Consider the following 144,179-nt stretch of genomic DNA (forward strand, 5'->3'; position numbering starts at 1 on the left):
TCACAATAACTAAGTAACTTCTCTATCATTTAAACAAAAAGTTGTCTTTCTCAAATAAATTACCTTTAAATTGAGTAATTGCATCATAAACCTATAATGCTACAGGTTATTTTTGTAATTCTCTTTGAGGTGGAAGAGTCGTGTGGATTATAATGGGCTTTGCGCTCTATCGATACTGATATGGGCCTCAGGCTATGTCTTATGGACAAAAGACCCCTTTTTCAAGTTTTGGTACCGATTATTCCTATTTTGGAGTGATCTTTAAATTTTACCTTTACTTTTCATATATGCCTAAAGTTTAAGTTAAATCTATTGAGTTTTGATTGATGAGCAACTTTCACATATATAGCAAACATAAAAATTATATTTGTATGCTATAGCTATAGTTTGCATAATTGCGCTCCATTGCAAACATAAATATGTATATTTCGCTATACATATACAAAAGAAAGCAATTGTATAATCTGTTTCGGTATACATATATAAAAGATTAATTGTATAATCTGTATTTGTATAAAGCAAGAAAGAGAGAAAGACAAAAGAAAACTGGGCAGGGGAAGATCATATTTGTATAATCACAAGTGTATAGGACAAAAATATATGCATTTGTATTTGTATATACAATTTTCTCTCGCTTTATACAAACACAAACGCAATGTATACATTTGTGTTTGTATAAAGTGAGAGAGGTGAGCGAGATCTGGGATAGGAGAGAGAGAGGAATGAAAATATATGTATATATACAATTTTCTCTCTCTTTATACAAACACAAACGCATTTTATACATTTGTGTTTGTATAAAAACGAGAGAGGCGAGTGGCGAGCGAGATTCACCAGGAGAGAGGCGAAATAACAACAGTTTGATATGAGGTACAATTAAATCAAACTATGGTTATAGCATTTAATTTGAATTAATAATTTGCTATTATATACAATTTTTCCTTGATTGTATCCTTTAACTCACATCATTCATCTACCTCTACTTGTTAGATCTCACCAATACAAGTACTAAGTAATTATATTCACCAAATTAATATTACTCTAGCTCTTCGACCGATAGGTTACTTGGAAAGGCACGTATTATAAATAAATTATGGAGTACTTCTATAACAAGTCAACAACGTTGGTTCGTTTGATATTTGTTTGCATGTCAACCATTCTACCTAATAAATTAAACTAAACATTAGACAACATTCTGAAATTTTAGGCAAATTATAATGAGAAACTTCCAAAAGTTCAAAATACTTCCCGGACCTTACATTACACGGGGACACTATATATATATATATATATATATATATATATATATATCAAGCGTTTGATCATAGATTTCAAATATTATTGACAAATATTATTTGAGTGAAATATCATCATGTGTTTGGCCATAATATTTGGAAAAAATATTTCACTTTTCAAAGAAATATGATTTATATCCATAAGTTTTAAAAACTATCAAAACTAACCATAGATTTGTATTACATAGTAAGATAGAAACGTCGACGTAACAAGATTTATGACTTCCGTAACAAGTCAATTGAATCTGTGTTGCAACAAATAACAAGTAGTATCCATGATATTGGATCAATGTGGTAGTTCGGAGTGAGTGCAACAAGCATCATTCCATACATCGTGAAGTAGAAGAAGCACATGACTTTATTACTCTGATCTGATATTGTTCATCATTTTCATTTTCTATTTATTACCCATCAAACTAGTTCACTAAAAAAATGTATGATCGAAAACTGATTCTGATTGAGTGGGTAACTTCCTAATACTTTTTGTTAAAGAATGACAAAAGTCCTACATTGATGGTTAATGAGATGGGTGGACTCCTTATAAGGCTTGGACAATCCTCCTCCCTTTGAGCTACCTTTTGGGGTGTGAGTTAAGCTTAAGACCTAATTTAACACTTTTGTATGAAATATTTTTATTTTTCTTTTCTTATTGATTCAATCATATATCTACAAAAATATTTTTCAGTGAGAAAATCATAAATTTCTAATATTGGCTTCTTACGGGGTATGACAGTGAATACGTGAAAATGGACCAAGGAAGTATTATATAACAACGGGCCACTGCTAAACATTAATCAATCCTCACTAAACATTTTGTTTTTACGAAAAGGAGAAACAAAGACACCAAAAATTAAAATTAAGTTGATATAGTCATATAGATTATAGAATGTCATCAGCCGACGTTATATTGGACACTAATGACTATCTTCATTTATTAGATTAAAGTTATTTACCAGAGAATCCTAGTCAAGTTGATTACTAGTCTCATTCTGAAGTTGAAACATACGTTATAAAATAAAGTAACTTCAAAAACAATAATTTTAAAAATAAAAGAAAAGGGAATAATGATCCAGCCCCATTTTACCTATGTACTCATTTTTTTATAGTATTAAAAGAAAAAAAAAAAGCTCCCCTTTTTGTTGTTGTGGAGAGAGCGGTCCAATTATATATGTAGTAATCCTTAGAATATTTCTCCAAATTTGGGGATCCAAAAATGTCATTTGGGAGACACCAAAAATGGGGTATGAATTATGATCATCATCTTCAACTTCAAAGACTACTCAATTGTCCATAAGCCACATGTAAACGTGCATATGGATGGGCAACCTAAAAGACTCTTTCCTTCAATTATTATTCAAATAATAATAATATATAGGGCATTTAATTTTTAAATTTTTTGATGATGAAAAATGAAACTTATGGTTGAAGAGAGTAAAAAAACCTATATATAAAAAGAGAAGTAATACACGTGGGCTTCAATGTGCTAGGATTTGTAAAAGAAGCTACTAATTTATTTCGTATCCAATTCAAAATTACCCATCATTAGAACAATTCACAACATTGTAGGAAAAGCAGTAATAAGTATGTTGACAAAATGGTCCTGCTGGAGCTTACACGTACGGGAGTTTTCGTACGAAGAAAGTTATTTTCAAAAAACAAAATTAAAAAATTACTTTTTTGATGTTTAATATTATGAAAGCTATTTTTCATCGAAGGGGAAATATAATGTTGTTATTTGCTCTTATTTACCCCAATTAACACTTCACTTAGAAATTTCATCAAAACATTCTGACCACCCCACCTTAGATAGCCAACCTACTGCTATGACTAAAGGCAAGTCTTAAGATGCATAAATCGTTATATATTAGCTTAGTCTATACGAAGTATGTTCATGTAGTGGATTATGATATAGCTAAAAGAATAGCTTATATTTGTAATAGGAGAGCCTTTTTGGGAATTATAACTGTTGTTGAAGGTTTGTTTAGTTTTTACTTTAGATTGCTATATCGTGTTTAGTTAGCTATCGTTATGTAAAATAACCTTCAGTTACCAAAAAAAAAGAAGATATACATTATTATACAATTATTATATATTTAGTATATCAAGACTTTATAATTATATCGAGTATAAAAGATCAGATACATATAAATAATTTTAATCATCTGGATCAAATTGTAAGCTTCCCATGAGTACGCATGTATACCTAGCCCATTTGCTGAAGTCTAAGCAAATGAGGCAAATTATAATTTTATGAGTTAAACTTAATAATATTATCAATCTTAAATTCCTTATGTGACTATTTTATTATTTATTCGTTTGTTCAATAATATTTTATTTTGTTCACATAAAATTTCATGACATAAAAAAAAAAAAAAAAAAAAGTTAAAAGGTTGGACCAGGTTGTTCAACCACAAGCCTGGCTGACCAAATGATGGTGGAGTCAGGGTCCCACCCCAAGTCCACAGCAATGTGGGACCCATATATATGTTCGAAAGGGTAATTGGAAATGATATAATGGGGAAAAATTGTCGCACACTAGAAAATCATCTACTTATGAATGTGCTTATAAAGCCACACAATGGATTATTATTCTTGCATGCATCTGTCACTTGATCCCTTACACTTTTGGTTTTCTTTTTTTCCTTCATGGATAAAAAAGTAAATTTTGTCTTCGTTTTAATTTATTTATTTAGATTAAAAAAATAATTAGATATTTTCAATTTTATGATCTTAAACGTTTCATATAAATCAATATCAAAAAAATAAATCTATTTAACATAAATTTTTAAAAAATATAATAAACAAATTAAATCGTGCGGTATGATTTTAGTTACCCCACACCCATCTCAAGATTGTAATGGATTATCATATATTTCTTATGGGACCCTCCAAGTCTCACACCATACCCCTTTCACCTCTAAATTAATTTCCACTCAAGATAGATAGATTCTTTAGACCTGATAGACCTTGTCCCTTTCACGTCTCTTCAATTCCCACCTCTTGAAATTTCTGTTTCCAAACTATTCTTTCTTGTTGTGCACCATTAGAGGTCGTTTGGTAGTTGGATAAGAAAAAAATTATTCATATATTAATTTTTATATAATTTGTATGACGTTTGGTAGATAGATAAGAAATAAGTTATTTATGTATAAAATCAATCTCATGTTTGGTTGACAATTTAAGAATCTGCACAACTAATACATGTATAATCTTGCATAACTAAAGTACATTTGTACACGTATAACCCTTGAATAACTATTATCCGCATAAAATAATACATAAAATCCCTCATAAGTAATTCTTATATTACTAATACTCACATAACTCTAACTAGTTATGACTTACTAACAAAATTAATCAACAATTAAGATGTAGGAAATATAATCTTAGGATAAATAATCACTGAAATTATGTTAATGTGTTTATTTTCTTGGGTCGAAATCGAATTTTTGGATGAAAAAAAATAGGATCGATTAAAATATATATCATTACACCCTTTGATCGTCATGTCACCCAAGTTAAGTGTACCAAAGAGTATTCCTTGCCGAGAACCAATCATTTTATTAGTAAAACGATGACGTTTGAAACTTGATTTTTTTAAACAAGCAATTAAAAACACGATTATCCTGCATAAAGAGAAAGATTAGTTAAATTTTGGAGTAGCAAAGTGCATTTGCAGATATTATCTATCGGTGGTTTCAAAAACTTTTTTGGGGCGAGTCCCCAGGCGAGTCTCGAAGTGGGGCGTATCAAAAATGTTCCGGGCCGTAAATTGAAGACGTAGATTCATAAGGCGTAAGTCCTAAAATTTGAGGCGTAAGTTCCGAGCATAAAAACGTAAGTTCTGGGCATAAAAACGTATGTTCGGGCGTTTTTTATTTATTTTTTGAATTTTTTTGCTTTAAATCATTTTTTTTTTTATCATTGGTGTAATAATATTTCTCAAATAATAATTATAATACTTTTTTTCTTCATTATTGATTATTAGTACTTATCTCAAATAAAATCATAATATAAATTCTACATATTATAGGTTATTTATAAAAAATTATTTGTAAAATCACTGAAAAACTTACTTTTGCTTATTTATTAGTAATAAAACTATAAAATTGAATATACATGAGATTACGCCCCGTAGATCTATGGGACTTACGCCCCATGTCTGAGGGCTTACGTCTCGCCCCGTACTGTATAAAACGCCTCGCCTCACGCCCCCGCCTTTTAAAACATTGTTATCTATCATATTCAAATGACAATAATGATCTGAAATATTTCCTCTGTTTTATTTTACTTGGTCCCTGTTGACCTGATATATTTCTTAAGAAAAATTTAACTAGAAGTGTATTTTATTTTATTAATAGTGTTATGAGCCCCCGCCTTTTAAAACATTGTTATCTATCATATTCAAATGACAATAACGATCTGAAATATTTCCTCTGTTTTTTATTTTACTTGGTCCTTGTTGACCTGATATATTTCTTAAGAAAAATTTAACTAGAAGTGTATCTTATTTTATTAATAATGTTATGAAACTCTAAATCTTTTTTTTTTGGTTTTTCATCTGGTGTTCGGTTATCCACATTGGAGCTCGACTAAATTCAGATTCGCGCCGGAAAGTCCCACATTGAGGGATAAAGCGCTTCCTAACAAAGACGATTCCGTATCCAAGGGGGCTCTAACCCGAGACTTCTTGGGGTTAAGGATGAAGGAGTTGGTGAAGCTCTAAATCTAACTACTACTATGTTATATAATTTTAAATACCGAGGGTATAGTATGGAAAAATTTAATGTAATAAAATTCTCTTTTTGCTAAAATGAACTAACAAAATAAAACATCAAATTTTGTATAGGACCAAGTAAAATGAAATGGAGGGAGTACTTAATTTGTTCCAAATTATTTACTTAAAATAAATACCTTTTATTTTGAAAGTTACCGTTGATATAAATCCACTACATATTTTATACATTTTTCTCAAAATTTTAAATTTTACATTTAAATTTAAGACTTGCTGTGATACTTTATATTATTTAACTAACTTTAATACAATCTATTATGTGTATTTCATTCTGTGGCAGTTTGACTTCGACAGAGAAGCAGCATTTATAACCGTTTTACTCTTTTAGACATCTCATTTATAGTTGCATTAGAAGTTTATAACTCGTAGCAATCAGTTTTGTGAATTTTTTAATATTAATAATAACTTATTGAACATTTTTGTTTCCCAGCAAAAAAATTCAGAACTAATTATTCCCTTATAAAACTTAATTAAAATAGCAGATTCAAATTTTAAAATGTATGAATACTAAACTTATTATGGGTACATATTTGTTCAGTGAACTTTTATCCAAATATATAGGATTTGAACCAAATTAAATTAGTGAATTATACCGAACTTGTACCTTATATCTAGATTTTTTTAAATAAAAAAAATAGAGGTAGATGAAGGGAAAATAGGGAAGGGATAAAAAGATAGATAATCGAACTCTTACGAACGTTTAAGTAGTCGACCAATTGAGCTATTAAGTTTTTACAATTGAACTGCAGAGAAATTGTCTTTCAAATTAAGCACGTCCGATCAACTTAATTTTGAGTCATCGTATTCGGCAAGTTTATTTATTTCACGTTGGAGGTAAAAATGGATGGTTTGGGTGAAATTCAGAACAATCAAAATTAGTTAATTTAATGATGAGCGAGTTACTGGCACATTTAAAAATTACATAGGCTGAAATGTAGATCATAACAAGTCATCCAATTTTTATTGTTTTTTTGCTTTGTTTATTCTCTTTTTATTTTTAACATTTTTTTTATTATAACGATTTATAACATATCAAACAAAAGATATCTTATTAAAAAGAATTGACATTTTTTTTATGAGTCAATTTGAACTATATATCAATCTAATTTTTAATTAACTGAAATAAATTAATTTAAATAAATTGAATTAATAAATAAGAGAATCAATAAACCGTCAAAAATGAATGAATTGGACAAGTTATATTTTCTAAGCTAGTTTTGCCGCCTCTAAAACCTACAAATATTTAAAAATATTCCAAACTTTTTGATAAATCAAATTTAACAGCTAGTGGAGTATTTCCTGTAGTCCTATCATGCAATTTAATTATAGGATCCTCAAATAGTGGAGTATCCTACTTGCGAATAAAAACTACCATAATTTTAGTGTTCGAATTAGGTTGCGTATTGTAATTATTTTTATGACATATTTCCTATATTTTATTAGCATAAATATCGAATAATTTTATTTATTATAACTTCGATAGACAAAAAGATTATCTATTTCTTTCATCTTAAATTATATTTTATCCCGATTTCTAAAAATAATTATCTCCCATTATTTGTCATTTCAATAGTTCAAGAAGATATTAATTGTCTTTCTCCATTTTATCCTTAGTATAATAATTGTTTTCTAATACTATAAATAAATCAGTAGAGTAAATATTTAATGAAGAGAAATGATATCTTAAGAAACAATAACTGTAAAATAGTAAAAAATCCTTGTTGATTAAAGTTTCTTAAGAGGTGGGTAAACGAAAAACATAATATCATTAAAAGGAGTAATATGTTTGCATTAGAAAGTATAATGACCATGTTTATATATAATCATCCTCGAATAGGAGGAAACCATAGTGGTTAGTCAGAGAATTTTTTTTTTTTGTTTTAATATAATATAATACTAACGTAAAACTAAAATAATAAATAAATTTGTTAGGGTTATTCTCCCAACAGATTTGATCATCCCATAGGGAAGAAGTCTTAATTAGACCCAAGAGATTTTCATTTCCAACCTGCCAATATTCTCTGATGAAGATCTAAACCCATGGCAGACCAAAGATATGCCTTTGCTCGAAAACCGCAGCCCTAAATTAAATTACTACTTTTATCTTTCTTTATTCATCATGTACTTCTAACTAACTTTATTAATTTAATCTAACGTGCTTTTAAATACTTTTCTCTTGGTTTCATTTTAATTTGTCATATAACATATTTTTAAGATCATAAGATTGAAGAACATGTTGATACACCCTACGTATATTCAGTTTAATAAAATTATTTTATTAAAATTTGTGTCAAGTTAAAATAAAAGGATTGGAGTAACACTTGTTTTTTTTTAAAATAAAAAACTCAAAGGTGCATAGCTGACGTGTCCAACTTTATTTTTTGGTTCAGGTATGCCCACCCTCTTCCCCATCTACCAAATCCATTTGATGATTTCAAAAGGGAATGTGTGCGTGTTGCTTTCAATTCATCATGCCATTATGAATTAAATATTCAAACCAGTACAACTATACTCCTTATTAACTACTGTATATGTAACTAACTAGGCTATGGCATATTCTAATATGTCAAATTAATGCAGAATATATATATATATAGTAGCCCAAGCTAAAGAACTTTAGGAATTGAAACTTGCCAGTTGCCACATTAATACAACTCCTAAATCATTCCATTGAATAAGCCATTAGGTCTTGTAATATATCAACAAATTAAAATGATTATGCATGCAAGTTCATTTATATATATATGTTCTAGATGGAATTAGCGACCAACCCCTCTACAGCTTCTACATAAAAGAGACATTTTATAGTGCTGGTTCGTGTGAGGTGGTGAGAATTAAGCGGCGAATTCAAAATTTAAATTTAAAGTTGTACAGTAAATTCTACCGAACCCGTAAATATGATTAATATGATTGGAAAAATAAAATAAATGAAGGTTTAGGAGGGCACATGCAAAAAAGGTAGAGAGGAGCCAAGTTGTCTATATCACTTTTTTGCCAAAGAGATGAACTCACCACCAATCTATCATCTCCATGCAAATACTAATTAACATTCTCTCTTTACATATGGTTGTTTCCTTTTTATAGACTTTTTCACACTCTATAAACCCTAAAAATATAACAAAGCAAAAAAGCAAGTGTTTTTTTTTCTTGCTTTTTGAACTACGTAACTGATAGAGTAAAACATTAATAAAGCTGAATTAAAGGAACAAAAAAGAGGAGAAAAAGATAAGGCTCTAATAACATACAAACACATTTAACTTTTTAGATCAAAAGTTTGAAAAATACAAACCTAACCCAATCCAGAATTTCTCTATAAGAAGGTAAATACATCATACAATAATTTTAGCTAGCTAAGCTAAGGTTAACCCCTTTTTTCCCCCCTTCATGTCTCTTTGTATTATATTTTCTGCGTTTTACTAAAAAAGCGCAGAGATTAAAGAACCTTAATTACCATTGAATCTCCCATTAATTTCCTCTTGATGAAGATAGATCAAAGTTGAGGAAAATCTTTAAAATAAAGCGAAGAAACCCTATAAAATCTCATGGAGATGGGCCGAACCCTGGAAGATCGGGCCACTGATGATCATTTGGGCCAAGAGATGCACCAGCAGCGGAACTGCTATCAGTAGCAGCTCCGCTGCTACTGGCTGAGCTATTCGGCCAAATATTATTGTTGTTGTTGTTGATGAACCTTTGTGTCCATGAACCCAAAGGCCTTGTAGGTTGAAACTGCAACGTTTGATCAGATGGGTAAAAAGATGATTCCAAATTGGGCTTTTGGTAAAATCCAGTACTTTCCATTTGTTGACTGATTTGAACCTTAGGAGGAGGAGGAGTTGGAATATTGAAATTACCAAATTGATTGTTATTATTATTGCTGCCTGAAATTAGCCCAAGCTGAGATTGATTATTGATACCTTGTGATAATTGACTCATTGATTGCATGGCAGCTAAAGAAGATAAAAATCCTCCACCACCACCACCGGTATACAGAGAACTCATTGACGGAAGTGGCGGCGGTTGAGATCTTGGATTGTTACCTGAGAAAAAAGCAGCTGATAAATTCGGTATCTGCGGCGGATGTAGTATCTGATGATGAGATCTAGATGAACTTTCACCAGCTGATGAAGATGAACCACCGCCCTTCATTGTGCGTTTACCTTTACGGCAACCACCGCCGACGGGGACGTTCCTTAGGGTTCCACCTTGAGTCCAGTACCTCCTACACGTCTTGCAGAAATAGCGAGGTTGAGTCAAACTGTAGTTGTTGTAGTAGCAAAACTTTGTGTTGTTTGAATCACAACGAGGGCATTTCTGCAGTGGTGGCTGCGGTGGTTGTGCCGGAGAAGATGAGTTGTTTTCCGGCATCTTCATTCTTCGATTCCGATCATTTTCTCCCGATGATCTTCCACCTAATTGATCCTCCATCTCACTCTTTTTGCCTTTTTCCTTGATGGAGAAAAGAAACTAATTTCAACAAGTTTTTATAGTGAAACTTCTCTTCTTCTTCTTCTACAGATCACAAATTCAGATTAAGTAAATGCACACGCATGCAAGTCAAACCTCTCAACCCCCTTCCACTCCTAGAGATATGATTGTAATTAAATCTCAAACTTCTCGTCAACGTTTATACAGTCAATGCTTCAGTTGAGATTATCTAATCATATATATAAGGAACTAAAAATTGAAGAGCATGAGAATTTCTATAAAAATCCTACTAGTAGATAATTACACTTTTGTAAATGAGGAAAATAGAGTTAAAAAAAGACATATATAAGGAAATTAATAATAACTACCACCACCTGCCTGCCTTTTTATGGTTAATCTTCATAAAATAATTATAGTGTACGGGAAGACAGAGTTTTACTAGTCTTTTTATCTTTAGCTTAGATAAGTTTAGAAGAAAAAAAAGGGCTGGGGTTGGCGTAGGGGAGGGGGGGGGGTGGTGGTGTAAGAGGCGTGCGTGGCTACATATGAATGTTCAGTTAAAGTGAAGAGAATACTGAGATGGGACCGAACGAAGAGGTATGGTTTATGTTGTATTTCTGTTACGTCTGTGTTCAATCTCGTCTCAACAAATAAAGGAAAGAAGCCATAATTTTCAGTTCAACAAACTTCTGAGCAGACAAGAATTTCCCCAAATAACGACAAAATTAATTTTGCTTCGACTCAATCAAAAAGTAAAGGGGAGAAAATTTAAATATGGACAAGCTAAGTGATCAATGACACATACAAATACAGTAGCAATAGGTGTATGTGGACCACTAGGGGAGGAATTGAGGCCGCGCCGGCGCCGGCAGGAGGTGGAGGATCTGGCGGTTAATTGTTATATCAAATGGGTTGTGTAGCTGTGTCAGCTTATTAGTCATTTTTGATTCTCCACTTTAGTTTTTTAATTTCTTTCTCTCACTTGTAACTCTGACATGTTCATGCTTTACTATATCCGTCACTTTGTCATGTTGTGATTTTTAAAAGTTAATTTGATTAATTTTTAAAATTAAATTAGATTATATTAATTTGATATTTTAAATATAAAATTTAGATATTCAAAAACTCTACTAAAAGTACTATAAATTGCAATTTCTTGCATATCAATATGATAAAAAATATACCGTAAAATGTTAGTCAAAGTTCTTATGATTAATATAAAATTTAGATATTCAAAAACTCTACTAAAAGTATTATAAATTGCAATTTCTTGCATATCAATATGATGAAAAATATACCGTAAAATGTTAGTCAAAGTTCTTATGATTTGCTCTAAAAAAAAAAAATCATGACAATTAAAAGTGGAGTGGACAAAGAGAGTATTAAACAGACTGGTATACCCACGACTATGGTTCATAAGATTATTGACACCGAAATTGGCAACTCGATTGACTTGACATAAATTACCCAAGGCAACTAGATTGATTTCATGCAAATTATTAGTATTAGTATTGTTTTTGAATTATTGATAGTCTTAAAAATATATATTATTTTAACTAACTTAACTTGGATATTTCATCAATTTACTATATAACATAACAAATAATCTCAAGCTCATAAAAAGTTAAGAGAAGTGTTGAAAACACGTTTAAACTTAAGATAATTTAGGGATGTAATTCACTCATATTGCCATATCGAGGGTGTGTCAAAGTAACTAATCAAGTAAATGAATAATTTAAGGTAATCGATAGTTCAAAAATGATTCAATATTTCTCTCTTATTAATAACTTGGGGAAAAGTTCGCTCTTTTCTCATTTGTGGAGAGTTCCTTGTTATGTGTCTTAAGATGTTTTAGTAAAGATTTGATAAATCTATAATATCTTAAGCTTTAGATATTTAAGTTACAAATTGTTCTGATTGGGTATCAGAACAGATAATAAATTATTTTTATTAAGTAATATATTTAATATAATTCTGAAAAAACTTTTTCATGTAATTTCAAGGGTATATTTAGCAGTAAGTTAATCACAAATAACATAACGAAAGACCTTATCATTTTTTTAAAAAAATTATATTATATATACGCATTTTAAACTCAAATTTATAAAGTTATTAAAATTATATTTCTCAATCTTTTGCCCTTGTGTCCATTTAAATTTATACTCATAAAATGAAACAGATCGAACGGGATTCTAACTTACACATAATTATATTAATTAGGGAGGTTAAGTATGCGGGTTGAACTTAATGTGAGTGTATGCTGATTCAAGTTAATACATGTATAATAATGATCCGCTAGCTAAAACAAAGTACTTGGGTTGAATGAACTAACAAATGGATCACAATTTAACTAACTCAATTCACACTAAGTTTTAGTTTTATTATTTGATTGCTTATAATTTGTTATGTACCTAATTCTATTTTATTTTTAATTATTATTATTGTTACTAAATAATACATCACGCATAAAAAATCTTTTGTCCAAATTCTTATGAATTAATTTGAGTTATATAAACTCAACTTTTAGCTAGATTGAATCAGACGAATCAAAATGTATTGAATTTATAATTAGACAAATCAACGATCCATTCGAATTTAAATCGATGTGGCACTTAGGTGAGGCACGTGACATGATGCATAGCTTTATTGTTGTCGGAGCTATGGATGTGGTGCTAGAAGCCAATGGAAATTACAACTGCCCCCAAAACCATACAAATACAGCCCATACTCCTTATTTACATATGTTGTGAGAAAATATTGAGATAAGCACTCTTCTAGTTATAATATATATATTTATATACCTACGCCGTATCTTCAATGAATCATATATATTCATTTATAAGTAACTATACTATTCCTAGACGTGGATAATGACTATTTGTAGAGGTTGCTAATTGACTATAATAGACCCTGCTTGGATGGCACTAGGGGTTAAGATTTGAAGTCATTTTTCGTTATCACATGATTACATTTGAATTAACTAAAAAGAAAGAGAAAATTTAGAGTAACTTTCACATATAGCAAACATAAAAATCATATTTGTGTGCTATAGCTATAGTTTGCATAGTTGCGCTCCATAGCAAAGATAAATATGTATATTTCGCTATACATATACAAAAGAAAGCAGTTGTATAATTTCGCTATACATATACAAAAGAAAGCAGTTGTATAATTTCGCTATACATATACAAAAGAAAGCAGTTGTATAATCTGCTTTGGTTGTGTTTGTATAAAGCGAGAAAGAGAGAGAGACAAAAGAAAACTGGACAAGGGAAGATCGTATTTGTATAAGCATAAGTGTATAGGACGAAAATATATGCATTTGTATTTGTATATACAATTTTCTCTCGCTTTATACAAATACAAACTCATTTTATACATTTGCGTTTTTTGTATAAAGTGAGAGAGGCGAGTGAGCGAGCGAGATCTGGGAGAGGGGAACGAAAATATATGTATATACAATTTTCTCTCGCTTTATACAAATACAAATGCATTTTTGTATAAAGTGAGAGAGGCGAGTGAGATCTGGAGAGTGGTGAGCGAGATTTGGGAGAGGGGAACGAAAAAAAAATATATATATACAATTTTCTCTCGCTTTATACAAACACAAACGCATTTTATACATTTGCGTTTGTATAAAAGCGAGAGAGGTGAGGGAGAGAACGATAGTGGCGAGCGAGATTCACCTGGAGAGAGGCAAAGTAGCAACAGTTTGCTATGGGGTATAATTAAATCAAACTATGGTTATAACATTTAATTTGAATTACTAGTTTGCTATTATATACAATTTTCCCGAAAATTTATCATTTCCAAACACACTTGATGTCACCACAACATTTTGTTAAGGCCCAACACTACTGGGCCTATCTTCATTTTTTTCTTTTGAAAGATAGGAGTTCACAAGTCACAACCAATATATCGAGATCGATGACGTTTATATATAGCCTACAAAGATACAAATTCGTATGAATTTTACTTGGAGATTAGGTGAGTAAACCTATCGAAGTTGTCCCCAAATAACGATTCTTAACACTTCGTTTGAATAGTTATATTGTGTTGTTAGTTTAAATATAATATTTATTTAAATTGTTAATTAAATTCTATTGTATCGTATCATTTAAATCCATTGTTAAGTAACAATGAAAAAACACATTTTATATAACTAATTAAATCACATTGTTATCTTAATATTTTCTTCTCATTTTATTTTTATTTATTATTAAATAATCACATTTCTTCTTTTATTGTATCTAAAAATCATATTTATCTTCTGGCCTACCTTTTATAGTAACTCTACTTGTATCCCACTTTATCATATCACATTTCTTCACATTTCTTCTTTTATGGTACCTAACAATCATATTTATCTTCTAGCCTACCTTTTATAGTAACTCTACTTGTATCCCACTTTATCATTGACATTAAATAACAATGGAGAACGATACAATCTGTCCTTCATTAAAATAAAGTATGATACAATACAATTTAATACGATACATTATAAAACATGACATTATGTAACGACGGAGAACGATACTATCTATTATAGATAATGTAACAACGGAGAATGATACAATCTATCATTCATTAAAACAATACAATACGATACAATACAAATATGGAAAATAATACAATCTATCATTCATTAAAACAATACAATAGGATACAATACAATAAAATATAATACGATACTGAAACAATTAAGTGAAAATAAACCTAATGTCTTCTTTCCTCTTCCAATAATCTTCCCTTTCCTATTTCACCTTTAAGAAAATAATCTTGTAAGAAAATAAACTTAATGCCTTTTTTCCTCTTCCAATAATCTTCCCTTTCCGATTTCACCTTTAAGAAAATAATCTTAATGTCCATTCTCCTCTTCTATAATCTTCCCTTTCCTATACCTTTAAGAAAATTATCTAATTATCTTAATGTCCATTTTCCTCTTCCATAATCTCCCCTTTCCTATTTCACCTTTTAAGAAAATAATGTTAATGTCCACTTGCCTCTTCCATAATCTTCCCTTTCCTATTTCAGCTTTAAGAGGATATCTTAGATGCCGTTTGGAAATTATAAATTTGTGTGTTCATGAAAATATCGCCCGTGGGGTTGGGGGAAGCAAATTCAAACTTAAAAAAAAACTGACATTAGAAGATGTTCATGCTTGTATACAAATAAGCAAAAAGGAAATAAGTTGTGCAACATATTAGCAAAAAAACCTTTTTCACTAAATTATTCAAATTCCTGTTGCTCAAAATTTCTTAGGATCACCAGAACCCCCTGCACGCTTCCTCTGCTCCACCACATCTTCATCCATCGTATCTTCCTTCCGCTTACCCGTACGATCTTCGATATAATCATCAACTGACTTCTGATCATCCTCCGCCGAACCAACAACAGTTTCCTTAATCTTCTGAGTCGTCTCTTTCGCTGCTCCCATGGCATCCTGCATTGCTTGCTTAGCTTTATCAGCTATTGCCTGTGCCGTCTCCGCAACTTTGCTTCCCCCTTCTTTCGTCTTATCAGCCATGGCCTCTGCAGTGTCCTTAGTCTTCTCCTTCATGTCGTGGGCTCGCTCTTTTGCACTCTCTTTAGTGTCATGTGCCATTTCGGCTGCCTTGTCTTTCCCTTCTTTTGCTTTATCGGCTGCCTTTGCAGCCATATCGTTTGTTTTGTCTTTCATGTTCTCCGCGCTTTGCTTTGTTTTATCTTTCATGTCTTTGGCTGTACGCTTAGTTTCGTCCATGGACTCTTTCATATCGTCTTTTGTTTTATCAGCCATCTCCCTCATAGGAGATTTATCATCTTTAACACCTCTATCGAAGTCTTGTCTTCTTTTTAAGTCCTCCGACTCCGATGCATGGAATCCCTTGAAACATAAATGAAAAACATTTTGACATATCCAGTAGAATCCCATACAATATTGAAATCCTTCAAACATAAAATGAAAAGCATTATTGTTCCGCCACCATTTTTAATAAATTTGATTACTAATCTGAAGTTGTTAACCGATTTTTGTAGCAAGTTGGCAAAACACTAAAAAGGAAGATCTCAGTTCCTAACAATATTTTTACATAATTAGACCACTTGAGAGGTGGCTTGAGTAATTTCTTTATCGCTACAAACAAAATAAGTTAAATTTATCAGCGTAAACAATATGTTTGTACGACCAGATTCAAAAGTAATTGCAAGTGACTAGATCTATTTAGAGTTGATTCTTAACAAAGAATAAATGTCAAAAGTAACGTGCTATATAACATGTAAAACACATCGTTGGAGGCTATATAACTTATAAATCCAAAGTTTAAAAATGTAAAAACAATGTCAACCGTCTATTACAATGAACTAGCAATTTGAACAAATATTCTCCCCGCTCAATTTGTTTGTCTAAGACCACAAAATTGAAAAAAATATTTGGTACAATTTAACATATTTTTAATTTAAATTCTTAGCCCGTGTCAAGTAGTTTAAAACAGAACAAACAAATCGAAACCGAGGGGGTATATTTTATGATCCGAAGTGGAACTAATTCATTTTATTTTAACTGATGAATTCGAGGATGTGCATAATATCTTACTTTACGTTACAGTCAGAACATATGTAAATTAATAAATCCAAAATGAAATGAAGGCAACAAAAATATACTAGTACAATATTACCTCAGAATGATTAGGGGAAGAGGAGAAGCATATTTTGTGACGAATAACAAGAGATGTTGTTTGAGGAATAGTCTTCAAAGGGTAGAAGAAGGAGACATTACGGCGGAGGAAAAGAGAAGAGGTTCGAGGAAGTGACTTTGACAAGTTCAAAATGGCGTTTTTTGTGATTGACATCGCTGCCATTCTTTGGTTGCTATCACAAAAACGAGTAATTTTTCTTTTTCTTTTTCGTGAATGTGATTTCTTGCAGTTTCTCTGTTACAGTTTGCACAAGTTGCTTCTTTCATTCGGCAATCTGGCTTTGATGTTATAGTGGCAAACTTGCAAAAGATAAAAGAAATTGGTGTCGTCGTTACAGTATGACACGTTTGATTGTAAACGCCACGTGTAGTGAACATATTCAAAATTGTTACACGACGCACAAGTTGTGATTGGTGTTACACACAGATGCAATTGACATTATCTTTTCCTTTACTTTTTTTTTTACAAGAGATTGCCACAGTTGATGTAAAACACAATTTTTAGCTTTACGTCTCTTTTTTCTGCAAGTGAGTGAAACATAATTATAGAATTAATAAAAATACGGTTTATCTAAATATTTCGTACACGTAATGCTTTTCTTATAAATAAAAAGATAATGCTAAATGGCCAAAAACATATTGTCATCCCGAGTTGAGTTGAGAATTAGTAATTGACTAAAAAGCTAACGAGAACTGTTTCATCGAAAAATAAAATAAAAGAAGAGAAGTTTATAAACTAACTTATTAAAATGAAAGAAAAAGAAACTAAAGACTAAGATTTTATTTTTAAGCTCTTTAACTTCTTAGAATTTAAGAAGAAGCTCATGAGTTTTGTGTTTTGAATTATCAACTCGATTAATATTTTAACTCTAATTAAAAGAGCTGGTATTGAGGACCTACTGTCTCAAAATAAAAAAATTGCCCCTCCCTATGCATAGGCGTATCTATAAATTATAATACGATTTAAAAAATAAGCATCCATCCAGAATAGTGAAATTTATCATATATTTAGAACAACTAAAATTTATCATACAGATGCTTTCAATCGCATTAGAGCAAACTCTACATCCAGAACAACAAAATTTATCATACAGATACACTACCCGTGCAACTCGCCACAATAACGCATTAAATCCCGAAAAATGCATCTTAAAATATTATTAACGATCGAGTAGATTAAAGTTATATACAACTGAGACTAGAAAAATATATGGACATCGATAAACATAATTTATCGTAAATATCAAATCAAATCTTATCTTATTACAATCTTCTATCAAAAAGGTAGACCCCTAGACTTTTTACAATTGTGACACGGAGTCTGATTTGAATATGTTGTATGAAATTTATCCTGGCTAAATTTTATATCATTCATACAAAACACTGAACTCCTCCAGGCTTGCATTAGCTTCTCATTACTCCGATCCCTCATTAATTTTTTATTAATTATGTGAAATCATTTAATTTGACATAAATTTGAAAAAAAAAAAACCTGACTTGAAATTTATGATCTAAAACGACCTTTAAGATCGAAAACATAGTCAGATATCGTTTTGATAAAATAGAGGATTGTGGATAATACTATGAAAAAAAGAAGAAGCTTTGCAAAGTATGATCAGTGCTCTGATTATTCATTCAATCTAGGCTAGTAGAAGTAGATTACAAAGTTCAAGCTAGCTAGTCCATTGTACTTCATTATTCTAAAAAAAAAAACCAAAGAGAAAATGATTTTCAAGAGGGTTGTGGTTTCTTCTCAACAATGGGTCTCCAATTGACATTCAAACCTTTATCTTCATCCACAGGCTTTCCTCCTGCTTCTTTAGCCAACTTCTTCTTAAGCTCTTTCTCATCTTCCTCTTGAACATTCTCTGGATCTATATTTCCCACCACTTTTTCTTTCAACTCTTGAGCAGTATCCTCAATTGCTTTCCATGCATCTTGAGTTGTTTTAGTGGCTTTATCCTTCACTTCTTTCGCCTTATCAGCAGCCGTTTCAGATACTTTACCACCCGTTTCATCACTATCGGTCCCGTACAACTTCCTGCTCTGTTGTTCCCACGCCTCCTCTGTTGCAGCAACATATCCTCCCTTTAATACATGAGTAGTAGTATTTTAACATATATATAATAATTAAGCATGTTTTTGTTTCACGGCTTCAACAATTAGTAAGGTAGGTAATTTCATGCAACAAACTTTAAATTAAAAGATAAATTGAGAACTTCTCTGTTACAAAAAATAATTTTTATATTTTATAAATAAATGTGGATTCAATTATAAATGTATGTAAATTTGATTAATTTCAAATTCTGGATGGATTTATGGCTTGTTCATTATATTTAGTGGTACATCTAGTATATATATATATATGTAGGATGACTAACCTTCCATATTTGACGACCAATGAAGACAGAGGAGGCTCGATGTGGGAAGGCTTTAGAGAGGTTGAAGATAGATTTTTTGCTTAAAAACGCCATTGATGCTTCTGTTTCAGCTTTTGCTTGGACACTTTTTCTTTTTGGTTGATGAAAAAAGGACTGAAGATGATTCTAAGGTTTTAGTAAACTCTTTTTAGTCACAACATTCTTGAGAATTTGGTTCATAAAGGAAGGGGGTTGGGGTCTCTTGAGAGTGACACGTTTAGAGGTTTATGTGCCACTTAATTTCTACGGTTGGACACGTGCCGCACGTTAGTTCTTGGCACAAATACCATTTTGCAAGATCACATCAGTGGAACGGAATGAACCGTCAAAAATCTCTTCAGGTGGGCTCCCTTTTTCAGTAGATGATGAGATTAGGATGAAAGGTATTATCTCAACGTCACTTCATTGATCACTATCCGATAGATATCTACAGTACTACTATCATATTCAGCGTGTTTTTAAAAGATGGAACAGAATGTTAAAATGTGCTAAAAATTGTGTCTTAGGTAGTATGGAGGATGTTTGAAAAACTAGATACCAAATGGATGAATAGTACTAGTATGTTTTAGACCCCCCTACCAATGTGACATTGGTCCAGGTTGAGATGTAGACGACTAGTGTTAAATTTATGAATTTATAGAAGAAAGATTCTGTTTGAGAAGGCTGCATTTTGAAATTTACATAATTAACAAATAATCACTTGCAGAAAAATTAAATGGTACATCTGCAGCTATCCCAGTTGAAACATTTTTTTTTTCTACAAAAATCTTGAAGATACAAATCAAAGCAACGGGAAGAAAGGAAGGTCTTCATTTCCAGAGTTCTTCCATAGGAATGCCACGTTCTTGAGCAACTTCACTGAATTGCCTCATCTGCTGAACAGCAACAACAGTGGCTCTCGCATTGTTGAGGGCATTGTTACTCCCAAGCTGCTTCCCCAAAGCATTCTCAACACCAGCCATTTCAAGAACGATCCGCACAGCACCACCAGCAATCACTCCAGTACCAGGGGCTGCTGGTCTAAGCATCACCCTTGCTGCTCCAAAGTCTCCCTCAGATCTGCAATTTAGTTGTTCAGCAATATTAGATCCCCAACTTATAAACCAAATATCAACATGATTCTTTTTTCTTTCTTTTTGGACAATGGCACTATTCCACCTGCTATCTTCAACTAATACACGTACGAGTAACTCTACCCACTAAGACTTACAAAAATATAAAGAAATCTTCTAAAGCTTGCGTCTCTACTGAAATTTGAACATATTGGTTGCAAATAGCAAGGTACTAATTCTTTCACAATGAGCTGCCTAATTCAATCAATATTTTTGCAACTACAGTCTACATACATGGCAAGCCAAATGCTAAAAGAAGATTTCCTCAAGGCAAGATGTGGTAAAACCTTTAGACGAATCAGTTTTTCTCATCAAACGGCTGCAAATATGTGCATCCCTCTAGGACAACAATAAATTAAAGAGGATCAGAGAATAAAAAAAACTTCTCATATAAACGTATTCCATCCCCTCCAGGCCTCTCATTTCATTCCTCCAGATTTAGCAATAGATGCAAGGATAACCATGACAAGAAACAAACTTCAGCTCTATAGTTAATACACATCCTAATATATATAGCCTGCCTGTCTTCAACATAATTAAACATAGCACACCACTGCTAAGTCATAACTTTCATTACCATGTTTCTCAATTCTTCAAAGAAAAGAATTTTCAAAAACAAACACCACCCAAAGAAAAGGAAAGAGACTTGAAAAGAAAAGAACTCCTGATATCACCCTCCCCTCCCACAAAAGAAACTCAGAAAAAGACATCGACAGCTAATAATGCAATCAGGGAATAAAAGTGAGGATAGATCAAATTGATCTCTTTCAGATGCATAGGCTAGAATCACCAATGACCAACTTATTTATTTATTAGACTGACAATCTAGTTAAAAATCTACAGAATTTCCTTCATGTTACAAAACTTAGTAGTTTTCCCTGCTAACATATCCGTCTAAATGGTGACACACACACACCAAAACAAATCTACAAAAAGTTACTACTTTTTTTACTTTTTCACTGAATATCCTTTCTTAAAGTTGAAGAGGAGAAGCAATCATTTTTATGACTTCCACATATTTCAGACAGATGAAATAGTGGACATGTACATTTTGTCACCTATTAAATCAATGAAAACAAACACAGAGACCAATAACACACACTTGTGCACATCTCATTTTTTGATATACAGTCAACAACATGAGAGGTTCGCCATAATACAATTACAAAAAATTAAATTTCAGATGCTTAAAATATATAGAGCTTATCAAGCATCCCAGTCTGTACCCGTCCCCATGGGTGTTGCCTAGCGGTAGTGAAGTGGGTGAACTTCATGGGACACCAGGGTCAAATCCTACCCGTGGTTGAGGTGTGAAAGAATTGGCTCAATCTGTGAAAGGAGTAGAGACGGCGAGATTCCAAAAGTGTTCACAGGTAGATGGAAATTTTATATTTGGTTGTCTTTGGCTCAGTCCATAAAAGGAAAGGTCGAACCACATAAGAAAGTTTTTGAACAGAGATCAATCAAGTATATCCAAGACAAGAACCATATACAACTGATCTAGAAGATTCTTTGTAATTCCATTTATTGGTTAAGTTTATCGTCAAGAGGCACAACTAAAATTGGTGACTTTTTCTGAACGAAAATCTGTGATCATGCCAACTTTTGGTTACACAAGAATACCATGGCACAATGAAAAACCTATGCAAAAATTATTCAAAAGAAGAAGAAGAATAAAGAACTATCCAGCAGCATCAATATATGGAAATGGAACTACTCTACTTTATTTAACTGAATAATCAGTCTTTTTGCATCTTCGAGTGCATAGATAATGTCATCTCCCCCTACACTTCTATCCTTCTTCACCTTACTAGGATTAGTTCACCACAGGATTCAAACTTGTCCGCACTATACTACCTTGGCAAAGAAGAAGAAGAATAAAGAACTATCCAGCATCATCAATATATGGAAGCAGAACTACTCTACTTTTTTTTTAACAGAATAATTCAGTCGTTTTGCATCTTTGAGCGCATAGATAATGTCCTCTCCCCCCTACACCTCTATCCATCTTCACCTTACAAGAATTGGTTCACTACAGGATTCAAACTTGTCGGCACTATACTACCTTTGCCATATAATGCTATACGAAGTACGACTCTAGCAACAGTTTGATCCTAAGAAACAACTCAAATGGCAAAGGTAACAGATAAGAAACTGATCAGCCATACCCTCAACCTTAGAGGAGTGAACTTCTGTAGCTTTTGCAGCCTTACTGAATTGAACAAATGCATAACATGGACCTCAATTCTCATAATATTTAATGACATTGGAATAGAGGTCTGCAATTCCTGCACCTCAACTAATTCATAGGCACCAGCTACAGTCCACACAAAAAAAAAGTTCCAGTAACTATGCCTAGGTAGGCTAGAGCAGAAGGGCTCGCACTGAGTGATATAATTGGTATTCAAACAGGAGATCTCTAGGTTATTACTCTTAATTCTCAACCATAAAAAGTACCTGAGAGACCCAGAAATATGTAGAGAAAATTCCTGCCTGTACCACTTAGACTAAAAGATTTGGTGGTTAAATGCATTGGCATTTCTGGTTCTACAGTGATGATCAGAGTCTACAAACCAAAATTCCCACCATGTAGCTCAATTTATGGATTTTCAAGCCTCTAAACTAGCTGAAAACTACACAAAAATCGTACAATTATGTCAAAACTTAACTAGTGATAGCACATTGTAGAAAATGAGAACATCACACAGTTTACCATTTACCTGTGGGGGAAAGTCAAGTACTTAGTCATAGGCACAGTAATTATATTCCTCCTAGCATTAACGGCAGACTTTTGCACAGCAGCAATAACCTCTTTAGCTTTACCAACTCCAACACCCACTTGCCCTTTTTTATCACCCACAACCACAACAGCTCTAAAATGCAACTGCTTTCCACCTTTAACAACCTTAGTAACTCTCCTAACTTGCACCACTCTCTCGTCAAACCCATCTTTGGCCTTCTCCTTCTTGGTTTTCCCAAACGAAGTAGTCTTTTTCACCTTAGAATCCATTGCATATATGTCATTCCCAAGAAAAGTCTCTCCGCTATAAGCTGCCCCATAAAGCTCTTCATAAGCTTTTGCAATTTCTTCTTCAGACTCCATTGGACCGTCATCGAAAGATGCTGGTTCTATAAAGTCTTCAGGACGTTCTGGAGGGTCATAAGTGGAAATTTCCTCTGGGTCTGTGTTGTCAAAGAAAGTGGTTTCAGCAGTTGTGGAATTTGGTTTAATGGGGTCGAATTTTGTTGGGTTTAAGAGGAGATAAAATGGTGACAGGATGGGTTTTGGGATGAAGAATGTATGGTGGGTTTGGGATTGAAAAGGAGAAAAGCGAGATGGGGAGCGTAGAGAGAGAGAAGAGAAGGTGGAGAGAGAAGACGCTGCCATTGTTGTTTTTGTATCAATGGCGAAGTAGAGGAAATAGATGTAGAGAGTGTAATCTTATCCTTTGGATAAAGAAGGAACATGGGCCAAGTTCAGATAGAAGTACGCTTTGGGCCTAATTTTGGGCCTCTTATCATGAATGAAAACTTGTAAACCCGCTCATTTATACGAGCTTACAAACTACCTGTGAAATGTAAATCATACCAGACAAGCTTGGTATAACAAGCTCGTACACACATGAAATGTAAGTCACACTAGGAAAGTCTAGTATACTGAGCTCGACTGAAAAGGCCTTGGAGGGGAAATAATTTCTAACCTTTTTCTATAGAATACCACCTGTTACATCAAACCAGTCACTCGTAAGAGTAGACATATTTGAATGAGTTCTTTAGTTAAGGCTAACATTTGAGTCTTTTATTTGAAGGTAGGTGACTCAAGTTCTTTTTGGAGAGGTATTAATTTTACAAGTCTCCAAAGTTTCTTCTGTACCTCCCCTTCCCCTTCTCCTCCACCACCTCTTTGCCTCTGCCTCTGCCTCCGCCTCCTCTTTCAATTCATCTGCCTCCACTTTCTGCATTACATACAATGAGCCGTGGAAACTATACTTCACGATGAGTCGATGATGACACTCATGGAAGAAAAATGCATGACACCAATGAGACATGGAAATTATACTTCACAACTTGAGGAATAGTATTTTCTTCGACAATTTCACGAATAGTTTGCCAACGATCAAATGAACAGAACTGTAAGATCAAGGCATCAGAAGGAAACTGCCAATTCAGGGACTTGATACCAATGTAATCATTCAGGAGGAAAGCAATCATGAATAACAAAAAGTAGCAGAAGCTCTATGAAAGTTTTGTGGCTTAACAAGAACAAGGAGGTTTAGTGACTGATACAGCCTAGCTTTCATACATATAATTAATTATCAACTTCCAAATGATAAAATAGAGCAGAAGAGTTTGAAACAAATGTCGAAAGTTGGTGACTGATACAGCCTTTCGAACAACTCATTCATTCAAATAGTGATGTAATTTGGATAAGAGAATGAAGAAGGTGGCTGTTGTATCTTGATCCACAAAGAAGCGTCAGGTCCATATCTTGATCCACTGGTCATGGCTCACTGAAGCTATGGTTCCATCCAAAGGTGAACCTGCTAGTGAAGTGATTATATCAGTATGTGCACTACATGACTGAGTTATACTGCTCTGGCAGAAAGGATTCCACAGCTCTAGGAACTGCAACAACATTAGACAGGTATAAGACAGAGGGAAAAGGAGAAAGGAAAATCAACAACTATACATGTGAATAAACTTCAAACAAGTACGCTTTCATCTGACACACCAATAACTCAGTTTGGAGATCTTATACTCCTGAATTTCCCTCAACGAAGAAGTTATTAAGCACCGTGGAATGATCAGACACAAGTAGGAAAGCCAAAAATGTTCAGATGAAATCAAAATATGCAATCATCATTTTCTTTCTTGAGACGAAAAAATAGCAAAATAATCGGAAGCAAACCTCATAACAATATGAGCATTTTGAGACATTATTATGGCAACAGAACCCAAAATTGCAGACGTCGCATATTCTTTTTTTTTTTTGATGACAAGGGAAACCCGCAGCCGCTACCCTTTGGGTGCGCACAGGGTAAAACCCCCGCTCCTATGCAATAGCTCGCAAACCACATAGGAGAGGTAACCCGCACTAGGCAAGCCTGGTGCGACGAGCTTGACCCAGAAGGCAAACCCCTTGCTTTCGCTGGCAAGGGGTTTCAAACTTGAGACCTCCAACATAGAAGTCCCAAGCTCAAACCACTGGGCCACCCCGAAGGGTCAGACGTCGCATATTCTTACCCTCCTAATATTCTTTTTCCAGCTCTTAGCTTTGGCTGACCAAGAGAGAAGTTCTTTGTTTTTTTCTTTCTTTTTCAGGATGGTTCAATATCCAAGCATCTTAAGTTAGGTTTGTTGTTTTTAAATTCTATGAGCTCAAAAGCTTCAGCATAAATGTCCACATTGTATTAACCATACCTCAAAGGAACCAATCACCAACACTTGAATGTATTCTGGGTGGAAAGTGCATGACTGGAACTTATTGCCACCAGAGCACAATTCATATAAACACTTCCCATCACTCACAGACCATATCCGTGCACTATCTTCACTCACGGATGCCAGGTATTTCCCACTCATATGCCAGCACATTGAGCGGATGTCTTTGACGTGTCCCTATAAATCAAAGAAAACGAAACCACATTGATACGATATGGTAATGCAACAGATAAGAAATTTTGAAACAAGTTGCATCAATGATCAAGAATAAGCATCTTACTTGTAACTTTTTTTGGATGCTGCTAGTTTCGACATCAAAAATATTTATAACATTTCCACTAGAACTTGCCAAAAAGTCCCCAAGTCGAGGTTGAAATCTAACGTGTCTACTACCTCCCTGCATTTGTACCAAGAACTAATCAAACAATTTTGCAGTGAATGAATAATAGCAAATTCTTTGTAAACCACTTTGTTTAGAACAATGAACAATGCATTGTTGAATGTGATACGGATGTTGGTTCAAATAAGATTATGAAACCCTTTCATTTCCTTAACTATGTATTTGTATGTGTATTCACATGATGACCAACTACTGATCTTGAAAACCTTGAAATTGCTCAGAATGAAGAAAAAATAAAGAGAAACATTTCCCACAATCAAATGCAGGAAGTCATGAAAAAAAAGATTCAAGAATGATTTAGAATCAAGTAATTAAGTAATCTCCAAATTGAAATGGAAGCATCAAAGGAAGTTAAATATCAAATTATGGAGCCTTTTATCAAATAGAGAAACCTCTTTATCAATATCTTAAAAAAAAGGAAGGAACTACAGCTACCAACCTTAAAAATGAGTTTGCATTCACCCCTACTGACATCCCACAGTCTAATGTCGTTGCTGGTATCACAAGAACTGAGGAGGCCCAACTTTGTTGGATGAAAATCTGTAGACATTACGTGCTCAACATGCCCGACAAGGTTTTGGAAAGGGTTGCTTGGCTGGATAATGACAAAATGGTGAGATATGTACAGTATCAAAGTTGTAATAGACACAGGTCAAAAAGTACCAATTCAAGAGATTAGTCAGTTTGTGAGAAATCCTGATAACCAGAAGAAAAGACAAAAGGTTCTGAAGGTCTAAAGACTTCATAAGATGTTTTAGTAACAGGAAGTCCTCAAATATCGACTCAAATGAAATGTATTATAGATAACATAACATGATGATGCTGATATTTGGTATAATTGCGATAAATCTTTTGAGTATCCTTACTACAGAGATAAAGAATGTGGCCATAAATGTCACATTACAATTGTCTGAGCAGCTAAGAAAATATATATGTTCTCGTCTAAGTACAAGCAAAAGAATCAGGATAATATCAGCACAAAAATCAGAAGAAATCATGTGGACCAAGAACAACGAAATCATAGAACTGATAAATATATATCCTGGTGATTTGACTCTGTGCTGACTGCTATTTGTGAGCTGTTACAACTTAAGAGAAAAGTAACTGAAAGAGTCATTCGACCAAAGGATCTGCAATGACAAATAGAGATAGTACCTTGGCTGCATCCCATATCTTCACAGTTCTGTCAAAGGAAGATGTTGCAAACACTGTTGAGTGTGGTCTAAAACGGATATCTGTAACGTGATGAGCATGACCTTCTCCACTATAAACATTGTTAGTTCCCAACTTCCAAATCAGTACCTAAGCATAAATTGCGTACAAGTTTGTGAAATTGAGATAAGGACTCTCCCATTTGACCAACTAGAATCCTGTTGAAGATTAATTAGACAAACCTTCTTGTCGTGTCCAGCAGCAGCCAACAACTCTCCTTCTGAATTGAAGTGGCAACATAGGAGCTTGCTAGTTTTTGTGTGAAGGTTGCTAATCGCTTTCAAAGAGTTGCCTGCAAAGCAATATGAAGTCAATTATCCTTTGTGCCGATATGAGATAACTAGCAATTTATCCATCAGGGTAAGAGCCTGACAAAGTCAGAAGCTACAGTGTTTAATCTTAAAACCTTGGTGTGACATCACATTCTTGTCTTCTTTCGTTTTAAGAAACAGTTATACTGAACAAATGTAAGATCTGGCAAATTTTTACAAGAGAACCTTACAGACGATACCATCTATTTGTCACCGTGAGAAGCTGACACACACTACTTGCTTCAAAGAAAAGAGGTTTATGACAGAGAAAAATATCATATATCAAAGGTCAACCATATACCTTCATATATGTGCAATGAAGCTTCCAATATAGTCCCTAAAACACTACTGGCACCTGGAAGAACGAATCAGGGTATAATGCTAATAAAACCTGCACGATTGGGTTCTCTTGGATAATTTATTTCTTCAACATATTAGGAGTAGATACACAACCTAGCTGGGCGAGTATAGGACCTAACAAAATGTGACACCAGTTATTTAAGGAGGATTAACTATTTCTGTCAACCGTCGATTATATAAATTGCAACCTTTTTAATATTAATCTTCTTAGGAACCATTAAGCTTGTTGTCACCTACCTTTCCATTCAGCTTGAGTGCGTGCAGGCGCAGCAAAACTAGCGACAGTAGTTTTCTCTTTCCCAACCTACAACTCAGGAATATATTAAATGAGCAAGAATAAAGCAGATGAAGACCATATAGACATTTCATACGCATTCGTCCAAGTGAATATAAAGGTGACAAAGACAAGAACAAACTAAGAAAGGGTGGTCCAATCCTCAAAAACGATGATGTCTATCAGCGACAGAGTGAAATAGAATCACCAGCACATGAAGGGCATAAGAAGTAGATGCAGAAGAATGATCTTACAGGTTCCAGAGAACTCAATGGAGTTTTCCTCTTTATGCCACTCTGATACAGAACACATGTAAAGAAATTAGAAGCCAAATAGGGGCGCACATGTTTCCTCAATTCTGGTACAGCTAAAATATTGATGAAATTTGAAGACATTTAAATAAGCCAGTTACTTGTGACAGTCTTTATGATCTAAGACCAACCTTATTTGAAGACTGCAGTCCCAGCTGGTTTCTGTGCTCCTGCACTACAGGTTGCTTTCCAGACCTTCTCATAATTCCTCCTATTTGCTGGTCAGCTGGTAAATTCTCTGGGATTCTTAGATTTGTCTCACCAAGCATCTGTTCACCAGAAGAAGAAGAAGAAAAAGTAAGGCAGGAAAGAAATCTCAATCACATCAGTTTAGTAGGATAACCCTAAGTTTCTCGGGTCGGATCCTTCATGATTTAATTTTTCAGATTCAGGAATATGGATCCATGTAATGGATACGGGATTTTCCTAAAAATAATTAAAATATCTAAAAATAGAAGTATAAAATCTAATTTATGAGATATTGTGTGGAGAACTTGAGGAGAATCCTGGAAGGAAATTAAAGGAAAAGAATTGACATAGAAATTTATATATAAAATGTATTCCATTTTCTTCAATTTCACCTTAGCTTTGTATTTGATTATAGAAATCATTAAAACTGTCTAGACTTTCCCCATTAATTTTGGTCAAAGTACCCAAAATTGGTTGACTAAATCGGACACGGATCCCACACCCATACCCACATCATGTCGACACGGGTGCGGCACCAAAAGTGAAGAGTCCGAGTAACTTAGGGATTGCCTATTTTTGGCCCTCAATATGTTGATTGTTGGACTATGCAAAAACTTTGAATTTTTTTGTCTCAGTTTTCTTTCTGCTACATAGGTTACTCCTTTTAAAGTTGAGTTTTCAAAGTACAGTACTTATTTTGGCTATTAATAACTTAATGTACAAGGTTTTACAAAGTGATTTCAAAGGCCAAAAAAATCTGAAAACCAATGTATGGTCAATTGCACGGCTAAAATAATTGCAGCATGATACAACCCTAGGAGCGAGATGGTTACTTGAGTATTCAACTTACCCCTGCATCTTTAACACTTGAGTCAGCTAGAGTGAGCATACAAAAAAGATCTCCAGAACTTGCAGGGGCAGGAAGTCTGAGCTTATCCCATGTTTGAACTGCCACACTTGGTAAAACATTCTGTTGAGCGAAGGATGTACTTCTCGGGAACTGTTCCTTTCGAGTTGGCACTATCACACTGGGACGCACAGCTTGATGGCTAATGACAGGGGGAACTGAGCCAACGTCCTGGGTTGGATATAAAAGGAATGAATGAACTAAAAGTTGACGGAACCTAAACATCATAATGGACTATACATTTCTATTGATGCAAAAGTTTAGGATACTCACAACAGATGGCCATCCTTGATGAGATGCTTGTTGGAGAGATTTGTTGTTCCCTGCATGTACAATGCAAAAAGAAGATCAAAAGGAAATTTAAAATTTAAAAAGGAAAGATAAGGATATCTACAAGTACAATGCAAAAGGAAGATCAAAAGGAAATTAAAATTTAAAAAAGAAAGATAAGGAGATGTCTTGCATAAAAATGTCAACAGATTTACTAATCTGACGGAACATTGTACAATATATCAACAACAACAACGACTAAGCCTCAATTCCGAGCCACTTGGTCACATTGTACAATTTATCATTAGGAAGAATTTAAAATTTCATCTATATGATCACTGCAAGAACTTCTCATGGTGTTTATTCTGAAGAGAAAATGATGTAATGAAGAGCACTCATCACACTGATTATTTTCCTTTGCTGAATCTAAGTTTTGAAGATTGTTTGTTTATTTCATACATCCTTCCATGTTAGTTTGCCTAGTGTCTTTTGCTGTGACAACTTCCAATTGATAATGAATCGAACTTCAAAATGAAACTAGAACTAACTAGAACTAAGAACCACAATAATTAAATGTTGGTCAGCAAGTGAACGGAAATTAATTGCACATACAGTATCATCGTCAAAAACCAAAAGATAAAAAGATGCAGAGGGGAAGTGCATAGTATCAAAGTTCTATTTTCAGAACTTTACTGAATGCCTCTGCCACATACTTGCTTTGGTGGATTGTATACCTAAGTTGTCATATGTTCATCCTTTTCAAACTTCAATCAGCAGCATGCATCTTTACCAAAATGGGGAAGTGTGTCATATATAATCATAGTTGTAAAGATTTTAATAAAGGTAATCTCCCATTGGCATAATCACAAAGGGAATGGGAATCAACTATAGATATTACAGGTGTAGTTTGATCAAGCCGGGCTCAGTTGTTTATCCTTGAGCTATATTATAAAGTTGAGCCCAAACTCAAGCTCAGATATCAAACTAGCTTCAAATTGGAGCAGAGCTCAATTCGAATATATGTAGACAAGTTCAAGAACGACTCGATATAGTAACAAGTGAATTAACAACCTTGAACTTGAGTTCAAGCCCAAACTAAAACTCACATGCACATATAGATGTAGTATAATAAATTTCTATCAGGAACTATTTTCATCTTTAATAAATATGTAATGGTTTTTGTTTGCTATAAGTGTAATACTAAAGATGACTCTTAAGGTTGAGCGAGTTGAGTTATGTCAAAATAATTATTTTCGATATATGAGTACGCCTTAAGGTTACACATGCCGGAATTGTTAAATAAACAGGCAAAGGTTGAGCGAGTTGAGTTGTATGTTTGAATAAATGTGGCCCGCTTATATACTTAATTAGTTGGACAACTAAGTATTATTTGATAACTAATTAACAAGAGTCACCTTAGACCCATGCAAGTCACATTTATAAATCTATACCACAAGTCATTTCCATCAGAAGTGGTGCTTATGTGGCCTGGCTAGGTTAGGAAGAGAATCACATAGAAACAACTGCCATTCAAGAATCTTTTTTCAATGTTAGCTAGATGGGCAGGGTTTCATATTTAGCAATCTTGAATTGGAGATACTTGTATGTAGCAAGTCATGTTGGCTCTACGTGAGGCCTTTTAAAGGCTATAATGACAGTCATCAATCCACCATCTTCATTCCTTTCCTTTGATCTGAACTCGAACAATGGCAATTTAAGGATGTACCGAGGTCATCTCTTCTTTGAGGAGGTTGAACATCCTTACTTGTCTCGTATTGGGCAAGCAGGTGCCGCACATGTGATATGGAAGCACTAGCTTAAAGAATCATAGTGAAAATCATACTAGTGATCGTCGTATTGGGCTAGTATTTATAATCCCAAGTATGTGACTCAATTTGGAAACTTACGTTAGTAAAAGAATAAATGATTAAGGTCTTACCACAAATAGTCATATCAAGGTAGCATGACTCACCAATGTATCATTCTAAGCTAGCGTTTGTCCATTGACTCCCAAATATTTTTGGCAAATATTATTTGAGTGAAATTTCACCATGTGTTTGGCCATAATATTTTTGATGACATGTTTTTGGCCATAATATTTGGGAAACATATTTCACTTTATCAAGACATGTGATTTATACCCATAAGTTTTAAACACTACCAAAACTAACCATAGGTTTGTATTACATAGCAAGATAGAAACGTTGATGTAACAAGATTCATGACTTCCACAACAAGTCAATTGGATCATCATAGCAGCAAATGGCAAGTAGTGTACATGACACTGGAGCAATGTGGTAGTTCGGACTGAGTGCAACAAGCATCATTCCATACATTGTGAAGTAGACAAAGCGACTTTATTACATTGTGAAGTAGACAAAGCAAACAACTGCTATAGAGGGTGTTGTTGTAAAAAATAAAAGTTTGGTGTAGAATATGAATTTTTAAAAGCTCCCAAATACTATTTTTTCTAGTATTTGGGAATTTTGGGTTATTTGCCAAATAATGGCAAATTATATGAACAAACACTATTTGTTAATTTTTTTTCCAAATTTCACTTGGGAAATCTATGGTCAAACTGGTCCTAAGTGACAACTTACCAAATTATCATTCTGGAGCAACACCATCGATAGCATCCACGTTGGCCTACTTGCATTAAAGTTGACACGGGCTTCAATCAGAGATCAAGAAGATACGTATCATGGAAGAGAAGCCCAAGAATGATGATGAAAAGTGGGTTAAGTGCTACACGATTTCATAATCAAGTCAAAGTCTAAGTCCAAAAGGGGGAAAATATGGGCTACATGGAGCCCAAGAGAAGAGTTCCACATGGACCCCAAGAGAAGAGTCCCACATGGACCCCAAGAGAAGCCCAAAAAGGAGCTTATTTGCATGCCGAAAGTGCAGAATGTTTAAGGCCAAAAGATGCTGAAGTTGCATGCCAAAAAGTGTTGAAGTCGCGTGGGAGTTTTGCTGGAAATTTAGCATTTCTTTCCTTTTTCTCGACAACTAATTTTTTTACATGCTTTCCTAGTTTAAAGTTTCCTAGTTATTATTTCCATAAAAGTAGGATTTAAATCTCATGCTATTTGAGATATGTTTGTCTTATATATAGGGGTGAATTTTGTTATTTTTATTAGACACGATTATTATTATTTGAGAGGTTTTCCTTCTTTACACCTTTGTGTGTGGTAACTAGGATTTATCTTCCAACCATATAAGAACGATTATTTAAGAGGTAAGATTAATTCTTAACTTGATATCTTTGATTTCTATTAAAAGTAAATTAAAGGCAATTAGTCTTATACTAATTATTGTTTCTAATTTCTTCGAATGAGAGCTAACCTAAACCATAGCTCATTTGTCTCACTAAAAATGACTTTGTTCATATACGCTTCAGTTGATTCTCATTATAAACTCTTTTATAAACAAGGACTACTTGTAGGAATATACTTCTTTGTCAGCTCTAACCTCAAAATATTCCAAACACACATAAGTGTGAAGAGGGAAAACCTTCTATTCTATACTTTAAGATCAGTATATGATATAAAAAGCTCCAACCTACAAGCATTCTCTCCTCCAAAAAACCCTATCCCCCCCCCCCCCCCCAAAAAAAAAAAAACCCTATTCCAAGCCATTATCGCTTCCATGAGTTGCATTCCAAGTTAGGATTCCTAGGATAAAGAGAAAAGCTTTTTATGCACATTCAAACTTATTGACGTGTGTATCATCTCATCTACAAACTTAAGCTGTTAGAGAGAGCATACTTTCATTTACTTAATTATTCTCAACACGCCCCCTCACGTGTGGGTCTAATTCTTTTTCATGGGTAAAGCACGTGAAATTCTTTTCGATGATAGGCTGCGGCTAGGACCTCTATAGGCTTCGATGTCATGTTGAAGTGTGTGACTATTTCATCTAAAAGCTTAAGTTTTTAGAGAGAGCATAGTTTTATTTGCTTAATTATATTCTCAACAAAGTTGACGCAGCTACGTAGTTTGGTTCGAAAATGAATAGTGTGGTTAGTAAGACTAAGATACTTGAGTAATTACCATATTAAGACTACTTTAAAAGAAAAAACACTTTGAAATGGTAAGAAGTAGATGGAACGTCACATCACTTTAAAAACAATATGTAGCATTGTTAACTTACTTCAATTTTAAAAGAACAAGAAACTTACTTTACATGTAAGGCAACAAGTTCAAGGTCATTTGGAACAAACTTAAGTAGAAAGTAGGCCCCTTTGATTAGAACTAGTGTTGTAGATTGATGATAAGATAAACAATCTCTTAAGATGAATGAGAAAATCCTATGAAGCTACGCAGTGAATGCCGATGTGCAGGATCCCTTAGTTATGAGCAAGGAGTTGACATGTTGAGGAAGACACCTTGTGCTGCATCTAACCATTCAAATATCCCATAATGTGATTCATGCTAAAGAGCATGATTGGAGATTTGTTAATAAAATTGTTGTGTCACAAGTAACCCAAATGAATATCACAAGGATGCGATATAAAAGTTTGTTTTATGACCATTTTCTTGAAAATATGATCTTGGTCAAGCTAATCACAAATAATGTCACTTTGAATCCATTATCTCTTTATTGATTCAAAATTATGGTTGTTACAAAATTCGTAGCAGAAGACACAATTACCTTTCCGATACAGAATAACATTTAAGCCTTTATTGGCTGAGCATATTTATTTAAGACTTGTGTAAGAGCAAAATATAAAAGGTTTCCGCTTTAGCATGTATTACATTAATTTTTCACTCTTTAAAAAAATTAAAAGGGGAAGACAGAATTCATCATGGGATGTCTAAGAATTTCTCCATACCGACAACTAGTAAAGTCGTAGACATACTTTGAGCTTCTAATTTGACCTTGGTGAAATCAGAAGGACCTTGATTAAATGATAACTGACCACTCACAGACAAGTAAACTTTGAAATAACTTAACTTGACTGGAAAATATTTCAGAAAATGTTGTACTTGATCAAGGTTAAGGACAACAACTATTAGACACTTTATGATGGCTTCAAGCTGAGCTTCATTATCTGAGCTTGTTTGAAAGAGAGATCAGCTACATGACAAGATATGGACGGATATTGTGACAGGAGTTTCCTTTTGGATCCTTTCTAGCTTAACGACATAAACGTCAGGTCCCAAGTTGAGAAATCTTGTGAGGTACCAGGTACACTGTGGAATTAATCGAGGTGCGCACAAGCTGGCCCGGACACCACAATTATAAAAAGAAGAGTTGGGAAGTCTTTGGCAGCTCTTAAACCATTCTTGCTCCTCTATGAGATATCATGAGACAGTGGGAAGGACCTTAAAAAGTCAAGCTTCTCATTTAGGTGGATCCTTCCCCTTTCTCTTTGCTGATAAGGTCTTGCTGGTTCTTTACCACTGACTAACAGGCACTGAAGTGACAGTAGAGCAGGTATCTCTGTAAAAACTTCCGTATGGAGTTTGACCTGTGTTTTCTGAGCTTAAAATAGGGAAGACTGGTAAGTTTTATGGAATCCAAGCAGAACTGAAATGTGATCTATTTCCCTTTTGCCAGCCATTTATAAGTCTCCTTCGTATCCACCTTAAGATATCTAACAGGCCAACAAGGTATTCCCCATCCCTTGAAAAATCATTACTCCTGTTTTCCCTTTCAACTGAATCTTGAATTACAGAAACTTCCTCAATGATATGCATTCTGGTCCAGCACACAGCGAATCCAAAAAGATCTAAGACAAATCACTTACCCAAATAAACCTATCCCGTCTGTTAAAGGTTACTTCAAGCCACAATGGTCAATTATCCATCCTAATACGACCGTGAGGAATCTTAGCCTATAGAAGTTTAACTAAGAGACTGACCATGCACCTCATCAGCTTCATCTTTTGTATCAAGCAATATTAATAACCTTCTAATAGAATATTCATTACCTGATATATATCACAACTTGTGACTCTTCTACGTCCCTATGTGGATTTACCTTCATAATCTATTAAGAATACTTTCAAGAGTTCAATTTAATTTATTGTATGACACAACAAGGATAAATTGTATTGTCAAAATAAAAAAACATCAGCACTATAGCTTCAATCATGCATCATTCATTCATTCTAGATGTAACTCTAACCTCAAACTTAAACTTCATGCTCCTCATGCGAATCCAACAATGTACCATTACTTTATGGGTAAAAGCTAGATAGACAAAACATCTAAATGGTCATGGTACACTTTGACCTGTGCACTGCAATAGTATTGCGTCCTTTTTCCATCAATAGCAAAAGCAATAACAACTTCTTGAAGAGATTCTTCTCCTCCTTATCAAAAGAAGAGCTTTTTCTCCCAACTCTCCAATTTGATTCACAAAATAGCAACAAGCATTTAATAATTTGGGGGAAAACAATCACCATCATTGAATACTCCTTTAATATCTTTTGAAATGTTTGCATCAGAAGTTATTCAACACAATAGACTCAGGGGGTACTCATGGATAAAGCTGGTATTACACGAGCATCAAAGGTTCACTCAGTATTATCAAGAAGTAACAGATTATTCATGTCTCTTCATCCTATTTAAGGATAATAGGTGACTCTCTCTTCGCACGACATTCCCTCCTAATTATAGTAACTAACAAAGTAGCAACTTTCTCAAAATATCAACATCTTTATTTGGATGGAGATGCATTCAGAATCAGTTGGTTGAAGAGCCTGATAGCAAGAGCAGCAGAGTATCTGTTATTAGTTTCCTACTAGAACAGAGGAGTGTTTAATTTGTACAGGAGGGACTGATAGCTAACAAGTAGATTAGCAAAACCTAATTGACATTTTCAATATATCAGAAAAAATTGAAAGATTTTTAATCTGATTACATATGCATCTCTTAATTTGCTACACATTAAAAAGTCAGCCAGTCCTCTTCAATATATGCACATTTATCCTTCTAATGGATTGTTTATGCTAAAAGTTTTTGCATATTATCATAATGTTCAAACATTCAACATTATCAATGCAAAAGACAAAAACTTATACCAACTAAATGCAAAATATTAAAGCTAAACTACAAACAAACCTGCATCAGAAAGTTCTGGTAAATCAGGCAAAGCGTTTGTAGCGGCATGAAGATTTGTTTCCATTCGCATAGGTCCTCCCAAGTTTGCACCAGGTATGTCAACCTGGAAAGAATAAAAACTAGTCAATTATTTTCAACTAATTATTTTTTATAAATCTTGCAAATGTACGGGGAAATGTAAACGTACTCTTGCATTCCACTCTGCAGGAACAGTTGGCATTTGCTGCATTTGATAGCTGAAGGATATGGACATACAACATAGAAAATGTGAAGATTCTGATAAGCAAACTCCATAAACAAAGAAATGGTTTCATAAACAAAAAATGTTTGGACTATCAAGATAATGTGAAAAATCTATCTCATATTACAGGCCAAACAAGTGGTTCTAGTTATTAAACTAGCGAGCATCCCTTAATAGCCAAGTTTTGCAAGAAACTCTTCACATTTCACATTTCACATATCAGAAGGTCATAATTAATAGCATGACACAGACAAAATAAGATCGTGATTTTGGTCAATCTTCTTTTGTTGCCTTAGAAGCTTAAGACAGTGATATCACATCAATTAAGGAGAACAAAATCCACATCGCATTAAAGGCTCAACCTTTATCCTCGTTGAAGTAACTAGGCAGACATTGTATTAAAATGTGGCAAAAATAAACAGTTTAACAATAAACATAACATGGTATTACCCAGCATTGCTTGCCAATGGAAGCATGTCACCCATTTCACTCATCTCGGGTAAGTGTAAGCCTGATGTCATGTCTCTTTGAGGAGATAAATCCAGTGACAGATAACTGGCATCAAAAGATGACAACAAAGCTGAAAGGCCAGGGTCCATAATATCAGGACTGCTGGATTCTGGCATCACAGTAGATACGTTTGCACCTGTAAGATCAGAAGCATATGATTGATTTGCAGGATAGTTATCACCCACAACACTGTTCACACTTTGTGCAACCTGAGAATTTAAAAATTAAACATTTAGTTAGCAATATTTCATACCAGTTAAAGATGAACGAACAGGGCATAGAAAAGGTCCACAGGTAACACCTTATCAAAGGATTCGACATCGAATACAGGAAAGTCAGGAAACCTAGAATTGTATGCTTCATAAAATTTACCCCACCACGCTTGCAGAAATGCTTCATGAGGAGAATTGATGGCTGAAACGAACCACAAAATCAAAAAACATTACACCAAGCTTGATATCAAATCACTCCAACTCCATCAACATATCTCTCTTTAAGCTAGTGAAGGACAATTAATACAATAAAAACATCAAACATTATGTAATTACAACGTATTAACACAATTTTCAAAAACAACAGATCGACAATCCACCATACGGTCATATGTAGTAAGAATTACCAAACTAACTTAGCATAAGAATTTTACGACTCTTTCAGGTAAACAACAACCATTATTAAAACACATATCTTAATTCATTATAGATCCGTTTTGAGCATCTGATTAAAAGAATAAAATTCATTAAAAACAGTTACTTACCGACAAGATTTTGATTAGTATGAATTTCGTTGGAGAATGCCTCACTAGTCCGGTGGAAACCTCTTTTAGACATGTAATCGAGAATGGCAAGTTCAAGCCTAAAAAAACACAAACAAAAAAAGGGAAAACTGTGATTAAGAACAGTCGAACAAAAGGAAAAAATCACATTCAACCAAAATCAAAGAAAAGTAGACAGGCAAAGATTATCAAGAGTATCATTCATTAAAATATAAGTATAAAAAAACTGAGGATGGTACATTATACTATACATTAACTAGTGATCTAACACATAAAACTTACGAGCGTTGAGCCTCTAAACTGGCCATGATGGCCATGATCATCAAAAGCAAAGCCTTAATTAATCACAAAAAAGAAAGGGAAAGAAAACTTGGGCAAGAACAATTGGAAAGATGAAGAAAGAGTCTCAAGAATCAAAATCCACTTAGATTACACAAAGAAGAATGCAGAGAGAGAGAGAGAGAGTTGAATTGAGAGAATGAGATTGTGGAAATAAAAAACAAAAGCTATGTAAGTATAGTAACTTAGTAAGTGACATACCATGCAAAAGTAAGAGAAAATAAGAAAAGAAAATATTTTCTTTTTGATATTTTAATTTTTAATATTTAATAATTAATAATTAATTTTTTGAAAATATATTATATAAATTGGATTCAAAGGGAGAAGAGAAGAGAGAGAAAGCTTGTTCTCCCTTTTCATTTTATTTCTCTCATTTTTATTTTTAAACTTTTTACCCTTTTTTCTTTCTTTTTGTTATTTTTGATGTAAAGACTCTATTTTTTGTAATGTTGTATCCGGGGTGGGGGTGGGAGGTAGAAACTAATTTTGTTGTTAACCAAACCATATAATCACTGAAATTTTATTTCTATTTATCGAAATTATAGTATCTTTTAATAAATGTGTGTCACTATGTATAAAGATAAAAATGTACGATTTACTTCTTATAATTACGCTTTAATGAGTAAATAAGTTCCACATTTTTCTTTGTTAAACATTTTCTTTATCATAGAATTTTTGTTCTTTAAAATTCATATGCATTTCACTAGGTATGTTATTGTTATTGTAATAAGTTCATATGCATTGTTTATTCTATTTTTTCAAAGAAAAGAACAAAATATTCCTGTTGAGTTTTGTTCCTTTTCACTTTGTCATTGAAAGTTGGGAGGAAGTACCTGAGATTTTTTATCCTAGGATATTTTACCTTTTTTATAGTAACAACAAATGAAGAAAGAAAGAAAATTAAAATAAGGTGTGAATGAATACAAGAAGCAAAGTCAAAATACAAGCCAATTCTAAGAAGGAATCAAAAGAGGAAAATGAAATTAATTGTTTGTACAAGTGAGAGTTTTTAAGGTGACAAACAGACAACAGGCTTTACTACAACACTTAACCTCCAAAGCTTCAAACCATAAATGGTGACGGTTAAATTTAGTGAACCTTCTTAAATTTGAGCTAGTTTAATAGACTTTTTCTAAGTGGTGCGGACTCTTCACTTTCGATCCTGCAACCATGTTGGATTCTTCAAAAATACACTATGTTTGGAGAATCCGCCACGCATCCATTGACATCTTTGAAGAGTTTGAGCAACATAGGACTTTTTTCACAATTGGACAAAAACAACAATACAGACCTAGTGTAATCCCATAATTTTTCTCACAGTTGGACAACCATTCATTAATTTCTGCAAATACCATTTCTGTTTCTAAGCAATTTCTACACTGAATTCCATGTAAGATGCTTAAAACTCATAAATTCTCAACAAGAAACAACCCCCATCTTTTAATTTCATTTAGGACAAAAAATTTACAGTATAAAAGATGATTACATTATCAGTGTTTTAATTTTGTATGGAGTATTTACCATCTTATTTAGACTACCGGCCTACTTATTATAAGAAAAGGGAAAAAAGGGGCAAATATACCCCTTAACTTTTCGATTTGGAGCCGTTCATTAAAAAAGTGATCCATATATACCTTTGTCTTTTAACAAATGGAGCATATTTACCTTATCGTTAATAGACCTATATTTATTGAATTAAAAACCAAATCCTAAAATTGGTTTTTAAGTTCCAAAAATGTCACATGACTTAAAAAAGTTATCTCAACCATTTTTAATCCCTCCAAATATGACTCAAATGAAAAAAACTCAATCCCTCTTCTATTCAATCATCACCCCGATGACTTAAGACTTAGGACACTTGTTCGACTAAACTAGATCATCTTCACGACTATGGGGTGATGACTGAATAACAGAGGGATTGAGTTTTTATTAGTTGGGTTGAGTTTGGAGAGGTAAAGAAAATAGGTGAACTAATTTTTTAAAGCCACATGACATTTTTTGGAATTAAACAACTAGCACTACACCAAAAATGATCTTTAGCGGCAATAGCTTAATTGCCGCTAAATATGTTCTCTAAAGGCAATTAACACTCTTTGTAAATGTCCCTAAAGCATATAGGGACATTGTATCAAATGGCATTTAACTAATGCTGATAAAGACATTAGCATTCTCTATTAATGTGCACATTTGTGCGAAAAGCTATTTTTGTTATAGTCCAAGTAAATATAGATCTATTAATAAAAAGGATAAATTTGCACCATTTGTTAAACTACGAGAGTATATATGCATCACCTTTTTAACAAAGGACATATTCGCTCTAAATTGTAAAGTTGAGGAATATATTTACCCTTTCTCCCTTAAACTAATTATTTTAAAAGGAAAGAAAAAGGAATTACCAATCAATAAAAAAACTATAAGGGTATTGAATAAATTTGAAATACTTGAGATTATGTGATCTAATTTAGATTTAGATTTGATTATTGCTAATTACTTACCATATATTGGTTTAATTGTTGCTATAACTATTTTCAAAGGTCAAAAATCTTTTTAGTTTAAATCCTGCTACTTAGAGAGTTTGTTTGGCGCTGCCATTGGGAGGCCAAAAACACTTCTTTTGAGAAGAAAAAAAGTACTTCTAAAAAAAATTAAGGTGTTTAGCAAATTAGCAAAACTGTTTTTAAATGGAAGCAAAACAATTTTCTATTGTTGGGATGAAGCTAAAAAATTTTGCTTCTACGCAGAAAATTGTTTTTTTAAAGACCAAATATCCATGATATATTCACTAATATATCACTTATTAATTAATTAGCATATCTCTATGTTTGGTTAAGTTTCATTTAAAAAACTTTATTTTTATTTTTTATAATAATTTTTTAATTTTATGTTTATATATTATTATTTTATATCTTATATTTTATATTTTATATTTCTATATTATTTTATGTTATTTTGTAGAATTAGAAAAAAGAAAAAAATTAGGACATTATATGTTTTTGTGGTGAATTTTATGTATGTAGTGATTTAATTTGTGGAATAATTTTAAAATTTATTTTACTTGTATTTTTTTATTATATTTAAATGGTCATCTTAATATAACATCAATATTTAATTTTTTTTAATTTATGTATAATATTGATTGAAAATTCGAATATGTATATTTAATTTAATAAAAATAAAAATTTAATTAAAAAATTTATAATAGATATTTAAAACAATTTCTCTCTATAAAATAATCTTCATAATAAAAGTGCATTGATACTTGTAAATAGTTTTTAGCAGCAATGTCAAACAAACGCTTAATCTAAGAAAAAGCATCAACAGTGTGGCCTAATGGTCAATGAAGTGGGTTGAGCACCATGAAGTCTCAAATTCAATTCCCATCAAAATAACACTATGTAATTTCTTCCCATCTATTTTAACCTTGGTTAATAGAACTACCTGGTTCATGTTGATGGGAGGTGACAAGTACCCTTTTACCAGAAAATGAGAAATATTTTAATAAATCTCAAGGCATTGAGATTATGTAACATTGTTACCACAAAAATGCAACAACAAAGACTTGATATGATGATATACCCTAGGTAAGAAATTAAATTGTTGTTAACTAGGTACCTTTTTTAATCAAGTTATTGAATTGCCTACTAAACTTCATGGGATTTATTAATTTCTAATGGTAATCTTAGTAGTTGTCAGAATGGTCTAGTCAAATTACAATAACCCAAGATTTTCATCAGCTCCAGTCATGCATGTATTCACTTAGACATAAGTGGTAAGTAAGTCTATTCTGTCTAAACACTACGCAATTTTTAACAGAATATTTTGGTGGAAGGACCATCAACTATCCAAGACTTCAATAATGGTAAGTAAGCTAGAGTCAAAATATAAATGAACAAAATATTTTTTGAAAAAATAAAGATTAATGAACAATATTCTTTTTTTCAAATTTAAATATTAGTAATTTTAAGTTAGGTGTGTCAAAAGATATATCCAACTAGGGGTGTTTATTTTTAGTAGTAAAGTAAAGGTCAGAAACTTTAGTTTGAATGATTTTAGGTATTTTATTAGTTTATATTCAAATTAATTAATTATTATCAATATAATGATGTAATGTATGGATTTCATATGTAATTAAGTATTTTGGTATCAGTATTTTATATTTCGAAAATTTTCATTTAAATATTGAATATCATTCTGATTATCCTTTTTTATTAAAAACTGATATTTTCTACCTCTAAGATAACTCTTTTTTGGGTAATGGTGGTGCAGGAGTTGTTAAGAATTCATCACCAACTTAATTAATATCTAAGACAAGTCAAAGAAAAATCTAAAATATTCGACAGCTGTAAAGAAATGAAGGAAGATCTCTAGAATGAGTGTTCTACATTGAAAAGTCTAGAGATATTCTAGAAATGTTAGTTCTAGAATTAAGTAGTTGGAGGAACATTCTAGAATGAAATAGCAAATATCCTAAGCTAGATTTTTCTATCACCACATATAAATAAAGGTGGTTCATTTGTGATGTATGTAAAGCTAAAATAAAGTATGTGTGCTCAAATAAAGAGTAAGCGCTCAAGTAAACAGTGTTGCTGAAGCAATCAACAAGAAAACAAGCAAGTAAGAAAACAAGAGTGAGTGCTCAAGTAAAGAGGGTAGGTGCAAGAAATATTGAGGGTAAGAATTGTAAGATCAAAGCGGGTCCTTATTTTATAATAATAAGATTCAAGTTATGAGCAACCGATTATGTCCATCAAAAATATTCAACAGGACTAACTTGCATGTCCCTTGGCTATTCCACCACCTGCATCCTCCCATAAGTAAAAGTGTGTGATAACTCTTGTCCACCAAAACTTTAGACAGATGACCAGAAATTACTTCAATTTTTTACTTCTGTTAAGGATTCCAACTCTAATCTTTATCATCTTCGTACAACAATATTGATTGTAAGACTACGCCGTAAAATAAAATCAAATGAAGTAATTAGATAAGTTATCACCTTAGAAAGACTTTTTAAAGATTAAATAGATAGGTAAATCTGGAAACAACGTTGGTTCTAAAACAGTCTTGTGTCAATGGACTCTCAAGTTATCTGGATAAATAGGTAACTTAGCATACATCAATTCCTTTGCAAACATGAGACATATCTTCACTAGAAACCAAATAAAACTAGTATGTACTTTGTTTGTTCTTACAAAAAGAATTAGGAATTACTCAAAGTGTTTACTTCCTTTCCTTGTCCGTCTCAGTGAAATGGTCAATTTACTAATTGGAAACTAAAAAACATCCATCATGCAGCATGCTTATTTTATTTTATTTATTCTTTCTTTCTATTTTTTCCAACGCATATATGATTTGGAAAGTATATTTTAAATGGCTAATCTGAAAAGTTTATTTTCTAAGACTAACATATTATTTGTCTGAATTTAGATAATAAGTTCATAAGTTTGAGTCAAGACTCATTTTTAATTTATTTTTATTTTTTTTGTAGGACGTTAGTTGAAGGTTACTTGAAAAGAAATCGGAAGGAAAACAAGTTTTTTTTTAAAAAAAAAAATTTCCATAGAGGCCACAATATGCAAAGCATAACACTGATTTCTATAGAAGCACAAGGTTGGATCCATCCACCTTTAATCAGATCCCGGATTTGAGCCCTTAAAATGGGGATACCGGATGGTTGAATTCGGAAGGAAAAAAAAAGAGCTGGGCTAACTTCATTAGTAACCACTTCAGGGCTACTGTTTAAGACTTGCCCAACATTTGCAAAGTACTCAAAAGTCCCAAACATGTTCAGGTCAGTATCATGAAGTTTGAAATGTGAAATTCAACTGTGTTGGACATCTTATTCTAGTAACGGCTTCCCTGGATTGCAATAGAGGCGGCCAGTCTGTTCATATGGGGTGTCTACTTGCGCCCTGTATACTTTGAAAGACAATTTATCCAGTTGATACTTGTTCTCGCCACTTACTACTTTGTAAACATTAGTTTTCAATTAGCTTTTCCACAAACAAACTTGTGTTTATAAGAAAGTTATATTTCTTTCTTTGAGGAACATGATCAAATCAAAATATACAGTCGTTAGAAGAATCATAAGAAGAGATTTCTTTTGAGCTGATTCTCAAACTTCCGAGATAAAGACACCACCAGCAGGCAGCAGTGACTGGTTGATAGTTGCAGTAAGAGAAGTGTGACTAAATTTAAATACATCACAAATAGTGGTTATAGTTAAACAGTAGTCCTAAAAGTGGCTTTCAGAAAAAAGATTTTCTCATATAGCTCATATTGGAGGCCCAACTAATGAGGAAAGTAACCATGTACGTCAATATTGTAGAGGCCAAAAACTTTCTGGCAACATAAAAACCAAAAGATACATTTGCATTCATTAATGTGGCATTCCTTTTCTCTTTTCCTTTTTCGTTAGAGGGAAATGGAGCTTTTTGCATTGTTTAAAAATAAAGATAGGTTAGCATTAAGAAGTCTTACCTTCAAAGAAAGGAAAGCAAAAGGAACCCCTTTCCCTCAGGCATACATCAACTTGGTTAGCTTATGGCTCCCAAGAAAGGCATCTTCATATCTGTAGGGAATAGGGAATAGAATCACAGGACAAATAAAAAATAAAAAAATACAGATCAGGGCATGAAGACCCCCCATATATACATAACGATTTTCAGTAACATTTGTGAATACTAAACAAGAGAAAAATGAAATTCTTGTTGCAGCTTCCCTGCTGTTCGTGTTTCTGCTTCATTAAGAAGAAGAAAGGGAAGTCGAAGGACAAAGAACCGAAGGAGCATTGAAAGAGCTGTTTTACAAGACCTTGAGGATGGCAAAGATTGAGCACAGGATCTACGGCACCCCATCTTTTGCTTTTCCGACAAGATATATAGCTCAAGGTTGAGCTTTCACTCATCATAATTGTAACGTGCAAAATGTAATCTTAATGGAAAAGTCATCATGTAATGATAAATCTGATTTTAAAAGCTTCAACTCGTCTTCTTGCTTGTATCTTCATCTCTGGGTGCTAAGCCTAGTTCCTCCATTTGATGTTCAACAGAAACAAACCCAGTCTCTGCTAGAAACCTAAGGGACAAATAAAAACTATGCATTAAATTCACCTATAGTCATGTAATAGAAGAATATAATAGTTCATAGGATTAAGTGAAACTTGAATTGACTAACAATGAAAACAGCTGGATGTTATGTTGAGTAAGAAGCAGTTTCACAGACTGTATAGTGTAGACAAAAGCAGGTCTGCCACTCAGCACCAGTGGGAAACAAGTGGAAAAGAGAGAGAGAGCGGTTTTTCAAACATCAAACTACCACAAAAAGTTGAAAGCAGATTTATACGCAAAACCATAACATGATGTTAAACAGTTATGACCAAATGAGTTCCATAACTTGTTTCTGATGATTGATAGATTCCTGAGAGCTGGTGGCGCACAGTTCAAAACTCGATAGATGATGCACTGAGGAGCCAGAATTAGTTCCAGAACTGGATGAAGCTAAATACCATTTTATACATGATTTCAGACTGCTCACGCTGGCATGCAGAAAGATTGTAAGGCTAGCACAAGCTTCACAGCTATTTTCTTTGACAAGTTGTGAGAGACTGAGAGCATAAAATAATTTGGACTCAACAAACTACAAGATGGAAGAGTGTAAACATAGCTACTTGATCAGCTACTAACCTACAATTGTAAACTAAAAGCTGAAAGTCGAGCGAGTATTCAATCTGTAACTTAAAGGTTTGTCCTTTACTTTCATTCACAACGATCAAAATGCTTTTCTACGCCATACCCAATCAACATATTAAATTCATGTCCAACATCTCAACAAATTAAAACCCTTCTAACCATTAACCAAAAAATTGTTCAAATTCAAAAGACTCTTAGATTTCAAAATTGATAATTACAATTACAGAATATTAAGTTTCTACAAAAGAATATCAAGTGAGAACTTTTTTCCAATCTAACATTTCTACTACTGTGCCAGGTAACAAGAAGGTCCGACATGCATTAACGAACAATCTAATAAACTGCCAAGTGGCAACAAGACCATGTACGACAATTAATGTTTAGTTCGTCTACAGTACTCTTGAATTTTTCAATTTATCTCTCCAGGAAAATGGATTACTTCTCTCTCTGCATCTAGTAGAAGAAGATGATACACAGGGGATTAAACACCTTAAAGCAGATTATTCATCCACTAGTGCTAATGAGTCTAAAAAAACCCTTCTTTTTCCTAGAGATCAACTTCCCTTTCCAAAGAAATAATTCAACAAATGCATCAACTAGTCATTCATATGGTCCTGGAATTCTACAGTTTATCACTTACTGCGGGAAACTCGCCTGGAAAAGTAAGGATTCTTTACTTATTTATCCAAAATCTAGTAATCGAATTATACAAGCTTAGTTAACAATTTTGAAGTATATTCACATGTAAGCAAAAGAAGTAATACAAGTAAAATCGCCGCAACATACCTACTAAGAAGTACAAAGAGGGTTCCAGTTATTAAAAAGAGGAAGGCAACATGGAGAGTCAAAGAGAAGTCACTTGAAGAAAAAGCCAACCCCAGCATAACAGCAAGACACACAACAAGCATCAAAAATGCCATCTTTAGTGTGTTCCAAGTAGGAGCCTGAATCCGAAAAAAAAGAAGAAAAAAAATTCAACTACTTGAATCAATAAATTTTCAAGTGAAAGCATATTGCAAAGGAGGAAACTATACAGACGTTGACTCCTGGAGCCAAAGCACCAACAAGAACTGCTTTAGCTGATGATAATTCTTCTCTGTTTGATTCTTTCGACTCCATATTTGTGATTTGTGAGGGATGGATCTGATCGAGATTTGAGAGCTCCAAAAACAGGAAGAAATTAATGAGGAAGGTTTGGGAATCGTGAGGGGAATAACCCAGTAAATTGGATCAGTTACACCTCGGCCCAAATTAACTTTGGCCCAACATAAGGGTGTTGAGGTTTCAAAACTCTGACAAGCGAGATTTGAGTTTTTACGTGTTTTAGTTATGATTATTTTTTGGAAATATTAAATAACTAGTGAACTCATCCGCGTTTCACACAATGATAAAAAAAAAAACACGAATAATTTATTAAATACAATATAAATAGAAGAGGTATTTTATATATAGTAATGTTTGTATCTAATATATATATTTAATATATGTGAATGTAAGTCAAAAAATTTAAATATTTTTCAATGGTTTCTCTTTACATAAAAAATGTATAAAATAAAAAAATTTACACCTTTTTGTTTCTCCTTACATAAAAAAGATATTAAATAAAATAACTACACCTTTTTATAAATGTGCAAAGGTACACTTTGAATCCATAACGAAAAGAACATAAGAAAATTACATGTGATTAGAAGCGAAAAAACACAATATTTATTGTTGCAATTTATAATTAAAAATAAATAACATAAATATACTATTTTTAAATTAAAAAATAAATAACTATATAAATTATAGAGTTACAACAATCAGAAATTCATATAAAAATTAAACTTAAGATGTACGTACAATGGAGATACATAAAAAAAATACAATACACAAATCATTACGATTTTATTAATTACAAAAGTAGAAGAAAAAATGACATCAATACATATTGTTTATGTTTATGTCGATATCAACCTCAGAAGCCTGTACTATTTGAGAGTTTTTTTCTTCTTTTTCGAGTCAAACACAAGCATGAGTATGATACTTTAATAAATATGAAGGAAATTTTTGGATAGAAATTCATGAAACAAAAAATATAAATTTATATATATATAAATAGAGGAATGTCATAAAGTATCTTAACTTTTACATTTAATATTTAATTGTTATGAATATGAAAAGGTAAAGAATATGAGAATTATAAATATTATTATGAGTAAAAATTAAATAAATGAGTTATGAAGGTAAAAATATTAAAACAAATGTGGTTGAAAAGGACAAATAAAAAAGACATAAATACAAGACTTCAAATAATATTGATTGTTATACTATGTGGGCTTAAGAAAAGAGAAAGCCGCCGGCAAATCTATAATTAATGGATCAAATAATTTTAATTTTTATTACTATTTAATTGGTATGTCAAGAGTCTTTGTTATAAATATTTTTTTATTAATGAAATATTTATTTGTAACAAATTAAGTATTTTACTTTTATAAGAAAATAATTAATTTAAATTTGGGAAAAAGGCCAGAAAAGGGGAGAAAAAGATAAATACAAATGAAGATCATAGAAATGTGTCACATCATCTTATTTGTGTTTTTTTTATTTATATATATATATATATATATATATATATATATAATAATAATAATAATAATAATAATAATAATAATAATAATGAAAAATGAGACCTAGTTTAAGAAAGAAAAATTAATGAAATTAATTTTAAGAAATGACAAGGTTAAAGTTCTAATTAAGTTTGTAGGATCATATTCTCCTTTTATTTATTTAGTAGGAGAAAATGAAAAGGTAACAAAAGACATTTAAAATATGATAAATAATAAATTACAATAAAATTATTTTGGGTTGATTAAGCCAGAATCGTTACTTGAGTTTTAATTTGTACCAAAAATTTATGAGGAATCAAGATTGATCATCATCATTTATTTCTGCTACATGGTCTAAATTTATAGTATGAAGCATTTTATTGATTTAAAATTAAGTTAATTATGTAGAGAAATATAAAAAAAAAAAATTAAAAAAAATAATTTCACCGTGCTTTCTCTTGTTCTTTTTTTTTAAAGTGAAATAACACCATTTTGTATATTTTTACTTTTTGTGAAAATATTAAATAACAACAACAATAAAAATAATAATAGCAAAGTTAATTTAGTAAAATTGGCTAATTGAGCTTTTTACTATGTTGGTTAATTAGTAGAGTTCCATATTACTCTTTTATGGTGAATAAAAGGAAATCATGCCTTTTAGCAAAAAAAATCTGTTCAAGATGAAAAGAAATAAAAGAGGATAGAATAATATTAATGGAAAAAGGGTCAAAATTACCCCTCAATTTTGTTTTATTAGCTGATTTTACCCCTGCTGTTAAAAACAAGTTATTTTTACCCCTGCCGTCAATAAACTTAACAAATATACCCCTCCTTGGATGGAAAGCCCCAAATCAATTAAAATTATCCAATTTTAATCCGACCCGACCCACTTAATAATATAACCCATTTCTTTTACCCAAATCAACTTTATTTTCCTCACCACCACCACCACCACCACTAAAACCACCACCCTCTTCGAGATCTCCTTCACCACCACCGCTGAAACCACCACCTTTCCATTTGAGCAAAGCACCCTCATCAATACCCAATTCCCCACTAGGAAAATCGATCCTAAGCAACTTAATTTCCTCAAAATTCTTCAAAAGTTGTGTAAGGAAGTGATGTGTAACAAAAACAAAATCAAATAAGTCAAAATATAATAAAAATGGAAAACTAGTAAAAGCACATGGACGCACCTGCTGCTCACCTTGGAAGCTACATCATACATGTTCCTTATTCTTTTGAGCTGCTATAAGTCCAGCATAGCAGAATTTATTCAGACCAAGACCAACAGCAGTCATGTCCCGAACAATTACATACCTGTTGGAAAAGAAGCCAATTAGATGACGGAGGAAAACAAAGATTATGAATCTAGCAGAAAATAAACCACATAACATTATGTTCGGAAAGATTGGATGAAATATGACACTGAAACATCAACAATGAGCGCAGAGAAGTTGACTCTTGATAGGGCTGCTAACTTGAAGGAGGTAGAGTAGTGGGAGAGGTCGTGGTTTCGGCGGTGGTGGTGAGGGAGATCTCGGAGAGGGTGGTGGCTTTGGTGGTGGTGGGGAAAATAAAGTTGATTTGGGTAAAAGAAATGGGTTATATCATTATGTGGGTCAGGTCGGGTTAAAATTGGATAATTTAAGTAAAATTGAATAATTTTAATTGATTTGGGGCTTTCCATCCAAGGAGGGGTATATTTGTTAAGTTTATTGACGGCGGGGGTAAAAATAACTTGTTTTTAACGACAGGGGTAAAGTCAACCAATAAAACAAAGTTGAGGGGTAATTTTGACTCTTTTCACAATATTAATTGAAATCAAAATAATACAACAATGAATCTTCAAAATGTTTGGAAATCATTTAATCTTTTACACTACAACGACAATTTGTCTTCATGAATCTTCCAAGATAATCAAGCCTCCTTCTTTATTTTGTTGAACTTGTACCAAATAATGTGAACATCCCTTTGCCTCTGTGATGAATCTTTGAAGAATATATTTATGATCTTCATCAAAGTAAATGTCATATCATGATATTATCTTTTCTATGTCTTCTTATTTGATTGTTAAATACATGATTGATGAATAAAAAGATGAAGAAAACAAAATTTAAAAGAAGAAAAAAACCTATACTAATAAAAACAAAGAATGAAAAAATCAAAATGAACATTCAACATCTTCATAGATGATTGGTATTTATAGATTGGATAACCCATAAAATAGTTAGAAGGGAGTTGAAAATACATGTTATTTAAGTGAAGAATGTAAAAGGATGGATGTTTTTTGTAACTCATTACATATAATTACAATAGTAAATATGATTGAATTTTTTAATTAATAAACAAATTATTTAATGAAAAGAATGAAGAAAAAAGGCCCAAAAAAGGAGGAAAAAAAAATAGAAATGAAAGTTATAGAGAGGTATAACATCACCTTGTCATGATTCTCCTTTATATATATACTAGTGAAATTGTCCGCGCTTCGCGCAGCTATAAAAAATATTTATAAGATATAGTGTGTAATATTTATCTCAGGTTAGTATCGAATATATAAGATGATATTGATATTTTTATATCTTTTTAAGTGCCAACTATTCATATGTATATAGTTGAGCAAAGCATTATTGTGATGAATTAAATGAAATAAGAGGTCATATTTTAAAATAACAATATACTATATTATGTTGAAAATATTTTATATGTTTAAATCTCTTTCTTTTGTAGGAGTACAAATTCTCTATAACATTAATAAATATAAGAATTTCAGAAGGACTTAAAAAAAAGGATTACTGAAAGGAGATTAATAAAACAAACAAATTAAAAATAATTAAGTCGTAAAGAAATTTTATATTTATTCATTCGAATTGATTATGTAAATTAATTGGTCATATGATATTATCTTATTTTAAATTATGTGAAATTTTTTCATCTACCAAGAATTAATTTGACTCATCTTTGAAATTCAATTGAATTTAAATTAATATAATATTTTAAAATTAGGCAATATATATATATATATATATACGGGTGCAATATTTAGTCCATATTAGTAATTTTTTATGAATTCATTCATATTCTTAATTACACTACACTTAATATATATAATTGGCAAATAATAATGTTTTTAACCCAAATTTCGCTTTAATTAGAAGATCAATTCCTTCCCTTTTCTTCTCCTACCATTCTAAGAATTCTTTAAGTAATATGTTTTTCCATTTGACCAATTTGTCATTTATTCTACATTAATTTCGAGAAATTTGATATGAAATAAATCAAGACTATAAATGGAACAAATTAAATGAATCATTAACTATAAATTAAACTTCAATTTCAATCCTATAATATGAAATTTTCCTTTTATATGGAACAAACTATATGAACTATTAACTAAAAATTAAACTTAAATTTCAATCATACGATATGAAATTTTTTCTTTCCTTTCTTTTTCTTGACAATTTCCTTTTCTTTTCCTTACTCCTCTCTATTTCTTTTCATTTTCATTTCCTCCCATTACTGTCGTCTCTATATATCAGTACTTACTTCTAGTCAATAATTTATTATAATTTTACTTTATCTCCTTCTAATTATATGAAAAAACTTCCATACTCAATTTTCTCTCTAAAATAATTCATCATTTTCTTCTACAATGAAGAAATGATAAAGAAGATGGAAGGAAAAAAAAAAAAAACACTACATTCATACAAGAGTTTATGCTTACAAAATATGTCAAATTATTTGTGACTTCAAGATACGTTAGACACCATTGATCGTCTAGTCATGCTTTCGATCGTCATCACGATAAAAAAAACTCTCCGATCAACCTCTTCACCAATAGTATATGTGTAACATTCAACAAATGATTTGTTTCATGCCTAAATGACTGAGGTTTTGTGTCTTGAATGATAATAAACAAATGGTCTGTTTCTTGCGTTTTGAATAGTAATAAGTGTGTGGATAATCTAAGAGGATTAGAGGAGCATCAAATAGTAGCAATATTGATATTTGAAATTACAAAGTTGTCTTTGACTCATGTTTAGGCATTGATTCTCCAATCTGATAGTTTGTATGTTTGTTTATATAGTATTCAAAAGTTATTGGTAAAAAAACTTTGGTAAAAAAACATTTCAAATTCTATAATTAAGTGATGAATAAATCCTCTTAAATTTTGTAATGAAGTGATTCATATACAAAAATGTAACTAATGCTGAGTTGGTTTTGAAACGTTTTGGATGGGCTGGGTTTTAGAGGTTGTGGGCTGATGTTGAGTAAATAACTCATATTTATTGTGACCTTTTAGACGTTTTGGGGTGTTGCTATATTTATTGTGACCTTTTAAACGTTTTGGGCTGCTGCTGAGTAATGAATTACTCCTATTTAGTGTGATCTTTTAATTCATTGATTATTATTTTTTGTAGGAAAAGACTCAGATTTTATTTTTTTATTAAAAAGATAAAATAGATAATTGCAAATGCTGGCCATTGGAGGCTGCCGCATCAACGATTCTAGATTCAGCTTTATATAGATTTATAGATATAGATTAGATATACTTCACTACTATATATATGTAATGACCCTCCAGGTCATTTCTGTGTCTTGCCTTCTGTGTGTCGTTTAGAGCGTTCCTGTAGCGACCCCAAGTCATTTATGACTTACTGGGACTGACAGTTCGGTCACCTGATCGTTCGTTTGGTCTTGGTGCGAGTTTTTGTGTTTTGGAGCTTATGAACCTTGAACAATCATTTTCGATCAAAAGTTCAAGAAAATGACATCGAAATCCAATTCTGACGATTCCATCAGCTCCAGAAGGGTCATTTTAGGCAGGTAGCATGGTCGACATGACTCCCGAGGTTTTCAATGTGAGTCGGTGCAATTAGGCGTTTTAACTTTAAGTTTAAGCCTAAGTTTGACTTTGGTCAACATTCTGAGTAAACGCGCTCAGATGAGAATTTCGTCAGTGCGGTTAGCTCTGAAATGTCGAGTTTGGTCTAGATTGACCCTTCTTTTGTGTCCCGAGGTTTTCGATATCTTTTCGAGCCCTTTTGTGGGTTTTGACTTAAAATGACTTTTGGAAGTGGGACCCACTTTTTATCGAGATGACCTCTGATGGAAATTTTGACTGCGCCGTTGAGTCCGAAATATCAAATTTGGTATGGTTGCATATCTCGTTTACGTGCACGGGGTTCCGAACTAGATCGGAGATCCCCGTCGGAGTTTTAAGTTTTGGAAATTATTGCAAAAAATCTGCAATAAATGCAGAAAAAAACAGCAACATATTTCCAAACTTCAAACCCTCATAACTCTCTCATCTCTCATCCGATTTAGGCGATTCGAAGTGCGGGAGCTTCGTATTTTCGGTGACTTCACTGTAGGGTGTTCGAAAGTTGTTGGGTGCACATAGTTCGAGGTAATTTCGCGATAAAACCTGACTGCAGTACCTTTTTCGAGCCTTTGTTTTTGGTATTATTGTTTTGGTCATATCTCTCTCATTTTAGCTCGGTTTTGGGTGATTCAAAGTGCCACATGTTGAGAATTGTCATAGCTTCGTCGTAGAGTGTTCAAATAGTGTTGGACACCTTTCGATTTTCATTTATTTCGAGTTTAGACTGCTACTGTAGGGTTTCTTTTAGTTGATTAAAGTGTGGTTTCTTGCTTGCTGGTTTTTGCTATGTTTTTGAGCCTCGAATTATGTTCCATTTCGGAACATAAGTTTGGGGTGCTGTTTAGGGTCTCTTGATGGAGTCAAATTCGGACAGTTCGGTACGGGTCCCACGATTCCCGTTTTGACTCCAAAATTGGCCCGTCTCCGTTTGTTGTGATTTTGGTGTCTAAATGACCGTACTAACGTTGTGACCCTATATTTGATAGAGTGAAAGCATTCAAAGGTCATTCGGGAAGGAAAAGCTCTAGTAAAGTGATTTGGAGAAAGCGCGATCGGCCTTAAGGTAGGCTACGGCTTCCTTTCTTTTAGATTGAGCTTAATTGTGTAAAAAGATGTCGATTGGAGTGAATTGGGGGTGGGTACCAGTTTACTACCTTACTTTGATTAGATACCTCATGTTAGGATCGATTGGTCACATTTCGGGTATAGTATCATGTTAACCGGTTTAGTAGAGTTGCATGCTTATGTGCTAAATGCTATTGTATGCTATGTATTGCATGCCTTGTTCATCCTTAACCGTAAGCATAATGTCCTTAGTCTAGGTTAGGCTAGCATTGCCTTAGACTTATGACCGTGTGGGCTGGATAGCCTTGACTTGTTGCCGACATCGTTCGGATGACTTAGCTCCTTGTAGACTGGAATAGCAGACTTGAGTTTGATAGTTTGAGCTTTAGATTAGGCGTTATCGCTACTGGCTGCACTTCTGTATCTTCTCCCTTTCATTATGCGGTTCCGACGCATTCTCGAAGGTTTGGTGCATCACTCGAGGCATGGAATTGAGATAGTATAGGCTTGGAGCCTTTTCTGTGATGTCTTAGAGTGGACGGCGTTCCACGATGGTTGTTGTTGGATTGAATCCTATTGGAGATACCATCACCCCCGGGGTCGTTCTTTCTAGCTGGGCTGGGAACGTATCGTTGGCTGGGTAGACTCGGTGATATCAGCGATCGCCCCCGGGCCTCTCTTTCTAGCTGGGCTGAGAGTATGCTGCTGGCTGGGTGTCCCCGGGTCGCTCATTCTAGCTGGGCTGGGAGCTGACTGCATGGTAGGACGACTCGCGATATCTACCTCACTCACGGGTCCCTCTTTCTAGCTGGGCTGGGAGTGGACTGTTTGGTTGGGTGCCCCCTAGAGTCACTCTTTCTAGCTGTGCTGGGAGTGCACTGCTGGCTGGGTGGAGTCTGATGGATTATCTTAGTTACTTTGGGCTGGGAGCTCGATTTTCTTCTTTCTCAGTAGACTTAGCTTTTCTGTGTACCTGTCGGGCTTATGGGGGTTCGTTCAGGTTTTATTTGAGCTTGTGCACGAGTGTACCTTCTGGGCATATGGTGGTCCAGTTAGGTTTAGTTTAGTGTACTTAGTTTGTTTCTGGTATGCTCGTGTGCTTTCTTTTCTTATCTGTTTTGACCTCTCTGTGTCTAGATTCTATCATTTCTTATTGTTTTTACCCTTTTTGCTCAGTCAGCCTATGATGCCTACTGAGTACCTGTTGTGTTGGTACTCATGCTACGCTCTGCATCTATTTCGTGATGCATGTCCCAGTACCAATTACCAGCGGTGATTAGTTCCATCCTTCTTTTGCAGCTATGATTAGGAGACGAGGGCGAGCACTTGGCGTTTTAGGGTTTGTTCTGTCTCCTTCTTTTGTTTTAGCTAGTCTTGTTGCCTCTGAGACACACTTTGTTGTGGTCCACTTTTGGGACTTGTACTCTTTATTAGATAGTTTTGTACTAGTGACTTATAGGTTCTGCGAGGGATTTCTGTATATATTTATTTTGGGTTGCTTTCGCCTTGTTATTCTTGTTTAGATTATTGTTTTCGCTAGTTTCTGCCCTTTCGCTCATTGCTTGATGTTCTGGGTTACGGGTTGGCTTACCTACTGGTAGGGTATAGTAGGTGCCATCATGACTCGAGAAATCGGGTCGTGACAATATATTAATATTATTATTACTTATATTTTTAAAATATTATGTATCGTACCATTAGTTAAGAGTTTTCTACGTATCTAACACTTAAATGCATGTATTTTTGTCACCATATACACAAAAATAGGAGAAAGGTGAGCAAGATTGAGGAGGGAGGCAAGCAAGATTCACATGTATCACAGATACATGTGAATCACACTAGATACATATATCTGTGTGTATCTGGGATACTAGATACATGGGAGAGTGGCGAGCAAAATGGGAGAAAAGCGAGCAAGATTTGTTATGTATCCCAGATATATGTGAATGCACTTGGATACAATATATTTAGAACAAACTACACCTAATTTGACCATATGTGTTCGAGATACATGTATTTAGATGTATCTGGAGGCACCAAAATCTAATAAGATACATAATACTGCAAACTAGTGTATATAAGTAACTAAATCCTAAACTAGTAGGATTTGTATATGTTCCTTTTATTGTTTTTCAAAATTTAGTTTGCATTAGAAAGTGGCTAAACGTTTAATATTTTGGCCAAGTGCCTCGTATGTGCAAGTACCAAATGTTTCTGACAATTTAGGTTTAGCAAAAAGTTCAGTATTTTAAAAGGCACAAGCGTGAGACTACGAGGCGTTTTGCTTGATGCAAAGCAAAGTGTAAATGTAAATGTAATTAAAAGGATGAAATCTTTAATGCGATCAATTTAAACTCTATGAATCTTTAATTTTAACATTTTATAAACTAATATAATAAAAAGGATGAAATTATACAAATCAAGTAAATGTAAATGTACATAGAACTACTTCATCTTAAAACATTAATCAAAATCAACAATCAATTAAAAAATATCCAAAACTCTCTCATAAAAATCTCGCCCATGCCTAACCATACGTCCAAACTAGTGGGACTTACACTACTTTCGCCCCCACAGATCTTCCTTGAGCTAATGCCGGAGCCAAGAATTCTAGCAAAGTATGCCATATTTATCTCAAGGGGATTCAATATTACTATATATAATAAGTGGGAATATCTATTACTTAGCACATGACAAGTGTTAGATGATATGTGCTTATTACTATATATATATATATAATAAGTGGGAATATCTAGATAGTTTTGTACATTCTTCTTTTATGGTTGTACCTTTAAATTACTATATATAATAAGTGGGAATATCTACTACTTTATTGGACAATTTAACACCATTAATTACCTACTATTTTATTAGCTGAAAAGTTTGACCTCATTTGGGCCCATTTATTATTTATATGTTTTCAATTTTCAATATATGTTGTCTATCTTATTCTTTTTTTCAACCTTTTATTTTAAACTTCTTGAAATTTAATTACCTATTTATTACTCTCTCTCTATACACTTTTAATTGTTATGATTTCCTTTTTAGAGTCAAACTATAAGAATTTTAACTAATATTTTACAATGTGTTTTTTCATCATATTCATATGCAAAAAATTACAATTTATAGTACTTTTGCATAGATTTTGCATATTTAAATTTTTTGTTTAAAATATCAAATTAATACAATCTAATTTAACTTTGAAAATTATTATATTACTACTATTAATAAGAGTGAATGTGAGGAGCTTCCCGTTTATGGAAATTGACAAAAAAATCCTCAGATGTTACTTTTGTAATTTCACATGAAAAATGTAATTCAATTGGTTAGTTAAAGGAGTAGTGCAACTGCATTTTATTTTTTGTATCTATTGGACTAATTTGTCCCCTTAAAACTACAAATAATTCGCACAACTTTCTGAAAACATGGGCCCCACTTATTACTACTTAGTTGTATTGCTTTGGTGACTGATATCAATTATTCTCTCTCCAATAATATTTCTCCAGTATTGACTTTATACATTTTTTAAGAAATTATAAATAAAAGAGTAATATTACTATATCATTCTTTCAATATAATAAATATAATGTATTAAAAAATATAATTGAAAAATGACTATAATTAATGATAAGGGGTAAACTATCAATTAATTTCATAAAGTGGACAAGTATTGTAGGACATTCCAAAATAGTATAATAGACAATAATTATTGGACGGATGGAGTAGGATTAAGTCTTTCTTTCAGTGTTTTTCTCACATTAATTAATTTCTCTCAGCATTCAATTAGTGAATCTTTAGTAGAATTAATTAGAATACTTTTTACTTAATAATACGCACAATAAGCAATAAGAGGAAGCTTTCGTTGGTCTGTTCTTTTAAGGGTATGTTGCTAAATCATCAACACTGAAAGGTAATTCTACTGATAATTGTGAAAAAAGCATATTAATGGATTAAAAATCAAAAAGAGGTAATTAAACCCTAAAATATTATAAAGACATCTATAAAATTTGGTTGAAGCTCAAAATCTATTAGTGTCATATAAATTAGGATAGAAGAAATGACATATATTATTTGAAATAACATGAAACGTACTACAAATCACACAATAATTAGCAACTTCAAAATTTAAAGGACATACAAAAAATTTGATTAACTCTCAAAATTCTACTAATGTCACATAATTTGGAATAGAAAAAGTAACATATACGTGAAATGTACTATAACTCATAATAATTAAATAACTTCAAAATCTAAAAGACATATACAAAATTTTCTTGACTTTCGAAATTATATCAATGACATATAAATTGGGACAAAGAGAATCTAAAAAATTACATATATAGTATTATTAACCACAATAATCAACAACTTAAAATTTAAAGAACATACAAAAAAATTGTTTGACCGTTAAAATTTTATTAATGTCACATAAATTAAAATAAAAAATAAAAATATATGTTGGGACCATGCTAGCACGGGCTACTGTAACTAGTATATATATATATATATATATATAAAAGATACGTAGCTCCGATTCTACCTTGAACCAATACGACAACTTAACAGAAATGAGTTAAATTTTCTATTTACAAAGTCAGTATGCTCAACAATCAACAACATACCCATTATAATCCAACAACAACCGTCTGTATGCTCATGTTCTACAATTCTTTGCTATAAACATTCACTGCAGATGACTTTTAAAAAACAAAACAACTTTACAAAATGAGAAAAGTGCATTCATCTTCAACAATTCTACAAGTTAAAAGATTCTAGATAACACTTTCTCAGTTCACAACCAATTAAATGCATACATTTCTATATTTCAAATCATCCATCTAAATTGGTACACATTTCACACTTACAAAGTTTGTGATGCCGCAATTCATGTATTTATAAGTTGAGAATTAAGGCAATGCAGGTGGAAAAATGCCTGATAGATAATGAGTATTCATAGAGCTTAGTTTCCCATAAAATTAGGACCTTTATATTGAGACTCTGGTGGTATTTGCCGTTCTCTCTCTTTGAGATAGTTAAGAAGTGTTGGCTGCTCCTGTCTAAAGTCCATTCCAGTGCCACATACATACGGGGATGCTCTTTGGTAACCAAGAAAATGTTTATCGATTATTTGTTCTTCTGCACCATAGGCAAGAGGAGGACTTGGATGCAACTGCGGGCTCTCCAAGTACACCATGGGACTAGAAGCCAAGTGATTTCCCCACTGATCTAAGACATCAAACCTGGTAAGATTGGTCGCGTTCAGATTTCCATAGGTTGCTGGTGCGTTTGAGTGAACAGGCCATACCAGATTGCTGACTCGCTCGAAGTTTTGACTGTTTCTGTAGTGATACAGCCATTCAGATGAACTCATTCCAAGTAATGGTGGGTACCCCTCAACAAAGCGTGGAGCACCTGCAACAAAATCAAGTGGTCCACGAACTGTAGATGGACTTGAGTATCCCCCCACTGGTGATGCACCAAGAATACCATCCCCTTCCTTGGTCCCAAATGCACTCTTGTTAGGGAAAACTGATGAGTTTCCCTTAAACCAAGATGCATCTTCCGGTAACAGTGGAGCTGAGGGGACTGGAGTGACATACGGAGGAGTATCATGAATAGCTGCAGAAACTGGCATGGAACGAACGTTGTGATCTCTAGTTTCATTCAAGGAGAGACCAGATAAAGATTCAGAAGCTAGTTCATCAATTGGGCTTAACTGCTGCCTATTTAATTCCCTTGGTCCCCTCTCATTTCTTGGACTTTCCTTCTCAAGGACCCAAGCATTCAGAGATGGAGGTCCAGCAGGGAAAGCTGCAGATTGCTTGAGTGGCTTGTTGTACCTCAAGTTTGTACTTTCTGGACGGAAACTGAAAATATCATTCTGTGGATTGCTTTGCTCAGAAATCAACGATGTGGCACGGCGCAAGGATTCATCAGAAGCCGCAGTTCCATTGATAACATTGATGGAGAATTGATCACATGAAGTGCCTGATGTATATATTGGTTCTGAGTTATGTCTAGTGATGGGCTTGAAAAGAATGACTTCTTCCTCATCTGTGGTAATGGATTGGCCGCTGAGACAAGGATGATCTTGACTCTCTCCGTTTTCCATTGCCATTCCACAATTATTTTGATAGGTCTCTTTTAGCGGAAGAGTCGAAACAGATTCAGCTACGCCTGGCTTTCCCCTATCTGCTAATTCTGAGTCCATGATGTGGAATCTTTTGTCTGTTTTATCATAAGAGATCCATTTTCTTGAGTGACTGGATCTGTTAGCCAGTTTAGATGCTGCACGAAAGATACGCTGTGAACGACACACACTCTTACTACTGAAATTATCAATGCATTCCAAATGGCTCGTGAAGTCCAAAGACTTGTGAGCATGGGCCATGGGATGAAACCCCTTCAGTTCATGGTCTTCCCAAAGAGCAGTACTTTCTAGAGCAAGTTCATTCTCACAAGGATCAAGCCGGTTCAGAAGATCAGCTAAAGCACCAAAAAAGTAAGATATAGCACTCTGGACCTTTTCATCTCTTGCGTCTACTTCTGCTCTATCAAGTATGTTAACTAACCACTCTACAAACACACAGACGGTGGGTAAAAGGGGGCAAGTTTGTGTGCTATTTCTTGTTGCAGCTTTCTCAACAAGGCGACCAGCACAAATAAAAGTAGCAGCTACTGCCAGCTCTGTCAATGCAGATTGCTGCTTGTTCTTTGGATCCAAGCCATCCTCACTCTCAGTCAGGCTATGGAAGATAAAGATGAAAACAGAGACAAGTTGAAGAGCACGATAAGGGCCTCTTCTCGATAGATCCATTAACTGGTAAGACTCTAGAGAAGCCTTTAATTCATCATCATCCATTACCACCAGGCCTTCCAATTGTCGCACAGTAGATGCAAGAGTAGATTGAAAGTCTTCCAAGCTGCATTACAGAAACAGCTGAAGTCTTAAGAGTTTCTAACATAAATGATTGACATCATTTAAAACTATGTGAAGGAAGCCACTAGCTTATCAAGATCTAGAAGCACTAACTTATATCCAGAACAAAGTTAAAGTTAGTAGTAAAGGAAGAAAAAAAATATTCAAAGGCAAATTTTGGGTGAAGAAGGGTTTAATGTGAGAAATCAAAAGGACAAGCCTAGATGAGAGAATTAATTCAAAAGGCATGCATTTAACCAGCCTAGAGTCAATCAATCAAACAAATTAGTTTCAACTGCAGTGTTTCACTAGAAACAAGGGAGTTGAGATGCTGCATTACTTTTCCTGATATCATTGATTCAGATATAAAGAAAGCAGTTACTTAACGAGGGGAGCAGCTTCATCAGCTTGTGTTACATAAAGCATGATATCCATAGAGGTAAATACAAAACCAATATTTTCACCTTTTGTTTGGTATGGAAGTGTTTCAGAATACCACTCAAAATAGCAAAAAGAAACTAAAAAAAAGATTTTTAAAAGGAGAGAAAAATAAAAAGTTCACAAATTGCACATGAAGCTACAAAGGACAAGAGAATTGATCCCAGCTACTCGAAAGGAGTACCAGGGGTCAGGGGAGACCTATTTAATCTGCACCTGGTATCAGCAAACCACAAATAGCTGAGGTTACCAGTGAAAATAATCTTCCATCACACAAATTCAACTAGAAAACAGCACATCAGTGTAATCCTTATATATGCTTTCAATTTAACAAAAGCAAGCAAATTTGTCGATGCACTAATGCTAACCTTGGTTTCCAGTTTTTAATGCCTACAGTGCAATGTTTATACTTGGAAATTACTGTTGAAAACATACACATTTTTAAGTTGGTTAAATCAAGCAGAGCTAGTTAACTTCCCCCATAAAGAACTAAAGCAACTACAGGGCGAAAAGGGATTAAGTGAAAAACAATAGATGATACATGAGAACTATCTCAAATGACTATTTGAATAACTCGAACGTGTAAATGATGTGTACCTGGAGTACACGAGAAAGAAACTCATCAATCTGACAAACAGAAGCCATATATCAGCTTTTCCAGAGGTAACAGTTTCAGCGGCTTCTGGCATATTCTTGTTTAAGGAACCACTGGTTGCGCGATTTATAGCATCCATGGAACACCACACTGAAGGTTTTAGCAAATCAAGGCAAGCTCCACTAGAATATGAATGCAAAATAGATGACCTGTTCTGCAGATTCGCAAGAAATAATGAAAACTTGTTTTAGTCCCGTAGACTCAGAAGGGATCACAGCAGATGGGGAAAAAATTCATAAGGGAAATAATACACTTCAAGTTTCTTTTGCTCAAGAAAAGAAGAATGAAGACTAAGAGAAAATCTTTTGACATCACCTCTTCAAAGAGTAGCATAAGGTTGTTCCAGGCATCAGGGAATGGTTCCTTAACAGCTAAACTTCTGACGCAATGGTATAAGGCAAGGAAAGGGTCACCAGTGTATGTTGCCAATAGTGCTAGCTGCAGATGAAATAACTTAATAAGAGCCTCAAAGCGGATTTTGTCTCAACTTTGATGCAGGAAACAAGAACCGACAATCTTTGTATCTTTAAAGGTTGTAAAAGATGAAAGAGAAAACATATAGAAATACACAATGTGTCCACAATCCAACAAATTTAACCATAGAATCAACCTGATTATGAGGATTTCCACTGTCTGGCCATATCCTAGATGCCTCAAAGTAGTATGTGGCTGCTAAAGACCACTTAAATGCATCCGGTTTCTTGCAAAGTTCACCATATCTGGCCAGGTCTCCCAGACAAATTAGAAAACGGTGGCATGCATATTGGCATTGAGGCAGCTTCATGGGTACAAGAGGAAGTGACATGCTACCATTCTTACAGAGTAACAGTTCCCTGGGGAGCCCACAACTTTGTCTGAGTTTTTTAGTTAACTCCTGATAGAACTCAGTAGCTTCAGACAGAAATGACTTGAGCCCTTCCATATGATTGTCAATCTCTCGGGTAGCACTTGAATCACCTTCGTGTGTTTCAATTTTCTTTTTCTCAGCATTAGCCTGCCGAATCCTTTTACGGAACTCATCAATGTGTTTATAGTGAAGTTTCCACAGAGAGAATTCAACTTCCTGAAGCCCCACTACTTCATAATTATTTACAATAATATTCTCATAGCTGGCACGGGCTTTGTGGTACAATTCTTGGACATCTTTGTGCAACAGGCCTTTAGAGTAGATTGATGTTAACAGTTGCTTTTCTGTATTGGCAATCTGCCATATGGATGAGAAAAGTAAGCAAATTTTCCATCACAAGAAGCACAAAAGGAAAGTAAAATATTCTAAACAGATTCAATAAGTCACCTCAAGAAAAGTATTCAATTTTTCCTTCTGATCATTAAATGCTGCAGCTGAATCAGCATCCATGACTGCTAAATATAAACCTCAGTACCAATCAATATCTCATTGATGACACCAACAAAAGTGTACCTACATAAGCGATCAAGTACCTCTTTAGCAAATGCACCAGCAACTGAAAGAAAGTAAAGGGAATTTTGTACGAACTATGACAAGAAAATCTATTAACTTCCAATGTTCTAGCTTTGATCTTAGGATGCTAACCTCTCCTTTAGGCTTTAACTAGTTCCACAGCAACATCACATCCATTTTTTAACTTGTGGAATTTTGAAAAGTTTATTCATAGGTCAGTCAACTCAACTATTATTCAACACCCATAAATATCAAGGACATTTAAAAGAAAGCAAAAATGGGTCAATATCCAACTTGATAGCCTTGAATTAATGAATACTAGATTATCACAAAGGGAATTTCTTGCACAACCTCAGTTCATCAAACCAAAAACATATCTTTTCTAATGACTTTTTTACGACAAAAAATACATCTTACATATCCATTTAACTTAGCAATAAAAATGATCCCCAAAAGCCAGTAGCCATAACTCCACAAATTCAATACAAAAAAAAAAAAAAAAAAAAACTATTCAAGATGTTTTCCCTTGTGCCCTATAAAATTCCAAAAAGGACCAGTTTGAAGCACAAAGTCAACGAAAACCTAAAACTGATAAAGACTTCCAGATGACTTTCTGACTCCATATACCTTAAGCAACACAAAGGAATAGAAAACTGATAATCAACTTCCCACAAAGAAATTAACAGTGATCATTTGATCACCACCATAAATGAATACAACTAAGCTAGAAAATGATCCATTCAATTAACAGTTACATCCATACCAGTTCTCTACAGAATTATCTTCTTAAAGCATAAATACAATCTCTAGACACACAAAAAAAAAACAACTTGATTTTAAAATCTTGAAAGAAGAAAAAAGGAAATTGGGAATAGAGTGATGAACAGAAAGTACCTTTAGTAACTTGAAATTAAACCTAAAAAAGAAAAATCTAGACAAATAGTCAAGCAAACAAGAATCAAACAAAGGCATAAATAAAGCTACTACTTTTGATACAAAAAGTCAAAAACATGAAAGAAAAAACTACAATACCTCAAGAATTCAAGAAACTTGGAATTCGGAGCAGAAGATAGAAGATGCAGCAAATCGATTAAGTGGGTAAGAACAAAGAAGTACTTTTGATGAGCAGAGAGAGAGAGAGAGAGAGAGGGAGATGGGAGAAAGGGAGGGAACAGTAGGACAAGGGGAAGAAAGAAGTGAAACAACAGAATTTTTGGCCAACTGTTGTTGTATTAGTTGTGTGAAATAGACAAAACAAAAAGGTGGCTGTGTATTAATGAGTAGAGTGAAATGAATAAAATGCCCTTTGTTCTCTCATACTATATGTTTCTGTTTTTCCTTTTTCATGACGATCTAATTTGGATAATCTTTTACCAAGATTGTAACTTAAAGATTACGACTAGTTCAGTTGATTGATTACTTAATATTTTACATTATTAGTGAGGATTCGTATTCATATCTTGTAATTCACCAACTCTCAATTGAAAATAAAAATAAAGAAAATTTTATAATTTTCAATAAACTTTATTAATTATCATATTACACTCTTAAATACTATATATTTGAACCAATTTATATACACCTCAATATATTACCTCCCATCAGCTTCATTTACCATACATATATTTCTCTATTCAAATGGAGTTATTATAAATCAGAGTCATCATATATCATAAGGATGAATAGAAACTCTTTTTTCCTAATCACATATTTTATGTTCGAGATTTGGGCATAAATAAAATCAATATTGATTCTAACATTGAAGTAAATTTAAATTAATCAGAGTTTGAATAGGAATATCAAATAGCAAATGAGAAGAAAAAGGTGGAGTCATCTTCATTATTCATTTTCTATTTGTTTTTAGTTTTCTGACCAAGTAACTCCATAATATACCTTATAATCCAAGCTAAAATCCATTAAACTAAGCTAGATTCAGTACTTTTATTATATAACATCCCAGTTTATGAATTATTCAATTGGTTCCCTCAATATATTAATATTAGTTAAGTTGCATAGACAAGTCATGAAGCTACTTGTCCTTTTTCTAATCATTAATTACTAGAATAAGTTTTCTAAAATATAAACTGTATGTTTAAGCTGGTGGGTTGGTAGGATGTTGTCTTAACTTTTTTATAGAGCTAAAATAATCTTAATTATTTATCATGGATAAAGAAGCTTGCTTGCTTTATAGCCATTTTACTTATCAATATGACATCTTTGGTTAACTAGAAAACCTTCATGGCTCTAGATATTTACATTAAAATTACTAACATAGATTTCTTGGCAAAAAGCCAATGTAATTTTGACAGCAGAAGCAACCAACTCATGAGAATATATAATTTGAAGAAATACATATAGTCAAAGATAAAATGGCCTACTAATGGTCTAGATAGTTGGTGTTAGGTTCATGTCTTGGTCCACATTTGGATATATTATATAAATATATACAACATTAATTTTTGTACAGGATAAAGTGTGGGCTTGCCAGGTGGAGTCATCATATTAGACCCCTCTACCCCACTTAGACAATTTGATTCAATCATGCTCCTATAAATATATTTGGCCTAAAAGAGAAAAACAGTTAACTAATTACCTTTACCATGTGCATTGTTCTATTAATAGTCTTAAGGATAATACTTTGTATGTGAGTAGTTATGATATTCTATCAACACGAGTATTGAGTTTGTGGTGTAGTAATGAGAATAATTCACTTTTAATTAGAGATTTTGGATTCGATTTTTGAGTATGGATAAATCCCTATCGAAAGCATCAACCCTAAAATAAATCTAATTATGTATAGTTTGGATTTAATTGAATTTTAATGCAAACATTGAATATATCAACCCTAATTTTTTTTTATGATATTGTAATATATTATTATGGTGGGTTGAGATGTGACAACTTGATGAGGAGTTGAGGACCTTTATGTTCAAGAACATTAAAGAAAGAATAGAAAAAGGACAAAGTTTTGAGCATGCCACATGTCAAAGATACTTGACACATCTTTCATTTGATAAACATGATTTCCCAAAGTCCCCTTGTCTAACCAAAAGGTTAGAACTCTAGAAGTTGGTGCATTATCAAACAACATAATTTTGGTTCTTTTTTGTCACCATTATAAATATCTATTATTTTAATTTATACCTGAATTCTTTCTAATCTAATTACCAATTATCCTTAGAAAATCTCAAGAAAGACTAAAGGAATTGCATGTCAACTCTTTTTTACTACTCAAGATCGATATAATATCAAAACGGCTGCATGCACTCCGTTTTTTTTAAAAATGATTTAATTTTACATGTAGTTCATAATTAAAATCGTTGATGTCTATCCTTTAGGATGGTCCAATGATTGAGGCTTTAGACTTTTATGTTGGAAGTCTCAAGTTTCAAAACCTCTTACCAACAAAAGAAAGAATTTGCCTTCTGGATTGAACTACCAGTGCGGGTTACCTCTCCTGAGAAGTAGTAGTAGTATTGCTATTTACTAGAAGCTAATTAGAACTTAGAACTATTGAATTCTTATGCATGGGTTTCCAGATCATGGGCCTGTTGACAAGTCCAAATTCATTCCAGGGCTTGAGTTTACATCTCATATTTTTTCCAAGCCCAATTTGACAAAAAAAAAAAAAGAAATTATGATACTTGATCAAATTGTGCATCTCAAATATTGTTTTAGTCGCTGGACTGCCACTAGAGCAGTCAAAATGGATTTGGCCCGTTAGGCCGGCCCAACCCAACCCTTGAATTAAATGAGGTTGGGCTCAATTTTTTCAGCCCATTTAGGAATGAGGTTTTTTAGCCCAGCCTTATTTGGCCCGCTGGCCTCGTAGGGCCAACCCGCAAGCTTCAGAGGCCTACCCGCGGGCTGTGAATTTTTAAAATATTTATTATATATATTTTAAGTAGTGTTTTACTTGTTAAGATTTTGTCAATAAATATTTTTAAAGTATCAATATAAAATCAAGACTACATTTTTTACATATCATTTACACTTTAGGGTCATTAGCCCATTGAATTTTCTTATTAGCCCAAGTCCATTACTCCATTATAACTATGAATCTTTGACCTCTTTCACTTTTGTTTTTATGCCTAATTTTCCACTTCTCCTTTATTGTCTTGTTTATGAAAATAGTGATCATGTAATATTTTTTTGCTCGGATGAATCTTATGAATGTTGTATCTTGGCTATTATGTATTTGTTTTGTAAATATTCACTGAAGTATGTGTAATTTATGAATGAATTTATGTATGTACTGATGTCGTGTTCAACAGACATCAATGTTCGTATCCTTTCTAAGAGGAAAATGCTGTCCGTTTTTTGGTTGAAGGGTCAACCTGTCCCAATCCGTGGCCCGCTTAGGGCTGAGTTGGGCTGCTATTTTATAGGCCATTTAATTAAAAGGGTCAGCTTGTCCCAACCCATTTAACTCTCTAGCCCATTAGGGTTTGGTTGGGCCAGCCCATTTTGACAGCTCTAACTGCCACCTAGGAAAATTCGTTGGAGTGACCGATGAAAATTCGTAGCCATAGACAAACTTGTTTTTAGTTTTATGCCTATTTTAGAAAAAATGTTCATCTTTACTCGTAAAAAAAATTATAGATCAATTTCTTCTATTCATTTTGTAAGTGGCGATAAAAGATCATTTCCTCAAATTTGATTACCTTATTAACATGAAGAGGCAAAGCCTTAGAGGACCACATAGAATAGAAATATTAAACTCACTCCTCTTTATTTTTCAGGAAGATAAATGAAATGAAAAGGTGAGTGAGTTTGACTTGATAAATTGATGGATTTCCATATACATTTTTTGGGTCTAAACTCTAATATGCCAAATAAAGGCCCAAAGTGAAGTACGTACAGCATGGACCGTGATATTATCTCCAGGTTTGGATTGAACTTATCTGCTGTCCATACATATATATGAATAATTTTAGATAATTCCTTCATACCTAGCACATCCTATCAAAAATTTTGATTCCCCATATGAAACAACAACAATAACATACATAGTGAAATCCCACTCAATAGGATCTGGGGATGATAGCTTATATACACAGACCTTACCACTACCTCGTGGAGGTAAAGATATTGTTTCCAATAGAACATCGGCTTTCAATTTGTATTTTTGATCTGAATTCCACAATAATGCACTGCACACCCATATACTACACTTCTTTCTTCTTCTTTTTTTCAAGAGCTATTCTTTTTATAGTATATTTTTTTTCAACAACTATTCTCATCTGTCTGTTTCTACTTTTTTGTTTTTGTTTTCTGACAACTATTTACATCTAGTGCAATCTAAGTTGACTCTCCAGAAGTGTGATTGTCACTTGTTAATGTCCACTAGATTCATGTGATTCACGGTACAGGTTACATAAATTGACTTATTTACAAACGTAAATTTGGTAACAAATAATTTTATTTTAATATCGATTCTATATTGTCTACAACCTTCTCAGTTCTCACTATGAGTTTCATTCTTTGTCTAAATTTATGTACATTAAAATATTTAGTTAAAAGCTCGATTTAGTACTACCTCCGGTCCATATTATATGATGTTTTTAACTTTTATATTTAACCCAAAATAAGTATATTTTACATAATTAAAGAAGGTAGGAATTTATTTATTTTTCAAATTTAATCTTAGCTTGACAAGTGAGTTTCTACCTAACAAAAAAAAATCATATTAAATAAGTTCTAAGGTAATTTAGTGTGAGAAAATCATTGATGCATTAAATCATGGACGAACGCTGCTACTAGAAACAGAACTTGTTTTCATAGATAATTTTTTATCTAGTTTTCATCGAATTAGCTCACTTTAAAAAGTATACGGTGAGAAACAGATTCTTCCTATTTTCTATGTTAAAACACTACTATTTTTTTCCCATTAATTCAATAAAAATATTTATCGAATTTAAAATCAATCAAAAAATCTGTTGAATTAGTCACTGATCATTATTTTTGAGTGGAAACTTTCAATAGGGAAATAATGTTCTTTCTAATAGTAGAGAAGTACGTGCACAACAGCTTTGAATATTTGTGTTATAAAATTTTGGTTTTGTCGACTTTTTAGTTCTTAATAAAAAATCACTTCAAATGCTGCACGGCTTTGAATTCAGAATTCAGACTGAAGTTGTCAAATTTTGGATAATTTTTAAACGAAAAAATATCTCTACCACTTTCTAAAAGGGAAAAATAATATCCTGTAGGGGGTGGGGGTCCACAAGCTGCCTTATGACTCATCATACAGGCAAATTGAATTAATTAATTAGCTTATTATCTTTGAATTAACTTAGAGCTAATAATAATTAATTATTGCAACTTGCAAGCAAACAATTCCCACATTTTTCTCCAAACGTTGAAAATAACAGAACTAACTAATCTGTTTGATGTATCAATCAGATGAAGAAAAAAGGGAAACAAAAAGGTTGCAACTATATACTGATACGTATATGAATAACCAAAAGCGGGTTCAGGATATACGTGCACCCATTAACTTTGGAAAAAAATCATATATATATAACTAATAAAGCCCCATGAAAAGCATTTACGGAGATTTGGTACTGCTCAAAGCAACCTTCCACGCGAAGTTCAAACTTTCGTGACCATATATATATGTTACTATTACTAATTAAAAGGTAATAAGAGAAAAGGATAACAAGTAATCGTATCTATAATGGAAGTAAGGGGTATGAACAATATATATATGGGGTAAGAATATACTTTGAAAAATAATAATATATAACCTTCTTATTATCTTGAAGAAAGTAGAAAAAAGTATTTGATTTTTTAATTTCTTCATTTGACAATATCAACAAACAAATAATTAGCTAACTTTGAATAAGTTTCTCATTTGGTGTATTTCTTTTCTGAAGTATCACATAACAAACAAATAATTAAAGGATAAAAGAGTGACATCTTTCTTTTTGCACTTTTTGAAAGTATTTGCCCCTACGAAAATTGTAAAATTTGGAGTAGATAATTATTGGACCAACGACAATATGTATGGCTGGAATAATGTCCCTTTTGTTCGAAAGCAAATATTAATGAAAATATCTTTCGATTTTAAAACTACGTTTTTTGTTATATGATTTGAGAAATTTTATAACAATCATATTTTACCCATATATACATTAAATATAAAAGTTGGGGAAAACTTTTTCATATTTGAGATTTTGTAAATTAACTTATACATGAGCATATTGACACTTGGATATTATTATCAGCACCATAAGTTGTTTAACTTTGCGCTGCTAATCTCTACCGTCACTTTCATACCACACTTTATAAAAAAAAAAAAAGATTTTCTATCATACCGAATGATAAGACAACACACTAGTGAAATCCCACAACAACATACTGGAAGATAAAAGGAAAATATAAATTGAACAGACTTATTTTATGAAAAGAAAAATAATTATACTAATATCACTCGACGATAAGTTTAAGTGTTCATAAAGGACATTTACTTATTTTCTTTGATTTCGTAAAGGCTAGGTGGAAAGCAATTATCCTAGATAGTATGTCCGAATGTGGATTTAAAATCATGACTTCATTTCACGTGTTCAAACGCAAGCTTTAGTGACTAAAAAATATTTTTTAATAAGAGAGAGTTGCTCAAGTGGTACTATTGTATGCAACATATTTCTACATTTCTACAACGACTTCACTTGTTATGTCAAAGCTTCCCGAAAATATTAAAGCTCGGCAACAAATAACAAGGTATGCAAAATAATCCAACACTTACATTAGGTCACTATCTAACCAAGCTTACAAATACCTCGACTAATTCATCGAGTACTTGTTACTTCAACTACTAGGAATCAAGTAATTTTGTCAGAGACAAATAAAAAGAATCACCGCGTTATCTTTTCTTCCTTGCACAATTCGAAGTGTACATCTAAACCTAAGGTAAAAAGTCATCACATTGAGCACACAATTTCAAAGTTGATCAAACACAAGAAAGTAGAAATAGTAAAATTTCAACGCCGTACTAAAGATTGAGCCGAACTTAATGTAAGGTTCAAAAACGTGAAGATGAATTGCGTCAACACAACTGAATATAGCGACAATTGACATGGACTCTACCATCACCATGTCTTACTAAGTCAAAAATGTCATGCTACAATATGCATTTTTTTTTTCTATTTTCCAAAACAAGCCATCATTTTTATAAAAACTTAAGACTAAAGAATTAAACTAATATAAGATGAAAAATAGTCAACAATGACGGATTAAAATGTAATCAATCATTTAGCAACAAAACAAACTAATGAGAAATGATTGGCAAAACCAAAGGGTGACAAAAACAGTGCACATGTAGTTCTCTCAAATTTTGTATTCAATGACTCACCAACTTAGGATACTTAATCATAATACCCACATAGACCAAGAAACAAGCAAACAAAAGAAAAAACAACCCCTTCCCCACCTCAAAGAAAAAAAAACACCATGGTTTCTAGATTTGCTTTCTCCCTAACTTTCAGCTCACTTTCCCCCTCTTTCCTCTCATAATGACAAGTCCCACTCCCACTTTCTCATGTCTCTATTCATTGAGTAACCTACCCTTTTTTTACCACCAAAAAAGGAGACTCAAGGATAAACAAGAGAGCAATTCAAAGTAAGCATTAAAAGTGGTTCTTGACTTAGGATACTTAGCTGAATAATTATACACTTTCTTTATGGTTTTAGACTTCATTTTGGTGGACCCTATTTCCTTTTTTTTCCTTGGAACACTACTTTTGTTGAAAAAATCATGTGGTTGATACTGTTTGCCCTTTATCAATACCTGTAATCTATAACTACATCTTTGACTATATTTATTGCAATTCATTCTCAGAATTCAATATCTAACTTCTTCATACCAGCAAATTGTAATTATTGTCCAAGACTTGTCTTCACTAAAAACAATTTAGAAATTAATACTAACAGCTTTCTCAATCAAATTAGTGGTTACTGGTTGACCTTCAAGAAATATACAGGGGAACAATGGAGAAACAAGCACTAATCTTCAATCACTCCGTATCAAATTATCTGTCATGATTCTCTTTTAATTAGGAGGGACTTGTAATTATTTTACCCTCATTGGTATTTGAACAATTCTAAGTTTGTAGTCTTCAAAAACAATAAACTACCAAGTGTAAAATGAGAAAATAATATTTTTGTGTTGAACTTCTAAAACGACAAATAATTTGGCACAATTATGGATCACGACAACTAATTTGTGATAGCAGGAGTACTATTTAGCAAATATGGATCATGTAGGAAACAGTACTAAAATGACAGACAACCACTTCTGAATCAAGCAGTTGGAGAGTGAAGATTTTTTAAGTTATTGGTGAGCTGCAAATAGTTCACAGTACTATTGCCTTTAGCATTACTTTACCCTTAAAATACATCAGTGAAATCTTTTTAGGTAAAACAGTACAATCAAGACTTTCTACAAATTTTCTACTCCAATTATTTACTTGTTTAAGCTTTTTTTTGGTTCTTTTTTACCACTAGAAACAGCTCCAAAGGCTGGAAAGGCTTTATGGATAATTTTTACTCTTGAACATCTCAAAGTAAATAACTTGATCCAAAGAGACTAAAGTTTGATTTTTTTTACACCCTACTTTAGTTAAGAGCAAAAGTTCATACCTTTTAAATTTTCTTTTTTTTTTTTCAACATAAAAGATGTCAATGCACTACCTTGTTTTGAAAGAAAAGCTCTTTTCTTTTCACTTTAGATATCCAATCTCTGAAATATTATGGTCCGACTAATTTAAGTTCGTGCTAGATAAATTCATCTTTTTTATGACAAGGGAAATCCGCAGTCGCTACTTTTTGGGTGCGCATAGGGTAGAACCCCGCTCCTATACAATAGCTTGCAAACCACATAAGAGAGGTAACCCGCACTAGACAAGCCTGATGTGACGAGCTCGACGCAAACCACAATGGAGGTAAAAAGGTGATCAAATAACCAAATGCTTACAAAAGAAGCATGTACACTAACATATGCCCTTTTATTTGTCATTTTAAGACTATTGTTATCATGGAGAACGAAAGAGTGAAGATTCCTTGCCCATTCCTCTACTCTTCCCCTCGACAGCTAGGCCCCTTTGCTAATCCTCAGTATCCCCATTGATAGCACCTTCTCTCCTTACTGTTCACTCATGTGAACTCCCAAAGAAGAAAATTTTAGTAATTAATGGCTAAAAGTTGCACTTAAAGTATACTAATTTAATAGGTCTTCCACCAAAAGAATTATGATGGCCTCCTGATTATACAGAATACAGAACAGAGATACCTTGAATACAGAGGATTATACTATAGTATTACAAAAAAAGAAGGGAAGATAAAAAAATTTACAGTGTAAGAAGCAAATCTTGCTGCCATTTCATGTTTTTTTTGGCTCATTTTCGTCAATTGTCCAATACAAATATCAAATATGTAGTAGTAATATAACAACATCTGGCTTCCACCTTGATTCCAGATCATATTCTATGTGGGTTATATATGAAAATCATACATGAGATGAAGCTCAAAAAGGGAAAAAAAGGACCAAAAATGAAAAAAGAAAAGCACATTTAAGAATCAGAAGAACCTGAAACTCTAGGGGAAGTCACCGGAAACAAGGGTAAAAGGCGGGGCTCCGATTCCCTCGGAGTACTCGCCGGCGATGGATGCAAAAAGAATCCTTTTGTGGCGATTGCTTTCTCTTCTGCCTCCAAATCCAAATTCTCGGTACTTGCAGCACTGTGAGGCGACCGGTTAAACGGGTCGGGTATCAGAGGGGTTACCGGGCTAAGCGCCAGCGCCGGAAAATCGAGAATGCTCGGGGACAAAATCTCTGGCGTCGCAGTTCTCGGAGAACCCAAAAACCCAGCAGAGAAAAGGGATTTATTCACAACCCCAGGACCCAATGGGCTAATTTTGAAATTTTTCATGCTGTTCCTTCTCTCATACAGCTTTGAACTTGATTTCTCCTTCTTAGTTCCAGTTTTAATTGGAGGGATCGGATTCCTAACGGGCTCAGTACGGCCCGAATTAGCACCAACCTTGGCGGTTTCAGAGGACCCAGTAAGCATTTGAACTACCTGTTTGAAAGAGGAAGCGTCAGCTTGAACGAAGGTAGTCGGGTACGGGTTGTTCGGTTCGGATCTGGTGATGGGTAGTTGTGGAGGTAGTGGTGGTGGTGTAGTAGGTGTTGGGGTAGTGGGTGGTGTTGGGTGGCGGCGGTGGTGGTGATGAAGACCATTGTTGTGGTGGTGGTGGTTAGAATTGCTGCTATTGCTACAGCTTGAACTGTTGGAGCTATGGCTATCTGGTGATGAAATAAGACATGGGCTGTGAAATTCTTGAGGTTTTGGTAAGGTTTCCATTGATGGGTCTGTTTCTAGAGAGAGAATATATCTAGCTGAAATAAGGTGAACTTAATAAGAGAAGCTTGACAACAGGGGCATTAGGAGTAGGGGGTATGAGGGGGGTGGGGTAGGAAAGAGTTGAAAAAATGAGAGAGATCAGAGCAGATGTAAGTTTGGCATTTTTGCATCACTTTGTTACTTTCTTTAGTTTGGTAAGAAATGTTTTTTATAGCGAAAAAGGAGACTCTTTAAAATACGGAGGAGTAAATTAATTGATGATTCAATATTTAATATATATACATAAAATAATTTTTAAATTATATACATGCGAATAATAAACCGACGTGGATGCCGGCGACTTCTTTAGTGGGGTGGCACCGGCCGTTTTGAGTAGTGGTACACGGCGGTGGTGGTGAAAGTCCAACTATTGGTGATTATTGGAAGCTAGAACAAAGGAGAGAAATAAAAAATTGTAAGTATGAATTAAAGTTTCAATGTTTACCATTGACTTAAAAGGGACCTACTTGAAATTGAAAGCTGACTATAGTCATAAAAAATTGTGAGGTGGGTCCCTATTGTTTGTTTTATTAATAATTTTTTTGTTTTTATATGGTCTTTGGCATTGGGGGAAGTGGTGCACTAATCAAGGTTAGAATCAATGCTTGATAATAATTTTAATATTAACTGTTGATTCTTTCTTTGATTGATCCAAGTTATATGTAAACTAATCCAAATTAGCCTTGTGTTTGGAGTTCTTAATACCAAATCCCAACTCACAAGCATGAGCTAGGCTTATTGAGTTTTCTAATGGCATTTCCACAAAATTTGACAAATAATATCTTGAAACAATTGCTCTCTTGTCTATCCTAGAATCTACTTTTAAATATAAATATATATTTATTTTTTTTGAAAAAGCAGTTGCCCTGTCCACTTTTGCTTATTTAAGTTAAAATAAACATTTATCATTTAATTTTTAGTTTAGTCATATTATTAATTATAACTATTTCTCAAAATAAACACTTATTACACCCAAATGATGTTATAATAAAGTATTATTTTATTTATTGCTCCTTAAAATATGTGTTAAATTAATCGTGAACAATAAAAATGCATAAAGGGAGTATTGCATAATATCAATTTTTGTTTAATTTATTTATTGCTGCTCTGATCTTTTTTTTTAAAGTGACTTTCTAGTTTTTTAAATAAATCTAAAATAAAAGGTTTTTTCTTTAAAATCAAGAAGGTGCTTGTGGAATCTTTTTCTAAAATTATCTACTCTGATAAATGATTTAACAAATTTCTAAAAAAAGGTCTTTGAGGAGAGATACATGGTCTTTATGTAAAATATTTTTTATAATTATATCATCAATTAACTTTCTTAATAAGCATGTTAAACCTTTGAAAATCATTTTTAATAGGACCGGAGGAAGTAACGTTCTATTAATTGAAAAAAATGGTATATTTAGAAAATGAACAATTAATCTTTTTTGTTATTCTAAAAGATCAAATATTTTGAAATAATTCACTCTAGTAAACTTATAATATTTAAAAAGGAGGTGGTATTTTTCAATTTCAACTAAATGTTATCCAAATGTCTATATTTCCTTCTCATTAATGACTAGGGATTGAAGACGACGATGGGGTAACTTGCTTTTTGTTTTCATTGATAATTCTTCATTTGAGTAAAAACTAAAAATACCAATTGTTTTGTGGAATAAGTCTTAATAATAGTAAACATAAATGTCTTGTCATCACTTGTAGAAGGTATTTGGATTGATTTAAAAGTTAGTCAAACATATTTTTAATTTAGTTTTTTTATTTTTAAAAGTATTGGCAAAAATAAAAATAACTTAAAATAAGTTAGAAAGTGTTTGGAAAATTAAAAGTAAGTCTCCCCTCCTTTTTATTTTTTGACTTAAAAGTTATTTCAGTTTGACTTTTAATTATTGACATAAAAACTATTTTTTTAAGTCAATTCAAACGGTTCTCACTTTTCAAATGATATAAAAAAAAATAGAATGTTATGTAACTTCCCTTTTTTCGTCCTTTCACAAGGCTTTAATTAAAAAGAAAGAAACAAACAATATTTAACTAGTATTGTTTCGATTATATATCATGAGGTTCATATGAACAAGGGAACAAGATAATCGTTTTAGGCATAAACAACCTGAGCTTGATCAAATTTGATAGTAGTTCGTTTTTCAAGTATTATTTATACTCTCAAATGAGTGAAGAATATTCATTTATTGTTAATGAGAGGACTCAAATCATTCAAGTATGTTGTTTATAGAATACCCTTATTAGGAACTATTTTACTTTCAATTTGATTTTTTTTTATGCAAATCCAAAATTTTATCGAACTCAAACAACAATTAATAAACAACAGTGGAAACAAAAAATAACTTAGTCTATGTTCAAATTTATTAAAATGATCATAGTCATGTAGGGACAGATTTTTAATTTTTTTTTAGTAAATAAATGTGGCAAGACTTCTTAGGATTAATAAATTGTAGTTAGAAAATTGTAATGCATAAAACATATTTAAGGAAATCCAAATTCACCGTTAGAGATGCTACCACTATTTACTATAATCTCTTAATGGACATTTGATGTATTACCAGTCAACTTGATAATTTATTTACTTTTAGTGTGAGCTCAAATAATTGGCATGTACACATTTAATTATTAACCAGTAGCTTTCTAGACTAACTTTCTAAAACACGTTTTAGCAAGTTGGCCATATTTTTGTTGACTCATTTGCATCTTGTTATAAGGTTTTGTCATATGTAACAAATTGCCTAATTTCCCATATGAAAATAACGGCTCATACATTCATACGTACTATACATTATAATTATAGGATTAATTATCTTACCTCATCAGCTAATACTTTAGTATATATATTTCTATAAAAGAGACATTTTTTTTCTATTGTAATACGTGAAAAATAAAAGTCTTCATTTTGCTACCGGCTCATTAAAAAAAGAAAAAATTCACCTACTTTAATTTACGCAAATTAAAATGTGCTTTAACTTATTTCACACCTAACTAAAAGGTCAATATATAAATCCATATTTTCATCCTCTAGTTACCGTTGCTGCATTAAATTACAATAATGTATACTAACTATATAGTACACAATAATGCTGCATTCATCCTCAAGGTTTTCACAAAAGTCACTCGATATTTTTGTACATCCAGTGTGAACAAGTCCTTTTTTTTTCCAATCTTTTTACTATGGTCATTTATTACAATGGTCATCCAGTGTGAACAAGTCCTTTTTATTATTAGTAGGTAACATTCATCATCTCTATAACATTGGGAATTATTGTCGTTGCAATGACTCCATCTACCACAATCCACATAATATTCATTCTCTCTCGGGAATCGTCTATTATTTGATAGATATGAAATTATAATTTCAAAGTTATGAATTTATTCCATGTTTGATAGGAATTTTGATTATGAGATTAGCAATCCTTCAATTGTTCTCACTATAATTGTGGTTTTTTTTTTTCTCACACTTCATGTGGATAACATTTCCGGATTTTCGTCCCCATAATAAACATCAAAAATGACATTTGTCTTCTCCAAAACTCTTCGTTCAAAGCCCTTAAGAGAGTCAAGGTCAAGGTTAAAATTGGGAATAAAAGTTTGTTCTGATTTACCTAATTTATGACACATACATATTTTATAGGGAAAAAGGATAAACACTACAAAAGGAATCTCAATTACCAACAAAAAAATTCGTTGGTAAATTGATCAACTTGGTTGGCAAATTGAGTTACCAACCAAATCCCAACTTATATTAATCCGTTGCTAAAAGGCTCGTCGGTAAATATTACCAACCGATTTTAATTTGTTGGTAAACTTACCAACCAAAAATCAGTTGGTAAACACCCAAAGATGTTGTTACAAAATTTTGAAACATGGCCCTGAAATTTCCGTTGGTAAATTCACCAACTAATTTTTGGTTAGTATATTGTTAGTACCTTTACTAATGAATTGAAAAGGAGTTGGTAAATTTTTTTCTTTATTATTTGATTCCGTTTTATAGTAACAAATGTTAATAGTAAAGTTTTCAAGATACATTGGTAATTGGTTTTCAATTTTAGTAACAGAAAATTTATGTTGGTAATTTACCAATAAATTTTAAATACTTTTTTTCTTTTTTTTTGGTTTCCCATCTGGTGTCCGATACCCACATTGGAGCCCGACTAAATCCGAATTCACGCCAGGAAAGTCCCCTGGTTTACCATCCGGTGTCCGGTACCCACATTGGAGCCCGACTAAATCCGGATTCACGCCGGAAAGTCCCACATTGGGGGATAAAGCGTTCCCTAACAAAGGCGACTCTGTACCCAAGAGGAATCGAACTCGAGACCTCTTGGTTAAGGATGAATGAGTACTTACCACTCCACCACAACCCTTGTTGGTAATAAATTTTAAATACGTTAGTATGATTATTTGTTTTTCTAATAAATTTACTAATTGATCATTAGTTTGTTGGTAATATATCATTCAAGTTCAATGTTACGTTACTAATTGATTGACAATATGTTCAAAATATTATTAACTGAATGATTATTCAATAGTAAAATATTTATTGATTTATTGCATTTAAAAATATAAGAGCACGAATATAAATCCAAAAATATTAATATCAATTTTATAAATCATATTTGAATGAAACAATCCAAAATCTATGATAACAAGTTAAATTAATTTCAATATGACACATATCATTATATCATGATGTGTTTCTAAATGTATGTAGTGTACAAGTTGACAGTGTTAAGGAAAGTCAAATTTTGGCCAAAAGTTAAAAGTTAAAACGCCTAACGGTACAAACTGAATATGAAAACCTCAAAATCCAAACCAACCATCCTATTAGACGAAAAATGACTTTCCAGAGCTAACCGCGCTGACGAAATTCAAATTTGAGCATGTTTCCCAAAAAAATTGACATAATTCAAATTTTAGCCAAAAGTTAAAACGCTTAACGACACAAACTGAAAATAAAAGTCTCAAAACCCGAACCAACCATCCTATGAGACCACAACTGAACTTATATGGCTAATCGCGGTGACAAAATTTCAATTTGAGCACGATTATAAAAAATATTGACTAAAGTGAAATTTTGGCCAAAACTTAAAAGTTAAAATGCCTAACGGCACAAACTAAAAACGGAAGCCTCAAAACCCGAACTCTCTATCTTATTACATAAAAAATGACCTTCTGCATCTAACTGCACTGACGAAATTCTTATTTGAGCATGTTTATCAAATATATTGACCGAAGTTAAATTTTGGCCAAAATTTGTAAGTTAAAACACCTAACGGCACACACTAAAAGTGAATGCCTCAAAACCCGAACCAACCATCCTAATAGATAAAAAATGACCTTTGGAGTTAATTACGCTGATGAAATTCTCATTTGAGCATGTTCACAAAAATATTGACCAAAGTCAAATTTTGGCCAAAACATAAGATTTAAAACACCTAACAGCACAAACAAAAAATGGAAGCCTCAAAACTTGAACCAACCTTCCTGTTAGATAAAAAATGACCTATCGAAGCTAATGACACTGACAGAGTTCTAATCTGAGCACGTTTACATAAAATATTGACCAAAGTCAAGTTTTGGCTAAAATTTAAAAGTTAAAACGCCTAACGACATAAACTGGATATGAAAGCCTCAACACTAGACGTTGATTTACCAAAAAAATTAACTTCAATTGGTAAATTTACCAACTATTCAAATATAAGTTATTAATTAATAATTTACCAATAAATTTTATCACAATTGATAATAGTTACTATTCAACTAAACATTCATATGTAATATTACCAACTAATAATTAATATGTTGGTAAATTTTACCAATGGATTAATGATTGGTTGGTATATTACCAACTATTATAATGATGTTAGTAATTTACTAACTACAATCTTTATTCGTCGGCAAAATTTCCAACTAATTGGATATTGGTTGGCAAGTTTACCAACAAATTACATTTCGTTACTAATTTACCAATACATTTATATTTGGTTGGTAAATTTAGCAACACAATCTTGCCGTTGGTAAATATTTGGTTAGTAATTCACTGGTAATATGTTAATAAATTATATAAACAATTTTTTGTCATATTTACCAACCAATATATACTTCGTTGGTAATATTACCAACAAAAGGTGTGCGTTAGTAATATTTCAATTGGTAATCCATTGATAGAATGTTGCTAAATTTGGCGCCATTTTTTCCCGCCGTATTTACTAACTAAAATACTTAGTTAGTAAGATTTTGATTGGTAATCTGTTAGAATTTCGTTGTTAAGTTTTAAAATATAATTCGGTTAGAAATATGTTGGTAATTTGTTAGTAGAATACTAACCAACTTAAGTTGTTAGTAAAATTTGTTGGCAATTTGGGGTTTTTTTGTAGTAAAATATGCCCCAAACTATCGTAAATCGTATGCAAATATCTTCCGTCATACTTTTGGTGCCCCTGCCGTCCAAAAATTTGAGCATATATACCCTTTATACTAACGGACATACACGTATCATAATCTTATCCATCAACCCGACATTTATTAAATATCGGATCGACGGATAAGATTGTGCCATGTGTCCCTATTTAGTCTTCCATTAGAATGAAGAGGAGATGTGCAAATGGCCCAGTAAGGAGGCTAAGAGATTGGCAGTGGCGAGGTTAAGGAGAGGTAGATGTTGTTCGAAGAAGTATTGGTGGGAGGTTGTCACACCCCTTTTTCGCGCAAGGCGGTGGAAGTGTTTTTTTCCAATTTAAGTGACGGTATTGATTTAGGGATTTATTTTATATTTTCAGAGTCGCCACTTGGAATTGAGTTGTGGTGTTCCAAGTCACCTTTTCGAATCCCTAATCAATAGGAAATGACTCTTTTAGTTTTGGTCTACGAACTAGAAATTCGGGTAAGGAATTCTGTTGAACGAGGGGAAGGTATTAGGCATCCCTCGAATCCCGTGGTTCTAGCACGGTCGCTTTTATTGACTTATACTTATCTTGATATATTTTTGGATAATTTGTATAGGCTATGATTTGCTCGTATTTTTATTGTTGAATTTTTATTTGGTCTCAAATCGGATGCATAACTGCATTCTCGACTTTTGACATATAAATAGCTTATGAACATAATTGTTTTCTTCTCTCGAGTGCATCACCTAATTTTATCTATAAGTGATCTTATTTTAAATTAATGAAAGTTATTATATTTTTGGACAAGTTGCGTCACCGCATCCTTGAGTTTTTTTTTTTCAATGTCTCAAAAAAGATGCGCAACCGCATTCTTAATTTTTTACAGATATTTTTTAACGTGCATAAAACTCATCTAGTATTAAAAGTACTTACTCTTACTTTTCTGAATTCTAGACAACTAATCTTCTCATTTCATTATTATATTTATTGATGATACTTTTAATTAAATTAACCCACATGTTAAAATATATATTAGAATAATTTTATCAAGGTATGTCACCACATCCTTGAATTTCTTTCAAGTGTTTCAAAAAAGATGTGTAACCACATTCTTAATTGAAACAAATATTATTTTTTGTTTACATGCCTAAAACCCATCTAATGTTATAAGAAAATATTAAATAAAATCAAATAAAAATAAAACAAATCTAACTTCTAGGATGCAATATAAATTTTGGATTACCTTATATTCTTTTATTTTTATTCACCCTTAGAGTTAATGTTAAAATTAGGCCTACACATATTATTTTTTTATTTTTATTTTATCTTGAAGTTAATGGCGAAATTAGACATACTCATATTGTACTTTTTTATTAATCCAACAAAACAATGACGAATTGCTAAAATAAATCTCATTCTTTATTTAATAAATAAAACAACAATAATTTTGTGAACCCAATAATTCCTACTTTATCATTATTAGCATCAAAATCAAGAAATGAACAACATCATGACCCATTCATTTTAAGACATCACAACTAATGAACGAAAATAGATAAATAAAAATAACCACCAATAAAGTTACTTTCATTCATTAAAGAGATATAACACTTAACACATTCTTCATTTTAATCAAATTATGAATAAAATAAAAGTGTAAGAAAACTTATCATAATAATTACATCAAATTCCATGAATAAATTAAATAATAAGATAAAGTAAAGTTGAATACCGCAAAATCTTAACCGAAGCTCGATTAGAACACCCACAATTTTTGTAGGTTGTTTGTGATGGTATATGTGTTTGTGTTGATATGAAAAAAAATGGGTAAGGAAGAAAAGATGTGAATGTATGATTATTGTTTGAAAGAAGAATAAATAAAATGGAAGTGTTTTCTTTTTTTTTCTTCTTGCTCGTGTAGTATAGTGTTCTTTTTTTCTCTTTTTCTTTTCTTCTGTCCGTTTTTTTTTTTCCTTTTGTTGTGTATGTTGGTCAGTATATAGGTTGAAGGGGTGTGTTGTTGATGTTTAGTAGTGTGTGGTACGTGTGTGTGGTTGAGGGGAGTGATGGATTAATGTGGGATTGTGGGGTGAGTGTGAGTGAAATGGGTAGAGGTTTAGGGGGTAATGGGTAGTTTAGGCTATTTTTTATTTTATAAATTAAATATATATAAAAATTTAAATTAGTTAGTTTGAACTAAAAAGTTAAATAGTCAATCTAAAAATATAATTAAAAAACATTGGCTTATTTAGTAAAATTTAAATTAAAAGAATACATATTTTTTGTAAGTTTTCATTTCTTTTTTAAACAAGTGAAAAATAAAACTTACCTTAAAAAGTAATTCTTTTTTTGTTGTTTTCAAATCTTTAAAATAAACTTAATAAAATAAGATGAAAAAATAAAATATTTAATGGAGACCTAGAAGAAATATTTAAGGAATAAAAATGGTGTAAAACCTTATGTTCGGTCAAAAATTACGTGTCTACAGAGGTAACTAGACAAGATATGATGCACCTTCAGTTTATCAAGGACACAAGCCTAGATAATTAAGAGTTGTGAAGGTTGAAGATTATGATAAAAAGTTAGTATACAGTCGAGTGTTATATATATTGGTGCATTCCAATAGCATTATATACTAATCTCATTGTTTCTTGCTTTTTGGTTTCTGTTTAATATCCATTGTTATTTTTTCACTTATCACAATGTATTTTGTTTCAGTTATCACATTATTTTGATGTTATGTTGTTACTGATTCATTTTCTATATGTTTTGTAATAATTTCGTTATTATTTGTTATGTCTGCTTTGCGTTTCTATATTCTTTTTAATATTATTTTGTTATGAGTTAGTTGAGTTTAGGGTCTTTCGAAAACAACATTATTTCTACCTCCATAAGATAGGAGTAAAGTTATATGTACATCATATCCTCTGCAGACACCACCTAGTAAGACTACATGCACTAGCATGTTGTTGTTATTGTTGTATTTGAAATAATTTTATTACTCATAGATAAATTACAATTTAAGTTTAATATAAGACATGAAATGAAAAATTAAATAATAAAATAAGTAATAATTTAAAAAATTTGTTAATCTTCATAAGGAACTAGGAAGAGATCAAAAGTGCACACTATAAGATAAATCATTTATCATAAATGCACTTGCTCATCAGATATTTATCAAAAATGAAATTCATAACCATTGAGGGGACAAAATTATTATTTTAACCCAAAAAATTGTGGAAAACTCATCTTGTTTGGTCAGAGCAAGAAATTTAGATTAGTTATCTTTAATAATTTTCTTGTTTTACACCAAATTAAACAAAAGGATTTGTCTATCCTTGTTTCTTTCCTTTTATTTTCCTTTCCTTTCTCTTCATATTCGTAGTTTCCAAACGTAAGAGTCAAGAAGCTACCTCGTGAGTCGCAAGTCACAATAAATTATGGCTTCTATTAATAAATAATGTAATAGAGTTGGTAGCATATTTTAAGAAATATAAAATGAATATAATAAATTAATTTCATAATACTTATGTGGATTGAGAAAGTCATACCATATGAATTAAATAAAATATATAGATGGTTTTATCAATGGAAGTACAAGTCGCATATTGAATTAGCAATATAAGAAAAACTAATTCAAAATAGAAGCATCTTAGTAGGAATATGTAATTAAATAAGGCATATTCGACTTTTTAATAACAACTATGTAAAACATTGGAACTATTCCAATATTAAAATATCAAGAGAAAACAATTCAAGCTTCAAACAACAACCTATATATATTCTAGATATATAATTGATTTGAAAAAATATAATTTTTCAACCTAGATTTAGACAATTTTTAACAATCCTATAAAACATTAGCCCTCATACTATTCAAGATAAGATTAAGACAGAATAAAAAAAATTATATACTTTCACTAACAAAAAGTTAAGGTCCTAGATCTCTACCTTGTCAAGTCAAATTATTTATATATAATCTTGAATGAAATAAGTTAATTATTCCAAAAGAGGAACATTTGCGAATGGCAAAATTAATAAATGCAAAGGATCGGATTTTTATTTTATATGTAGAAAAAGGAATCGTTCTCTAAGTGGAATAGAAAGTCGGTTGTCTTTTTTTTCTTTAAAAAGATTAACAGTTACCTCAATAGCCATTGAAATTCGGTGCCCAAAATTAAGAATAAGATAAAAAGCTCATGTCTTTTCTTTACGTGTTAAAAGAAAAGCAAGATTCGGACTTTCAGTGAAAAAAATAACCATATATCAAGCTATATAAATTTATTATCATTAAATAATTTAACAAAATAGGAAAATAAAATAATACTAAAGTCATTATACGCCCATCATAACTTGTGAACAACTAAACACAAATAAACTTTGTTAATCCGACAAGATTTATATACAATTTAATATGAACTTATGAAAATTAACCACGTGCAAATACTATCAATCTGATAAGACTTGTGAACAATATAACAAAATAGATGATTGAAACGTGATTTTTCAATCTTGCATCGGACAAATGTTAGACACTGAACCGTTTAATGATCTTATTTTATTAAATCACCCACTTTTAATACTTACCTGTAAGATTGTATATTAGTGATTTATGGGCAGGAAAAGTTGTGCAACTATGCAACCACACATATCCATTACGTGTTCTTAACCAGAGGTCTCATGTTTGAATTCAGGGTATGAAAAAAACCATGTTGAAAGCCAGGGGCGGAGCTACAGCCACCCAAGGGTGGTCAACTGAACACCCTTCGCCGGAAAATTGCATCATATACAAAGGCTAGATTCTGAGCTTAAGGATAAATAATTGATGTTGAACATCCTTGATGTAAAATCTCCCTTTGGTGCATTGGTTGAGCTTGCTCATTTCTGCCCGAACTTCGCGGGTTCGAACCCACATAATTGCACAACTTTTTTTGGTTTTATTTGGAGAGCAGAACACAACCTTAAAACACCATTATTCTTGCATCATACATTTATTAATTTTAATTTACCTGAAATTCTTAAATGTTCCTCAATTTTCTTAATTATTAATATTACAATTTTAAAAATATAGAGTAACATATATGAATAAATTATTTTAATTTTGAAATTTAGATATCATGTATTTCTAATTTTATCTAGGATATAATGCACTTTCAAAGGGTGAAACAAAAAAAATTTACATTAAAAATTGTGTTTATATATGTTAACAACTATAAACCCAAAGCTAAAATCGATACATGCATTTTATCTTCTTCTTTTTTTAAGAAAAACAAAACATCTGCTAGAGTATGATTTATGTTTCGTAAAGCTAACGCATTTGTTTAATCAATAATTCACTTTATATACAATAATCATATATTTTTATCATATAAAATCAATGCATCAAAAAGAAATAAACACGATTGTTTGTTTTTGATATCGATAAATGTTGGGATCATTCATTGTAGAATTTCTAGGTTAAACAAATAATATTCAATTCACTTATTAGAAAGAAAAAAAAAATCTTGAACACCCTTGATAAAATTTCTTACTCCGCCACTGCTGGAAGCGCCACCCCCGAATTTAGTTGGGACTCCAATATGGACTCCGAACATCTGTGGGAAACCGAAAGGAACATGTCCATCACTTGTACAATTTCATCAATTCAAGAAGGATAATTGGGCCAAGACAAAATGATAAGAGAGGTACAAGATGCCTAAGAATATGTAGTACTTTTTTTGTGAGACAACTAAAAGGAAAAGATAATAAAAATGTATTTCAAGAACATGTACACAAAAATGTTAAGCACTGTACTTATTAGAAAAAGAAATTCACACAGTATGTAGAAACAAAAGAAGAAATAAATCAAGTACTAAATAAAGAAGAAATGAATCAAATTCTTCACTAACCTGAATGCCAAAAAATAATTTCCACAAAGAAAATATATAAAGTGACCACAAATTTCGTAGCGCTGCTATCTTTTCATAGAAAAAAGGTGAACTTTTTTGTTTCTTTCGTGCTGATATCACTATAATATCACGTCTTATTTTCATGTTTTTTTTAAAAATAATAATAATATAGTTATCTGATTAAAAATGATTTATGAGCAAAAGAGATGAAGAAAAAAAAAGTTAATTTATATTCATTTGGTTTGGTTAGAATTTAGTGATCTAGTCTATCAATTTTTTTGAAAAATAAAGTAATTAATTCATGCCAAGAATATTTCTTTCTGAGTCTTCTATTAAAATAAAAAATTGAAATATGACATTTGGAGGATTTCATATGATCGTTATTAAATCAACTCGATCCTTAATTTCTTTTAAACTGAAGAAAGTAAAATTAATGTCGGACGTGGGGGAAAAACCTAATCTAGTCATTGTTCCTTGTTTTCTATCGGTGGTTGAGAAATTTCTAAAAACCTTCACATGTGATTTGTAATATACTGCGACTCATTTTTGTAATTTTAATCGACGAAAATAATCCAATAAATTGACTTCAATTACAGTGAAATTTTTTTATGGTTAAATATGTAAAAGATGTTTAATGCGTTTTATTTGGGAACTCGAGAAATGAAGATGAAATACAAAAACGATTTAAATTTTCTTTTCTCTTGTTTGGACTTTGGAATGATGAGAAAATGATGTTGAATATTCGCATATATCGTGATTTAAGTGGATACAAACTTTAATAACGGAAAGATTTATTGTGTTATTATGGTTCAAGATAAACGTTAAATATTTGTGCGATTGTAAAATCATTTTAGTAATAACTTTCCTTTTCTATTGCACTGCCAACCTGATTTAAGTTGTTGGTTTGTACAAGTTGACTGGTGGGCTGGATAGGCCGATATCCATCACGGTCCAAGATTTGAAATGGCTTAATGGGCCGAGCGTTAATATTTGGGCTTGCATCTTAATATAAGCCCAAGCTTCAATCACATCTCTCTAGCTTCTTTGGGTTTTAGTGTGGGAGGAAAATGACAGCCCAATGTCCTCTTGGCTAAGTTTTGAAGGAGAGTTCTATAGTTTATTGAAATTATATTGTTGGTTGTTTTCATCCTTGGTAAGTATTTATTTCTCGAATGAATGCAGTTATCTATTTTGTTTCATTAAGCATGAGTAGCTAACCTGAAATCCATGGCGACTTGACCTAAAACAAGTTTTATAGAATGATCTTTGCATTGTTAACGTATATCTTGTTAGCTCTTTCATTTAAATTACTTTTAATGGTTGCAAATGTTAGGATCTGCCTTAGATTTGACTTGTTTGAGTAAAAAGGTGTAAAACCTGGAAAAAGAGTTAATGACAAAATTCGAGGTTTAGAACCTGTCTAACTACTTGAGTTAAACACTTTTAGTTCGGAAGAATGAAAGTGACATACAATTGATGTGGTTGAGAAACTAATTAATCGTAGTTGTAGTTGATAAACTGGTATACCAAATGATGCGGAGCCTAGTTCTATAATTTACCCGACAAATGGTTAAGAAGTCTTGGTGAACACAATTCTGATTAATTTTCTATAATCATCTTAAATCAAGTGCTATTATTGAATGTTTCTTGTTACGGATTGACTTTCAAACATTTCTCGAAGACTCCCCATTTCCTATTTTGTTTCGGAAATAAGTACATAATAGTTAAATATAACCGCATACGACTTAGTTCTCGCCTTATTCCCTATGAGATTCGACCCAAACCTAGTTGGGTTCTATATTTGACAACGACCGCTTTATGCTCCTTAATTGAAGTGTAAATTTAAGCATATTAGTAATTTAGTTTGCAAAATAATTACACAGTATATATAGGAAATGAATACTTAATAGTAATAAATACACATATACTTATACATATAAAATCTACCTATATACAACATATACACTCAAATTGTATAGGCAATTTATACTTTAGTCATATAGATAAACTAACAAAGTTGTTTTTAAATCCATTCATATTCGCCTATTTGTTTGAGCTTCGGAGTAAGAAAATTATTCTTAAAATTACCGAACATCAGTAAAAGAAGGTAAAATTTTCACTCACAAATAGTAACTTTCAACTTATAATAGTAATTATCATAGAGTTTTAAATGTTACATGTAAAACTCAAAGATGTTGAAATTTCAAGACAATGTTCTGGTGTTACATTTTTAAAATTTAAAACTCATTAGAATGATTATTTTTCAAAAACAAGATAGAAAAGCAACTAGTAAACACTATTTTATTATGAAAAGAAAATGTCATTTCTCTTTGGATGTTTATTGATTACTAGAGGATTTAATCATTTTCTGTATTGAATTCTTATGAAAATAATTAATTTAGGGACAGTAATAATTCTTCCCATTAATAAATGGTCATTGGTACTCATGACATGAAATCTTCATTCAAATTAAGAATAATTTCACCTCTTTAGTATCCAAGGTATGATTGTCCCAAAAATGAATAGAGAAAGAAAAAAAAGAAGGGGGAACTCCTTTAAAATAGTGTTCATTAATCTGTGAAGCTGACAAATTATCACTTAGATTTTATTATAATGAGATTTGACCAGAGGTGATAATTGTGTTTTGTAGATGTGGAAAAATGACCAAGGTGAACGTTGTAGAAAAAGACCCCACATCTCAATTATTTCTCCCCATCAATTTACCGACAATAATTGCACGGCCTAATCATTTTATTTTCGTCCGTTCTTCTTTTTGCTAATTAAATTTGTGGATTTGCGCGGGTGGGTCGTGGTTGTAACGACCTGATTATGTTGTTATGGAAAAACCAATAGAAAAAAAAATTTAGGTCGATTTTTTTTTTGGTAGTAACTATTGAGAATTTCTATTCTAGTCCAGATTTGGATGAAATCGAAGTCAGTGAGATCTAGGGAGATCTAGTAATGAATGAGAGATATAATTATATTTTTTATCCCATGAGTGGATAGCTAAGACATTAAGAAAATCGTACGACTTTACAGAATTGAATTCGGGCGAGTAGAACTCTCGAAACTGATCTTAGCGTGAACGGGTAGTTTTTGAATGTCATGGGTTGAAGGTGTGTTGTGAAATGGGGATTTGAAACTCTAATTTCGACGTTCTGTCTCCGCGCAAGCCGCCAAAGAGGGATTAGTATCGCCAGAGTGGGGCCGCTGTAGTGGGATGAATGTCGATGTAGCGGGATAGTCGGGACTTAAGTCGGAAATAAACCCCAAAAAGGTTATTTTTCTGCAACCTTCGATCTTGAGAGCTAAGGAACGACCCAGAGATATTTCTTAACAATTATCCACAACTTTTGGTGCTAAAGGTAAGGTTTTTACTCCCCTAATCTGTATTTCGATCTGTAGAACGTAGTTTCTTGGGTAATTATTGTTGGGAAAATGTTTTGATCGAAGAATTATGGTGGGAAAAGCCCTAATTGGGATATTGGGATCATGGGTTTGGTCTTGGGTTATTAGGTTTGTTATAATCCGGATAATTAGACCTTTGATTATTGATCCTTGCATGAGTATATTAATTGTTTGTAGACCTGGAATAAGCGGAAAAAATCCGGAAAGGGAAGATTCAAGTGTCTTAGGGGATTTAAGCTTGGATTCAAGGTAGGTGATGATTGTGATTTCATATTTGCGTGATGTATGTTGGTAATTGCTTCATTGTAATGCATGTATGTGAATGAAGTCTTGTTGATCACACCTAATGAAATTGAATATGAACAAACGATTATATGCTATTAATCAACACTTGATTCAAGTGTCTTAGGGGATTCAACCTTCTTATTGTTTAGTCCATTCTGTTCGGACTTAGACATTGTTTAGATATTTCTTATATTAGTTGGGGTTGTATCCCTTTTTCTTAGACTTGTTGCATTTTAGATGTTTTGGTATAATGACTTTCAGGTTCTATGGGTTGTTCTTCCGTATTAGTATGTTCGTTGTCGTAGTTGAACCTTTGGAGTTTATGGAAACTCCATAGTCCTTTAGACATCTAAACATGTTTCTGTATCTTTAAATGCCTTAGTTATTTTGGTTAAGTTGTTTAGTCGGGTTGTAGTAATGGTTCTCCCACTAGAGAGTTAGTGTGAGTGTCAATCACAACGGTCTGAGTCGTGACATTGTAGGCAATGAAGAATGCCTTTGATGTTTATTATATTGAATATGTTAATTTATTATTTAACAATGTAAATACTTTTTGAAAGTGATTAGCTCCCCTAAACAAAATTAATGATAATTCACTCATAAAAAAGATGGGCTAATAATAGGCTTCTACATTCGATTCAAGAAAGACAAAAATATTTTTGAAATTTATAATATTAAACATGTACTAACATTTACTTAATATTCCCATGTACCTTTCGTAAATAGAATTGGATAATTGTATCAAAATGAAACGTTTCGTTAATTATTTATGAATTTAGAAAATTGTTGAATTGGATCCCATGCAGCTTTTATTAAACTTTACATGTGACAATTTATGAAAAATCCGTACAAGGTTCACAATATATAATTATTGAACTGGGAACTCATGCATTTAGGCAGAGCTTGATGTTGATAGGACTTCAATTTCTTCCCATACTTCGATAAGAAACTTATTTTCTACCCCACGGGTGTGTTTGGTAGGAATGACAATATTTTTTGAATTTATTTCAAAATATTTACATAAAATCTAGGAGACCAACACACAATTAAAAATAAAGGTTATTCCATTCAAATTAAATAGGAATTTGTGTTATAAAATAGGGAAAATACATAAAACCCTCTCTGAACTTGGCACGAAAATTTACTTTAGTACTTAAACTTTACGGGTAATTATTTACAACCCCTTATCTCATTTCGCGTGAATTTAATACCATCTTAACGGATGACGTGGCAAAAAAAGAAAAGAAATTTTTTTGAAGGCGCGTTAAGTTATTTTTTTTAAAAAGTAATGGTCCCATTTTATATATATAATGAAAAAAAAGAACCACCCACCCCATTCTTCTTCTTCTTCAAACCCCCCACCCCGCTTTCTCAAAACTCCACCTACCCCATCTACCTGCTTGTCTTTTCTTCTTCAAACTCCCCACCACCCTATCCCCACCTCACCCCATCCTCTTTCTCCTTCTTCAAACTCTACATTCAAAGTACATTTTCTCGTTAAACACATAAACAAAAAGAATCACATTCAAGATCCACATAATTTTTTTTACTCTTTACTTTGGAGATTTGATTTTTCTTAAAAAGTTATGATTTTTTTTGAAAAATAAAGACTTGGGCATAAAAGAAGATGAGGTTTTGTCAACCAGTTTATAATGTCAATGGTTGGCAATGGCGATTGAAGCAATGGGTAGAGAAAGTTTTTTTTTTTTTAAAAAAATAATAGTACAAATAAATATGTTTTTTCTTGAATTAGTTAAGAATTAGACCTTTATTAGTATATAAAAATTAAAAAAAATGAAGAACACCGACAATCGACATGGCAGTAAATGACGTTGAGTATTGAAAAAAAGTCACTGCTAATGATTTCAATATTTCTTAAACTAATTAAGAACTAAAGATTAACTAGTATTTAAATATTTTGAAAAGGAAAGAAAGAAATGAATTTAAAAAATCAAAAATCAAATTTTTAGAGAATTTCCCATGTGTCTATGACGTGGCGCGTGTGTAATACACTTGTTTACTTGAGATTGGTATTATATTTTTAGGGTGGTATTAATTCACTTCAAATATGTTAAGGGGGGTAAATAATTACCCGTAAAGTTTAAGTACTAAAGTAAGTTTTCGTGTCAAGTTCAGGGTTTTTTTAATGTATTTTTCCTATAAAATATGACGATATTCTCTCTTATTTTTTACTGAACCAATTAATTGAAAAAGTTTATGATAAAAAAATATATTCTCAATAAAATAATGGAGTCAATTCCCTAAATGGTCATCCAAGTTTAGGAAATTGCCTTAAAATATTATTTATGTTTCATTTAAGACCAAAATATAACTCAACTATCACTATTTTCATTCAAATATATTTGACACTTCAAAAACCTCACTCACTCCTAGTTGGCATGACATGTCATTAAAGTCTTTTTTTTTAATAATAGACTAATTTGATTCATTAAATTCATTTAACTAAAATAATGATCATATTATTTTAATATATATATATATATATATATATATATATTAGTTTATCAAGAATAAATCTTCATACTTAAGAATCTTTTATTATAATTAAACTTTTTATTTATTTATGTTATAAAGAATAGATTTTTAAAACGTAATATAATATCATCAATTTTGAATACTTATAAACATATACATTCAAAAAAAACATCGATATACAAATCGAATGCTAACTTACATCAATTAATCATAAATTTTATAATGAATCAATAATATTAAATGTCAATTAGCTATTACAATAAAATTAATTATGTATTTTGAAATTCATGCTTACAATATTTTTTTCTTGGAAAAAATAGAAAGTGAATAATATTATTACTATTTTTATCCAAAAAAAAATAAAATACTAAATATCTCAAAAGTCTCCTTCTATTCTAGTTGCTATGTCATGTTATTAAATCATCATTTTAAAAAAACAATAGACCTATTTAATTCATCAATGATGTCTCTACAAAACAAACATATAAATTACATGAGAATTTATGAAGATTATATAAAAAAAAAACTATTTCCTTTATATTTTTTTACCAAAAAAATTCAATGAATTTTTTTTGTGTGCAATTATTACTTGGTAATTTTCAAAATCCCTAAGTAAATTATTTGAAAATTTGAAGCATTTTTTTCTTAAAAGTATTCAAATAAATTTGTAAGGTTGACAAAAAAGTTGGTAAGAAAGAGAAAATTATTATTTAACTTTATTTTTTATTTTTTATTTTTTATTTCTATATTATATTATATTTTATCTTATCATACAATTAAACACCAATATATATTCTTATCTCATCCCAAATTCATGAAATACAAGTAATAATTAATTGAATTGCCTATTTTAATTCAATAATTTACATATTATATGAGATTAATATACTGATAAATAAAGATCAAAATTTTATTTTCTAATATAAATATTATTAACTTTCTATTTTCTTTTAAAAAAAAAGTTATTGTAAATATGGACTTCAAAGGACCCAATTGATTATTTTTTAACAGGTAATTGACCTTTAATATTATTGATCTCATATATAATGTATGATTAATTGATGTAAGTTGACATTCATGAGTGATTTATATATCAATATTTTTGAATATACGTGTTTATAAGTATTCAAAATTGATGACATTATAGTAAGTTTAAAAAAACTATTCTTCATAGCATAAAAAAATAAAAAAATAATTATGATAAAAGATTCTTAAGCATGAAAATCTCTTCTTAATAAACTAATATATACTTTTTAGAAAATAATAAGATCATTATTTTAGTAAAATGAGTTTGATGAATTAATTAAGTCTATTCTTAAAAAAAAAAACTTCTATGACATGACGTGCCAATCAGGAGAGAGTGAACTTTTGAAGTGTTAAATATATTTGGAGGGAAATCATAATAGTTGAGTGATATTTTGGTCCTAAATGAAACATAAATGATATTTCAAAGCAATTTTCTAAACTTGGGTGACAATTTAAGGAATTGACTCTAAAATAATGTAAAGCTTCCTATTTTTTACATATGTAAACCCTACTAATTTTTTCTTCACTAATTTAATCGAAATATCAGTAGATATAGAAGCCAAATGAAAATAGAGGTAGGAGTATGGGGTTTGGTGGATAGGGGGTTGGGGCAGGTGTGTTTTTTGGAGAATAAGGAAGAACGAAATATTATTTATGAAACTTATATATATATATAATTCAATTTCACCATAATTAAAAAAATTGTTCTGGCAGAGAAAACGTTTTCTTCCATCCTAAACATATTACTAAGTATTATTTTTAATATTTTCCATTTGCTCAAACGTTTCAAACTAGCCAAATATTTTCCATTTGCTCACACTACTAATTTGTATTTTATCAAAGACAAATTTGACCGGTGTTTTTGGTCATTAATCGTTGATCGAACCCCATTTTGGTTGGATGATATGAAGTTATTTCGGTTTTGATTATTTTAAAATTATTTCATAAAGAAATTATAAAGAATTTTCAACGAACGTTTTATTATTTAGAGCAAAACCGATGAAACTTTCGAAGCTCCCAGTTGCAATTAATTCAATTAGAAATTAGCTTATCATTAAAAATAGTCATTCTATAATAAAACTATTGCATCACTTTATCGACTATGGTAAGGGATGCATCATGGAACTTTGTCCAAGAATTTAAAAAAAGTATATGTTCAATCTGAGATGTTGGTCATCTAAAAGGCTACAGCCAAGATTACTTTTCACTTCATTTTTTCTTTCGTTTTCTTTTTGATTATTTTGTATCAACATTTTGCGACATGTTTCTGGGAATGCTAATGTATGTCAGTTTCTTTTTTGACCAATTACAGAGGAAAACTTAATTTTAACAAAATGGGCCTTAAATACTTACTCCTAAACCAACCAAGCCATAATCAAAGGAAGCACCCTAGTACAAACAACTAAATCATCATTAAAATTCACAAAAACAAGAATTAAAAGTCTCAAACACACTTCTCAGTTCCCAATAATCTAGTACTACTAGCTAGCTAGCTTCTTACTTTTCTCACTTCCCAACCATGTAGTACAATAGTCTCACAATGACCACTCAGTATCTCACAATAGTTTTGCAGGGCAAATTTTTTGAAGGTTCAAAAGCAAAAGGTCCCACATTAAAGAGCTTTACGTCAGGCTCTGCTGGCTTTGATAATGTCATAGGAGATGGGGGTGCAGGGATCAACATGGCTCCACTTTGCCCATTGTGGAAATTTGTTGGAACACTGCATTCTGCTTTTGGTGATTTTGCTAAGAACACCTTGCACTTGTGGTAGCCTGCTGTTGTCAACCATTTTGGTTGAATAAAGAAGAACCCATTCTTGTCTGTTGTGCCTAGACTTGTTAAATGGTACTTTGTGTTGTTACATGCTAGCTTCACTACCGCTCCTGTAACACAAATTAACATAGTCAAAAAACAAAAAAAAAGTTACACCATAATACATTATGGTATGTTTTGAAATATTTCAAGTAATTAAAATGTTTAAGATCACAATATCAAACTAAGACAAGTATTTTTGGAGTAATAAACATTTGTAAAAAGATGTGACCTTGGATAGGAGAAGCTCCCAAGAGGGTGTCAACCCCTCTATACTTGCAAGCTTTGCAGTAAACAACTCCTCTCACACCTACAAACTTTCTGGCCGGAAGAGGAGACGGCGGTTTAACCGGTGGATGAGCTGGTGGTTTACTAGGAGAATGTGCAGGTGGTGTTGGTGGTTTGACTGGCGGAGAAGGTGATTTGCTAGGTGAATGTGCTGGTGGTTTGACTGGTGGAGATGATGGTTTACTTGGAGAATGTGGTGGTGGAGTTGGTGGTTTGACTGGTGGTGGAGATGAGTGGGAGGGAGGAGAAGCAGGGGGTTGGGAGTGGTGTTTATGGTGGTGGTGGTGGCCACCTTTATGAGGCTTAGGGGCTTCAACAGGTGGGGAGCTAACAGAAGAATGAGGAGCTAATTCTGAAGCCACAATGCCAGCATCATTTTGGCCAAGAACAGTGAAGGAAGTAATAAGTAAAAAAGCAAGAATAAACCCAACGGACTTTGTTGGAACAAAATCCATTTTTTTTGACAAATGGTGTCCGTGAATTGAACTCTGAGTAGGTGTGTGTAAGGGGAAAATGGATGAATTTATAAGGGGTTGAAACAATACTCTAGGTTTCAATTAATTTGAATTTTTTATTATCTTTATAATTCTTTAATTTTAATTATTCACGTGACATTTAAAATTTACAAAATTTAAAAATAGAGTAAAGGAAACATTATTATGAACAATGAAAAGATTAATAAAAAGGATCAGGAATCATGAATTAAGGGGTCCATCTGATCCTGTTTAATGGGCCAGTAGGACAAATAAAAGGGGTAAAATTCATAATGAAGATATTGTACAGGTGGCTAAATGCTTCACATGCAGAGGACAGGATGGGGCATGCTAATTTTGCACATCTAACCATGCCTTTAGTACAATTTTCCATATGTAATGTAACATCTTAGTCCTGTAAATGGTTATAAAAGGAGACATATTCAGATCACTACATTCAAATTGGCTTTTCCCATTCCAGCTAATTATGTTTAAATTCTTTTAATTAAAACATAACATAATCTGAAAATAATTGATAATTTTTTAATGAAGTTAAAATATAATTAATTTTGAATTGGAGTAATAATATACCTTTTTGTCTTGATATAGAAAACTGGGGATGGAGTTGGTATACAGGACAGAATTCCAGGAGTAACGGCTAAATTGGAGCAGCAGCTTGCCGAATAAGGCTGGCTGCCTCTTCAATTTCTGGTTTACTTCTCGAGGAAACTCTCTTTTACATTTTAAATGTTCATAAGTTGGGTAAGGTTTAATTAAGTATAGGATTAGTAATCCTAATTCCTGTTTAATTATATGTGCGATTCGAGTTTTAAATATGAATTTGTTAAATAAGAAAATATTTTAACTAACATAAAGTTGCATCCTAATTAATTGAATCCTCAAATGATCAACATCGGACACTTAGCTCTTATGTTAAACATTTTAAAGTTAAAATTTGAAATTTGAAAAATTGGGTCTTTGAAATTATATTTTTTGGAATTTAAGTTGTATTTGGACATAATTTTATTTTGAATCTTTTTAATAAATCCACCTTTCAGGTGAAATAAATTTGTCCAGAAATTATTATCCCAAATTATAATCTGAAGATTATCAAACGAGTCCAACGAATATATTACTTTGACCCTCCAATTATTGAAAGATACATTGATTGGAAATCAAAACCAAATTACCCATTGGTACTAAACATTGGACAAGGGATCATTATTTTCCCTTTTCCATCTTTGGTACATCACGTGACGACATTTCATCTTTTGATCAAGAAGGAAAAAACAGCAAACACGATAACACTAAAACATATTTTTAACTTCAAAATTGAAAACACTCTAGTTCTAATAATATTACTACCACATACAACTAATGATGTGTATCAACAAAATATGAGAGTAGGTATACATGTATCACTTTGATTAATTGAAAGCAATAGATAAATGTAGATTTCACAAATTTTCTCGTGCTTTCAGCAAAAAGGAAATAAAAATAAAAAGAAGAGACATTTTTTCTCAGTTTATTGTGCTTGAGGCCTCATCTAAATATTATTGTAAAAATTAGGCAAATGACATAGTATAAGAAAGAAATTACTTCCTTTCCCTACTCTTTCATTAATTACCAAAAATCCCTTTTTTTAGTGTTTTTCGGATACATAATATAGCAGTGTGGATACTTAATATAGCAGCGCGGATACTTTAATTAATAACGGGCGGATACTTAAATTATTAAGTTGTTAGCAGCACGGATACTTAATTAACGGGCGGATGCATAATATAGCAGCGCAGATACTTTAATTAATAACGGGCGGATACTTAAATTATTAAGTTGTTAGCAGCACAAATACTTAATTAACGGGCGGATGCATAATATAGCAGCGCAAATACTTTAATTAATAACAGATGGATACTTAAACTAATAAAGTATCCAGTTAAGTTGAATTGGGGGAAAATAAGAGATTTTTGTATTTTAATAAAAGAGTAGGGAAATATTGAGAATAGGTAAAGAAGTGTTGTGTATTTAAGTAATTTTTCCAATATTATTAGAGTTTAGATTTTCACCTCATTATTATAGTATTATGTTACACTTGGGTCACATAACAAATCCAAGTAGTAAGTAGTATATGGGCTTTGTTTAACAGGCTTATATGGGCCTGCTGATCCATTTTCTGGGTCAGCACAGGCCTTGATATCCAGTTAACAGAAGTAGCAGTACTGACCCCGGCCCATGAGCTCCCTCATTGTCACTCAGTAATATCTTTTTTTTCAATAGTATATGGTAGTACACACTACACTACACTTACATGCAAATTTTTCCTTCACTTATTATTTATATCAAATCAAATAATTTAACATTAGTTGTTAAATATTAGAAAGAAATTAATAATTATTTAATTATAAATAAGTGATAAATATGTGTATATAAGACGTATATGATCCCGCATTCATTAGTTTGATATAAATATCGAGTTCGATTAAATTTTAATCCTAAACTTTAGTACCCTCATTAGTACATTTTTACTTTAAAAAATAAATAAAAAAATTATATGATACTTTTTTCCTATTCATTTAAGAAAGGATTGAGACATTTTTATATTTAGCAACTCATTTATTATAGTATTCTCATTTTAGTCGTAACAATTTTCATATAGCTAGGAATGATAAGTCATATTTAGGAATTAGAACTACAAGATTCTAAAGACAATATGATATATTCTACATATTTAATATAACATGGTCATTAATTTACTTCGTTTTATCAAGTTAAATCAGAAAAAATAGTACAATTTTTTCGATCAAAGCACAATATGATTTTTTTTTCAGGTTTCCAGTGTAAAGTCGCAAGACAGAGGGAAACAAAATTCGTAGTATGAAAGTCAACAGAAGGCAATATCAAAAACTTTTAATTTTCATAACTTCGTTATCATTCATCCATTAGAAGTCAATATCAAATTGTTACAATTTTTGTCAGAAACTCAAATCCTTTCATACTTTTATTTTCCTAGCTAAGTACTCCATTAATATTGAAGAGCTCCATTTTTACTTTCTGCATGGGAATTTGTTTGGCGCTTCGAATATAAAAGGCCCAACACCAAAGAAATCAAACATTGGGGCATGATTGCCAGGTGGCAGGATAGGTTTCAATACAGCACCAGATTTTCCATTATTGTAATCTGTTGCCACATTGCAAATTGGTTTGGGTGATTTCAGTAAGTATACTCTGCATTTGTGTACATCTGCTTTGGCTAAAGATATGGGTGTGATAGAGAAATCACCATTCTTGTCTGTCAATGCTGTTTGAACATTTGCCTTCCTTCCATTATTGTGACACACTAGCTTCACTGAAGCTCCTGTAGTGTATATAAACCACACAACCATTGTTAATTTTAAATGTAATAAGCTCATGAATCATAATAATTGCAAAAGACAATGAAGATACTAAGATATTTTTAAGTCAGTTTTTGATTTGTGAATCGTTCGACAAATAGGTAATGAAGTATTTGACAAGGTTAAAAATAACTTAAAATAAATTTTTTTTTGCTTTTTATTTTTTGACTTAAAAACTATTTTTTTTAAGCCAATTCAAACTGGTCTTTCTCGGTACATATACATACAATTTTCGGAGCAGTCCAACCAGGGGAGGAGCTAATCAGTTTAAAAATGATTGTAATTCGAATCACATAAATTAAGAATCCTGGTCCAATTCTCAATCCAAAATTATTTAAGTTTGACAAGCTTAGGTAGGGGGCAATTGGGCAGATTGAGTCAAATTTGGATGGGTTAGGTTAAGACAATAATCGGGTCAAGATCCAATCTAACCTAAATTTGTTTGGATCAAAACGGATTAGATAATGGATTATATAATATGTCAATTCAATTTTTACCAAGCTTAATTATTTTATTGTTCTTTTAAACTATTTTAGTATCTAAGAAAATTATTTTTTTTCTTTATGATGACTATATATAACATATCAAATTGAAAAAAAGTCTTTTAAAAATATTCTGATAAGATTTCTCATTAGCCAAATTAAATTACATATCAATACAATTTTAAACGAATTGAAATGGGTTATGTTAAATTGAATTGAGGTAATGAATTGGTGGATCAACAACCCGTTCTATTGTATGTGGCACTGTTTTAGTACCTTTTTACACGTCGCATTTGTGTTTGTGTTTGAGAAAATGCAAATAGAATGAGAATATAGTAATGAAGAGAAAAAAGGGTAGTGAAATAACCGTGGAGTGGGGAGACTTTAAAGAGAGAAGGAAGCCCTCTGCTACTGCAAGATTTGCAATTAACACGGCCGACGACGATTAGAGGCTTTCCGGCGGGATGAATTGTCGGCGGTGGAAGCTTAACCGGTGGTGTGATTCGTGGAATAAATGGGGGACTTAGAGTTGGTGGAAATGGTTTAATAGGTGGTTGATTAGTTGGTGGTGGCTCAACAAATGGAGGCTCATGAGAAACGGGTGGTGGCTCCTGATCAACGGGTGGCTCGATGTTTGGCGGCTCATCATAATCAGTTGGTGGTGGTGGTGATGACCTGTTAGGTGGTTTATTAGTTGGTGGTGATGGCGGTGGTGTTCTCCTTATTGGTAGCTGAGTAACTGGTGGTGGTCTCCTTATTGGAAGTTGAGTAGGTGGTGATGGCTGCGGCGGTCTGTTTATTGGTGGCTGAGTAGGTGGTGATGGCTTCGGCGGTCTGCTTATTGGTGGCTGAGTAGCTGGTGGTGATTGTGGTGGTGGGAGTTTTGGTGGCTGAGAAGGTGGTGGTGCACGTTGGATTGCTGGTGGCGGAGCAATTGGTGACGGTGGAGGTGTTTGTTTTTGTGATTGAGCTGGTGTTGGAGATGCTGGTGGTGGTATTGTTGGTGGCGGTGGAGGTGTTTGTTTTTGTGATTGAGCTGGTGGTGGAGGTGCTGATGGTGGTATTGTTGGTGGCGGTGGAGGTGATTGAGCTAGTGGTGGTGATGGCGGTGGAGGTGATTGAACTGGTGGTGGTGGTGATGGTGAGGGTGGTGGCGGTGAGGGTGTTGGTGGCGGTGGTGATTGAGTTGGTGGTGGTGGTGAAGGTGAAGGTGGTGGTGGTGACTTAGCTGGTGGTGATGGTGAAGGTGATGGCCGTTTAACAGGTGTAGGGGTAGAGGGACTTCTCTTAGGAAGGCGTCCAAACCCAAACCCGAACCCTTTGGTTGAGATGATTTCATTTTCCTCATGATTGTCTAATGACGAATTTTCAGTGACTTCACCAAAGCTGAGCTCTGAGAAAGAGGCAACTACTAATGCTAATACTTGTATGAGCACTATGGCCTTTACTGACGTAAAAGCCATACTTAATTTGTTACCTCAAATCAACTCATGTAAAATGAAGTAAGGTGAGAATGAATTTATAGGAGCTTCATAAGCCATATATGTACGAATTTTGTCACAATAATAAAGAAAATAAATGAAAAGGTGATACACATATTCATATACGTGTGTTAAGCTCCTTAACAAAGGCGACTTCGTATCAAAATGACTCAAACTTGAGACCTCTTGGTTAAGCTTTATTGGTAATAATGTATCTTACATCATCAATGTCCACATGCTACAAGGTTAAATTATACATATATGGTGATATTGCTTTCTTAAAATTAGTAGTGTAAACCTAATGTTATAATTAGTCTCCTCTAAAGTTTGTTTTAATGGGGAAGGAGTGAGAAGGACAAATATTTCTTAGCAGGAGATTTATACGTTGTTAACACTTCTCATGCAATATATTTCAGATTATAAAAAGTTAACGTTTTATTCAACCGGATTCAGTTTGATGACAACACAAGATTCAACAAGTAAATAATTAATTATCGAGTTACTTGCATTTTGCACTTACCTTAACATGTGCATAATTGTTTTCTTTAGCTTTACATTTGCATCTATTAATTATTTGAATTCTGGTAATTAATTAATTTTGTTATATCCTTTAATTTATACTCTCTAACATTCTAGGACCTGCACTTTTACAGAAAGAACTCAATCACCATAGCAAAAAATTGATCAAACATGGGGGCATGGACGTTATCTTTCACTGGCGGAATAAGCCATGTGATGAGAGTATTTTAGTTGGCTTACAAATGACCAAACATTTGACATGACATTGTTTTTCTTTTCTCATTTTGCTGGTTCTTTAAATTACACAGTAATTAATGTTCAATAGGTCATTAATACGAGAGAATAATCTTTTCGTTTTGGTTTTGGTTTTGATTTTGATTTTCTCTGATACAATGTGTAATTTGTATGACTCTGGATGCTTGAAATCAAATTTAAAAGAACAATGTGAGTAGAAGGACTAAGAATATTGTGAGGGACATATTAATATTCTTCTCTTCTTATAAAACATGAATTACAATTAATTTTTGTAGGCATACGTCAATGAATACAAAAGAATCTCATGAGTATATACACATTTAGAAATATATGGTAAGTTATTTAAATTTTATATATGTGATAAAAATATTATTGACTACCTATAAATATAAAATTTCAAATTCAATTAGATTAATGATATCCCTAAATCATAAATTTCAAATTTTGAATCTGATAAATTCCTTTAGTTTTTTTTTTCTTTTCTCGTAGCAAATAATGTTGTAATACAAAGTTATCTAGTATGAAAATAGATGCTCACATGCAATTCGTTGCGGATCAATTATGTCATTAGAAATTTTACTCCATTGTATACATTCATTCTTGCAGAAATGCAAATGCAGGGTAAAACTGTCAATAAATCTTTGTATGTAATCTGACTCTATTTTTGAATCTCGCACATAGTAAAAGCTTAGTGCATCTGTCTTTTTTTTCCAGCTCTCCTTATAATGCAAGGTAAGAAATTTTTTGTATTTTAGTTTATATGTTTCAAAATTTAAAATCTACTATAAAGTTTTGAATTAATCCCATGTCAAGAATTTTTGGTATTGATTGTCGACTGAGAACAAAGGTGGCAAATGGACGGATTTAAATTTGAAGGATTCAAAATGTGTTGCAAGTTAATAAATAAGCGAGTTATTGATCCTTCGTAAAGTTACTATGCTAACTCGCCCAATTTTTATTGAATTTTGATTGTTTTATTTGTTCTATCACGAGTATAAATAATTGATAGAATTATGTTTTTATGAGTTAATTTTACCACCTCTAATTGAGATTATCAATTGTCCAAATTGACTTAATAATACTTTATCATCTCCCCAAATATGGACTATATCGTAAATGTGTCGGAGATATTTGAACATATAGATTTCATGTTAAAACAATTTCTCCTCTGACAACATCAAACACTTCAACTTTTCATATATAATTTTGACTTGTATATATGACTCATTTTTTATTTATTTTTTTTACCGTGGTTTCCGGGCGTCGCTTTGCGAACCCGACTAGCTATACCCACCGGGTCCCGCTGTTTCAAGGCGGGTCCACCACGGTTAGTTCCACGGGGCCCTGGAGACACGGCCGGTTTGTAATGCCTCCAGTGGCCCTGCTGGGGCTCGAACCGGCGACCTGAAGGACTTTGTCCCAGGCCTTTACCAGCTGAGCTACCCCTCAGGGTTTATATGACTCATTTGATTATTTTATATCTGTATGACTGTATATAAAGTTTTTTTTTCTTAACTGTGTATAGAAAACAAAAGAAAAAAAAATATTTTTCATAGCTCAATGCCCTTAAACATTTTTTTTTATATCTCTCTGAATAGTAACCGCATCGCATAAAATGGGACTGATAGAGGAATTAGTGTATTTTTACTTGTTCAATAATGCTACCTGCCTTTGTTTTCCATGACTGAACAATGCTCTTATAATTTTCTATGCATAGCGCATGGTACTTTGCTTGATGCTTCAAAAATAAAAGGTCCAACTCCATATAAATCAGACATGGGTGGTTGTACGGGGACAATCACTGCAGGGGTAACAATCGGTGGCTTAGGGGGTACGACATGTTGCAATAGAGCACCTGTTTTTCCGCCATTGAAGTTTGTTGGGACATTACAGGTGGGATTTGGTGATTTCACTAAATATACCTTGCACTTGCCGATATCTGCTCCGATTAATGATTTGGGCGTGAGCCGAAACTCACCATTCTTGTCTGTTATGGCTGATTGGACAATTGCATTCTTCCCGTTGTAGCAAACTAGTCTCGCAGAAGCTCCTGCAGTATTAATTAGCGTAAGGATGAAAATTTAGTAAATTTCAAAAGATATTAAACGATGAATACAAGTTTTCAAATATTAAGGTATATATGTGGCAATTATGGAGAAAGAAGTGTGTTAATTAAGTAATTACCTTGGAGTGGGGTAGCGTTGAGGAGATTGGGAGCTCCATAGCTGTTGCAGGGTTTACAGTAAACAACCCCATTCACCGTTAGAGTTTTGACGGCGGGAAGAGATGGAGGTAGAATCGGCTTAACTGGTCGACGTGGAATAACGGGTGGTTTCGCATCTGGTGACGATGGAAATGGGGCTATTATTACAGGTGGATGAGGAGCTGGTGATGGAGATGGTGCCATAACCGGTGGATTAGCTATTGATGGAGGAGGAGCCGGTGGAGGCGATTTCTTAGAAGGTGGTGGCGGTGGTGGAGTTGGCTGTCTTGCTGGTGATGGAGATGGTGCCTTAACTGGTGGTGGAGTTGGTTGTCTTGCTGGTGATGGAGATGGTGCCTGAGTAGGTGGTGGTGGTGGTTGTTTTGCTGGTGGTGGTGCCTTAACTGGTGGTTGCTTTGCTGGTGGAGGTGGTGTTAGCTTTAGAATTTTATCAGGTGGTGATGGCTTACATTGGGAAGGTGAAGGGGGTGACTTAAGAAGTGGTGGTGATAATTGTGACGATGGCGTTGGGTTAATAATAGATGGGATGACGGGTAATAGAGGAGGAATTAGAGGAGGAATATCAATAGGGGGGATGACAAAAGGAGGAATAAAAAATGAGTCTGTTGACGGCGGTGGTGGTGACTGTTTAGGTGGAGGTGGTGACTGTCGAGGTGGTGGTGGTGATGATGGCGGAGGTGGTGATGGTGGAGGTGGTGGCAGTGACGGTGGTGGTGGTGGTGGTGACGGACTTGCGCTGATGAAAGGCATATTAAGAAAAAACTCATTAGGAATACCAGGTACTAATTCAGGGATTTCTATGTCAAAAAATGGACGACCACTGGTTGAGAGGACTGGATCACTGCCTTTTCCATGGCTGAGCTTTGACAATGAGGCAAATAGTACAACTAAAAGTAGTTGTATTAGTAGGGACTTCCCTGATACAACAACCATAATTGTTAATCAGATCACTTCTATTGAAGCAAGTCAAATTGTGAGTGAATTTATACAAAGCTAGGAGAGAGAAGATTCTCAACTTTATTTTACTGATGATAAAGCATTAAGAAGATAAAAGAAATTTTTGAAACCATATGGAGTACAAAATTAAACTAGGGCGTTCGGCAATAATTTTCTTTTCACTTTTTTCGGGAGTTTGGTCATAAAATTTTAGTAGTAGAATTCAAATTGGACGAAAAAGTGTATCGATTTGACAAAAAGTTTTGCCGGCTTTCATCATGTTTCATTATAACATTTGAAAATAATTTGTTTTAAAAGTGAAAAATGATAGGTGAAACTTGGAGTTATGATTAATCATAAATACATATTAAAGTTGTTTTAAATTTTTTGTGAGTAATTTAGAGTGAAAAGGTCAAAAGATTCTTTTGATTATTTTTTGAATTCTTGAAAATTTTGGAGTTCAACTTAAAGTTAATTCCAATATTTTGTGGCCAACATGTTTTTTTGGAGTCCAACTCTGATTCAAAATTTAAAAAAAATCATGGTCAAACGCTTTTAAGAAAGAAAGAACTTTGAAAGATATAATCTAAAATAAGTTATAAATATTTGTACGATATAAATTATTCATTAAAGATAAACGAAATATTTTAAAATTAAATTGTTATTAAATATAGAAATAAAAATAAATTCTTATTTAGAGCTAATAAAAAAAAAGAGTAATATGATTGAGACCGATAGAATACTATGAAACACATAGATTTGTGATATGAAATATTATCTATAACTAATTTGTGATGGTTTTCTAATTAAATTTGTCAAATTATGATGAATTTTGGCAATCTTATGATTTTGGTACAAATCCATTTTTTATGACGTTTGATTTTTCATCACAAATATATAAAAAAAAGAAGTCACAGTTTCACTCTCTCGCAAGTAAACAGAGTGACAATACTAGTATTTATTTATTCTACCAAATTAAATTGAATATTCACCAACTTAATTTACTTTCTTAATCGCATTATTGACTTGTCAATAATACTATTTTTAATGAACACCATATCTTCTTACTTTGTACTATTTGGTTCTTCTAACTCACGCATTTCCTTACAAAATCTTCAAGAGAGTTTATTTTTTGAAAAAAAAAAACAAATTTAAACACTAGACATAGCATCTAGTGGGCTTTTATTAATAATAAAATAAGATTTTCAACATGGATAAGTCTAAGCAAGAAAGGTTACACTTTACCTTATCAATCCTAATGAAATAACAAATCTCTATTAATTAACAAGCATGAAAAAAAAACAAAAAACTAAATATTGTATAATCATCACAAAATTTATTATGCACTTATGTTTATTACTTTAGTATTACACTTTGATATTTACTTTTAACAGTATATATATCCCCGTAATAGAAATATGACCATTGGACATGGCCATGAGTATGCATAAGCAATGTCGAGTTTATCAGTTGGCAGAAAATTAAAATGATGGAACATTAGACATGGGATTGTTTTTCGTTTCTCCTTTTGCTTTTTCTTTAAACAGACATACTAAATTACTTATTAATTTCTCAGTAATTTTAATTAACGCCACCTGTAAGTGCTCTAGCTCGTTACTATTTCTTTCACATTTCACAAGAATTTAAAATTGATGTGTTTTTCCCCGTATAACCAAGAGAAAATTATATCATTCTACACAACAAAATACAAAGAGAACAAAAATTCTATAATTAAATGTTGTTGAAATTAACGAAAGACACCCTACTTTTAATACTGTTATGCAGGGCGGATTCAGGGGGACAATGATGTTCATCTCTACACTCTCCACAAAAAATTACAATGTAATATATTTATTTTCATTTTATTGTTCGTAGAGATTTGAATTTCTTGAATATAAGATTATTAGGGATTGACTTAATGATTTAGGTTATTCATAATTCACCTTAAACTTCTAAGTTCAAATCCTAACAATTGATGAATTTTATGCCATCCGTTGGTTTAATGTATTATAAATATACTCTATAAAATTACAGTTGAGAATAAAATAACAAAAATGAATAAACAAATCTTTAGACTGAGGCGCGTATATCTCGCTCTTTTTAAGGAGATTCAAGCCTACTGCGACATAATATGCACCGATCAACAGTATATCTCCTGACCAGTGGCGTAGCTAGAAATTTCACGAAGGGTGTTCAAGAATTATATAAGAATTTTTTTTTTGATAAATGGACGCACTAAAAAATTCAAAATCGAACTATGTACTATTAATATTTTTTTATGAATAAATGTTCTAAAATTTTAAAAATCAAATCGCATGATATGTAGCTTAATCATTTTTAAGTTTTAAACTTACACTAATCTCTAGTGACGACAAAAATATCGAGACACGAAAAATTGAAATAGAAACAAATGAGGTCTTCTTTTGTTTGCTTTTAATAGCGTTGTACAAATATTAGAATTTTATTTCAAACTTTAATGAAAAGAAATAAAAAATCAACTTCATTGAAAATTCAATAAGCTTTATTAGATTTTAAAATTATAGATTTATAAGAAATTTACTAACTATTATATTAAATAATTAAAGGAATAAGGAAATATGAGCTCTTTAAAAAATTACTATAAAAGATAAGTTGTTGTAGGGATTCGAACATGCGCGTCAAGGCTCAACAAGGGAGCCTCCAACCGCTGAGCCACAATAGCTTATTATGACAAGGGTGTCCAAAGTATTAAATTTAACCATTTTGAACAGGATTTTACTTAGGTGTACGATATAATTTTCCGACGAAGGGTGTCCAATTGGACACCCTCAAGACACTGTAGCTCCGTCCCTGCTCCTGACTTGTCCTCTTCAGAATACAACATCCAACAACGTCGTACAACTCAAGCATCTCCGAATTAGTTGAAGAGTCCAATGCTCCACATAAAGAGGAATAAATTAGACCAAGCTTAGAACCCTCGAATAATCAAGAATAACCATGAAAAGTTTTTTTTTTTTTTAGTTTCCCATTCGTGTCAAGTACAATTGGTATTGAAGTTCCGATTAAATTAGAATGACGCAGTGATGCAAGGTCCATTTAAGATCACCATATTATAATTTATTTTTGATCTTAGAAGATTTATGTGCACGATTTACAATAAGCAGCAGAAAAAAAAATGTATGGCCTACTATGCAATTTGCTTATTAAAGAGAAAATGGTCTAAAATCCTTAAATTTATATCCGAAATTTCAACTACACACTTCAATTTCACGGATGTCCTATTATCCCCCAAACTTCATATTTCTCTATTTTCTAAACACTTAAACGCTGACCACAACACATAAACCAAACAAATATTCCAACGTGATTGCATGCGCCAAGTCTCCCACTTCTTCAACTACAAATTCCTATTTTTCCCCATTTCCCTCCTAAAACGTAAAAGACCCCAAAAAAATATCCTTTCTCTTTTTCAACTCCTTCTCCATTTGCATATGCATTTCTGTTGATTTGTGAAATTAAGAGCAACATTGGATCTGATTCATCCATACAAAGCTTATTCAAGTTTTCATTTGTCATTTTTGATGAATTTTGAGAAAATTAAAAATTCAAATTAGAGACCTAAATAAGAAATTAGAGCAGATTACAAACCCTAAATTCAAGATTTGAAGTAGAAATGAACATAAACAACTAAACCCTACTTATTTTTGAGAGAAAATCATGAATTTTTTTATAAAAGGAACAAGGGTTAATGGTGGGGAAGAAGAAACAATGGTTTATTTAATAGTGGGGAAGATGATCGTTGGAGAAAGAGAAAATTTTCGTCAAAATTTAAGGTGTTCTCACCTTCTAACGCGTCTGGAGGAGGTGTTCTCACCTCCTATGACAAGTCAACATTTAAGTGTGTAGAAAATAGAGAAATATGAAGTTCAGGGGGGTAATAGGACACTCGTGAAGTTGGAGTGTGTAGTTAGAATTTCGGATATAGATTGGGGGATTTTAAAACCATTTTCTCCTTATTAAAATAAAAATAAAACACACTATCTTACTTCAGTATTAGCTCAAACCATGATATTTGGTGATTTAATAAAAATAAAATTGAACACATAATTAACAGAGGGAGTATTTAATTACACATGTGAAATCTTAACTCAAAGCGACATTTAGAGATTCAAATTTTAGTACAACCATTCACTCTCTCGAAAGACTTAATTTACAACATACAATTCATATCCACACACGATTATTTTTCTGAATGGTGAACATTTTTTTCCTTGCCACACCAAACTAGAGAAAGTAAAAGGAAAATGATCATTTTCATATCAATAATTTCATATTATTGTTTACTTTCTCCCTTTCTCACAACATATCTGGCGGTGTCTGTCCCACGAGTGGTGTATGAGGAGCTGGTAACGTTGGTGGAGGAGATAGCGGTGAAGGGATACTGGGAAAGAAAGGAAACTCCCATTTATAAAAATCACTTGCATCAGGCAAACTTCTCATACCTTCTACAAGACTCAGCTCTGAGAATGAGCTAATAACGACCAACATTGAAAGTTGTAAAAGCACAAGGGCCTTCACTAGTGGAATTACAGCCATACTTGTTAACTCAACTAAAATATTGTGCCTAAAAGAAGGTAAAAGGGAATGTATTTATAGGAGCATCAAAAAACAAAAAAAGCAACTATTCCAGAGGTGTCAATTTAAGTGTCTTAGTAGGCGTTTGGCCATGCGATATCATATCACGATATGGTATCGTGAGATGGAATCAGCGTTTGGACATGCGATTTTATGCTGATTTCATCTCATGATTCCATATCATGAGAGGTGATACCATATTCTCCAAAAACCATGATACGGAATTACATGATGATATATTCCATATCATGATTTGAGATATTTTAATACAATAATTGATCCATTAGTTTATATTTTGTTAAAACAACCCCACATTTATATCTACTTATAACCTTTTGTTTCATATGTAAATAAAATTTATAATCACATCATTACTTTTTAAAATTTATTATTCTCACCGACATAAAATTTATTATTCTCACCAACATATAGTCACTTTAACTCACACCTCACGATTGTGAAACTTTTCAACATTCACTTGAAACAATTAACCGGCATGTTAAAATAGTTGCCGAGGCAATTAGTAAGATAGCACCAACATTTATACAACCAAAAAATATGACTAGTGTACATTCCAAAATTCGACATAATACTCGATTTTGGCCTTGGTTTAAGGTAAAATTTCAATCACATTAATAAATTTATTTTATGGCCTTAATAAGTGCACATTTATATTTTATGTGTAAGTTATTAGTATTTAGTTACATATTTCCGCCACATGGTAACTTTAAATTACATTCTTAGAATAAATATTATTTATTTACACAAAACTGTCTCATTTACGTCACATATGCTTTTAGTAATTCTTTATAAAATGTTTTTTGGTAGATAAATATTATGTTGTTGATGCTGGTTTCCGAAACACAAAAGGATTTTTAGTTCCATACAAATGACTACGCTATCATTTGCAAGATTATCGAGAAAGTGAAAGAGAGCCTCAAAATGCCAAAGAACTATTTAATTATAGGCATTCATCTCTGCGCAATGTTATTGAACGGACTTTTGGAGCTTGGAAAAATAGATTTAGAATACTGAAACAAGGCATGAACTATTATGATATTGATACACAAGTGAAAATTGTCATAGTTTGTGCAGTGTTACATAATTATTTGCGAAAATACTAAAGTAGTGATGAAATATTTATGGTCTATGAACATGAATATATAGTTGCGGAGGATATTGACCAACAATTTTCCCAAAGTAACAATGTTGGTTCGTCTTCTCGGTCACATGATCGAGAAATGCAAGTTCAACGTGAGGAAATTGTTTGTACTATGTGGGAGGATTATATTAAAGACTAGTACACTACAATTTATGTTCAATTTTTTTTTATTAAATTAAAGTTAGATAAAACGATTACTTACGTGGAGAACAAATAACTTTGTAATAATTTATTATGCGATTTTATAATTTTTTATTTATTTGATAAGATTGAATAAAAAATTGGGCTATTTTAATAGTTTTACAACTTATGAGATTTTTTTGTTTATAAGAAAATATACAACACAAAAATTCCATATCGCGTGTCCAAACAAACCTTCAATTTCATCTCATGATTCCATATCATAATACCATATCATGATACCATATCGCATAGCCAAACGGGCCCTTAATTTAAATGGACATGAAATTTATGAAATAAATAGAATTTCTAAATCTCGTAATTTTAAAGAACTTAGAAAAAAAAGAGTAACATACTTAAATTGGGAATGAAGAAATATTATATGGAGTACCAATCAAGAATTCCGGTGGCCGTTAATTCCGATTAGGAATGGCAAACGAGCGAGTCGAGTCGAATATGAGTCGATCAAAAAACGAGTTAAATAAAAATGGATAAGTTACTTGACTCGACTCACAGTTTAAATGGATAAAAACGAGTTGCCCAATGAATAATATGGGTACCCATATTTAAATAGAAATCTTGTTAAAAGCTTTAAAATAAAAAAAATTTAAAGTTTTTTTATCACTTCACTCCACCCTCTACCACCCCCCTACCCCCCTATCCCAAAAAAATGTAAAAAGAAAAACCCCACCCTCTACCAGCCCCCTACCCCCTACCACCCCCCCCTCCACACCCCATCCAAAAAAAATTTAACAAAATTTAAAAAAATTTCATTAAATTTTTTCTAATTTTTTTTAAAAAAAAATTACCACCCCTACTAGCCCCCCCCCCCCCCTCCACACCCCATCCCAAAAAAATTAACAAAATTTAAAAATTTTTCATTAAATTTTTAAAATTTTTTTTTTTTTAAAATTACCACCCCACTCCCCTACCAGCCCCTCCCCCCTTCCACACCCATCCAAAAAAATTAACAAAATTTTAATTTTTTTAAAAAAAAATTTACCAACCCACCCCTACCCCCTACCACCACCCCTATCCCAAAAAAAAATGTAAAAAAAGGTTTCATTTTTTTTATAGATTTTTTTTTTAAAAAAAAAAAAAAATTTCTTACCTCCCCATCCTTTATTACTTTTTTTGTTTGTGTGAATGTACATCTTTTACCCATTTTATCCATTTAACTATCCGTTTTTAAATGGGTAATATGAGTATTATTCGTTTTTACCCATTTTTAAATGAGTTGGATACCCAACCCATTTGAAATGGATAAATATGAGCGGATACCCATATTAATTACCAACGGTTTCTTTCATCGGAAAATTAAATCCGAGAATTCTAGTTGTGATCGTCTTATTAGGTCTATTATGAATTATGTTGCTATTTCTAAAATTTTCTCTATATCATACGCTTTGATTCAAAACTTTGATCTGTCATTATTGCCGGATCATGCAACCTTTTAGATCTCTATTCTGCCCAGTTGAGATCTTCTGAATCAAATATTCGAAAGTTGTTAGGTGTTAGATTCATAATGCAAGAGCCAAAACGATGAAAAACTAAAAAAAAAAAAACGAAAGCAAAATGAAGAAGATGAGATTACCTATTTTGAACTTTCAAGACAGTTGAATAGAGATAGAAATCGTTTGAAATTCAAATTGATTTGAATTTGATAACTAATTTGATAATGGGGAGAGATTGAGGGCGAGATTTTAGGAATGAGAAAACGTGGATTTTGGTTCTTGATGTGAATATGTAAACTAATGTTATGTACCTTAGTAATTTATCGCATATAGTATATGTTGGATTCATACAATTATGCAAATGGCCCAATAGAAGAGAAGGGCCCAATTTAAAGCTGCACAATTTGTAAACAATACATATTAATCCGGTCGTCCAAATATAATTGCATTAGCTACCTATGTAAAAAAAAAAAAAAAGGTATATATTATTCTGTATATTATATAATTAGGAGTATGATGTATGCATGCATCTGTCTCTATGAGTCCATACGAATCTAGTATATATACTCAAGATCGATCCGTGTATTACATTGGAATGGTGTAACGATGTTATAAATACATATAGCGAGTGAATGAATTCACATATTGCATTTTCACGTTCGTTTTTGTGCATTTTGACAAACACTAAGCTAGAATAGTACTAATATATATTAATCATTATAAAAGGAAGAAATAGTTAGGGTACTTAATAATAAACATAAATCTTGACTCAGGATTGGCGTCGACAATCAATAGTTAATACTCCTCTATATATGGCAAGTTTAGTTTCAAATTTAAGATTGAAAATAATCGACATCCAATTTATTTTCCCAATATTTAAATTCGTTGGTCAGCATATCTGGTGATGGAGTTGCTGTCGTATGAAATGGATCTGGTGGTAGTGCCGGTGCCTCAGCATCTTGTGGAGGAGGAGTTGGTTCCTCAACATCCGGCGGAAGAGCTGGTTGCTCAGCATGCGGCGGAGGTGGCTCCCCATAATACGGCGGAGGAGATGGTTGTTGAGCATCTGGTGGTGGTGATGGAGACATAACTGGAGGTGGTGGAGACTTAACAGGCGATGGTGGTGGAGGAGAGTTAATTGGCGGTGGTGGCGACTTAACCGGTTGTGGAGACTTAACGGGAGATGGTGGTGGTGGATACTTAGCGGGAGGTGGTGGTGGAGACTCAGTGGGAGGTGGTGACTTAATTAGTGGTGGTGGAGATTTAGCGGGAGGTGGTGGCGACTTAAGGGGCGATGGCGGTGGTGGAGCCTTAATTGGAGGTGGCGGTGACTTAACTAGCGGTGGTGGAGACTTGACAGATGATGGTGGTGGAGGAGACTTAGCAAGAGGTGGTGGTAACTTAACAGGCGATGGTGATGGTGGAGCCTTAACTGGAGGTGGTGGTGACTTAACTGTTGGTGGTTGAGACTTAACTGGAGGTGGTGGTGACTTAACTATTGGTGGTTGAGACTTAACTGGAGGTGGTGGTGACTTAATAGGCGATGATGGTGGTGGAGCCTTAACTAAAGGTGGTGGTGACTTAACTATTGGTGGTGGAGACTTAACTGGAGGTGGTGGCGACTTAATAGGCGATAGTGGTGGTGGTGACTTAATTGGAGGTGGTGGTTGCCTCTTGGGAGGCAGACTAGGAGAACGAGGTGGCGGCTTAGGTTTAGATTCAGGTTTCGGAAAGCGAAACTTGAAACTTTGATGAAAAGTTGGATCAGATGAATATTGAGTGAGTTGATCTCCATGAGTTACCTCTAATAATGAGCTAACTTTTAAAACTGAAAGTAAAGCTACGACCTTCATTGACATAACACCCATAATACTACTTGTTATAATTCATTCAAATGTGTATGTTGAGTACGTAAAATAACGTTAAACCGGGCCAAATTTATAGGAGCATGCCAAAAAGGATATTTATGTAATTTTAGATGGATTCCATCAATACGGGTCCAACTATTAAATGAGTTTACCCTAATTAAATAGAATTTCATTTGCAAGGATTATCCAACATTTTTAGCCTTCGTTTAGTAAATAGTCTACAAAAAAGATATTTACTAGTATCCATTGCTAATAATAAATACACTATTTCTTTGTAATTATGTGTTCACATGTTCTGTTGCAACTTATTGTTTACTTTCTATCAAAACTAATTACATTCTATTAGATTCCGTTCAGATTAATTAATTTCATGCATATCGACCTATCACTCACGTGAATCTTTGTCAATAAAAAAATGGAAATTAAAGTTCTACAAGCTTCCCTTCTTTTTAGCATAATTTTGAGTAAATTTGTTAAAATGTATGTGAAATTATTTGGTAAATCGTCTCTTAACATAATTTTGTATTGAACTATTAAAAAAATCGTGACTCAATTTCTGATTTTTTTTCTTCTTATAATGTCAAGTTAGGTTAATTTATCCAAAAAATCATTATAATCCAAAAGAATAAAAGGATAATGGGATAAAGCACAAGTACCCCTAAACAATGACCGAAATTTTAGAGACACACGGTAACTAAGCTAAGGTGCTATTACCCTCCTAAGCTCATTTTTTTTGTAATTTTATACACCTTTTGGCTTACGTGGCACACTCAGTGACTGTTATCTCCTGTATTCAAATTAGCAAATTAGAAATAATAAAAGATGAAAAGAAAAACACAAAGAACTATCCGAGTCCACAGAATCCACTGTGTGTCCTTAAGAAATTCAATCCCCTCAAGTATCCGAGGTTGCAAATTAATTCCTCCCAAGATAAAACGGATTAACCATTAAAGAAGTAGCGGTACCTCAAACTTCGATAATTTCAACGAACTCAAAATGACAGCAACGAATGACACACAAAGACACGATCGATCGATTTTATTTTGTTAGAAATGTATGCAAAAGAAGGGAAGAATTCGATACAGAAAAATGAGAGAAAACCTCTCTATTTATAGCCAACAAAGGGTAAAGGTCACAACCCTTGGGAAAGAAGACAACATTTCAGAAAGGTCACAACACTTTGGAAAAGGCATAACCTTTCAAACGGTCACAATCCTTTAGAAAGGACACAACCTTTCATAAAGTTCACAACCCTTCGGCATAGTCACAACTCTTCAGAAGAGTCATAACCCTTCATTTCCTGTTCACACCTTTAAAATCTAACAATCCCCCACATGAATAGGGAATGACTATTGTTAAAACATATGCATGAAAAATTGTGTGATTCGTAACTAAGGATTGATTGCCTCTGGATAAGTGGGTTTCCCTTTGAACTTTCCATAGTGAACATATATCGGATATACTCGGTCAATCGGTAGATTTGATATCTTTGAACCGTCGAGCTTTGGTGTATACCTAGACAACATAAGTCACACAACCAACCCTTGAACTGTTTTTGGTTCTCATTGTTTTGTTCGTTTCAGCCATGAACATGTCTTGGTTTATAAGTGCGTAAAGAACTGGCCTTACCGAATTCTCCTTGAAGCGACTTACACTTCACACTTACATAGGTGATTTCTAAATGTGTTATCCCGTAGATACACCATTTGACATACCCTGTATCAAACTTAGAAATCATTAAAAAGTCCTAATGCCTTTATCCTTGTTACTGAACATTGTCTTATCATGAGAATGGACTATAAAAAATATTTTGACAATGTTGAACCGTCATCAATGACTTTGTTTGATCTCCTTGAACCTAGATCTTAGGATCTCCAGTCTTCTAGGTAGAGTTACCGCCACAATGACTTGTTCTCAGCCATAGTTCCATTCCTTTTGATAATCTATCAACTCCCTCTCTAGTTAGGCTTTCTATAAGTGGATTCGACACATTATCCTTTGACTTTACATAGTCAATTAAGATAACTCCACTAGAGAGTAGTTCTCTAACAATATTATGTCTACGTCATATATGACGAGACTTTCCGTTATACATCATGCTCTATGCCCCACCTATTGCAAATTAACTCTCACTGTGTATGCATACTGGAGCTAAAAGGTTTGGGCCAAAAATCTTTCAAGAAATTTTGGAGTCATTCAACTTCTTTACCGGCCTTATCTAGAGTGATAAACTCAGATTTCATAGTAGAGCGAGTGATACATCTCTGTTTGGAAGATTTCCAAGAGACTGCTCCTCCACCAAGAGTAAATACATATCCACTCGTGGATTTTACTTCATTTGACCTGGTGATTCAATTTGCATCACTATATTCTTCCAATACTGTTGAATATTAGTTATAATGCAAAGCAATAATTTTTTTTAAGTATGTTTTAAATACTCCAAAACTCTTTTATTGTCATCCAATGAGTTTGATTGAGATTACTCGTGAACCGACTTAGTTTATTAATAGCATATGTTATATCTGATCGCGTACACTTCATGATATATATCATACTTCTCAATACTCTAGCACAATCCAATTGTGAGTCACTTTTGCCTTCTTTCTTTTGAAGTACAAATCTCACATTTATTGGAATCTTGACAATATTGAAATCTAAATGCTTGAACTTGTCAAGTACATTTTCAATCATATCAGTAATTTCAATGTCTTTCATATCGAAGTTACTTTCTAGCATATGCTTAGTAGCATTTATGTTAGAAATGTCTCTTTTGACGATCACAACGTCATTAACATAAAAAAAAATTAATGACCTTGTGATTTGGAGTGTCTTTAATGTAAAAACATTTATCACATTCATTAATCTTGAATTCATTTCCCAACATAGTTTGGTCAAACTTCGCATGTCATTTTTGGGCGCTTGTTTTTAGTCCACAGAGTGACTTAACAAGTTTACAGACTTTCTTTTCTTTACCAGAACCACAAAGCCCCTTGGTTGTTCTATGTAAATTTCTTCCTCCAATTTTTCATTTAAAATAAAAATGTTTTCACATCCATTTTGACATATTTGAAGGCCATATTTCGCAACTAGCGCAATTAACATTTGAATTGATGTAATCCTAGTTAGTGCTATTATCTATCAAACAAGGCTTTCTTATTGTCTAAAGCCTATGACAACAAGTCTGTCTTTATATTTGTCAATAGTTTCATCAACTGTCTTTTCCTTTTGTAGATCCACTTTGAATCCAAAAGTTATTTCCTCGAGGAAGATCAACCAACTCTCAAGTATGGTTGCTCAAGATTAAATCTATCTTACTATTGACAAACTTTTCTCAAAGAGAATGAGTCCACAAAGGACATAACTTTTAGAATATATGAGACTCATTTTCAAGAAGAAATGTTACAAAATCAAACTCGTAGGAAGTAATTTGTCCATTGACATTTACTACGCCTCCGAATCTCTTTATTAAGTACATTCTCCTTTGGTTCTTTCCAAGGTCGTTTAGACCCTTCACTTGACTATTCGACAGTTCGGAGTTATGAACCATAAATCGACATGCTTTACTATTTGTAGCATATCCAATGAACATACAATCCAAAGTCTTAGGTCCTATTTTGACCCGTTTGGGAATAGTTCCCTCATTTCCATTTCTCATATGAAATAGACTATATTGGAAATTGTTTGATCACTATCTTTCAAGAGTTATTGCTTGTATAAACTTTAAGGGACGACAAACAATTCTTTATTAGGATACAACAAAGACTGAAAAAACACAAGTTTCTATTGCTCCCTTTCTTAACAAATAAACATTTTTTCATTAATATTTTTTTACTCCCTTTACTAACAAACAAAACTTTTTGTTTCTCTCTTTCTGAACAGACAAATTTTTTGTTGTTCTCTTTTGCTATAATGATAGCATCCCCCACAAATTTTGTGGTAAACCTGAACTTATAAATAAGACATTCAACATTTTCTTCAAAGTTCGGTTTTTTCCTGTCAACAATTTCATTAGATTGAGGTGAGAATGTGCAGTAATTTGATGGATGATTCCATTTTCCAAATATATTTCTGCAAAAGAAGATTCATATTCTCCACATCTATCACTTCTAATCACGAAAATCTTTTTATCCAACTAATTTTCAACTTCAGTTTTATATTGTCAATATGTTTCTATTGCTTCATCCTTACCATTCAGCAAATAAACATAACAATATCTAGTGCAATTGTCAATAAAATTTATGAAACACTTTTTCCCACCACGAGATGGTGTTGACTTCATATCACAAATGTCAGTGTAAATCAATTCTAAGGTATTAAATTCCTTTCAACAACACATACTTGACATTTTGATTTATTGCACTAGAAGTTAGGCAAAACTTCTAAGTTGATCAGTTTTTGCAAGGTTTTGTAATTGTAATGTCCTAAGCATTTATGTCACAAACAATTTGATTCAAGCAAGTAAGAACAAACAAAAATGCTAAGTTTGAAAAGACTTTCTGTGAGGTAACCTTTTTCCCACAAATATTTTGTTCTTTACTTTTTTTATAACTTTCTCAATATTGTTTTAGAGTCAACACCTTGCCATATGTCCTTTTCAGAAGGACCTTTCCATAACATTCAATTTGTTATAGAATTACCCATGACCATAGTCCCTTCGGTCCAATAAGGGCAATATGACCCAAATATTTGTTTTACAACACAAACATAACATATCACTTTTCACCAGTGTTCATGTCTATACAAATAGACATATCTTTTTATGAAAAATCACAATATTTTAAATGACACTTTTTCATCAAAGAATACAACTCTTTTGAACGAGTAACATAATGTTGTGGTTTTATACTAGTCATATCATATACTAGTAAAGAAAGACTAAACGACCACAATATCAAATATACTCTAAGAATTTTGTGGGTCTAACATAATACAAGAATGTCATTAAATTTCATATCTTGTACTTTTAAATTTAAATTAGATAGTAAGTCTAATTTTGTCTTTATCATAAGTAAAGAACCCCCACATTTTAAATATGTTCTCAAAAATATTTTTCAAATATTTGAAATTATTTTCCACATATTTTTTCCCATATTTTCATATTGTATACCATCAAAATACATATTGGCAAACACGAAGCCTTCTTTTGGAGATTTAATCAATATTAACACCCATTGCAGGCACAAAAATCACTAATTTTATGTCACTAGTGTTTTTTTCCCTTTCTATCACAACTAGACAAACCACTTAGTATTTAGAATACTAACAATAAAGATTCAATCTTTATACAACTTGTTTCTAGTTTAACGATGAAGTTTTATATTCTTCTAATCGTTAACCGAATGAAACTTAAATTCTGATGAAGTTTTTATATTCTTCGCATCAGTTTCACATTCAGACAGAGTAGTAAACCAAAAAGGTTTTAATCTCCAGAAACCTCAAATACAACAATGTTTCTAGCTAACGATGAAGATTTTATCTTTTTCAAATCATTTAGCCTTAATATTCCTGACGAAGATTTTGTACTCTTCAAGTCAGAATATTCATTCAAACAGAGTACTTAACAAATTGGTGAAGTTTCTATATTCTTCAAACCAATTTACAATCTGATTTGTTAGTGAAGTTCTTATATTCTTCAAACCAAAGGACTAAAAAAAATCCAGAAGATTTTAGTCTCCAAAAGTCAAACACAATCAAATTTCACATGGAGTAGAAAACTACAAAAGTTTTTCTTTTTTTTTCTCCTCTAAACAGAATACATACTAATATTAATAAAGATATATTCTAAGATCATCACATAATGATTATCTATCCTAACATTTATGAAATAAATCTCATAACTTATAAAGGATAGATAAAAATAATAATCAAGAGAAATAAAGATAAAACCTGATTATTACCCCCATTGAATCACATTCTATTTGTCAGCAATGATTCCATGCAAGTCACTTTTCTTGCTAATTTTTTCCTTCTTTTCCAGTTTCTGTCATATTCCAGTTTTTCTCAGAAGACATTGAATTTCAACGAGAAACTAAACTCATGTTCAAATATTGTTAGAAGACAACATATGTTCATTTACTTCTTCTTATAGTTATATAAAACCAAGAATATAGGAAAAACAATTAAAGTGCACATCTTAGCCTTTATGCACAAAATAACTTTTCTCATTGAAAAGAAAACTGAAGGGGGCAATGCTTGAATGCACTTGGGAAGAAAATAATAATAATCTTACCCATCCAAGGAAAACTTACTACAAAAAATATACTCGAACATACTAAAGTAGTACTAATTCATCCCAAATCTCTTTTATCATATGATAAAATAATTCTTTTTTTCATCTTGTTCTTTCCCCAATAAAAAGAACACAGAAAATAGAAGTAATTTCCTTACCACAAAAAATACCATCTATAATTTTCTTAAGCTTGTTATCTCCTGTATTCAGATTAGCAAACCAGAAATAATAAAAGATGAAAAGAAAAAAACAAAGAACTATCCGAGTCCACAGAACCCACTGTATGTCCTTAAGAAATTCAATCCCCTCAAGTACCCGAGGTTGCAAATTAATTCCTCCCAAGATAAAACGGATTAACCATTAAAGAAGTAGCGGTACCTCAAACTTCGATAATTTCAACGAACTCAAAATGACAGCAACGAATCACACACAGAGACACGATCGATCGATTTGCTTTTGTAAGAAATGTATGCAAAAGAAGGGAAGAATTCGATACAGAAAAATGAGAGGAAACCTCTCTATTTATAGCCAACAAAGGGTAAAGGTCACAACCCTTGGGAAAGAAGACAACCTTTCAGAAAGGTCACAACACTTTGGAAAAGGCATAACCTTTCAAACGGTCACAATCCTTTAGAAAGGACACAACCTTTCATAAAGTTCACAACCCTTCGGCATAGTCACAACTCTTCAGGAGAGTCACAACCCTTCATTTCCTGTTCACACCTTTAAAATCCAACAGTGACTCCACTTAGGTGAGGCGCGTGGGAGATGTTTGAAAGCCACATAGGTCAAAAAGGTGTACAAAATTACCAAAAAAATTAGTTGGGGGGGAGGGCCGGGGTAATATGACCTTAGTTTAGTTAAGGTGTGTCTCTGAGATTTTGGTCATAGTCTAGGGGATACTTGTGTTTTATCCCAAGGATAATTATATAAAGTTGCCCTTAAATTTTTATTTCATTTGTGGTCTATATTATAATTACTTCTCTTACTTTAATTTTCATGTAATAATTTTCTTAACCTAATTATTATTAATATAAAAGATTGTGATTTAACTATTAACCTTCGTCACATATATGAAACTTGTAAACGCCCTAAATGAGATCGATCGAAGAAGCCCCATTAGTTTGGCAAATCAAAGGTGCGATGCTTTGATAAGCAGAAGCATGAAATCAGTATTTAAAAGGTATCTGATATATGCATTTGGATATTTTTGATATGTTATTCACTAGGAAGTGTATATAGTGCTTTGACATATTACTCTTGATCATCGTACCTCGTATTTTCATTAAATGTAGTTGTAATACAATGTACACATCTCCGGCATGATAAATGTCTATTCTTTGACTCTATGATGTAAAATTCTCTTGTGTAATGATCCTCTCCAGAGTCCAGTTTGTCGTTTAGTGACTTTGCGTGTATTATCATATACTCATTCCGTCCACTTTTATTTGTTATGTTACTCCATTAAGTAAGTGTTCTCAGGTAAATGAGAAGATTTTCAACCGGTGATAAAACACACAAATGTTATTAGTGAAGTCAATATTTGTTGAGATATTTTTATGAATTTATGGAATTTATATTTAAGAAAATACAAGAAGAATTTGTAAAAGTTTAATTGATTAAAACCAGCTGAAAATTTTGAAAGTTTAAGGGGTAAAATGCCAAGGCGCAAATCATCTTTTGCACCAAAAAGTTATTTTTTAGTTTGTACGAGACTTAACTTGTCATACATTTTATTAATATTATGTAATCTATGAGATACTATTATATGAAAATAGAAATTTATGTATATATTTTCAACCAATTATTTATTATTTAAAGTGTTGAAGGAAAATTCAAAACTTAAGAGTCAAAAATTAAATGTCGTCGTCCAAAAATAGGGGCATTTGGGCGATTAGTGTTAGTTTTTAGTTTCATTGAATTCAGTAAGAAGATGAATTAATTGTTTGACTTGGACATTGAGATTATGAGGCTCTTATTACCTAATTAATCTGAGTTAAAAGAGACGATTGATAGGATGATCTATTAGCTTAGGTAAGAATTGAATTGAATTGAATTATTACTATATAAATACCATTTTTCATGAAGCCATTTGATTGCCTTAATTTGCGAAAGATCGTAGTACTATCATTTTAACAACAGTATTTACAACGAAAAAACTCTGATTTGGTTTACTTCAAACGAAATGTGTTTCATTTTAGACAATTGGACTCATCCGAATTTCAAACGCTCCGCCCCACATTAAATTTTTAAAAAATTGTGTCAACCCAAAACAACCCCCATTGTCATGACTCAGTCCATATATCTTTTTTCAAATTTTTAACTCATACATTTTTTTTATTTTTGGGAGGCAAATGAAGTCGCAAAGACTGGCTCCATGATGAACAGAACCAAATGGTATCACAACCTATCAACCTCCCTGAGCAAGCTAGAGGACATAAATCAGGTTGCTAGTTTTAGGATACGACAAAAAAATTCTATTACTCTGTCCCTAGCTATAATTAAATCTACTGTTCTTTTATCCTAATTGTTAAGAAAAGGATAATCTTTGCTCAACTTGCAGATCAGACACATACTGCTTTAACAATAGAGTCTCCAATTGTGAAGATTAGAACCATTATATTTATTGTATTAGTACGCGATACTTAACTTTATATTCATTTCTCAACATATTAGTACTAAATTTCTGGTATCAGCATATCTCATGGCTGATCATCACACACCTGGTGATGGTGATGGTGATGGAGACGGCGCGTAGTCGTCACTGTATTCGCAGCGACATGGTGGAGGAAGTACTGGTTGCTCCTCACCTGGTGGTGCAAGCACTGGTTGCTCCTCACCTGGTGGCGGAATCAGTGGTGGCTCCTCACCTAGTGGCGGAAGCACTGGTGGCTCCTCTCCTAGTGGCGGAAGCACTGGTGGCGGAAGTACTGGTGGCTCCTCACCTAGTGGCGGAAGCGCTGGTGGCTCCTCAACTGGTGACGGAATAACTGGTGGATCCTCACCTAACGGCGGAAGTACTGGTGGCTCCTCAACTGGTGGCGGAAGCACTGGTGGCTCCTCAGCTGGCGAAGAAGGTGGTTGCCTCTTAATCCGAGGACTAGGGGGACGATATCGAGGCTGAACTGGTGGCTCCTGAGCTGGCGAAGAAAGTGGTGGCCTCTTAGTCCGAGGACTAGGGGGACGATGTCGAGGCTGAACTGGTGGCTCCTCAGCTGGCGGAGAAGGTGGTGGCCTCTTAGGCAGAGGACTAGGGGGATGACGAGGTCGATGTCGGTGTGGACTATGTGGCTTAGATCTAGATCTAGTTCTAGATTTAATTCTTGGAATCCCAAATCTTAAAGATTCATGAAGAGTTGGATCATGAGATGAATATTCATCAGTGAGTTGATCTCCATTAGTGAGCTCTAAGAATGAGCTAACTACTAAAACTGAAACTACAAATAGACACTTCCCTGATATGATAGCCATAATACTTCTTGTTATAATTCTTTCAAATCTCTATGTTGAGTACGTAAAATAACGTTAAAAGAGACCAAATTTATAGGACCATGCATGCAAAAAGAACATTTATGAAATTTTAGTTGGGACAATGGGCTAAGCTATTAAATGAGTTTGCCCTAATTATATAAAATTTCATTTGCAGGATTATCAAATATTTTTTGCCTTCATCAGTAAATATTCCATAAAAATATCTATTACACAACTAACACACTCTCTTTAAACCTATGTATTCTCACGTTCTATAATTTTGTTGATCCACAGTGATAGATTGTTTTATCAAGATTTAGGGGAAATAAAAATTATTTTTAAGTAGTAGCCTTAGTTGAAGAAAAATTCACGAGTTCACTTCCTTTTACTTTTCTTATTTTTTTTTAGGGAGGGGTGAATGGGATTTAATCCTTCACCAGTGAAGGACGGAACTCTCACATCCCTGTTCACTTTCTGTTCAAACTAATTGCATATCTATTATTGAGATGAGAAATTTTATCAATAATTAGAAAAACTAATATAGTTTATACTTAATTAAACTGATCAAGAAAATGTTTAAGTTCCACAAGCTACCCTTTAGCATAATTTCCAAATTATGTGCGTAAAATTTAATAAACCCTCTGCCACGTCACCAAAAGTTATAAGTGGAGTTGAAATTTCTTTTTATTGAAGCTAGTCATAGTAAATATAAGTTGGTATGACTTGTTGGTAAGACTGCAAATAGTTTTAGTAAGGAGATGTGATCTCTGCCATCACCAATTAAAAAAATTGAACCCATATATATATTTTATTCGTCTCAATTTATGTTACATCATTTAATTTAATATAAAATTTAAGAAATGAAGAGTTTGAAAATTTATAGTTTATTACTCCTCGATCATTTGTGTAGGCATAAATCACATCATTAAGGATAAAAAGGAAATTTTAAGTTAAATTTTTATTTATAAAAATGGGACATTCTTTTTTAAATGGAATATAGAAATAATAGTGTGTCATGTGCCGGATAAATTGAAATAGAGGGAATACCATAAATAAGGCACTCCTGATTAATCACTATAAACTGTGCCCGAATAAAAAAGAAACCCAACTAAAACCAGAAAGGAAAAATTCCAACAAAGAAAAAAAAGGAATTACATACCATGAACTAAAGTTAAGCTAATATCAGAGGCGAACTCAGGATTTGAAGAGTATGAGTGCACCAATAATATTTAAGCATAAGCGAAGCAAAATTTTCAATGCTTAATGGACGCTTGACTTTGTAATAAAAAGAGTTTAAAAAAAGAGTTGTTGACCAGGATCGAACCTGGGTCTGCAAAGACATATTTCCTCACTTCTACCAGCAGATTAAGGGAAGTTCAATGTTCATTAAGGGTGCTCTTTTCTAATATTCCTTTTTATATCAGTTTCTTAAGATATATATATATATATATATATATATATATATACATGATTTTTTCGAAGTTAAAGTGTGCACGTGCATCCCTACCTTTACATGTAGGTCCGCCCCTGGCCATTATGAATTAAACCCAAACAATATCCCTTGTTCATGCAATATTAATTGTGAAACTTACATAGATATACTATATTAAAAATAAATTTACCATCTATAGCAATAATATGGAGTACTTTGTGTTTCGAATCCAACACTGATTTTGGGCTGGTAAAGCCCAAAGTGTTCAATGGATTTGGGCATATCTGTAGGCCCAACCCATTAATTCAAGCCCAAACAAGGCTTTGTTGAATAACAAGGCACAACACACAAAAAGAAAAATTATCGCATAATATCCAACCCGTTATTGTTCAAATCATATTCCCGTAAATAAATTCAGAACGAACCCAGGATTTGAAGAGTCTGGGTGCACCAATAATATTTAAGCATAAGCGAAGTAAATTTTTCAAGGATAAACTACCTTATTAGACATACATCACTACTATATATACTAATATTATCTTTACTTTTAAACAATTACATATATTACCACTTTTAGTATTTTATACCATATATTAATATATTATTTGAAAATACTATTAGATACCCACATCCCTTAAAACTGTTATTGATTAATTATCTGCTTAAATAACTCTTTCACTCCAAATCAACCACTATCTCTTAATTCTCCCCTCCCATGTTTATCACTCAGTTATGTCTCCTCCTTTCTGATTCAAGAATTTCACCTTACAATTTCATTTCAACAATAGTTAATCTACTCTCTTCTTCTCAAGATATCATCACCACAAATTCTCCTGAACCAAAATATCATTTTGTATTGTTCATTTATCACGAGTTTCAATCACAGTAACTGCTACAGAGAAAACTTTCAATTCATAGTAGGTCTTGATTGTTTGTCTCCGAAAGAAATGGATCTTAGTTTTGATTATGTTATGCCACAGTGCAAAAGGATCAAAGGGAATATTGTTGAGAGTTTTTGTTTGCTGGTGTTCTTCTAAGACTTTCTTTGGTTACTGTGATATGGATGTGGTAGTACCAATATTACTTTGATATAGCCCTTGAAACATGTGTATCCAATAAGTAATAATCTTAATTAAGATTCGAGTTGTATTTTTAGTAATGGGGTATCTGAACATGTATATGTATCCACTATATATTAAATTTCGGATACATGATTTTTAACAACACAATGATATTAATGATACGACAAATACTCTACAGTTGTGATTTGTTGATAGATTCATGTGTTTCAACTACATTTCATATTTAGATACACATAATTAAATGTATATGCTTATTATGTATTCGAGATACATGTTTTTGGATATAACGTATGAAATTTAGATACACATAATTAGATGTATATGCTTCTTCTTTTTGTATATTCCATATTTAGATACACATAATTAGATGTATATGTTTATTGTGTATTCGAGATACATGTTTTTGGATATAACATATGCAATTGATACTTGATACATCAAATTCATACTAGATACATATAAAAGATACATGAAACTAATATATATACATAAAATTAATACTAGATACGTATAACAAATACATGAAATTAATGCTAGATACTTCTATGATACATATGAATGTACTTGTATGACACTCATGTATCTAAATGTTTAGTTTGTTGGATTCATCATATATTGATAATAGATACATCAAATTAATGAATTTATTATTTTAAGAGTAATAATTTGAAAATAATCAAATTACATTACCAAGATATACATGTTTTTATCTTATATTAATAATATTAATGAATTTACTATTTCAAAGTATAATAAAATGAAATTAATTATCTATGTATTTTGAAATTCCTCAATTACTCCTCTAATTAAGGAAATAAGTTACAACCAATTAATTTAAATAAATAAATTTTGTATCTCAATTTTAAAATTCGACAGATACATGTATATCATGGATTCAGACTCATGTATCCTAATCATAAAATATGGTAGAGGAAGTAATATTTGAAACTATTGGGAATCTTAATAATTAAGACCTAAACTAGTGGGATTTATGTGATTTGCCCAATTTTCAATGCTTAATGGACGCTTGACTTTGTAATAAAAAGAATTGTTGACCAGGATCGAACCTGGGTCTGCAAGGACGTAATTCCTCACTTCTACCAGCAGACTAAGGACAGTTCAATGTTCATTAACGGGTGCACGTGCACCCCCACCTGTACATGTGGGTCTGCCCCTGCCCATAATAGGGTTTCAATGTCATCAATTGATTTAGAAAACCGTGTTTAAAATTAAAGTCTAGTTCAAATACAATGATAAAGTTCATCGTTAAAACGCGTTATGAAATTACAAAGGCTTAATGTGAGATTGTCCCATACACGTATAAAATCCTAGTTCAAATCTTCTTTAAAGTTAAAAATAGTTAAAAAAGACATACCTCAATTTCTACTAATTAATGATGATAAAGATATGGATTTTAATCAAATCTCATGAATTTCCACTCTTTAAAAAAAAAAAAAAAACTAGGATTCTAGAGTATATTTAGCCATCCGTATTTGCAAGTGTTAGATTTAATTTTTGAGGTACTTAGAAACATTGTGATACTAATTTCATTAAGAGTATATATATTCGCTCATAGACGATTTCAAACTTTCATATATACTACTTTATATTTTCGATCAGTGAAGTACCTATATCCAAATTTAAAAAAATGTAAATACTTCTTTTCAATTTCAACTTAAAAATACAACTACTGTAACAAATGGTACTATAGTTTATACATAATTAAACTGATCAAAAAAATGTTTAAGTTATACAAGCTTCCCTTATTTTAGAATAATTTCCAATTAATGTGGGTAAAAGTTAATAAATCCACTAACCATACAAAAAGTTAGTGGAGTTGAAATTTTCCTTTTAATTGAAACTAGTCAAGCAAAATACCAGTTGGTATGACTTGTTTATAAGACTGCGACAAACAGTTTTAGTATGGAGATGTATTAATCAATGAAGAGGTTGATCAACTAATAAAGTTAAATACAATTAATATCCGTTCCTCAGAATTTTTGACCAAACTAATCCATTATTTAAAGCAATTTACCAAAATAATACGTTTTTTAAATTTTTTACAAAAATAGTATAAACGTATTTCTCAATAACGTTTTAGGACCAACTATGTGGAATACTATAGTTGACGGCGTTAAGTATAGAAACGTTACTCATAATCACGTTTTTAGCCTAATAGGTTACTCTGAGTAACGTTTTATGCTTTAAAAGTACTCTAGGCCCACATCTCAAATACACTGTGTCGTTTTTATCCCTCCTTTTTTTTTTTTTTTTTTTTTTAAGAATATTTTAGTGGTCTGTTGGGCCTTTTATTGAATTTTCTGTAACCAAAGTCTACACAAGGCCCTTGGCCCAAAATAAAAACACCAAAACAAACAATATGTGCACATATTCTAATATACCCGACCCGACTAATATCTGATTTATTTGGATTAGAGTAATTTCCTTTTTTGGAAGGTGAATCGATCTTCCTTCTCCGTCGTTGCCTTGTCGGAAACTTGGTTCCTCGTGCTTCCTCTTGCTGCGTGTGTACCGATCGATGATACCAGTGATAGTAATCTTTCCTCTAGCTTGATTTCTTGATTTCTTCATTCCCTCCTTCTGACATTCTTCTTCTTCCAGCTGTTCTAAGCGTACCTCTCCAACGCCATAGCAACGAAGCTGATTACCGGTGAATCTTAGCAGCTGGAATTCGCACCTAAGTTGAGTGATGAAACCCCCCCCCCCCCCCCCCCCCTTATCGCTATTTAATCTCGTTTTTGGGGTATCCTTGTTGTCATGTTGTACGCTTTTGTGACCCTTGCTCTCCTCAACATTTCTGTAATCTCCCATGTTTATTATTTCTTGTGTATCTTGATTGTTGTGATAGCCCCACTACAAGAGATCAGCTCATTAGCGAGAGACTAAATCCCTAGATAACTTACAAAAATTCTAGCTAACATCATTTTTGCTAGGAAAATGACCGTAGCAACCTTTTGTAGCTAATACGCTCTTAGCTAAAATTTTGCTAGGAAAACGTTGTTAGCCTAGCTAATTTAGCTAGAATATTTTGCTAGGCAACATATCCAAGCAAATAATAGCTAGGATTATTCCTAGGTAACTTCATAGCAAACAACTCTCTTTTTCTTGGACATTTTCCAAGCTAATATGTAAACATCCTAGCTTTTTCTTGGCTTGATTTCTTATGTTTTCATGACCCCTAGCTTACTTTTAGAAGCAACAAAATTACTTAAATTTCACATATCATGAAATAAATAATTGAATCCATTCAAATTACACTAATTCATTAACTATACTTATGCATTTATTTGCACAACCATTTCAAAATGGTATGTCCTTCAGAAATGAATAACATGTATACAAATAAAATCGAACATATTTGAAGTTTAAAAACATAAAAATTAGCTCCATGTCAACTTAAGCTAATAAAACATCAACATAAGCTCCTTGTTGGCATTGTCCTCCAACTTAACGTCTCCAACTCCATTTGTTGACATGTTTCTTTCAATTTAAGTTCTCCAACTTCACTTGTTGGCATGTTTCTTTAAATTTAATGTCTCCTTATATTACTTCAATACCATATTCATCCCTTGGTGTAAAAATCCAATCAACCTTCTCCTTAATAAGTTTTTTATAAATGTGTTCTGATAAAAAAAGATAATTAGTCACTTTGAATAATAAAACAAATCAAATAACAAGTAAAGAGACATAAATAATTTGAACTAAGCAAATTGGTCTAATGAAGTATACACTAGATTATTTTACAGGTTTTAACAGAAGAAGAATGACACATTATTAGTAAAAGGAATCAAACACCAAAAGATTAAAGGCACCAACAAGTATACTACTAATTTTTTTTTTGATTTAGTGGATGTTATATGATTTTGTCTATTTAATAATTTTAATTTCATATGTGTTTCTTTTATTTTATAGGTAGTTTTATGGCTGGTACTATTGCATACCAACTAGACCCCGGTCCACTTGAATCATCTGTATTAACGGAACAAATTACCCATAGATCACGGGATATATGGGAAGGAAGTGTTAATATGATTCTAAATACGAGGACGTGTGATGGTAAATTTTGGGTCCTCGTAAAGAAATATCCCATCCCTCCTCGAGTCTTAGAAGTGATTCAATTATCTGGATTGTACGGTGTTTATAGGTCTCATCGGCCTATGATTGATCGTAGTTTGATCACTTCCCTAGTCGAGAGATGGCGTCTTGAGACGCATACAATTCACTTTAGGACGGGTGAGACAACTATCACCTTGCAAGATGTAGAGATGTTGTATGGTTTACCTGTGAATGGTCATCCTGTACTTGGTAATGAGTTGATTACGACTATAGGAGATTGGCAAAATATTTGCCAAAGATTATTAGGTTTTACTTCATGTCCTCAAGACTTCAACCATAATAGCCTTAAGGTCTCTGCACTTAATGCACACATGCTAAGGCAACTACAGTTGACAGACATGGCAACACAAGATATGGTTAATCAAAAGGCTAGGTGTTACATGTTTTGGATGATTGCTCGTATGATGGCAGATACATTTGGTAGTTTTTTAAAGCTTATGTATCTTCCCATGCTCGAGGACGTCAATGCAATTGGGTCTTATAGTTGGGGTAGTGCGACCTTAGCGTGCTTGTATCATTTTCTCTGTAAGTCCTCACAAAGTAACCAAAACGAGATAGCTGGATTTCTACCACTACTTCAGGTATACTCAATAACTAAATAAATTATTTATTAATATTTCTTGTACTTTAATTACCTAAATTATATATTATGTTTAGATTTGGGCATGAGAGAGAGTTACTGTCCTTAGACCACAGGTAATAGCACAAAGAGACATCAGAAATATTTTTCCAACTGGTTTACCTAAGGGTCTACATGCTACTAGATGGTTTGCACGTTTTAGTTCCCGACACTACTAAGCATGTGTTGAAAGCGTTTAGGGATGCACTTGATTCCATGATGGAGGATCATGTACATTATAATATCAATTTTGTTTTAATTTTCATGTATATTGTAGTTTAAACTCATTTATATTTTTTCTTTTCATGTAGTTTATTTGGGAACCATATTCTAATGAGTTAATCGAGAGTCTTCCTGACTATTGTCGCATTGGACGAGATATATGACGTGTTAGAGCTCCAATTTTTTGTTGGGATGTCATCGAGGTTTGTTAACATCCAATTTTGGACCTCCACAATATAAATTAATCATCGAGCTTCCTAAATTCCAAATGATTTGAAATAATTGGCTTTATAAAATTCAAAATAATTTTCAAGTCATTTTAAGTAGTTTTGTCATATTTATAAATTTTAAAATAATAAATGTGATATTTTATAAAATTATGTGTCTAATTAGTATATTTTATGAATGTTAGAAAATTGTCTCAAAAGGATTTTAGTCTCATTTAAATATTTGGTTATTTAGTTTAAGTTAATTAATAGCTTATATTTTGAGTTAATTAGTTTATAATTAAGTTAATTAATATATAATTGTGTGTCTAATTAGTATATTTTATGAATGTTCGAAAATTGTCTCAAAAGGATTTTTGCTTTATTTTATTTGGTTATTTAGTCGTTTATAATTAAGTTAATTATTTTATTTTATTAAGATTAAGAAGCTCGTTAATTAATTAATATCAATTTGTCTTATTTAATTACTAGCCAAACCTATTTTAACTAAATCAAATTGTCTAAGTTTTTCCTAATCCCCTTTCAATAACCCCTGGCCCACCTATTTCCTAATTCAAGAAGCACCCAACATTAACAATACAATACATGTACCAACCGACCCCTTCCAATAAAATAATAACAACAACAACATACACCCAACTGACCCCACCCCTTTTTCCCTTTAACTTCTAACATACAATGCATACAATACATACAATTCCAAACAACACTACATACAATACAACATACACCAAACCGGCCTCATCCCCTCTTTCCCTTTTAATTTCAACAATAGCAGCAGCAGTCCAAAATGTCAACAGCAGCTGTACGCAGCAGCCCTGCTGCCTCGGATTTTCTGGGATTTTGGAGAAAATTTCATACCAAACCTAGTTGCTCCCTGTTGGCCTTGAAAATGAGCAAGAATTTTGAATTTGAAATGGAAAATTTCACCCAATTTCCCCCTAATTTCCATCTATATATTCAGCTCTTATTATCCACCGTAAAGAGAGAAAAAATTTTGATTCGAAAAAAAATAATGTTAAGAGTTAGTTAAGTGTAGAGAGGACGAAACATATCTAAACCAAAAATCTTTGAAGTTGTTCGGATCAATCTTGGCTCTCGCTCGTTTTTGTTTTGCCCATTCGAGTTTTCTCTTAGTCGTGTTTCGATGTGAAGGTTGTTCTCCTGCTCGTTCCCGTTTTCAGTCGCTGCTCCAAAAAAGGTAAATGTCCTTTTAATTTTAATTTCTTGTTAGTTAATGTTGTGTCTGAGCTTGTTAGTTAATGTTATTAGTTACTGTTGTGATTATACTTGTTTGTTAATGTTGTTAATTATTGTTGTGTTTGTGCTTGTTAGTTAATGTTATTAGTTACTGTTGTGATTATACTTGTTAGTTAATGTTGTTAATTATTGTTGTGTTTATACTTGTTAGTTAATATTGTTAGTTATTGTTGTGTCTATGAATAGAATGGAATTTCCGACCTCCTCTTATGAGTATTCTATCGATTTTATCCCTTTCCAAATGCCCTTTGTTTGTCTCACCTGTTGTTCTTCTTGTTGATGTGGGATAATAGTAGTTCTCGGTCCTAGTTTGTTCCTGTTCAATATGAATCTGTGTTATTGCTTAATATTTGACGTCTTATCCTTTATTCTTTCACCTTGAGTTGAATGAATGAATTAACATATAAACATTTCGAGTTCATGTGACGCATCTATTACTATTTTTTTTGGGTTCTTGTATTGTGTTTGTCACTACTCATTTTGATTCCTTTTATTTGGTTACTTTGTAGAGTCTAATTCTGGGTGTAGGCTTTGTTTCCTTTTTCTCAGATGGCATTTGCTCCGTTTTTGTTTTCCTTTTCTCCATTCAAGTTCGCCGCCTCTGTTTGTGTTCACTATTTTCCAATATTCAATTTAGTCACTAGTGCCTTAAGCCTTTAGATCTGTTTTTATCTCAATTAGTGCTAGTAAATATTTTGTTTTGAATATTAAGTCCTTCAAACATTTGTTCATACTTGTGCTTCTCATGAGTTTTTTTTTTTTTTAAATCAGGAAATATAGTATTTATCATGTTATTTAAAAGATGTCTTATTTAAGTGCGTGAATAATTCCCTTCCGTTTCAATTCTCTATTTGATTAAGTATGAGATGTGCATTAATTTGTCAAGACAGAATTATTGGAAGGAGTATATGTATCACCTGGTGAGCATTAATGATGTTTCTGGTGCCTATATATTCTCTGTCTACACTTGTAGTAATTTTTAAATGTCTTGGATGAGTTATATCACAGTTATCTCTAGTTGAATGCATAATTATATATATATGAATTGTTCAAAATCCCTTACTAATTCCTTTTCCCTTTACTTTTAATACATGTGACACCAACTCGAGTCCCTCCTGGGCTTCATCTTTCTTCCCTTCGCATTTCAAGTGGGCCATAAAGGCCCAAGATTCGTTTGTTGAGTCGGCCTCATTTTGTTCGAGCTGCTGGAAAATCAAATTACAGGTCCTGAAAAGTCGAAAATGGGTTGTATACATGTTGTATACCACGGTATACGCTTATATGCAGGCCCAAAACACAAAAATACAGAGATGAGGCGAAATACATGTGTTCGGAAGCAAGGGATACATGAAAAGAGCTAATATATATGCTCATATACACTTATATACATCCAATGTATACGCAAAAGAGGAATTGAATTAAGGCTTGAAAATACAGCAAAATTGGCCCAAGAAGGGGCCCAATTTCATTATCTCTTGTATAAATTATAGGAACCACATATTATAAGTACTAAATAACATCATATTCCTTCTAGTTTTCTATTTACCAAAAATCCCTTAAAAATGATGTTTGCGGGATACATAGCGTTGTGCACGGAATACATTAGGTTTGATACATTCCACATAGCGGGATACATAGTGTTGTGCACGAAATACATTAGGTTTGATACATTCCGCATAGCGGGATACATAACGTTGTGCACGGGATACATGCGGGATACATAGCGTTGTGCACGGGATACATAGCGGGATACATAGCGTTGTGCACGGGATACATGCGAGCTACATAGGTAAATAAGGGATTTTTGAAATTTTTGAAATAAGTAGGGATAAATGAATATTAAGGTAAGTAAAATAGTGTAGTTAAGTAATTTATCCTTATCTCTTTTACTCTTCTAATGATTTGATTATGTATTGACTAATCTTATTTAACTTTAACTTTAAATAACTTAATTAGATCCCCCAAAAGACGAGTCATTTTCTTTGTGATTGGTTTATTTTCATACATTTCACTTGTTGTGCTCACTTATTTTATTAATCAAATATTGGTCGAATTTTATATTTTAATTAAGTTAAATTTTTGTTCTTAAAAAGATGTGTTTTAAGGCCGCTTCACTTGATCACATCTTATTTCTTTTAAATTGTTTGAAGTTAAAGTATTTTTCTCAAATAAACTTTTTAAAAAATTTAGTCAAAACCTTTTTCAATTAATTAAAAAATAAATAAATAAAATAAATACTTGCTTAGTCATCTGCTCAAAAGGTTAGTCAAAACTTTTATTCTTCAATTAATTTAAAATGATTTTCATGCTTTAATGTATTAAATTGGTTTAAATTATTTTAAAACGAATTAAATAAATTCTAATTAGTCTAGTTTTATTAATAATCTAATCACTTACAATTTAATTCTAATGTTTCATTTTTGGGTCCCTTTTTCTAAAGAATAATAATAATAAATGCGTCACTTATTAGGTATATTCTCAAAGTCAATCAAATATATTGTAAGTTATTATATTTTCATGCTAAATCATTTTTTTTTCTAGAAATAGTCAAATACATTTTATTCAAGTCGCAGGTCAACCGCAAGTTAGCGGACACTTCGACTGTTTAAACCCTTCTCAAAGTGTAAATTGAACCCCGAACCCTCCTTGGTATTTTCAAATGATTTTTTCTGTTTAAATCCTTGAAAATTATAAGTTTTCTTAATTTCTTTAAAAAAATTAAGTGGCGACTCTTTTCTAAGTATTTTTCTTAAAAAGTTTTATACTTAGAACATTTCAAAAAGTGATTTTTCTGAATACAGTAAAATTATGACACAACAAGGTTCACTTGCCTGACCGAGTTATGAGGCAATTTGGGTTGAAACAGATGATACCAACTCTATTTTTATTTGATTCGACATATTTTCACCATGATCGCCGGGGAAGACCAAATACAAATTGGGAGTTGGAGCATGCACAATGGTTGTCTTTTTGGAAGCAACGACTTCAATATATTTGTGAAGCACCAATCAATCGTGAACCACTTCGATATGACGATCACTACCTTATTTGGTTTAGACGCATTACTCGTCTGTTACTGGTAATCCTACTCTGCGTCCTCAACAACAACAAGGTTATGTGCCAAATTCAACAGCATACGAAACAATGGCAAGTATTAGTTTATGTTCTTTTGCTTGTTTGAACTGATTACAAGTTGTTTATTTGTGTACTAAGAGACTTATTATGATCCAACGATAGCCTATTAAGCTTTATATGTCATTAGCATTTGTCTGCCATCTCCTAGAATAAGCATTTCGTGCAACAGAAAGACTTAGAATATAAATATGTGTGAGTAGTTTGGCAATTAATATTTTAAGTCTTTGTCCAGAATTTAATGTAATGCAACAACCCATTGTAATGTTACTGATATGCTGAAAATAATTATCATATATATCCTGCTACTTCGGCTAGATATACATTATAGTAGCTACATTATAGTGCACTAGACAATAGCTAATTAAAAGGAAACAATTCTTAACAGAGAGACTAGTTGTGTGCAGTAGTTTAGCTACATTATATTTAATGAATTATGTATAATATGCAGGTGCGTTATATTCATTCGATGGTTGATAAAGCAAAATCACTTGGTGATCAACCATCAATGAAGGATTTTTACATGTTTCATGCAATGGTGCGGAATGAAGGAGAAAGATGTTTGACATATATGCACGAGGCTGATAGGATTAATGTACAAGCCGATTATAGAAGAGATGACGTACAAGCTGACCATTTACCTCACCCTATTCGTAGGCGAGAAAAAGGTGGTGTTGCTGGTAGGAGGGCACGTGCTGCTGAGAGAGGACGAGTTCCTGTTGAAATGGACGAAGCAACCTTAGAAGATTATCAAGCAACTGGTAATATTGGTTCCACTTCAAGGAGTCACACTCAGGAATTCACTCTTGTGGCATCAGTTATGACATATCAACTAACAAATTCTGAGATTGTCCCATACACGACGCCACAAATTTCAAGGGATTCAAGTCTTTCGTCACTTGATAATGTCTTTGGTAATTATCGGCCTCAATATTTTGAGAATATCCCAAATTTTACCTCATCGCATGTGCCAATGTCCATGGAGATCCCTGATGCCATGACTAATTTAGAGAACTCCAACATCGAGATAGAAGGTAATGAGTTGGATGATTCCAACAATGAAGTGGATGGTAATGATCCCGAGAATGCAAGTAGAGGTGGTGAACCATCAGCGAAGAAGAAACGTACAATTTTTCCTAAGTTTTGTGGCATTGGTACAAATTTTTTTAGCTTTGGTGAACCATTATTTCTTAACATTACTGCTTCTTTTTTCGTTAAATAATTAAAAATTATTTTTCCTTGCCAGGGAGTCATCAACTTAACCAACACGGCATAAAGAAAACAACAAAAGGTAACAAAGACATTGTAGCAACAAAAAGAAGAAGCAAATAACAAATCACAAGGCGAAGACTTCCAAGTAAGCTTACTATTTTGTGAGACTGCAAAAACAACCATATTTTTAGTTGATTTTTCTCTTAAAGCTTGGTTTTCCAGGAGTCTTTTAGTTTTTAACTATTATCTTTTATTTTTTATTTACTTTATATGGTGGCATGAGATAAATTTAAATGGAGAAATATGGTCAGTGATGATTCATATATCCACACGTAATTGGTATTGTTGATTGGAGCTGTTGTCTGCATTTGGTATGACTTATTATTTGGTTGCTAGTCCTTTTCTAAATCTCTGTTTTTATTTGATTTTAGAGTCTCATGCAAGCGGTTGGTAGAACCGGTGGATGTTGAAAGGGGTTTTTTTTTAGTCATCTGGTGATTTTCTTTTTGTTGGTCAGATCCACTGTTTCTCATTGATTTTTGATATTGGGAAACAAAATAAAATTGTGTATGAAATGAGTTTTATGTTGGTTCTTCTTCATGTGACATAGTAAGCAATTAAAGATTGTTGCTTTCTTTTGTTTTCACTACAAGAAAATGGAGATACAACGACATTTATTTAGTGACTTTTGAAGCAAATGTCAAAAAATTATAATTTTTCGACATTTATGAAAAAAATGTCATACAAATAACGACATTTAATACAAATGTCTTAAAAACATCATCATTTGGTGACAAATGCCATAGAGCAACGACATTTGGTGTCAAATGTCGTAAAAATAACGACATTTGGAAAAAAATATCATTAAAACAGTGACATTTGATACAAATGTTGAAAATATTATGACATTTATTTCAAATATTACATTGTTAGTCTCTAATTACTGACACTTACACAAAATCGTAAAAAATTAAATCTTATTAAGTAATTTCATCACTCTTTATTTATATTTAAATCAAGAAAAAATATAGAATGATAAGTATAGTAATTACATAATGTATAACAATTAATGAGTTTGGAATCAATTAAAATTACTAGACTAAAAAAACGTAACGGTTTATTTATAAAATTAACTTCAACACTTAAAAATACTTCTCAACATTTAAATCTTATCGACAATGGGTTCTATATATAATACTTTTGACATTTCTATTTTAATATTTCATTTTTTCATGAAAATAGTTATTTTATTTTATTCTATTTAATGTAAAGATCATATATATTATAATTATTTTTGTTTTCTTATATCCAATTATTTGTTTAGTCATAGACCATAGTTGCTAAGTACTACATTTATTTACAATTATTTAGTAATTGTACATAAAAATGAAAAAATGTGAAAAAGAGGAGATAAAATAAAAATTATGTTAATTAATGGGCCAAGAGGCCAAATAAATATCACAAAACCTAGCACTCACTTCTTATACTTCTCCAGCCGCTACACCCCTCACCGACTTCTTGTTTTGTTAATTCATTCATCCATTACTAATGGCAGTGACGTTGATGAAGATGAAATTAAAGTCAAGGAGAAATTGATTATGATGTGGACGGTTTGGAATCTTTAAATCATATGAATCTGTATTTACAATTGTTCAAGTTCTTCTCAATATTTTTTCTCTGTGTGTGTTATTTTTTGTTTAATATGAAATAATAGATTTTTCTTCTACATGAACTTCGTGTGCAGTCTCTCCAAAGTGAGATCAATTGCTGACTATGAAATACTTGGCTCGTAAAGAGGTCAATTTGTCAAACTTCGCTGACAGAACTTGTTCCAAAAATTAAGAAAATTAATTGGAATTAGAATTGATCTTGACCTAGTTAGAGTTGAAAATATTGTTTTTACTTAAATTTGAATTACACTTGCGAGAGCAACTCATTTAATTTATTACTAAAATAATTGTTCAAAATACCTAAAAAGGCATTTATTTTTGCATATATCTCATGTTCATAGAAATTGATCACAAAGTTTTAAATAAATGTCATTAAAAAATTTCCACATTTACTAGATGTGGATAGGAAATTTAAATGTCATCATTATATTTTAGTGATGACCAAAATATCAAATTTTAAACGACATTATATAAAGGCCACATTTAATGTAAATTCCATAAAAAAAAATTACCAACACTTGCCTAAATGTCAAAAAGATTAAGTGACATTTTATATATGTCATAAATAAATGTCATTTGTTTATTAATGATATTTTTCTAAATGTCAAAAATTTAAAGTGACATTTTTATATATGTCGTAAATAAATGTCGTTTATTTATTAATGACATTTGCCTAAATGTCAAAAAATTAACGACACTCAAATTTGCGACATTTGATTCAAATGTAAATAAAATATCGGTAAATAAATTTACGACATTTAAACGATCTAATACGACATTTAAATTCTAGCAAAATTATAAATATAGAAGCTTGTTTTAAAAGCGATAATTTATACTCTAAAAGGTTATTTCTTCTATCAGTAAGAGATAATTTATGTATACTGACAATAAAATTATCTTATTAAATTGTTACACTTTAAAAATATGACTTTAACAGAATATTGTAACTAACAGTCACGTTTTTAAGGTAAAACGTTACTATGAGTAACGTTTTATAGCTAAATTTGCAGGATTCGATTCTAAATTTGCAGGAGTCAAAGGCCCGTGATTGGATTCTTTAGAAACGTTACTCATAGTAACGTTTTAAATTTGCAGGATTTGATTCTGAATTTACAGGATTGGATGTGATTGGATTCTCAATAAACGTTATTATGAGTAACGTTTATTCATTTAACGTTGTCAGATCCGTCAGCTTTTTGTCCTTTGAATTTTTAAAATAAAAATAACCTAAAACGTTACTATGAAGTACGTTTATACTACTTTTGTAAAAAACTTAAGAAACGTATTAGTTAGGTGAATTGGTTTTAAAAATAGCTTACTTTGGTCAAAAATTCTGTTCCTCGTGTATATTTATAGTATATCCCTCAAGCAAGTATGATATACAATTTAATTAATTATACCTGCTTAATGATAAACCATTAAGGATTGGATCCAAAAATCCGAATCCATAAGTGTTTAATGAGTTTGTGCCTATTTGTAGCTCCAAATGAAAATCCGAAACTCGGTAAGTACCGTTGGAGCCTGACCTGCCTCATTTCATAGAAAACTACAATTGGGAAATGCACAGAAATCTTATATATTTAGAGGCTAATTATATTTTATTCCAAAAGTTTTCTCAATATCTCGATACCTTTCTTAATTATGTGATACATTACAAATGATATATTACTTAATGAGAGAGATGTATTCAAGGGGGATAGGTATGGAGATGATTCCGAGAGGGATTTTTGTAATTTTTATAAGAGATGAAAAATTTTAAAAATTATGATATCTTAAGTTGTGTATTTATGTATTTTTTTTCATTATTTTATTTCAATAATTTTGAATATATATTTAGCCATCTGTATTTGCAAGTATTAGATTTAAATATACTTTGAATTTTGAAACATTGTGATATTGATTTCAGGAAGAGTATTTCTAAGAGATAATTTATTTGTCCGATTATTCTTATATTTGTTTATATGTTTTCATATAGTATAATGTTATTTCGTCATAAATCCAAGACAGGAAAGAGACTAGAAGATTTAAAATCTAGAACCATTATATTTATTGTATTAATACTCGATACTTAACTTTATATTAATTTTTCAAACATATTAATTAGTACTAAATTTCCAGTATATATAAGCATATCTCAAGGCTGATCATCAACTAGTGATGGTGATGGAGACGGCGCGTCACAGCGACATGGTGGAAGCGCTGGTGGCTCATCACCTGGTGGCGGAGGCATTGGTTGGTCCTCACCTGACGGTGAAAGCACTGGTGGCTCCTCAACTGGTGGAGGAAGGGTTGGTGGCTCCTCCACTGGTGGCTCCTCAGTTGGCGGAGTAGGTGGTGGCCTCTTAGGCCGAGGACTAGGGGGATGACTATGTCTATGTCGATGTGGAATCCTAAATCTTAAAGATTCATGAAGAGTTGGATCATGAGATGAATATTCATCAGTGAGTT

General features: G+C 32.4%; 13 protein-coding genes across 14 annotated transcripts in view; all 13 read right to left on the reverse strand.

The window, feature by feature from the left end:
• Nucleotides 1-9,327: 9,327 nt before the first annotated feature.
• LOC125822724 (dof zinc finger protein DOF5.8-like) lies at nt 9,328-10,799 on the reverse strand. Its single transcript, XM_049502162.1, has one exon. The coding sequence runs from the start codon at nt 10,516-10,518 to the stop codon at nt 9,631-9,633; it is 888 nt and encodes a 295-aa protein (XP_049358119.1). The 5' UTR covers nt 10,519-10,799; the 3' UTR covers nt 9,328-9,630.
• Nucleotides 10,800-15,766: 4,967 nt separating this feature from the next.
• LOC125822731 (ABA-inducible protein PHV A1-like) lies at nt 15,767-17,357 on the reverse strand. Its single transcript, XM_049502169.1, has 2 exons — nt 17,175-17,357; nt 15,767-16,384 (listed from the first exon to the last, which is right to left on the reverse strand). Exons 1-2 carry the CDS (start codon nt 17,355-17,357, stop codon nt 15,767-15,769), a joined length of 801 nt encoding a protein of 266 aa, XP_049358126.1.
• Nucleotides 17,358-18,920: 1,563 nt separating this feature from the next.
• Nucleotides 18,921-19,720, reverse strand: LOC125822753 (uncharacterized). The gene is made up of 2 exons (XM_049502192.1): nt 19,576-19,720; nt 18,921-19,282 (listed from the first exon to the last, which is right to left on the reverse strand). The coding sequence occupies exons 1-2, from the start codon at nt 19,666-19,668 to the stop codon at nt 18,926-18,928; spliced, it is 450 nt and encodes a 149-aa protein (XP_049358149.1). The 5' UTR covers nt 19,669-19,720; the 3' UTR covers nt 18,921-18,925.
• Nucleotides 19,721-20,237: 517 nt separating this feature from the next.
• Nucleotides 20,238-24,176, reverse strand: LOC125822721 (30S ribosomal protein S5, chloroplastic). The gene is made up of 2 exons (XM_049502159.1): nt 23,447-24,176; nt 20,238-20,673 (listed from the first exon to the last, which is right to left on the reverse strand). Exons 1-2 carry the CDS (start codon nt 24,112-24,114, stop codon nt 20,424-20,426), a joined length of 918 nt encoding a protein of 305 aa, XP_049358116.1. The 5' UTR covers nt 24,115-24,176; the 3' UTR covers nt 20,238-20,423.
• A 715-nt stretch (nt 24,177-24,891) lies between these two features.
• On the reverse strand, nt 24,892-46,320 carry LOC125822692 (uncharacterized). The gene is made up of 18 exons (XM_049502124.1): nt 46,148-46,320; nt 45,815-45,905; nt 38,981-39,078; nt 38,525-38,637; nt 38,164-38,432; nt 37,660-37,708; nt 37,473-37,575; nt 30,406-30,455; nt 30,076-30,303; nt 29,168-29,305; nt 28,980-29,021; nt 28,689-28,755; nt 27,963-28,072; nt 27,724-27,870; nt 27,008-27,163; nt 26,449-26,565; nt 26,148-26,345; nt 24,892-25,352 (listed from the first exon to the last, which is right to left on the reverse strand). The coding sequence occupies exons 3-18, from the start codon at nt 39,051-39,053 to the stop codon at nt 25,203-25,205; spliced, it is 2,010 nt and encodes a 669-aa protein (XP_049358081.1). The 5' UTR covers nt 39,054-39,078; nt 45,815-45,905; nt 46,148-46,320; the 3' UTR covers nt 24,892-25,202.
• On the reverse strand, nt 45,963-48,190 carry LOC125822762 (uncharacterized). Its single transcript, XM_049502200.1, has 3 exons — nt 48,064-48,190; nt 47,812-47,969; nt 45,963-46,411 (listed from the first exon to the last, which is right to left on the reverse strand). Exons 1-3 carry the CDS (start codon nt 48,142-48,144, stop codon nt 46,315-46,317), a joined length of 336 nt encoding a protein of 111 aa, XP_049358157.1. The 5' UTR covers nt 48,145-48,190; the 3' UTR covers nt 45,963-46,314.
• Nucleotides 48,191-60,377: 12,187 nt separating this feature from the next.
• LOC125822686 (nonsense-mediated mRNA decay factor SMG7-like) lies at nt 60,378-66,170 on the reverse strand. 2 transcript variants are annotated; one of them, XM_049502115.1, is made up of 6 exons: nt 66,028-66,170; nt 64,870-64,995; nt 64,186-64,779; nt 63,891-64,013; nt 63,518-63,729; nt 60,378-62,486 (listed from the first exon to the last, which is right to left on the reverse strand). In XM_049502115.1, the coding sequence occupies exons 2-6, from the start codon at nt 64,930-64,932 to the stop codon at nt 60,524-60,526; spliced, it is 2,955 nt and encodes a 984-aa protein (XP_049358072.1). In that variant the 5' UTR covers nt 64,933-64,995; nt 66,028-66,170; the 3' UTR covers nt 60,378-60,523. The 2 variants fall into 2 exon arrangements, with proteins under 2 accessions (XP_049358072.1, XP_049358073.1); XM_049502116.1 differs by lacking the exon at nt 66,028-66,170 and adding an exon at nt 65,128-65,375.
• A 9,028-nt stretch (nt 66,171-75,198) lies between these two features.
• On the reverse strand, nt 75,199-76,552 carry LOC125822730 (VQ motif-containing protein 4-like). Its single transcript, XM_049502168.1, has one exon. The coding sequence runs from the start codon at nt 76,359-76,361 to the stop codon at nt 75,567-75,569; it is 795 nt and encodes a 264-aa protein (XP_049358125.1). The 5' UTR covers nt 76,362-76,552; the 3' UTR covers nt 75,199-75,566.
• A 20,740-nt stretch (nt 76,553-97,292) lies between these two features.
• Nucleotides 97,293-98,474, reverse strand: LOC125822728 (pistil-specific extensin-like protein). The gene is made up of 2 exons (XM_049502166.1): nt 97,943-98,474; nt 97,293-97,781 (listed from the first exon to the last, which is right to left on the reverse strand). Exons 1-2 carry the CDS (start codon nt 98,451-98,453, stop codon nt 97,447-97,449), a joined length of 846 nt encoding a protein of 281 aa, XP_049358123.1. The 5' UTR covers nt 98,454-98,474; the 3' UTR covers nt 97,293-97,446.
• Nucleotides 98,475-101,352: 2,878 nt separating this feature from the next.
• On the reverse strand, nt 101,353-103,829 carry LOC125822702 (pistil-specific extensin-like protein). The gene is made up of 2 exons (XM_049502134.1): nt 102,713-103,829; nt 101,353-101,826 (listed from the first exon to the last, which is right to left on the reverse strand). The coding sequence occupies exons 1-2, from the start codon at nt 103,806-103,808 to the stop codon at nt 101,516-101,518; spliced, it is 1,407 nt and encodes a 468-aa protein (XP_049358091.1). The 5' UTR covers nt 103,809-103,829; the 3' UTR covers nt 101,353-101,515.
• Nucleotides 103,830-106,226: 2,397 nt separating this feature from the next.
• Nucleotides 106,227-117,038, reverse strand: LOC125822916 (pistil-specific extensin-like protein). Its single transcript, XM_049502379.1, has 3 exons — nt 116,025-117,038; nt 106,785-107,757; nt 106,227-106,650 (listed from the first exon to the last, which is right to left on the reverse strand). The coding sequence occupies exons 1-3, from the start codon at nt 117,036-117,038 to the stop codon at nt 106,298-106,300; spliced, it is 2,340 nt and encodes a 779-aa protein (XP_049358336.1). The 3' UTR covers nt 106,227-106,297.
• An 8,833-nt stretch (nt 117,039-125,871) lies between these two features.
• Nucleotides 125,872-126,738, reverse strand: LOC125822958 (early nodulin-75-like). The gene has a single exon (XM_049502417.1). The coding sequence runs from the start codon at nt 126,736-126,738 to the stop codon at nt 125,983-125,985; it is 756 nt and encodes a 251-aa protein (XP_049358374.1). The 3' UTR covers nt 125,872-125,982.
• A 17,127-nt stretch (nt 126,739-143,865) lies between these two features.
• The window catches only part of LOC125822758 (sulfated surface glycoprotein 185-like), a 396-nt gene continuing 82 nt past the window's right edge, over nt 143,866-144,179 (reverse strand). Inside the window, exon 1 of the mRNA XM_049502197.1 lies at nt 143,866-144,179. This exon is cut by the window's right edge and continues 82 nt beyond it. Coding sequence (XP_049358154.1) covers nt 143,866-144,179 — 314 coding nt within the window.

The sequence above is a fragment of the Solanum verrucosum genome, unplaced genomic scaffold (genome assembly GCF_900185275.1).
Source record: "Solanum verrucosum unplaced genomic scaffold, falcon-dt-bn FXZP01000103.1, whole genome shotgun sequence".
Classification (NCBI taxonomy): Eukaryota; Viridiplantae; Streptophyta; class Magnoliopsida; order Solanales; family Solanaceae; genus Solanum; species Solanum verrucosum.

What these genes read in the sequence shown, in the direction of transcription:
- LOC125822762 (XM_049502200.1), bottom strand. Translation starts at nt 48,144, where the DNA reads ATGGAGTCGAAAGAATCAAACAGAGAAGAATTATCATCAGCTAAAGCA. An exon ending in CTTTGGCTCCAGGAGTCAAC is followed by an intron (nt 47,970 to 48,063) that starts GTCTGTATAGTT and finishes TTTCGGATTCAG; the next exon opens with GCTCCTACTTGGAACACACT. An exon ending in CTCTTTGTACTTCTTAGTAG is followed by an intron (nt 46,412 to 47,811) that starts GTATGTTGCGGC and finishes TTTGTCCCTTAG; the next exon opens with GTTTCTAGCAGAGACTGGGT.
- LOC125822692 (XM_049502124.1), bottom strand. Translation starts at nt 39,053, where the DNA reads ATGTCTAAAAGAGGTTTCCACCGGACTAGTGAGGCATTCTCCAACGAA. An exon ending in CAAGTGTTAAAGATGCAGGG is followed by an intron (nt 29,306 to 30,075) that starts GTAAGTTGAATA and finishes TCTGGTGAACAG; the next exon opens with ATGCTTGGTGAGACAAATCT. An exon ending in TGGTGATTGGTTCCTTTGAG is followed by an intron (nt 25,353 to 26,147) that starts GTATGGTTAATA and finishes ATGTTGTTGCAG; the next exon opens with TTCCTAGAGCTGTGGAATCC.
- LOC125822916 (XM_049502379.1), bottom strand. Translation starts at nt 117,038, where the DNA reads ATGGGTGTTATGTCAATGAAGGTCGTAGCTTTACTTTCAGTTTTAAAA. An exon ending in ATTGGGAAAATAAATTGGAT is followed by an intron (nt 107,758 to 116,024) that starts GTCGATTATTTT and finishes TGATTAACAATT; the next exon opens with ATGGTTGTTGTATCAGGGAA. An exon ending in CAACGCTACCCCACTCCAAG is followed by an intron (nt 106,651 to 106,784) that starts GTAATTACTTAA and finishes TTAATACTGCAG; the next exon opens with GAGCTTCTGCGAGACTAGTT.
- LOC125822702 (XM_049502134.1), bottom strand. Translation starts at nt 103,808, where the DNA reads ATGGCTTTTACGTCAGTAAAGGCCATAGTGCTCATACAAGTATTAGCA. An exon ending in TAAAGTCTCCCCACTCCACG is followed by an intron (nt 101,827 to 102,712) that starts GTTATTTCACTA and finishes TATACACTACAG; the next exon opens with GAGCTTCAGTGAAGCTAGTG.
- LOC125822728 (XM_049502166.1), bottom strand. Translation starts at nt 98,453, where the DNA reads ATGGATTTTGTTCCAACAAAGTCCGTTGGGTTTATTCTTGCTTTTTTA. An exon ending in GGGAGCTTCTCCTATCCAAG is followed by an intron (nt 97,782 to 97,942) that starts GTCACATCTTTT and finishes TTTGTGTTACAG; the next exon opens with GAGCGGTAGTGAAGCTAGCA.
- LOC125822958 (XM_049502417.1), bottom strand. Translation starts at nt 126,738, where the DNA reads ATGGCTATCATATCAGGGAAGTGTCTATTTGTAGTTTCAGTTTTAGTA.
- LOC125822724 (XM_049502162.1), bottom strand. Translation starts at nt 10,518, where the DNA reads ATGGAGGATCAATTAGGTGGAAGATCATCGGGAGAAAATGATCGGAAT.
- LOC125822753 (XM_049502192.1), bottom strand. Translation starts at nt 19,668, where the DNA reads ATGGCGTTTTTAAGCAAAAAATCTATCTTCAACCTCTCTAAAGCCTTC. An exon ending in TTGGTCGTCAAATATGGAAG is followed by an intron (nt 19,283 to 19,575) that starts GTTAGTCATCCT and finishes CATGTATTAAAG; the next exon opens with GGAGGATATGTTGCTGCAAC.
- LOC125822721 (XM_049502159.1), bottom strand. Translation starts at nt 24,114, where the DNA reads ATGGCAGCGTCTTCTCTCTCCACCTTCTCTTCTCTCTCTCTACGCTCC. An exon ending in TACTTGACTTTCCCCCACAG is followed by an intron (nt 20,674 to 23,446) that starts GTAAATGGTAAA and finishes ACTAAATTGCAG; the next exon opens with ATCTGAGGGAGACTTTGGAG.
- LOC125822730 (XM_049502168.1), bottom strand. Translation starts at nt 76,361, where the DNA reads ATGGAAACCTTACCAAAACCTCAAGAATTTCACAGCCCATGTCTTATT.
- LOC125822731 (XM_049502169.1), bottom strand. Translation starts at nt 17,357, where the DNA reads ATGGCAGCGATGTCAATCACAAAAAACGCCATTTTGAACTTGTCAAAG. An exon ending in CTTCCCCTAATCATTCTGAG is followed by an intron (nt 16,385 to 17,174) that starts GTAATATTGTAC and finishes TTATGTTTCAAG; the next exon opens with GGATTCCATGCATCGGAGTC.
- LOC125822686 (XM_049502115.1), bottom strand. Translation starts at nt 64,932, where the DNA reads ATGGATGCTGATTCAGCTGCAGCATTTAATGATCAGAAGGAAAAATTG. An exon ending in GTGGAAATCCTCATAATCAG is followed by an intron (nt 64,014 to 64,185) that starts GTTGATTCTATG and finishes TTTCATCTGCAG; the next exon opens with CTAGCACTATTGGCAACATA. An exon ending in TTCTTTCTCGTGTACTCCAG is followed by an intron (nt 62,487 to 63,517) that starts GTACACATCATT and finishes TCTGTAATGCAG; the next exon opens with CTTGGAAGACTTTCAATCTA.